Source organism: Chlorocebus sabaeus, chromosome 20 (assembly GCF_047675955.1).
Source record: "Chlorocebus sabaeus isolate Y175 chromosome 20, mChlSab1.0.hap1, whole genome shotgun sequence".
Taxonomy (NCBI): Eukaryota; Metazoa; Chordata; class Mammalia; order Primates; family Cercopithecidae; genus Chlorocebus; species Chlorocebus sabaeus.
In genome coordinates, this window is record NC_132923.1 from 58234229 (window position 1) to 58378407 (window position 144179).

General features: G+C 37.5%; 1 protein-coding gene across 2 annotated transcripts; it reads right to left on the minus strand.

Annotated features, from left to right (window-relative positions):
- Positions 1–35307: 35307 nt before the first annotated feature.
- PTGFR (prostaglandin F receptor) lies at positions 35308–82710 on the minus strand. Of its 2 annotated transcripts, none has more exons than XM_007978201.3 (3): positions 82059–82710; positions 79763–80632; positions 35308–39218 (listed from the first exon to the last, which is right to left on the minus strand). In XM_007978201.3, exons 2-3 carry the CDS (start codon positions 80558–80560, stop codon positions 38937–38939), a joined length of 1080 nt encoding a protein of 359 aa, XP_007976392.1. In that variant the 5' UTR covers positions 80561–80632; positions 82059–82710; the 3' UTR covers positions 35308–38936. The 2 variants fall into 2 exon arrangements, with proteins under 2 accessions (XP_007976392.1, XP_072863292.1); XM_073007191.1 differs by lacking the exon at positions 82059–82710 and adding an exon at positions 81016–82041.
- Positions 82711–144179: the final 61469 nt, after the last annotated feature.

Here is a 144179-nt window from a genome sequence, read left to right on the forward strand (position 1 = left end):
CAAAGGAAACAAAATCTCTCTAGTGATCAAACCAGCAGCAGGATGAGAAAAATTGCTACTCAGGTCAGCACCATGTAAATAAAAGGTCCTCCCAATTCAGAGAAGTCACTCTGTTTCGAGTCAGGGCTTTGCCAAAAAATCAATGATGTTTTTAAAAATCTTCACAGAAGTATTTTTCATCACTGCTTTTGGGAAGACTTTCCATTAACAAAATACCAGTACAACAACATTGTTTCCTCCAACACTGAGTTATGTTCTGTGTTCTCTGTCTTCTATTTTTGAAGTTGCCACCTAAGTTTTAGTCTGGAAACTTGGTGACAGAAGACAAGAGCACAAGAATATGTTAGAGTGAAAGTGTAAAATTGAACTTACCCTCAATCCTGAAGACTTAATAAATTGAAACTGTATTTATTTAGACAAATTCAATTGATAAGATAGGCACAACTATAGTAAGTACTCAAAATATTTGTGAAATAAATAAATATTATAAAATCTTCACAAGATCACCATAAAATATATTTCTCCTATTAGCATTATTCTTCATATGAGAAAATTATCTTTATAGCTCCAAACTGGCACAGAAATTTCAAAGTGCAATCTGTTTTGTTTCACCCTGTTATCAGAATGGCACGTAAAATCTAAAATAACCAAGTTTTTTACATATTTTAACGTTTTGGAAAAGATGCATTAAGAAAGCATTATTGGCCGGGCATGGTGGCTCACGCCTGTAATCCCAGCACTTTGGGAGGCTGAGGCAGGCGGATCTCTTGAGGTCAGGAGTTCGAGACCAGACTGGCTGATATGGTGAAACCTCATCTCTACCAAAAATACAAAAATTAGCCAAGCATGGTGGCTCAAGACTGTAGTCCCAGCTACTTGGGAGGCTGAGACAGGAGAATCACTTGAACCTGGGAAGCGGAGGTTGCAGTGAGCAGAGATCACGCCCCTCAGCAACAGAGCATGACTCTTTCTCAAAAAAACAAAGAAAGAAAGAAAAAAAGACAGCATTATTATTTCAGCTGGTTCTGCTCTTACTGTTGAATTATTTCCATTACTAATTTTGTAAGTATTTATTCAAAAAGTATTACCAATAAAGGTATTTATTTATTTATTAGGTAACTGAAAAATCAGAACTGATAAATCGTTGCTCTCTGTAAACATTTTTGGTAAAAAGTATATAAGAATTAATAATGTATTAAAATTTAATAATTTGAGTATTAATTCTGCCTCTTACTAAAAAGTTCAGTATAATTTTGACCTCCTTGGGCCTCCATTTGTAGACGCATAGTAGTAGTAATACCACAGAACTGGTGATAAAAGGAGACTATGCATGAAAAACTAAAGCTGTTAGTGGCAGTCATTAACATTAATTTGTTGTGTAATATGTACCAGGGACTATGCTGGGTTTTTTCATGTAAGATCTCTGTTTCCATTTTTAAAGAACTTTACAAATGGATGTTAGCCCTTGTCTCTCAGTCGTGTTACCTCAGCTCCTTGTAGTTTCTTCTAAGATCACATTTATCACAATATATCAACATTATTTGTTTAAATATCTGTTACTCTTCTACGGCAAGCTCCCTCTGAGAAATTAATTTGCCTTATTTATTTTTTTCTTAGAGTCTAGCTTCTTGTTTTAGGGAGCACATGTTTGATAGTTCTAATTGTTTGCTGACTAACTTAGACAATTAAGTCAACCTTGATTTGTCTATTGCAGTTTCTTTGAAACAGAGAATCTTCTAGGTTTATTCCTCCAAAAGTCAGCAGCTCTAAAGGGAAGTATATTTACTCTTTCAGCCAGTTTGAGACTATTGAAACCTGTTCCTCATTCTTCACCTATGAATTAAAGAATTTGTTTTCTTCAATGAATCTATTTTATTAGAATATCCAAATTGCTGATTAATTTGCTATGATTAGAGTATGTAACTACCAAAAGGAAAAATATATTTTTCAGACTACCTGACAGATGACAAAGAGCAGAGATACAAGATATTGCTGACAGAAATCGAAGGAGAACTATAAAACAGATATAGCATATTCCAAGATTAGAAGGCTATTAAAATTGTTAAGATTGTAAACAAGTCTTCATTAAGATTTAACAATGTTAATATGTCCATTCTTCCATATTGATCTTAGAATCCACATAATCACTATCAAATTACAGCAGGATTTTTTTTGAGAAATTGATAAGCCGATTCTAAAATTTATATTAAAATGTAAAAGATCTAAAATGCCCAAAAAAATCTAAAAAAAAGAAAAATGTTGAAGGACTTACACTACCTGTTTTTAAACTTGTTGTAAAGATACTGTAATGCAAAAAGTGTGATATTGACATAGGATGGATACATCAATGGAAAAAAATAATAGAGTCTAGGGATAAGTGCACACATACGCATTCAATTGATTTCCCATCAAGATGTCAATAGAATTCATTAGGATAAGAAAAGTGTTTTTAACAAAAGGCATTTAAACAACTAGATAGTCATATGAAAGTAAACAAACTTTGGTCCTTAGCTACTACATATTAAAAAATTAATCAAGTTCATAGACTGAACATAAAACCTAGAACCAAAAGCTCTTAAAACATAATGAATATCCTTCCCTTTTAGTAGACAAAGACTTCTTGGATATGACAAAAAGAAAACAACTTCATCAAAATTTAAAAGTTTTACTCATCCAAAGACACCATGAAAAAAATTAAAAGGCAAGTCACAGATTGAGAGAAAAAAATTTCAGTACATATATCTGACAAAGGATTCATATACAGCTTATATGAAGAACTCATAAATCACAATAAAAAGTCAAACGACCCAATTAAAAAATGGACAGAACACTTGAACAGATACTTCACAAACGAAGATATATGAATAGTCAACAAGCAGAAGAGAAGATACTTAACATTTCACCCCGCTAGGATGGCTAAAATAAAAAAGATTGACATACTAAATTTTGGAGAGGATATAGAAAAACTGACACTCTCATGTATTGCTGGCAGAAGTGGAAAATCACATATCTTCTTTGGTGAACAAATATGACAATTCTTTTTTTTTTTTTTTTTTTTTTTTTGAGACGGAGTCTCGCTCTGTCTCCCGGGCTGGAGTGCAATGGCTGGATCTCAGCTCACTGCAAGCTCCGCCTCAGCCTCCCGAGTAGCTGGGACTACAGGCGCCCGCCACCTCGCCCGGCTAGTTTTTTGTATTTTTTAGTAGAGACGGGATTTCACCATGTTAGCCAGGATGGTCTCGATCTCCTGACTTCGTGATCCGCCCGTCTCGGCCTCCCAAAGTGCTGGGATTACAGGCTTGAGCCACCGCGCCCGGCCGACAATTCTTAAATATGTAAACATCCACTCTAGGACCCATCAATTTCATTTCTAGTCTTTTACCTAAGAAGAATGTAAACTTATATCAGTTAAATGACTTGTACTTTCATATTTGTAACAGTTTTATTATAATAGACAAAAACTCAAAACAGCCAAGATATCCATCAACAGGAAAACAAATAAATGAATTACGGTGTATTCAAACAACGGAATACTACTCAGCAATAAAAAGGAACAAAATGCTGATACATGACTTAATCTCAAAAACATTTTTCTGAGTGAAAGAAGTCAGACACAATAGTAAAAATGTATAATTCCATTTATGTGACTTTCAAGCACAGACAAAATTAATCTATGTTAATAGATATCCAAAAGTAATTCCTTCTTGGGGAGAAGAGACCTGATTGGAAACAATCACAAAGGAACCTTTGTCTGGGCCAAGGAAATATCCTGTCTTGTTTTGGGTGATGGTTACACACATATATGTAATTGCTAAAATTAAATTGAACATTTATGATCGGTGCATATATTATTATTTTTAATTTACAGTTAAATTTAAAAACTACACACAGTTTTCCAAAATAAAGGACACTAAAGAGTCAAAATAAAGGAGACAACTGCATGCAACACATGATTTGGGATGTTCTTTTCTTACAAAATACAATATGATTGCAATAATCCATAACATTTGAATTGGGTCTGTAGAGTAGACAGGAGTATAATATCAATAATAATTTTCTAATTTTGATCATTGTTCTGTGGTTATGTGAAAGAATATCATTCTTAGGAAATGTCCACTAAAGTATTCAGAGGTCAAAGGGTCCATTTCTGCAAGTAAATTGATTATAAAGGAATTTTTGTGCTGTTTCTTGAAACATTTCTTGCTGAAATTCTGTGAAAATAAAAAACTAAAAGGGCCAGGCATGGAGGCTCATACCTACAATCCCAGCACTTCAGGAGGCCAAGGCAGGAGAATCACTTGAGGTCAGGAGTTCAAGACCAGCCTGGGTAACAAAGCAACTAACCTGCCTCTACAACAAATATAAATATAAATATAAAGCCAAAGGGAAAAAATTGCATGCAAATTTTTTAGAAAGTCTTGTTTTTCTCACATGAACTCAGGTATGTGTGTATGCTTTACACTGAGTTTCTGTACGTTTATTCTGTGCTTCCTAAAATATTCCAACATATTTGTAATTGTTAATAATGCACAGTTATATCTCTGAAATATAATGTCCTATAAGTCTAATTTAGTTTTTTCTGACTGGTGACTCTTAGAGCCTAAATCGGCTTTAAGCACTTGACACATTTTACAACCTAAGTTTTTTTCTCCGTTTTATTCAGATATGGTGTAGATCGTTGGCCCAGGTGGTTTATGATTAGGTCCATCCTCAACACTGCTGTGATCGCTTGCTTTGAATTCCCCTGGGTCAATGTAAACACATGCACAATAAAATTTTAATGGTTCAGTTCTATACTGGAAAGTCAGTAATTCTGAAGGCCCAAAAGAACTGATGAAATGCAAAACAAGGGAAGAGAGAGAAATAAAGGAGGGGGAAAAGAGGCGTGTGTAAAGGGCCCATCTCTGAGTTCCAAGAAAATAAGAGTAAAAAATTGATGATACGGAAGGGGCAGGCCCTAGGGACAGGACTTACCTAATGGAAAGACCAAGTGGCCTGAGGGAAAGAGCACCACACCCCAGCTGTGAGCTCTCACACACTGCACGTAACTCTCTGCAGTTCCCTGTCCTTACCTGTAAAATGACAGTTGTCAATTACATCACTGTTTACCCATATTTGGTTGGGGGCGGGGAGGGTGGGAAGTCTTTCTTTTAAGCTAAAAACGTTTCCCTTGCATCCGTACGACAGTAGCTCCACTTTTAAAATATTCATTGTCCAGGAAAGAAAATATTACCAAATATTAATAAAAAATCCATCATTTTAAGTGAATTGTATTAACCACATTCTACATAGAAAAGTTTTGTCTCACATCTAAATGTGACACATCTAAATATGACATTTAGATGTACAACAAGACTTTTACATATAGAGGCATTTTATGTAGTCAGCCTATGGATGATGCATGATATACATAGGAACTTATTTATAATAATGCCTAGACTCCCCAGAAATTAGGAAGAAGCCCCCATGTTATAAAACATAAGACTTGAGCAGTCCATATTTGTTCAATGCTTTTTTATAGCTCTTACATGGATGATTTTTCTCTAAAGTGAAATAAGATTATCACAGGATTTCACAATTATTAGAGTTGAATAATGATTTTGAAGAAATATTTTTGAAGTGTACATTGCTTTTATGGTGTTATACTGTTCTCATAGAATAAATTAATCAGACATCTTAAAGGTTAAAGGTCATAATTTATTTTTTCACACACCAAGAAAAATTGACAGGCATATTTATAATTCAAAAGTGGAAAAAAAATTTTCATCACAGGGACTAATTAATATATTTTGCTAATTTTTAAAACATGCATTCAACTCTATGTGTTTTCAGCTCAATATGAAAGTTATTGAAAAATAAGAATATAAAACTATTATTTAGGGAGCAATATAGGTATAGTTTTAAAAAAAAAATCATCTCCTATAATATTCAGAACCATGCTTCAGTAGAAAAGCCATCTAATATTTGGCATATTTAATGACTTTTTGTAACTGATATGACTCATGGAAGTGATGATCAGAAAAAGGGTGCTGGACAAAAGACCTGACATCAGAAGACTTGGCATCTCTTAATTACTAGCTGTGTGACTCACTAGCCAAGGCACCTTGAGCAAACATTTAACTTGTCTGGATCCCCATCTAGAAACAGAAAAGAATACTCCTTTCCCTACTTGGTTCGAATTACTGTGAAGATTGCTTCTGCTTTCATTCATCAAGCACCCTTCACTCAATAAACACGTACTGAGCTTAGGAGATACGTGCCATGGAGAATGCAAGACAAATCAAGCAGAAGCTTTTTCTCCATAGGAAAGATAATTTATATGAATAACCAAAGTAAAAATATCATAGATAAGCCAAAAATGATAAGGCAAAGTACCATAGGCATTCAAAGGATGGAGAAATTATACCCTTAAGTGTGTGCTGCGGAAGGCTTCAAGACAATGGTTGATCCAAGCTGAAAATAGTTGGGACTCAATAGATAGAAATGGGAAGACAGAAATTTAGGTAAAAGGAGGTGTTCAGGAAAAATCACAGGAATAGTATTTAAAAAAAAAAAAAAAGCGACTATGAGAAGTGATGACTAAATGAATTTGCCCAGAAGTGTGAAAGAGCCAGATGAGTAACGTAAATGATCTAAACTGTCTGGGAGCCTTATTATACAGAGAAGCCAGGACTTGGGTGAACTAGAGAGCACATATTCCATGTAAAGCTTACAGATTTAACTTTGAAAAGAATAAAAGAAACACAGTATGGGCTAACTCAGCCATCCACACTCTGAATTCAGCCTACATAATTTCCTGAACTAGAAAGCAATGGCAATTGATAAGAAATTAAAGTAAAAAGAAAAAGAAAGGAAGATGGGTCAGATCCTGCATAGCTTTGAATGGCTTGGTGAGGAGCTTCTGCTGGAAGGGCTCAGCCACCCAAGTTCTCAGAATGGGAGAAACTGTTAATTCCATACTGCTAAGGGTGACACTTGCTATCTGCCAGGGGCTGACCTAGGTACTAGGGATATGCAATGCACAAAACCAATGAAATCCCTTTCCTCGTGGAGCTCCCAATCTAATAGGCAGTGACAAATAACAAATATATATTTTCAGGTAGGGCTATGAAGAAATAAAGCCACATAAGAAAATAGAAGCGTTGAAGTGAGATGCTATTTAAGGAAAAGTGTTTTTGGAAGGCATCTTAGCTGAGGGAAATGTTAAGCAGAGATGTGAAAGAAGGGAAGGAGGAAGGCATACAAATGTCTGAGGGTAGAGGCTATCAAAAGGAATAGCAAACACAAAATTCCTAGGGTAGTATCTTGCTTGCAAGTCAGAACAGCAAAGAGGTTCATGTAGCTGGTAAGGAGTCAGCAAGAGGGAATAATAAGGACCAAGTCAGACAGGGCCTTGTACATCATGATAAAGACTGGCTTCAATTCAAACTCCGTGGTAGGTGCTCACTGAAGGTTTAAGGCCAGGGCATGACATTTCAGATTGACAATTTTAAAGACTTACTTTGATTGCTGTGTGAAAAAAATGACGAATAGCAGAGAGTGGCAAAAATGAAAGCAGAGAGAGAGGAGGCTCTTGTACTACTCCAGGTGACTTTAAAAGCATTTATTAAGCAACTACTATGTGCCAGACACTGCATAAGCAGTGGAGATTCTAAAACGAGAAACTGGTTTTCATAGGAGCTTAGAGTGGAGCACAGATAAAAAGAGAAGATACAAAACAAAAGGGAAAAATACTCAGCTGTTAAGTTCTTCACCCACTTTAAGAGTATAAAATGATTGGGTTGCTGGAGATTAGAGGAAGAGAAACTGTGAAGAGATTTCACTGGAGAGAGTTACACTGCGTGTCCCAACTCCCCCAAAAAGAAGTCCTTTCCTCTTACCACAAGACTTGTGAGTTGGTTTCCAAAGAGTCTCCTCTGAAAACTTAATTTCTGCTTCCTTTGCAGTTAGGAGAATATGATGGAGTGATATCTGATGCCTTGAAAATTTAAAACAAAAGGTAGCCTGACTAGAAAATTAAAGGAGAGGTTCTGATCACTGGCACTGACCAGGAGTTGTCAGGGGCAAAGGTTTAACAAATGTTTACAAGAGCCAGAAGGGGGCCCCAAAAGAGCAAGCCCATGTGGAGTCTGTCTTTAGATCCTGTCCTGTCCAAGTGAACCAACTAGAAGGGGGAAAAGTTTCAGCAAAGCAAAATCTTGTCTATTTTTTTAATGACACCAAATTGTTTCTATCACCTCTCAATATAAATAATTTGAGGAATAAAAATATGTAATATGTCGACTATCGTTACTGTTTCATTTGTTATTATATGAACCTCAGGAAAACATAATGAGATTGATAAAATCTGTCATACTCAGTTCACAGCACAATTATGAATACTGACCCAGGCCTAGCTCATCATTTCTGGTTCATTTTATCACCCAAACCTTGCTCATCTACCTCTCCACCCTTCTATGGGCATCCAGGGTCAAGTATCTGTTTTCTCTCAAAAATTGTGATTTTGAGATATTGAAATCCATCAGTTTTGATGTATGTAGGTCTAGTTCATTCCTTTTAACATAATATAGCCTCACATCACATGAATAGGCATTGTATTCATCTATTCTGTCTTTTAATTATTTCAGTTGTTTCTAATTCTTATTTCAAAAACTGCCATGCCAAACATTCTTATGTGTGCTTCTCTATGCATGTGTGAAAGAATTCCTCTGGTAAAGTGCCTTGTAGTAGAATTTCTAGGTATTTTGGAAGTATACCTACACGATTTCATTAAATGCTCTTTCAGCTTCTCCAAAATTATTTTTAGTTTTGCTCACCCAATAGCAATGTATATGAGCGCTCATTTCTCCATATTATTGCCTCTACTTGATATCATCTGTTTTTTAATTTTTGTTGTTTTTGTGGATACGTGGTGCCATCTCATCATCTCTTGCTGGGGATATACAATATGTACCTTAAAAGCAGCATTTTGAAATCAAATTTCCCAAACTAAAGAAAATGGAAGAAAATTGGACCTACTACGTAGCAAGTACTCTACAATAAAATTTTTATATGTATTATTTTCCTTAAACCTTAAAATCCATTAAAAATTATGGACTTTTATCTCTATTTTTTTAGTTGAAAAAACTGTGGCTCAAATTCTTAAGGCAGTAAACAATATGATAGCACAAATAATGAAGCCAGATTCAAACTCACCTTAATTCCAAACCTCCTGCTCTATTTACAAAAACATTTTCCTCCTACAATGCCTCAAACCATAGATACACAAAAGGAGACAAGAGGATGCAATGTATGTAACTTTCCATTTTGTTCACCCTTAGTTGTTGAACAGTCATTTACCACAATAAAAATCTAAGCATTCCTTAAGAAATTAGTTTAGAACTAACCTTATGCTATTTTAGACCATTTAAAATGGAAACTTTTGGTTAATCAGGTCTCCAACACCAAAGGTACAAACAGAGCAATAACAAGGAAAAATAAATCACCTTGAAGCGTTAGCAACAATCTAAGAAAATAATGACCTATTTTACTGGCAGCATAAAACAATTCATCCTTCAGTTGTTATTAATAAAAGGACTGGTGTGATTTGAAGGTCATACCAATGCAGAACACATTTTGGAGGGAACACACATTATAACCCTAACAATTTTTTATTATACTTAACACATTTCTATAATCATTATATATGCATGTTACCCTGTATCATTGTACACACTCACCCTTAAATACTGTATTTCATAGGTGACACAACAATTTTTCAAGAACAATTCTCACTTCAGAGACTAACTGGCCCTTGAAAAACTTTTCTGGGTGTTCATAAGGGCGAACAACATCCTATCAGCTATGTGTCATTGTTTGCCAGGTCTCTTTTCTACCCCAATTCAGAAGACTATACACCTTAAGAAATGGGAAACTATCCTGGCCTTCATTTACACTTCCCCATTCCTGCCCTTCATTGGCATTTTAAGCATCATAAAACTTGGTAGAAATCCTTGGATTAACATAATTTCCAGAATTTCTGCTCATCAAAACTGCTTGAGTTTATCCCAAGGGCAGCAGAATCCCTGGCCTAATCTATTAAATAAATATTAAACTTTATTTCTCACTTATTTTGTCAGTCCATAAGACTTCAGACTTACAAATTAAAAGCACATTTCAAATGGATTTTTCTCTGAATCTACTCATTAGTGTCTTCATTTCCACTTTGAGGTCTACATATTGATTTCTAAAGTAGCCAGTACCATATTCTTCACCTAGTGAGTTCCATAATGTGCTGTGATAATTAATTGATATTGAAGAGGTACACATCAACAAGATTAGGATCTTTTTATTAGTGACTAATGTACTTGATTATTCTATAAAGGGCAGGCATTCTGGGACTCTGGTATTTCTAAACTTCTTTAAGAAGTCATAGGTATAGTCAATATCTCTACAATATAAACCACTTTGATTCCTGGAATACACTACTGATGCATTCAAGAGATGTGACCAATAATTAAAATTTTCAGCAAAAGATCTTCTGTAATGGGTTCTATTTAGCTAATTCCTGGGTATAGAAAAAAAAATCCTCCATTTGCCAAAAGCATTTAGTAAAATCAATGGATTTACAAAGTAATGGTAAAAGCTGTAAGAACAAAGCAGATCTTCTTGGAATATTACTTGAAGAATAAATAAACTGTAGAGTAGAAGAAATAACATATTTAATGACGTAATTCACTTTTTTTTTTCTTCCGACAATATGCATTGTCTGAAAATTGAACCTAAATTAAGAAAGGCATTTTAGGAAAAATGAAGAAGGAGGAAAAGAAGGGAAAACACAGAGCGAGAACAAGGGAGCATTTTTGTTTTCCTTGTAAACTAGATGAGAGCAGAAATCCTGTTGAGTAGATCAGGGTCACTGAGGCAGAGCTCAAGGTCAGGCCACAAGTTACAGTCAGTCTCACTGCGATTCAGCTTCATTCCAAAAATCTCTCAAACCTGGAATTTTTATCATTCTCTGTTTTTATTTCGCTTGCTATTCCATCAGTTCCTTTTACTTCACTGGCTCTTCCAGTGTCTTTAACAAGAGTAAGGATTTTTTTCCCCTAAAACTATGAATATCTTTTTAAAAGTTAATTACATTGTTTTAAGTGACATATGTGATTTTTGTGAAATAATTTCTTTGGCAGATGAGTTTGTCAATATCACTTCTTTCTAGAGAAAAAAACAAACCTATTAGTTTATCTGATAGTAATTAATCTTTTAAATCAATATAAATATCTTTGTCTAGATAGCTGGTGCCCTGATATACCTCCAGACACTGACTTCATTTTATCCTTTAAGAAATGCATTAAAGTTGTAGGTACAACATGATGCCAAATTGCATTTCCAGCAGAATCCTATAATCAGACCCTCTCATTTAATGGAGGTCTATCTTATGGTTTTTTTGTTTGTTTGTTTTGGTTTTTTTTTAGACAGAGTCTCACTCTGTCACCCATGCTGGAGTACAGTGATGCAGTCTTGGCTCACTGCGCCCTCTGCCTCCTGGGTTCCAGTGATTCTCCCACCTCCTGAGTAGCTGGGACTACAGAAGCATGCCACCATGCCTGGCTAATTTTTGTATTTTTAGTAGAAATGAGGTTTCACCATGGTGGCCAAGATGGCCTCAAACTCCTGACCTCAAGTGATCTGCTTGCCTCAGCCTCCCAAAGTGCTAGGATTAAAGCCATGACCCACCACTCCCAGCCCTATCTTATGTTTTGCCCCTGCAAATTCTCACTTGGAAATTCACAAGATTAATACCAAAGTACAAAATTAGTACTGTAATTGCCCTGTACTCCGTTAATCAGGCATGAATCTAGTTTAAACTTTTGCTTGAAATTTGGGTTAAGGTTGCATTTTAAAATTTTCTGTGGCAAGACAATAGGTTCCCTATTCCCTCAAAAATTCTGTGTGACTCATATTAAGCAACAGCAATAAAGTTGTGAAGCTCTCGGTGGATCCACCACAGCTGCAAAGAGAAGTTACATTGTAGATAAGTCACAAGGAAGCCTACTGTAACAGCGAATTGGTATTTTCTACTGGGTAGGAAAAACTTTTCTTCCTCTTCAAAAGTCACTGGAAAAACGACCCACTTCAAATTGAAAATTTTCAGTCCTGTGAGTTGACCTATGAAAGTGGTGATGCCATCGCACTCCTTCCCTCTTTCTCTTTTTGCTTCAGCCTCATAGGGAAGAGTTAACAAAAGTCAGAAAGAGGAACAGTCATTTCCGGAAAACTTTGGTCATTCAAAAACCTCAAATTGTGTAACAGGCTGAAATCAGTCATTCTACTTCTTCAAGTGTATTAGTCCATTTTCACACTGCTAATAAAGACATGCCTGAGAGTTAGTAAGTTATAAAGAAAAAGAGGTTTAATGGACTCACAGTTCCATGTGGCTGGGGCAGGGGGGCGTCACAATCATGGCAGAAGGCAAAGGCACGTCTTACATGGGGCAGGCCAGAGAGAAAGTGAGTGCCAAGAGAAAAGGGAAACCCCTTATAAAACCATCAGATCTCGAGAGACTTATTCACTACCACGAGAACAGTAAGGGAGAAACCATTCCCATGATTCAATTATCTCCCACTGAGTCCCTACTACAACATGTGGGAATTACGGAAGCTACAATTCAAGGTGAGATTTGGGTGGGAACACAGCCAAACCATATCACCAAGTAATTGACAACAAAAAGGCACCAAATCTATTATATTATAGTTGAAAAATGAAGATTTTTTTAGTGATTATTCTCACACGTGTCTGATAGTCTGTAAAACTTGATCTTTGATATTTCCAGGAATGCGTGTCCTAAAAGAATGTAAAAGGAACCAGACATCTAAAAGAAATGAACTAGTTAGCCTGAGAGACATATACTCCTCTTATATTTTCCATTTTCCTTGCTCTATTTTCTACTTAACTGGTAAAAGACACGTTTACTACATTGTGCCTTTCCACTGGGTTGCCCTTGGTTATGACTAATCCTGGGAACCAGATTTCCTGATATTGTGGGCTAATTACATGTTTTCACTATTAATCAATGCTTAGATTTACGTAATTTGCTGTAGGAAAAGTAAGCCGAAGAATTAGAGATGGATATGCTGTTCATATTTTGTATTAGATAAAAATTTTCTGCTAGCCGGAAGAAATTTCTTAAATCTGTATTAGATATTGGCAACATTTTCCTTCTCAGCCAGCTTCCATGTAACCCCTTCTTGTTTGGTTATTGTCTCAGACATTCAAGGATGAAACCACATCAAGCACTTCTTCAGAATGTGAGAGCAAGAAATACAATTCTCTTAAGGAAAAAGCAAGTAAACACTGAAAAATAAAGCAACAGTGTAAGCATTACTTCATCCCATCCCCTAAGTGACTTTATTTCATCTTGGTAATTCTTTCTGATGAATATGATTGTTCAGAAGTCAGTAAGCTATCTTGAGTTATTCTCTCAAAGATTAAGTATACATAGTAGCATTGATGACTCCTAAAACCTTTAGTATTTTATGGCTTTCTACTCTAGAAGTATTTTGATTTAATTGGTATCTGAAGTAGTAGTACTCAGAAAAAGGCAGGAATTATAACTAAGAACAGCAAGAGACTGTGTTTTGTTTCTTATCAAGGACTGTTATTCCCAAAGTGGTGTTAAGAAATTACAGTAAGTATAGGTTGTGTGCAAAAGTGATTGTGGTTTTGCCATTAATTTTAATAGCAAAAAATGCAATTACTTTTACATCAACCTAATATGTTAAGCAAAACATTTTTTACTGTAGCTAATATGTTGTCCAGTCTTTAAACAAAGTTAAACAGGTTTTCATCCCATTGTAGATTTTGACATGCCCTAAAAAAAAATTAGAATGAATTCCTCAAAAGATTTTGACCAAGGAAAATTTTGTTTAAACAGCTTCAGTTAAGAGCTATTTTTTCATATATTACAGTTTAAAAATCTAGTGTATGAATATAGGGCTCCCGAAGGCACAAAATAGCAAAGTCAAAGAAAGAACATGAGTATTGCACTATAGCCATTCCCAGTGCATAAGAATGTCACCAAATAACTAGGACTGAGTGATTTCTATAACTGAAATCTCAAATGCTGAACTAATAAATTCTGTGTGTTTTTTCTCTAAATAACCTTTTCCATCTACACCCATGAAAGTGGTGCAGATAGTGATGCAGATAGTTTAAAACTGGATTTTCAAACTTTGGCCATCACATTTATATGCCACAGTTCAGTAATTCACAGTCACTAAATTTTCTGAAGACATCAGGTCAATTCATATCTCACTGGAGAGACTTGACTACCTTAGAATCTCTCACATCCTGACTACCAAAACTTTATCAGAACATAAAATAATGGTTTGCTTGTTTTAGTTTCTTAGTTGTTATTGTTTGTTGTTTTACTTGTTGCTAACATAATTTTCTACAAAATTAACACTAATAGCAAAGTTATGATGTAATGAATGTGCAAAGCCTTTCATTATTTTTTTCCATTTGCCTTTTTTTTTTAATTTCCATTTTTATTTTAGATTTGGAGGTTCACATGCAGGTTTGTTACAAGGGTGTGTTACATGATGCTGAGGTTTGGGCTTCCCAAACCTCAAACACCCCAATTGTGAAGGCAGTACTCAATAAGAATTTTTTCATCCCTTGCCTCTCTTCCTCCCTTACAACTTTTGGAGTTCCCAGTGACTACTGTTTCTATCTTTATGTCCATGGGAGCCCAAAATTTAACTCTGACATATAAGTGAGAACTTGTGATATCTGCATTTCTGTTTCTGTATTAGTTTGCTAGGATCACAGTGTTCAGCTACTTCCATGTTGTTTCAAAGGACATGACTTTATTGTTTTTTATGGGCACTTGGGTTGATTCCATGTCTTTGCTATTGTGAATAGTGCTGCAGTAAGCATATGAGTGCATGTGTCTTTTTGCTAAAATGATTTATTTTCCTTGGGATATATACCCCATAATGGGATTGTTGGGTCAAATGGTAGCTCTATTTTTAGTTCTTTGAGAAATCTCCAAACTGCTTTCCAAAGAGGATGGGCCAATTTGCATTTGCACCAACAGTGTATAAACATTCCCTGTTTTCCACAACCTCACCAGCATCTCTTTTTTTTTTTTTTTTTAACTTTTTAATAATAACCTCTGACTGATGCAGGATGGTATCTCATTGTGGTTCTGATTTCTATCTCTTGGATGATTAGTGATGTAGAGCACTTTTTCATGTTTGTTGGCTGCTTGCATGTTTTCTTTTGAGAAGTGTCAGTTCATGACCTTTGCCCACTTTTTAATGGGGTTGTTTGGTTTTTTCTTGTTGATTTATTTAAGCTCCTTATAGATGCTGGATATTAGACCTTTGTCAAATGCATAGTTTGTGAATATTTTCTCCCATTCTGTAGGTTGTCTGTTTACTCTGTTGATAGTTTTTTGTTGTTGTTGTTGTTTTTTGTTTTGTTTTGGTTTTTGGTTTTTGTTTTGTTTTGTTTTGTTTTGTTTTTTGCTGTGCAGAGGTTCTTTAGTTTACTTAAGTCCCACTTGCCAGTGTTTGTTTTTGTTGCATTTACTTTTGGGGCTTTCATCATAAATTATTTGCCTATGCCACTGTTTAGCAGAGTATTTCCTAAGTTTTCTTCTATAATTTCCGTTCCAGATAAATAAAATCGAGAATGTAACAGTCTAACATTTAAGTTTGTAATCCATCTCAAGTTAATTTTTTATATAGTGATACGTAGACAGTCCAGTTTTATTCTGCTGCTTATTATGTTAGCCAGTTTTCTCATCACCATTTATTGAAAGGGTGTCCTTTCCTCATTGTTTATTTTTTGTCAACTTTGTCAAAGATCAGCTGGTTGTACTGTGTGTGGCTTTATTTCAGTGAGCTCCATTCTGTTCCATTGGTCTGTGTCTATTTTTGTACCAGTACCATGCTGTTTTAGTTACTGTAATCTTGTAGTATAATTTGAAGTCAGGTAACATGATGTCTCCAGCTTTGTTCTTTTTATTAGGATTGCTTTGATATTTGTGCTCTTTTTGGTCCCATGTGAATTTTACCATCTGTGTCTAATTCTGGGAAAAAATGCCTTTGGTAATTTGGTAGGAATAACATAGAATTTGTACATTGCTTTGAACAGTATGGCCATTTTAACCATATTGATTCTTCTAACCCATGAGCATGGAATGCTTTTCCATTTGTTTATGTCATCTATGATTTCTTTCAGCATTGTTTTGTAGTTCTTTATGTACAGATCCTTCACGTCCTTGGTTAAATGTATTCCTGGGTACTTTTTTGAGGCTATTGTAAATGGGATTGAATTATTGATTTGGCTCTCAGCTTGCATGTTATGGGTGTATAGAAATGCTCCTGTATTTTGTACATTGGTTTTGTATTTTGTACATTGATTTTTGTATCCTGAAACTTGGCTGAAGTCATTTATGAAGTCGAGAAGTCTTTTTGGTGAATCTCTAAGGATTTCTAGATATAGAATAATATTTTCAGCAAACAGAGAGAATTTGATTTTCTCTTTTCCTGTCTGGATGTCTTTTCTTTCGCTTGCCTGATTATTCTGGCTGGGTTTTCCAGGTTATATTGAATATGAGTGTTGAAACTGGGCATCTTTGTCATGTTCCAGTTCTCAAGAAGAATGTTTCCAGCTTTTGTCTGTTCAGTATGATGTCAGCTGTGGATTTGTCATAGATGGGTCTTACTATTTAGAGATATGTTCCTTCAATGCCTAGTCTTTTGAGAGCTTTTTATCATGAAGGAGTGTTGGATCTTGTTGAATGGTTTTTCTGTGTCTATTGATATGATCATATGATTTGTGTTTTTAATTCTATGTGGTGAATCACACTTATTGATTTGCATATATAACCATCCTTGCATCCCAAGAATAAGGCCCATTTGATCACGATGAATTAACTTTTGGACGTGCTCCCAAATTCAGCGTGCTAGTATTTTATTGAGGATTGCTGCATCTATGTTCGTTGGTGATATTGGCCTGTAGTTTTCTTTTTTGTCATGTCTTTGCCAGATTTTGGTATCAGGATGATACTGGTTTCATAGAATGAATTAGGGAGGAGTCCCACCTCCTCAATATTTTGGAATAGTTTCAATAGGATTGGTACCAGCTTTTTGTACATCTGGTAGAATTCATCTGCGAATCCATCTGAATGGCTTTTTTGATTGATGGGGTTTTTTTCTAACCATTCAATTTTATTACTTGTTATTTCTCTGTTCAGGATTTCCATTTCTTCCTGATTCAATCTTGGGAGATTGTGTTTCCAGGAATTTATTCATTTCCTCTAAGTATGCTAGTTTGTGTGCGCAGAGATGTTCACACAGTCTCTGAACATCTTTTATATTTCTGTGAAATTGGTTGTGATGTTACTTTTCTTATTTCTCATTGTGTTTATTTGGATCTTCTCTCTTTTTTCATTGTTATTCTAAGTAGCAGTCTATCTGTTTTGTGTATCCTTTCAAAACACAAACTTTTCATTTCATTCATCCTTTGTATGGTTTTGTGGGTCTCACTTACATTTAACCCTTCTCTGATGTTATTTCTTTCCTTCTGGTAGCTTTGAGTTTCATTTGTTCTTGTTTTTCTAGTTCTTTTATCTGTGAGATTAGGTTGTTAATTTGAGAACTTTCTGTCTGCTTGATATAGGCATTTAGGGCTATAAACTTTCATGTTAACACTTTTGTCATATCCCAGAGGTTTTGGTATGGTGTGTCTCATTTTTGTTTGTTTCAAAGAATTTCTTTTATTTCTGCCTTAATTTCATTGTTTTCCCAAGTCATTTAGGAGTAAGTTGCTTAGTTTCCATGTACTTGTCTGGTTTTGAGAGTTTCTCTTGATATTGATTTCTATTTTAATTCTACTGTGGTCCAAGAACATGTTTGGTATGATTCCAATTGTTTTGAATTTATTGAGATTTGCTTTATGACCAAGCACATGGTTAAAGTGTGTTCCATGTGCAAATGAGAGGAATGTACATCCTGTCGTTGTTGGATGGAGTATTCTGTAGATGACTATTGGGTCCAATTGGTCAAGTGTCAAATTTAAGTCCAGAATTTCTTTGTTAGTTTTCTGCCTCAGTGATCTATCTACTGCCATCAGTGGAATTTTGATGTCCCCCACTATTATTGTGTGGCTTTCGACATCTTTTCTTAGGTCTACAAGTAATTGTTTTATAAATCTGGTTGCTCCAATATTGGGTGCATATATATTTAGAATACTTAAATCTGCCTTCAACAGCTTTCCTTGGGGAAAAAAAAAAAAAAGAGTACTTAAATCTTCTCATTGAATTGAGCCCTTTATCATTGTGTAATGCCCTTCTTAATCCCTTTTTTACTGTTGTTTGTTTAACGTCTATTTTATCTGATAGAGTAATAGTGAGCTCTGCTCTTTTTCGTTTTCCATTTGTGTGATAGATCTTTCTCCATTCCTTTACTTTGAGTCTATGGGTGTTGTTATGTGTGAAGTAGGTCTCTTGAAGACAGCAAAAGGATAAATTTTTAGCCCAAATTTTTACTTCATGTATTTTAAGTGGGGCATTAAGGTCATTTACATTTAAAATTAATATTGATATGTGAGATTTTATTCCTGTCACAGTGCTGTTAGCTAGTTCCTTTGTAGTCTCAATGATGTAGTTACTTATAAGGCCGTTGGGCTATGTGTTTGCATGTGCTTTTGTGGTGGCAAGTAGCATTGTTTTATTTTCATAATTGGAATTCCCTTAAGCCTTAAGCACCTCTTGTAGGGTTGGTCTGGAGGGTGAAAATTCCCTTAACCATTATTTGTCTGGGAAAGACTTTATTTCTCCTTTGTTTATGAAGCTCAGTTTGACCAGATATATGAAATTCTTGGCTGTCATTTATTTTCTTTGAGAGTGCTAAAAGTGGGCCCCCCAATCTCCTCTGGCTTTCAAGGTTTCTGCTGAGAATTCTGCTGTTAATCTTATGGGTTTCCCTTTACAGACAGCATGACTCTCTTCTTTAGCTGTCTTTAATATTTTTTCTATCACGTCGACATTGGATAATGTGATGACTATATGACTTGGCAATAGTGATGTTGCATATTATCTTGTAGGAGTTCTCTGGATTTCTTATAGCTGCATGTTGACCTCTCTAGCAACATTGAAAAATTTTTCCAGGATTATACCCTCAAATAAGTTTTCCAAGTTGCTTGCTTTGTCTTCTTCTCTCTCAAGAATGCCAATAAGTCATATATTTGGTCATTTTACATAATCCCATATTTCTTGAGAGTTTTGTTCATTTTTAAAAATTCTATTTACTTTGTTTTTGTCTGACTGGTTTGATTCAAAGATCCAGTCTTTGAAATCTGAAATTCTTTCTTCTGCTTGGTCTAGTCTATTCTTAAGGCTTACAACTGTATTTAGAAATTCCTCCAGTGAATTTTTTAATTCCAGAAGTTCTTTGTGAAAATAGCCATGTTCTATTTCAAATCTGGGATTGTTTTTCTGGTTTTCTGTGGATTTCAACTTCTCTTGGATCTCATTGAGTTTCTTTGCCGCCCGTATTCTGAATTCTGTATTTTTCATTTCAGACATTTCATTCATTAGGATCCATTACTTGGGAGCTACTGGGATTCTTCGGAGGTGACAAAATATTCTGGCTTTTTGTGTTGCTGGAGTTCTTGTGCTGGTTCTTTCTCATCTTAGAAAGTTGACACTTTTTTATTGAATTTGCTATCTTCTGAATAAAGCCTTTTGATTTTCTATTCTTTTTTCTCTTGGGAATATGACTGTAGAGTATTTTGTGTATGGATTGGCTTCATTTATGGGTGCTTTCAGTGTGCCAAGGCTCTGTGCAGGTTCCTTGGCTGCAGATAGGTTCATGCAGTGACTTTCTCAGACTGTGCTTGTTATAGCGATATATCAGGCTTCAATCCAGTAGGTGGCACTTAAGAGTAGGACCTGCCAGGAAGAGCTGGTGAGGGCAGAGGCAAAGGAGAAGCATGAAAAGCTTCCTCCCCTAACTGTGTTTGCCTTATAAAGCCAACTTAGAAACCCTAGCAGTCTCTTTCAACCCTCTCTGGGCCCCAGTGGGAAGAGCCACTGCCAAGTCACCAGCAGGGCACTCAGGAGACAGGCAGAGGGCAAGAGATGAACCCCTCTCCACATCGGTTCCTGAGTTTGGTGGTGCCATCTTCAGCAGCTGGTGTTGTGCCCACATTTCCTTTGGCCCAAGATGGACTTTGGCAGGCTGTAATCCCCATCGGTTAGGTGAAGACTGTGCTGGAGGTTAGATCTCTGGTTCTGAGTGTTCTCCATGGCAAAGAGTCTGCATAAAGTTCCTTGGTTGCAGATAGCCTTGCATGGTGGCTTTCCCAAATGTTGATTGTAGTAGTGATGTACTGGGCATGTGAGCAGGCTCAATGCCTCCTAGCGGACTGAGGTGGCAGTGGTCCCAGGGAGCCTATCTCATTCCACACTGCTGTGCGCTTGTGTTAGCAGATTTCCTATTGTGCTGTACCCTTCAACCTGCAAGTCAGTTGGTGGCTTTTCTGGGTGAGACCTGGCTGTGTAGCCAATACCGATGAGTATATACCTGGTCCTTGTTTACTGAGAAAAGCTCTGTTGCCTTAGACTCCCTGCTCAACTCTGGAAAATGGGACCAAGCTGGGCAGGGCTGGATCAGGTTGGCCCACCTATAGTCTCCCAATGGCAGGCACAAATACCAGCTCCAAGGGATCCAGTGCACAGCCACCTAGCACCCAGACGTGTGCCTAGGCATGGAGTTGGGAAACATCCTCTGCACCAAGTTCCCTGCATGGGGATGACGGGGCAGCCTAAACTTCTAATCTAAAACAATGGGTGTTCCAAATGCCTGGAGACAGGTCTAGGCAGTGAGAGGAGAAAACTCTGCTGCACCAAGATCTCTGCATCTAAAAAGAGGGGTAGCCCAGGCTCCTAATCCAAGCTAGTGCATCTGCCAAATGCCTGGAAATCTGCTCTGGCAAGTAGGAAACTGCTGCTGCAATAAGGTCTTTGCAGGGGATGGGAAGCGTGGCTCAGACGCCAACTCTAGGGGAGCAAGTGCACCTCATCCTGGGTGATACGTCCAATGGAAGAAGCAGAGAAAGCACTGCTACAAGGTATTTGCATGGGAAGGGAGAGGTAGCCCAAGATCCTAATCTACACGAACAGGTGTGCCAAATACCTGAAGTTTATCTGGGTATAGAGTGGAGGGTGTGCCACTACACCAAGTTTTTACATGGGTAGGGGATGACAGCTCAACTTCCTAGAGGAGGGCAGGTGCACCAGAGGCCTGCTATGTGTGGAACAGACAGTGTGTTACTGCACCAGGATTTCTGAACAGGAAGGGAGGGGCAGCTCAGGCTGCTAATCCTGGTGAGAGGGTGCTGCAAGCACCTGGAGGTACACCTGGGTGTGTGTGGAACAGAGAGATTGCTGCTGCACCGTGATCTCAGGAAAGTGGGCTGGGGGACCTAGCAATGACACATGCAGACTGGTTCCAGGATGCAAAGCTGACCCTGGCTGCAGATCTCACCATCTAGGAGAAATAATGGCTTCAGAAACTCTCCTCCCACTTCAGACCTGTGATGTAAGAGAGCCCAATTCCAGTGTCTACTGCTGGATGCTTTCCACATTTGTCACTCAATTCTGGCGGTGGGGTCCTGTCCCACCCCACAGTAAGTGCGCCAATCTCTGACCTGACGAATGCTTGCTTGGCCACACTGTTGCGTTGCCAAAAAATGGCTGACTTTGCATGAGCTCAGGTGAAAACTGGCGTCCTGCTTTAAGTCCTGGATCTGGGAAAATGTCTACAGTTTTCCCAGTGTCTTTCCCTCTCTGCATCTCCAAGTCTCTCCCAATATTACCCCCAGGGTTTTGGAGAAACAAGGTTCTCTCCCTTGGCCTGAGTTGCTTGGATCCCTAGTGAAAAGGTGAGTCACAAAGGGAGCCTCTGCCGCTCGCTCATGCTGGAACTTCACTCACTTTTATCAGCCTGATGCTGTCCTGGGAGCTGTTCATCAACTGTCACTTCCCCAGGATCTGGGGTGTCCTTTGCTATTTTAGTAAATTCCCTTTCTCTTTTTTGAATTAAAGCAAATAGAGTTGGTGTATTAGTCCGTTTTCATGCTGCTGATATAGACATAACCGAGACTGGGCAATTTACAAAAGGAAGAGATTTAACTGAACTTACAGTTCCACGTGGCTAGGGAAGCCTCACAATCATGGTGGAAGGCAAGTATGAGCAAGTCCCATCTTACATGAATGGCAGCAGGCAAAGAGAGAATGAGGAGGGTGGAAAAGCAGAAACCCCTGATAAAACCATCAGATCTCATGAGACTTATTCTACCAGGAGAACTGTATGGGGGAAACTGCTCCCATGATTCAATTATCTCCCATCAGGTTCCTCCTACAATACATGGGAATTATGGGAGTTCAATTCAAGATGAGATTTGGGTTGGGATATAGCCAAACCATATAAGTTGGTGTTTTCCCACTATTTTGCTGTTTCCAAGTGACTGAGGCACACTAAAAGCCTCTTATCTGCTATCTTGGGAAAAATTTAAAAGTAAAAATCCTTTTAGAAATGTACAAGACACTTTTCTTTACTCCAGTTTCATTGTTAAATACTGATAATAATACTTGTCTCATGGTGTTGTTTTTTTTTTTTTTTTTGAGGATTAAGAAATTACACCTAGTACAATAACTAGGATAGAGTATACTTTTAAAATATATTTCCCACCCCTCTTCCTTTTACAAACACATATCCGTATCTCCCTTTCCCAGCTGCCTCTTGCAATTGGTATAGAAGTACACTTGCATTAATAATGTCAAGTGACTTTATTGCTCAAAAATTTCTTAAAGCTAGTTATGAACTGGAAATAAATATTTTTACATATACATTTATCTTGACTTTTTTACTTAATATGTTTAAAATGTTTAAAATAGAGAGAATAGTATAATACAGTGGTTCTCAAACTTTGGCATGCATCAGAATCACCTGGAGAGTTTGTTAAAACACAGATTGCAGGGTCCTGTCCCCAGAGTTTCTGATTTAGTAGGTGTCAGGTGGGATCCAATGCACTTCTAGCAAGTTTCCAAGTAATGTTGATGCTAATGGTTAAGAGACCACAATTTGAGAAACTCTTATATGATGATGAACCTCTAAGTACTACCATACTACCATCCATTTCGGCAATCTTGTTTCAGATATTTCCCCAATTTTTTTTCAGAGGGTAGAGGTGGTGAGTGAAAGGAACTGGAAATTTTTTTTTTTTTTTTTTTTTTTTTGAGACAGAGTCTTGCTGTGTCACCCAGGCTAGAGTGAAACGATGTGATCTCAGCTCATTGTGACCTCTGCCTCCTAGGTTCAAATAATTCTCCTACCTCAGTCTCCTGAGTAGCTGGGATTACAGGTGTGCGCCACCATGCCTGGCTGATTATTGTATTATTAGTAGAGGCAGGGTATCACCATATTGGCTAGGCTGATCTTGAATTCCTGACCTCAAGTGATCTGCTCGCCTCAGCTTCCCAAAGTGCTGGGATTAAAGGCGTGAGCCACCATGCCCAGCCTGGAACTGGAGTATTTTAAAGCAAATTCTGACAGCATATCATTTCACCTGTAAATACTTAAAATTTTTGTAAACACAGTAATTAACAGCTTTAATTTATTATGTGAAGATAGAATCCTATATACAACTGTGTGAAAATATTCATTCTTCTAAAGCACACATAGAACATTTATAAAAATTAATATGAGACTGGGAGTGGTGGCTGATGCCTGTAATCCCAACACTTTGGGAGGCTGGGGAGGGGCAGATGGCTTGAGCTCAGGAGTTCGAGACCAGACTGGGCAACATGGTGAAACCCCTATCTTTACCAAAAAAATACAAAAATTAGCGAGGCGTGATGGTACATGCCTGTAGTCCCAGCTACCCGGGAGGCTGACCTGGGAGGATTGCTTGAGCCTGGGAGGTCAAGCCTGGGAGGTCTTGGCTGCAGTGAGCCAAGATCACACCACTGAACTCCAGTGAGACCCTGTCACAAACAAAACAAGTGGCTAGGCATATTTCTGGAAAGACAAAAAATTTAATGAGTAGTATTTGGGGTAGTATACTAAACATAAAATACATGGTTTTTTTTTTAACTTTTATTGTAGATTCAGGGGGTACATGTGCAGTTTATTTACCTAGGTATATTGTGTGATGCTGAAGTATAGGTTACAAATGATCCCATCACCCAGGTGCCCAGGTACTGTGCATGGTACCCAACAGTTACCTTTTCGGTCCTTGGCCCCCTTCCCTCACCCCACCTTCTAATAGTCTCTAGTTTCTATTACTCCTATCTTTACGTCCATGTGTACCCAACGTTTAGCTCCCACTTATAAGCAATAACATTTTGTATTTGGTTTTCTGTTTCTGTGTTAATTTACTTAGGATAATGGCCTCTAGTTGCATCCATGGTGCTGCAGATGACATGATTTTGTTATTTTTTATGGTTATGTAGTATTCTGTGATGTATACGTACCACATTTTCTTGATCAAATCCATTGTTGATGGGTACCTAGATTGATTCCAGGTATTTGCTATTGTGAATTGTGCTGCAATGAACATATGAGCACATGTGTCCTTTGGTAGTATGATTTGTTTTCTTTTGGATGCATACTCAGTATTGGGATCACTGGATGGAATGATAGTTCTGTTTTAAGTTCTTTGAAAAAATCTCCAAACTGCTTTCCACAGGGGCTGAACAAATTTACATCCCCACCAACAGTGTATACGTAAGTGAGGTAGGAGAATAGAGAATTAGGATAACCAGGGGTTAAGGTAGAATCAAAAGAACAGCAGGTACATCTAATTCTAGGAATTTAGGCAGCAGACAGGCTACTCCTGTATAACAAGACAGAAGTTTCCACTTCAGCCTCTGATTGACCACAGGCCAAGTCTCTACTTAGCCTCTGATTGGTCACTGGCCAATCCTTCATGGGGTGTAACCAATTGGAGGCCTCTAAAGGGCACTTAGGAGTGTTACCAAATTCTTTTAGCTTAGTGAAAACCCTAAAGAACATTGTAATCGGAGCTCTTGAGCCACTCGCTCAAGCCTGCTCCCACTCTTTGGAGTGTCTTTCATTTCGATAAATCTGCACTTTTGATGTTGCTTCTTTCATTGCTTCATTCTTTTGTTGCCTTGTTTTTGCATTTTGTTCAACTCTTTGTTGGATGCACCAAGAACCTGGACAACTCGCGGACAAGACCTTCCATCTGGTAACGTAAGCATTTCCTTTTCTCTTCACCCTTGCCAGCATCTGTTGTTTTTTGACTTTCTAATAACACCTATTCTAACTTGTGTGCAATGGTATCTCATTGTGGTTTTGATTTGCATTTCTCTGATGAGATATAGAGCATTTTTTCATGTTTGTTGGATGCTTGTGTGTTTTCTTTTGAGAAATGTCTGTTCGTGTTCTTTGCTCTTTTTTAATGGGTTTATTTGGTTCTTGTTTGTTGCCTTAAGTTCCTTACAGATTCTTGATATGAGACCTTTGCTGGATGCATAGTTTGCAAATATTTTCTCTCATTCTGTAGGTTATCTGTTTACTCTGCTGATAGTTTATTTTGCTTTGCAGAGCTCTTTAGTATAATTAGCTTCTACTTATCAATTTTTGTTTGTGTTGTAATTACTTTAGAGGACTTAGTCATAAATTCTTTCCCAAGGCCTATGTCCAGAATGGTGTCTCCTAGGTTTTCTTCTAGGATTCTTGTAGTTTGAGGTTTTATATTTAAATATTTAATCCATCTTGAGTTAATTTTTGCATATGGTGAAAGATAAGGATGCAGGTTCAATTTTCTGCTTTTGACTAGCCAGCTAACCCAAGACCATTTATTGAATAGGGTGTCCTTTTCCCATTGCTTATTTTTGTTGACTTTGTTAAACATCAGATGGCTATAAGTATGCAGCTTTATTTCTTGAGTTTCTATTTTTTCCATTGGTCTATGTGTGTCTTTTTTTTTTTTTTTTTTTTTTAACTAGTACAATGCTGTTTTTATTTCTGTACCCTTACAATATAATTTGAAGTCAGGTACTGTGATGCCTATGGCTTTCTTGTTTCTGCTTAGATTACTTGGCTATTTGGGCTTTTTTCTGGTTCCATATGAATTTTAGAATAGTTATTTTCTATTTCTATGAAGAAAGACTTTGGTAGTTTTATAGGGGTAGTGTTGAATCTGTGCATTGCTTTGGGCAATTAGGGCCATTTTAATGATATTGACTTGTCCAATCCATGAGCATGGAATGTTTTTTTCATTTCTTTGTGTCATCTTTGATTTCGTTTAGCATGTTTTGTAGTTCTCCTGATAGAGATATTTCACCTCGTCGGCTAGATGTATTCCTAGGTGATTTATTTTGTGCGTGTGGCTATTGTAAATGGGATTATGTTCTTAATTTGGCCTTCAGCTTAAACATTATTGGTGTACAGAAATGCTAGGTTTTTTTACACTGATTTTGTATCCTAAAACTTTACTGAAGTCATTTATCAGTTCTAGGAGCCTTCTGGTAGAGTCTTTACGGTTTTCTAGGTATAAAATCATATTATCTATGAAGAAAGATAGTTTGACTTCTTCTTTTCCTATGTGGATGCCTCTTGTTTCTTACTATTGACTGATTGCTCTGGCTAGGTTTTCCCAGTTACTTTTAAATAACATTAGACAAATGGAATTCTTAATAATGGTACCAGTGTCCAACCTATAAATTAGGCTCTTTAATTATACCACCATATTTTAAGGTTTTTTTTTTTTTTTTTTTTTTTTCATGGATCTTAAGAGGCTTAATTCTCTCTCTGGGATTTCAGCAAATAGTTTCTTCAAGCTATAGTGTTTTTGTCTATTTAAAATGACATAATAATACTGTGATACAATAATACCACAGTAAGAATCAAATTAAATAATTGTGAAGGTTGCAAATCTAAAACTTCCAGGCAAGAGAATCTTATTTTTATGGCTGATGAAGAGGTGTAAACATGGTCAAATCCAGGCAGTCACAGAGTATAAACGTAGTTACTGGTAAACACCTCTGATCATAACAGAAAAAGACTCAGAAATCTCAGAGAGGGGAGGATGATTTATAGGCTGATTAGATTCTCCAGAAAGGATCCACTAAAGACAAGATAATGAAGATCTTTGATTATCATGCTGAGTAGTTTGGATCTTATTCTGTAGGCAATGAAGAATAAAAAGAATTCAAAACAGGTAAGTACAACAGTCAAAATTATGTTTTAGGAGAAAATTCAAAACTCAGTGGTAACCCTAAGGGGAATGAAAAGGTAGGGGAAAAAAAACACCCAGATAGCTATACATCAATTAAAGCATAATGATACTTTGCCTGCAGTGACCAATGCAATGAAGCAAAATTAGAAGCTCACATGTTGGAACTCAATAACCATCTACCATCTCTTAATTATTAGAGCTAAGAGCTTATGTCTCTAAATAAAAATATGTCATTAGTCAAGCAGAGGTCTAACCACAGGCGTTTTTTTCAGATGGAGTCAACATTTTAAAGTTTGATAATGACACTCTTACCTACTTGCAAAATTGACTCAGAATTACAATTGAAAGTTGAATTTCAGGGGGTGGTTATAATCTTGTAAAGAATTACTAGTAATACTTATGAGAGTTTAATTATTTCCAAAGGCAATGTTGTAATATGATGACAGATCATCTTCTATTCTTGAAATCTGCAAGTTTTTCTTCTGAGACTACAGACATTAAAATCCTTCCCTCTGTCTTTCCCCATACTTATCCTCCTCCAGGAATCTGGAAAGTTCCTTAACACATGTACGAGTGAGTGATAGCACTGCCGGCCCATGGTTGATGTTGCCTCATTGGGTCAGAATGAATTGCTGTCTTAATTCTGAATCAAATTACAGTCCATGGTAGATGCTTCTGCTAAGGGTCAGCTGATTCGAAATATGTTTACAAGTTAGTAGGACATAAGCCATAAATCAGCTTAAATCAGTAGAGGACTAGCTATCTACCTTCACAGGCACAGACGATGAGCTAACAACATGACTAGGGAACACAGAAGGCAAAAGCCAGTTGATTCTACAGTTGGACTATATTACAACCCAAAAGCACGTCATCACATAATTCTAAGCTCCATCGCACCTCCGGGCATTGGCACATGGGGTCTTGTAAAACCTTTTCTGAGTATCACAAGTTTCTGATTAGTGTGATTAATAAGGGTTGGAAGAAGTGTGCCACAAGTCAGAAAAAGGGTAAGAGCCTCAGGAGCCATAGCTAGTTTCTGGAGCATTCTACCTCACGAAAAATGCCATTATTTCCTAAGACATCACTGAGAGCATCACTAAAGCACAATTTTAATATCTGCCTAACCACAATTTGGAAAGCAAATAACTATGTAATACATCTAATTTTAGCTTCTTTAATTCTCAGGACACTTTTTAGCTCTCTGTTTTATATTTTTTTTGAGTAACTCTGTGAGGAAATCACTAATCTTATAAAACCCAAATCGTAAAGTGATGACAAATGTCACGATCTTCAAAAAACTGTATACTATTGCCGTTTTCAGCTCCTTGAATAGTTCCAGTTTTATGAATTAGGATACTTTACATGGAGATTTCAGAACAATAAGATTTAAAGTGACTAATTAAAACATTTTAATCTGTGTTTATGTTTAATATTCTTTGTAAACCTCATAGGAGCCAATGACGTATTCTTCTTAGGAAGGAGAGAAACTTTCCTGGATAGAACTATGTCTTGAAAAAGCATAGCCTGGACTTTTGCTTCTGCAGTTAGCTTTTCTGTTTTTCCTTACCTTTGAAATACCATTTGTTTGGAATTGCATAAAAGACTCTGTATTTGTAATGTCTTTAGAGTGGCATTTTGTATCCAAGTATTTTTCTTTGGTTTTGATTCATTTATTCTCAACTGTCATTCTAATTATTTTGAATAAAATCCATTATAATAATTTACTTGTTCCAGAAGAAAAGGATTAGCATTGTATTTTATTTGGAAAATAAATGTCCAGTATCCCCTGGAGAGCCAACAACTTATTAAAGACTTATTTTACTAGAGTAGGAAATTATCTTAAGACCAACTGGACTGAAACAAGAGTGGAAAATACAAGGATCAAAGAAGATTATAAACATTGAAAGTGTAAGAATGAAAATGTAAAATTAATCCAAATGACCTGGAATTTTTAAAAAGAAGAAAAGCTTTGGTTAGAATAATAAAATATAAGCAATATTCCCAGAGATGACTATGGGAATTTTGCCTGTCTACATGATAGCAATCATTTTGAAACCAATAAGAGATTTTAGACCAGCTAACCCTTGACTCACTTATGTGTTTTGTTTTTTTCATTTTTTACTTTCAGTTGATATCATCTCATGTTCTTGTCCCTTTCTGCACAGCTTTTACATTTTTCAGGTCTAAATGGTTTGGTGTTGAGGCAAAAAATACAATTTAGGAAACTGATAAAATTGCCAGTACTAAAAGAGTGGAGCAACTTTGCATTATCAAAAAGCTTCATGAGGCTGAGCAAGGTGGCTCATGCATTTTGGGAGGCCAAGGTGGGAGGATTGCTCAAGCGCAGGAAACCGTCTTGGGTAATACAGTGAGATGTGTTTCTACAAAAAATAAATAATAATTTTTTTAAAATTAGCTAGGCGTGGTAGTGTGCACCTGTACCCAGCTGCTCAGGAGACTGAGGTGGGAGATGGCTTGAGCCCTGGAAGTGGAGGCTGCAGTGAGCCATGATTGTGCCGCTACACTCCAGCCTGGGCAACAGAGTGGAACCTGTCTCAAAAAAAAAAAATCTCCATGGTTATTACATATTTCTTATCATGCCATATAGCTGCTTAGCCTAGTTGATTTGGCCAGTCGTTCTCAAAGTCTGTTCCTAAGATTAGCATTGTCTGGGACCTGGTTAGAAATGTAAATTATCTGGCCCCTCCCTAGACCAACTGAATTAAGTCACTGATGTGGGGCCCAACCATCTGATTTAGTAAATCCTCCATCTAAAAAGCATGCATGCTAATGTATGAGAGCAACTAGATCAGCTGTAGGGCCAATAAGCCCAAATTAACAGACTCAGTACCTGTGTGGACCAGTTAGCATAGCTTTATGTCAACATCACTAACTATACTTTTGTTACAGACTGAATCGCGTCCATATAACAAATTTATATGTTGAAGTTCTAATCCCAAATCCTCCAAATGTGACTGTTTTCAGAAGTAGGATCTTTATAGAGATATTTATTAAATAAAGCCACTAGACTAAGCCCTAATCGAGTGACTGGTGTTCTTGTAAGAAGAAAAGATTGAGACATAGACACACACACAGAGGAAAGACCATATAAAGTCACAGGGAGAAGATAGTCATCTACAAGACAAACAGACAGGCCTCCGAAAAAACCAAACCTGCCCACAGTTTGGTCTTAGACTTCTAGCCTCCAGAATTATAAGGAAATAAATCTCTGTTCTAATCCCCCAGTCTGCATTACTTTGTTATGGCATCCCTAGCAATCCAATACAGCTCCTAACTACCCCCACTTAGCCATCTGGAAACTCAATGCTGTTGGTCATAGCAGACATCTGGCAAAAAGGAAAAATGGTGTTGCATAAAATTTTGTTCTTTACTAGAAAAACTCGTGATAGGTCTTAAGGTCAATGTTGAATACTAAGGGTAGTATTATTTTTATTATTTTATGGTCTTACTAGTGTTTCCCAATCTGAGTAAATAACAGAGGCCCGATGAGATAAATTCAATATTTCAAAAAGACTAATGGAAACCTGTTGGAGGCCAAAAGAATGAGGGTCGCGATCAGCTCAGTATGCCACTGGAGGCTATATGAGTAAACAGCAAACTGTTCTCATAAATGCAGAATGTTGGCAAACTGACAAACTGTGTCCGCTGTCCACAGGGGGTGCTGAGGGCAGTCATGCCTTAGGTGCAGGTGTTTCTTGTGATTAGGCACGTCTGAAGCCTGTTAGCAATAATGTGAACCTGTGATCACCCAAGCAGCTGACCAATTGTTACCTCCTCCTCCCTGCTCTTTCTACCCAATAAATATGGAAGGCTGTGGAAGCTCAAGGCCTTTGCTCACTAGAAGGAGCCCCCTGACTCCTTCTTTAAACAGATTCTTTTTTCTTAAGTTTTCATTTCTGTGTTCATCCTCTTTCGTTCAGCCCCGTAGTAACTGTTACAAGTGGCGTTCATCCTCCTTTGTTCAGTCCCATAGTGACTGTCACAAAAACCTACCTCATACGATTTGGATTTGTGTCCCTGCCCAAATCTTACATTGAATTTAATCCCCAGGGTTGGAGGAGGAGCTTGATGAGAGGTGATTGGATCTTGGGGGTAGATTTTCTCCATGCTGTTCTCATGATAGTGAGTTCTCATGACATCTGGTTATTTAAAAGTGTGTAACAACTCCCCCTTCTTTTTATTCCTCCTGCTCCAGCCATGTAGGACATGCCTGCTCCCCTTTCACCATGACTGTAAGTTTCCTGAGGCCTCCCCAGTCATGCTTTCCATATAGCCTGTGAAACTGTGAGCCAATTAAACCTCTTTATATGTTACCCAGTCTCCAGTAGTTCTTTATAGCAATGTGAGAATGGACTAACATACTACCTAAAGTAAGATTTCAAGAATGTAACTTAAAAACTATTGGTGTGTCTATTGACTATACATTTAGGGGAAAACAAAATTTCTAACTCACATGAGGCACAAAAAAATAAATTCCATAAAATCTAGAAAATCTAAAGATAAAACTCTAATTGTAGAAAATGACAATGGGAATATATTTATAATCTTTGAGGAGAAAAATGTTTTCTAAACAAGAAACAAATCAAAGAATCTACAAAAGATAAGTCTTCTTAAAACTTTGTAAAATTTTGTAAAACTCTTACATGGTAAACAACAAACCAACAAAACACCCTCACTGCAGAATAAAATGGCAGCCGGAAAAAAAAATTGTAACATATATTGTATTCGTTCGTTTTCACACTGCTGATAAAGACATACCTGAGACTGGGCAATTTACAAAAGAAAGCAATTTATTGGACTTACAGTTCCACATGGCTGGGGAGGCCTCACAGTCATGGTAGAAGGCAAGGAGGAGCAAGTCACATCTTTTGTGGATGACAGCAGGCAAAGAGAGCTTGTGCAGGGAAATTTCTCTTTTAAAATCCATCTGATCTCCTGAGACTTATTCACCATCATGAGAACAGCATGTGAAAGACCTGACCCCATGATTTCATTGCCTCCCACTGGGCCCCTCCCACAACATGTGTGAATTCAAGATGAGATTTGGGTGGGGACACAGCCAAACAATATCATATATATTGAAAAAAGGTAAATATCCTTAATATACATAGTCTTACTGCAAGTAAAAAAAAAAAATTAAAAATGGAAAAAAAGCCAAGAACAGGAAATTCATAGAAGCAGTATAAATGACTTACCAATGTATGAAAAGATGCCTCAACTTTATTAGCAATGGAAAATACAAGTAACATAAAGTATGATTTAAATATGATTTAATTTTAGTCTATTAAACTGGTAAAAACAGAAAGATTGCTAAAATACACAGTGGGTGATACCAAGAATCAAGCATTTTTTCTTAGAAGAGAATGGGAGTACACAATACCTATTTTAGCAGTACATATCGACATTGAAAATGAGCATGTCTAATCTGGTGATTCTGCAAACTTCAAAAATAGAAATATAAGAACATACGTATTGAAATAGCATTATTTGAAAGAGGGAGCTGGACACAGTGATTCATGCCTATAATCCCAGCACTTTGGGAGGCTGAGGTGGGCAGATCACTTGAGGTTAGGAGTTCAAGATCAGCCTGGCCAACGTGGTGAAACCCCATCTCTACTAAAAATACAAAAAAAAATTAGCTGGGCATGGTGGTGGACACCTGTAATCTTAGCTACTTGGGAGACTGAGGCAGGAGAATCGTTTGAACCCAGGAGATAGAGTTGCAGTGAGCCAAGATTGCACCATTGCACTCCAGCCTGGGTGACAGAGAGAGACTCTATCTCAAAAAAAAAAAAAAAAAAAAAGCAAGTAACTGGAAATATAAACAACTCTCTATCAATACAAAAATTGTTATTCAAATTATGATACATTCATGTTATGTAATACTTTTGATATGATTTGGCTGTGTCCCCACCCAAATCTCATCTTGAATTTTAACTCCCACAGTTTCCATGTGTTCTGAGAGGAACCCAGTAGGAGGGTGACTGAATTATTGGGGCAGGTCTTTCCATGCTATTCATGAGTGAATGGGTCTCACCAGATCTGATGGTTTTAAAAATGGCAGTTTCCCTGCACAAGCTCTTTCTTTGCCTGTTGCCATCCATGTAAGATGTGACTTGCTCCTCCTTGCCTTCCTCCATGACTGTGAGGCCTCCACAGCTGTGTAGAACTGTAAGTTCATTAAACCTTTTTTTCTTCTCAGTCTCAGGTATGTCTTTATCAGCAACATGAAAAGGGACTAATACAACTATGTAGCTGTTGAAAAGAATACTTTTATGTACTAACATAGACTATTGAAATAAAAATTTTCAGTACAACAGTGTGTCTAGCATGGCCTCACTTTCTAAAACTAAAATTATGTAACTATATACTAGTATAAGATTACCTCATTTAATATAGAACTTAGCACTACAACAACACAATGCATTTTGTTAATTTGGAGTTTTACAAATCAGGCATTGAAAATAATTCAAATCAAGTTAAATATGAAACACTAAGACTGAGTTTAGGTCCTTGTTAAAATTTAAAGTGCACTTCAAATTTAAGATACAGTTCCTTCGGATTTCAGTAATCTGCCTCTTCTTTATTATAAGATAAATATAAAGTGAAATGTTCATGATTTTCTCATAAACTGTCTAGATTGTTTACTGAAAATATACTTGAGCAAATATGAGACTAATAGCATAAAAACCTTCAAACTACTTTCTCATAATCACATATCTTATCTTCATCATATTACTTTCAGTTGATATTTATGCAGGGCAGAAAAACAGCTCTGCCAAAAATTCTGTGCAATAACTTTCAGTTGAGGCTTAGAACAGAACATTTGGTTTATATGAACCTACATCTCAAGATTGCTATGATTTAATTTTACCAAGTTTCTGACTGACTTCATGTACTGTCATGTTTGAGTTCAAAATGAAGGCACTGTTCCCACTTGGAGAAAAAGAAAAGAAATTTACATTTTTATCTTGTTCTAGTGTGATTATACTTCAAGTTTTCCAATAATTTGATAGAACTCAGTGAACTGCCTTTATATCAAGGTAAATATATGCTATTATAGGGAAACTAAAAGTGCAAAGGCAAAATATGTTTTAGTCATTTTCTTTTATTAGAAAAGCATCCATTTCAGACAATACTGCAACAATGCTTGGTATTGTACAGAAATGTTTCAATTGTCTGAATTTTTAAGAACCAAGATTTCCCTCTTTCTATTATATTGTCCTTTTGGTCATCTAAAATTTCTTTTTGTTCATTTATTCTACCTTATCTTTACAGATTACAAGACCATGCTTGTCAGTACTTACGAAGAGTGAGTGCCAAATATTTTTATGCCATGATGTTCCTAAATGTTAAACACAACTTTTAAAAATGGTTTCTGTTTAAATGCTATTAGGAAGACAAGAATGAAATCATTAGTGCTGTCTACGAATTAGTTTCTGTTTTCCTCCTAACATATCATAGTATTGCACTTAGCTGCCCCCTGGGAAGTTAGTAAAGCCACATTATTTATGTTAGCTGGAGAAGTGTATGCAAATGTGTGTTACTTCCAGATGGAAATTCTAACAGCCTGTGTGTGACTCACCATGCTCTGTAGCATGAGGAACAGCCACATACAATGGTGGCTGTTTTGTCACCTGAGTTCTCTGAGTGATTACGGCAGCAGAGCTCCCCTTCAGAGTGGACAGGAGCCATAAATGAGATATAAACTTTTGTGAGGTTTATGGCGCTGTAATTTGGAGGTTGTTTCTTATTACAGACATATCTAGGCTTTTCTGAATGATATACCTAAACCTGGAGGTTTGGGAAATAATCAGATTTATATCTAAATTATGACTTGCCTAGGTAAGTTGAGACACAGGTAGAAGAGTGAAGATATCACAGAAGAGTGGGTAGGGTGGGAGAGCAAAAGGTAGTAATGGAAAACAAGTTGAAATTCTTCCCATCCAGTAGCAGATAAAACGGGAGCTTAGGTTCAAGCGTTTCAAGTTTTATATGGCCCTCCTAAAAATAATCACTCTTGAAAAACATTAGTCCAACTTTATTATAAAATTACTTATTTGAAGTTTTAAGCTAGTCAAAGCACTGAAATTACATGAATTGCATACCAAAGCAAACAACAATATATACATATCACTATTTAATCTCTATACAATCCAACAAGTATGAAGAGCACAACATACATTTATTCACACAACAAAGAAAAACACGTTTCACGTTTTGTCGACTATTAAAATGTGCCAGTAACAAGTTGAAGTCCAACATTATTTACCAGGTGGTAAAATCTTTGACACCTAGATTAAGAAGTAATAAAATGTATATTCCCAGCATTTATATTCTGACCCAAAACAGTTATTTAATTTGGAGCAATGATGGTATACAGGTGAAACTAGCAAGAGTTTTAACAAAAAGTTCACTCTATATTTAACAAGTGCTCTTATTTGAGTTCTAAACTCAGAGTAGGCACGAAACAAAAGCAGATTTCTCAAGTCCAAAAGTGTGCAAAAAGGAAACATTTATCACATAACACAAATATATCTACATATGTGTATATTAACTTTCAGGTATTTTTCATTTTAACTATATAGATAATTAGAAGCAACTTTCTGCCTCTAGGAAAAAAAATTAAGCGCACATTTCTATCACCTAGTTAAACCCATCAGTAAAATGTGTGCTGTTTTGGATACACCCATAGCTAATTGTGAATCAGCATTATCTATCTTTGTATTTATAGTAATAAAAACCTATGTGTGATGATTTTGCTTTTGTCTCAGCTTTTTAGAAAAATTCACTAACACTTGTAAAAATCCTGACATGTTTAGGTTATTTGTCCAGAATAATATAATTACCCAGAAATCATGTTTAAATAGTATGTGAAGTTGCTTGGATAATGCCTTACCCAGTTCAAAAGGAAATTCAGTAACTCTGAAGATCAGTTATGAGTTTTGAAATAGAGCTGAAAACACTCAAATTGGTAAATTTATTGAAACTATTTGTACTATTTATTTTACAATTTATTTCCAGAAACCTGAACAAATATACTTCTACTTTGAACATTTATATGAAAGGTATTGGTAGATGTTCCAGTCTATTATACATTATACAGTAAATTGCCAAGCTACATGCAACACATATAACAACAGAAATAAAACTCTGAAGTCAGATGTGAACATTGTTGCATTTGTTTTCTTTAATTTTGTTTTACTCAGAAGAAAAACTTAAAACAATGAAAACATATATTTTTTTTAATTTTTGATGTCTACTTCTTGGGTTTAACATCATTTTTAAGACTAATTTGGTTACCCAAATCTATGCTCAGATAACATAGATAACCCTCCTATGATATGTACACTTCTCTCTCACTCCTCAAAGCCTTGCATGCTCATACATTCTCACACATGGTCATGTTGCAAGATCTCCCCAAGTCAGTTCACATGGCCAGGGTGACATCATGGCAATACAGCAAGAATTCTGCCATTTGTTTAGAAGCCTCAAGGAGAAGGAGCCTGGAGTCCCTAAATGAGAGTTCCTTCTCCATGCCTCTCCCCAGTCAAAATACATGGAAATATTCATGGAAGCATTGTACCTAGCATGATGAGGAAGGATGGAGAATGGTTCCTTATGTCTCTGTTCACAAGATATCAACACTCTTAAGTAACTGTATGAAATAAATTCTCCTCTGAAAGCAAATGAACCATCTGAAAGGTCTTCTGGGCTTTAAGATTTCTTGAAACAAATGAGAGCATTTATGTAATGTAATAATAGTCACTAATTGCAGCAGCTTTTTTTTAAAGCATATGTACTATAGAAATACATATCACAAACATATTCATTTGTGTATATACATACATACACTCACATATACTACAAAAATCTATAACCGTCAGTTTAAATTAAAACTGCACAAAACTTTGCAATTCTGTGTTCATTTTGCACCAAGAGGTTCTTGTCTGTAGTTCAACCTGGCAAGTATTTACCGAGCATCTACTATGTGCTCTATAAATGAGAATAACCTAAATTTGTGTTATTATTTACTGGCCTAAAAATCAGAATATCATGTGCTAATATGTTTGTGTTTCTCTTCTTTAAACTTACTGAAAAAGTGTTGCCTTTAAATCTTCAGTGCGGCTATTTGCTTAATTCCTTTTAATTTACTTATGGAAATTTACAAAAAAAATCACTAAAAGTTAACATGACTTCCAATGTAAATTACCAATCAAAAGCAGATATTTATGAGCATAATAATTTAAGTCTCATTGAATTACACAGATTTCCTAGAGAATCTGAAATCAGCCTAACAGAGAAGATTAATTTTTAAATGAATCCAAGTTAATGAAAGCAAAGAACTCTTATACAGAAATGCATTTCCCTATTATAAAGCAGGACTACCTACCCTTATTTCTGATAGACCTAGGACAATTTGAATGAGTACTGAAATTCTTTTGGTTGAATTACACAAACAAGCAAAGAAAAATTCTCAATTATTACTGGAAAATTTGGAGAGAGATTATCTCTTGATCGCCTAGTTAATCGTTATAATAATCCCCAAGTACTTGGCAAATTGCCATTCTTCCTCTCTTAGTACTGGTAGCACAGGCTTTAGAATATGCCATCTTACAAATTTAATGAACCTGCTATCAACAGAATTTTCTGATGTCTGTGTGTATATGTGTGTAAAGAAGAAACATACTAGCAGCAGATAGTCTTTGAATATTGTATATTGATTATGTTTCTTTTGTTCTCTGACACAAATAATGGCTCAAAGTAAAGCACCTTTTGCCAATATTCTTTGCACCTATCACTGACATGTAGCTTCTGTTTGTTTGCATTATCCATGGTAGAGTTTTGAAACTGCTGTAATTCTAGTTGTCCATCAGTGTGCTGAGATAGAGCCTTTGTTTCTCTAAAAATTATTTATTGCGCAATCATGCGCACAATTTTCAGAGAAAAAAATGATTATTTGAAAATCGCTAATCTGTGACATCAAAAAACACTTCCAACAACAATCGACCTTCATAATAATAAATGTAAGTAATGCCTGTTTGTCAAATATGACAAGAATGGGCCCATTCTAGATAGGATTACAAGATCAGGCAACCTGTCCGCCAGACCTGGAATATGCAAAGGTTGTTACAATAAACCGTCACGACTTCCGGGTGTCATGACCATGCATGTATTAATTAAGGCTACATAATGACGGGCAAAATAGGCCAGATCAAAAAATAAGAGTGCTTTATTTTATTGAGCCTAATTTATAAGGATTAGCTACAGAGCAGTGATCTCAAAATAACCATTTCACTATGCAGGCTGCAATAAGATGTTCTCTGGCAAATAGGCCAAATAAAGTCATTAGACCTCAACAGATGATTCACTCAAAGCATAAATAAGACAGATAAAGCTCAGAATTGCTTTCAGTGTGACTCCCATGGCATTATTTCATTGTGTCTACCTCCCATTGGCAAAAACAAGTGAAAAATGTACAATTATACTGTTTATTTGACAAATTTCAAAACCTGAATCTGACAAAAGTATTTTCAAACTACATGATAAGGTCTGAATTTTCCAGTTAGGCTACAGGTATTTAACTAACTGAAATATTGCCAAACATGTCTTAATTTTGTTCTAGCCCTACACTGACTTACTGTCCTATTAAATTAGGTGCTTGCTGATTTCTCTGCAACTGGTGACTCAGAAATAGCAGCAACCTTTAAGGAATTTTTAATGGAGCTAAGCTCCCAAATATGTAAGCTGATGACATGCACTCCACAGCATCGACTGGCAAACTTGTAGAGATTCTTAAGGACAGCCTTCCGTAGAAGAATATATACCCAAGGATCTAAGATCTGATTCCATGTTGCCATTCGGAGAGCAAAAAGTGTTGTTTCACAGGTTTCCAGAGAATGATTTCCATTTATTCCAATGTTGGCCATTGTCACCTAGAAAAGAAGAAAACAGGGAAATTAGTTGATGCAGCCTTTTTTCCAATCCTATAACTTTTTAAAACTTAACTAGCTATGCTGGATGACATTCATTTCACTTTCCACAGAGTGATGCTGTTGTGCAAAATACTGATAGAAAGAAATGAATAATAGCAGAAACACTCATGGAGACAATTGAATCATTTGAATTCGAATTGACATTAGAACTGCAAAATTGATAACTTCTATAGAAAGTCAAATATGCATAAACAGAATCACCTAAGGGAGGACAAACATTGATATCAGTAACTGACCTTCTCATACTTCTGAGAATATTAAATGCAAAGCCAACACACATCTGTTTTATTTCAATGAAGTATTTTTAAATAAATAAATTATAGATACGCTAACAAATAGTTTTACAAAATGAATTTAGACCATCTGATATTAATTTGCAAATGGTATATGACGAATGTTACTTTTAGATTTTCTGCTTGTTAACTACAAGGATACCACTCTCCTCAATTTTATATTTCTTTTTCTACATCTCTTTGCCCTAGCCTTAACTTGGCTAAAACATTCCAGAAAGTATGCAATGGAATTTTCTAAGGACTTTGAGGAAAGGAGTTTCTCTCTACACTACCATCGTGACTTAACAGTAACAATGTATTTTGTGGCTTCATGTGTCCATTTCCTGACCACCCATGATTTTGAAGAGATCATTTCATGGAATCAGTTCTATAAAATTGTCCCAGTTACATGTTAGAACTAAGCAAATCACTGGTCCCAGCTTTGACTTTCAAACAAACAGTTGTGGAACATATAAGGTGACTTTGAAAACATCTTGGATGTACAAACAAATAAGAAATAAATAAACAAAGGGTAAAACTGAAAAGTGAAATTTGGGTCAATTTGCCACCATTAAAAGATGATGTAACAAAGACCAAAACACAAGTAAAAAGAAAATCAAGATCCATTACTAGAAAGAAATGTACATCTTAATTTGACCCAATGATACCAATGGTTGAAGATCTTTATCAAAACCTTCTTTGTCTACACAATAAAGTACAAACTCCTCAGCTAACTTCTTGATGATGCATCTGAAGTCTACTTCTATATTCTCATCTCCCCTGCAAATTCCCTACGATACAACCACTGTGAAGGTCTCATCGGTCCCAGATGCACCATGCCCTTCTGAGCTTTTGTTTGTATAACTCCTTTTGTTTTGAGTTACATGGTGCACACTTCTCTGATTCTCCTCTCTCCCCTATAAACAGCAGTGTGGTCACCAGACATGGAAAGGCATGGAGTCCTCTTCTGAGGGGTCCCAGTGCCCAGGTTTCTCCCCAGAACAGTAGGGCACTGCCCAAGCACTCATCATTACTCTCTCCCCACCTTTAACGCCCAACCCCAGCCTTGGAAAGGGGTTACTCCACAGCCTGACTTGGAAGAAGCACTAATTATTTAGCCACCAATAAATGTGGGGAAAGTATTTCTGTAAAAGAAATATCATTTATCATTAGTATATTAGTAATAACAAATACATTCATAATATTGATAATTCAGGACCACCTAAGTATCCAACAGAAGATAAATTACAGTACTTTCACATAATTGATATTTAGGCAGACTTTAATGTTTGTGATTGGGTGTTAACTTTTTAAAAAGCAAACTGCCAAACTGTATTGATTATATGGTTCCATTTTTGAAAAAAACTCAAATATGTAATTTTGTGCACGGATAAAAGCCTAGCGTATATGTCATTGTTTTCATTGGTTAACCCTAGACAGCAGAACTACAGAAACTTTTGATTTCCTCGTTTTGTTTGTCTCAAATTCACTAATTTTCTACATAGATCATGCATTACTTTTATAAATCATGTTTTTTCCTAAGAAATGTGTGGAAATATACTATTTTACTAAAGAATCAAAACTGATGTGGATTATTTGTGTACATCTCTGTGGATGTGAGTAGAGCAGCACTGAAGTTACCACAGAATCTCCGGAAAACTGAAGCCCTGATAAGACTGGCAAGGGGCATGAGGGAACCGGGGTCAGAACGAGGATGTCTGAAAGCTGGTTCGACAAAAGCAGTCGGAAGCCATTTTCTCTGGTCTCTGGCAACAGCCTCCTGACAAGCCTTGAGAACATTATTATCTGTCTAGCCCACCTGCACTTGTATTCCAGACACTTATGTACAGAGTCTCATCATACACACAGCCTTTCATAGAGTTTCCAAGAGCTACCCAGTACATGGAACTAAAGGAATATGGGTTATTTTCTAAAATATCTTCCTGCAAACCTTGGCACATTACAGTTGTGTATCTTTGTTAATGATTAGAGTTCTGAGAAGTACACAGGACAAAGTATTTGAATTTTCTATGAAAAAATTAATCAATTCCCCTGATAACTGTAAAACACTGGACACTAACATAAGAGAAATAATGAGGTCAAAGAAGCATGGAGGAAGGAGAGTATATGTTTATTGCCAGGTTGCAAAGAACAAAATAGTTGGTAATACAATGGATCTCCATTCATTTGGGCCACCTAAAACAATTCTATCAACTTTTAAGGTCACCAAAGTTAATGAATATGCCAGGCTACTTTACTCATAGATAATAGAGCCCATGTTTGCTAAGGTTTTATTCTGGATGTTATCCCATCATCTCTCCCCCATGTCTGTACATGTGTTGGCCAGAGTCAGGCTCTGTGGCTGTTTACTATTCAAAGCAATGGTAAATTTGATAATTATGCTTCCATTCCTCTGCATATTTATAAATGTAAATCAATTCAGCAGCAAGTAGTTTTGAGTGTCTACTGTATCTAGGCATTGTGCTAGATGGCACTACCACCAAGACCCAAGTTAATGTGAGTAAAACAGAAATGTAACTGAGGGGATTCTGGGAACAGAAGGAAACAAAATGGTCTCCATTTATTATGCACATAGAGGACTGTCTACATCACCTCTCATGTGAAGACAGAATCACAAATCTTACAGGCTGCAGGAAAATGTTATCTAGTCCAGACTTCTATACAAAGCAGAAATTACTTAGGGATGTCATTAAGTATGTGAGAAGAAAGTATCAGCACTATTCAGGAAAAAATCTTTTCCATTTGAGCTGTATGAGTTGTAGAATGTTTTGTGTTACCAGGAACTAAAATTTACTCAACATATTTTAATCTTGTTTTCTAGAGCATCATGGGATAATCAGTCCATTTACTAAATGTCAGCCTTTCACATATCTTAAAATAATACTAGTCTTACATTTCTTCAACTGCTTTTCATGCAAAATGGTTTGCAAACCCCTACCTCTTATACTCTAGTTTCTCAATCTTTCTTTAAGAAAATACACTGGACAGAAATAAATTAACTCTATATATGGTCCAATAACTACAAAGCTCAATGGAGCATCATTTCCTTTTGGACAAACTACTCCTATCTGTGCCTCCAGGACTACATTAGCTACTTTCTCCCTTGCATATTCCCTTGTGAATTGATCCTAGTTCATAGTATATTACAGGAAATACTCTCTTACTTAATAATTTTACTCAGTGAATATGTAGAGTAAGACAAGCTTCAATTTTCCCTGCTTATTTTTCAAATTATTCAAATACTTAGAAAATGTGAATATGGATATATAAACATTTGTATATACATATATGGAGTTACAGTGACATATCTGTGACTTGATATTAATGAATTTAGCAGCTAGGCATGGTGGCACCTGCCTGTAGTCCCAGCTACTCAGGAGGCTGAGGCACGAGAATCTCTTGAACCTGAGAGGCAGAGGTTGCAGTGAGCAGAGATCACACCACTGCACTCCAGCCTGGGTAACAGAGTGAGACTCTGTAAACTTCCAATTCTGGAGCCTCAGGTGTCACATATGAGCCAGCACCCATGTATAAGTTGTTTGATCCGCTTTCATGTTGCCTCTCAACCCACACCTTGTTTTTCTGTCCTTTCTCATTGAGTGTCTTATCGCTTTAAAAGCAAACATAGTATTACAGACTCCTAAGTGGTTTTCTAGTCTCTATTTATTTGTTCTTCTTCTTTCATTTTGTTTACTCCAGTTACAGAATATTTCGCAAAAGCCAAAAACATGCCATTTTTCCTGCCCGTCCCTCACTAAAAATTACCTATCTAAATCCTCCTATCCTTCCTGTCCCATCTTCTGCAGAAAACCTTTCTCGATCTCTCTGTAGCTGAGTAATCTCTCATTCTATGCAGCCGTTGTGTGTGACACCACTCCCTTAACATTGATAAACATAGTATCAGTATAATATGTAGAACATATTGAAATGAGATAATGTCAGTATGTGTATAATAGTCCCTCGTGTCTTGAGGGTAGGAACTATGTCTTTAACTTTCTCAAATCCTTCTCCTCTGCTTTGTACAACATCTTTTAGGAAGAGACTCCTACAGTTGAATTGGGGAAGACAAGAAAAAACAGGCAATTACAAGTACAGGAGTTAGGAGGGTTACACAAAAAGCAGGCCAGGCAACCTCAGGTCAAAAGAGTCAAGTTGGATTTAAGGTTAAAAAAAAAAAAACAGTATAAGGAAAGAAAACTTATATGAACTTTTGTTTCAGGGAATTCCTCAGATTCTCTGTAACCTTTAACTTCTAGTCTGCACAGAAGTTTCTATTTACTCAAGATAAGAAATCCTAGTAAAGTTAAAGTGAGTTTTAACTTGTTTAATTGTTATGGTGATAAACGTTACATCTCCCCATAAGCCTTTGCTGTTCTTAAGGAAGGGCCACAATTGAAGATCACTGGGGCAGGCGAAGAGAAGGAGGCAGGGGTGCAGAGACTCCTACCTGAGCCAGATCCCAGAAGGGTTTGGGAACTGGGATGGAGGTGGTGGGATTCAAGGTGCTACAACAGAGACATCTCTGTCTTAGAGGACTTGCTCTTGTTTAAAGAAACTCTGCCATCCCTGCATCCTCTGTATAATAGGTTGTTAGTTCAATCTTTTTAAATCAAACTTACTGACTAATCAATTAATTTGATTCAACTTTAAAGCTTTGACCAACCTACTGCTGGCCATCAAATATACCTGTCAGTGTCTCAAACCTCCAGCCACAGGGGTGGTGCAAGAAGACCAGGTTCACTGGCGTGGCTTAGGCACAACAGGGATCATGGAATTTCTTTACCCCAGTGTGTCTTCAAGGAAGGAGGAAAGGGAAGGAGAAAGTCGTGTTAACACTTTATAAATATGAACCCATTTCATCCTCCTAAAACCCCCAGAGGTGGTTGCTGTGTTTCTGATATTGCCAAAAAGAAAGCCAAGTCCCAGACACATTAACTTGCCCAAGTTCACACTGCTGGTAAGTGGCAAAGGCAAAATTTCAGCCCAAGTCTATCTGGATTCCAAGTCTGTCTTCCACTACACCATTCCCAGTAATGAGGCCAGTGGTGCTACGTTTTATTTACGAATAAGATGATTTAAAAAACTAACATTTATGACTTAGTATGTTTCAGGCACTGTTTTAATATTTTACATCTATTGTCTCATTTAATCCTGCTAACACCTCTGAGAGATGAAGCTGAGGTACAGAGAGGTTAACTTGCCCTAGGTCAGGCCTAACAAAAATGTGGTGGAGTCAAGATTTGAATAGTTGGAGATGATGACTAAGGATTTGTGTGTGAGCCTCCGTGGCACTAGGAGAGCTCATTTTTAATTCTCTATGATTCTAGTTCCATCTGCGTATGTCTAGTTGTCTTTCAAGCTGATTCTAGCACTCTCTCATCCAATATTTCTATGATTATATTTTTACTAGCATCTCTTTAAAAAATTAGGATCTGGTGCTAATAAATGTTTTGCTCCAAATCTCCTGTGCCCGTAACAACAGATATAACCAATAGGAAAATCAAATGAGTAAACACCATGTAACCAAGGTGTCCTTCAGAAGGATGGATGTCAAAACAATGAATGTGCGAGGACAGCTATCTGTCCCACAATGAAAAGGTAATTGTAAAAAAGTATCACTAATAGATTCACTAATAGTGATAGATGGAATAAAACAATGCTCAGTGCCTTTTATCTTCCTACTTCTTATCTGTCCCATGATGAATGGCATGATTTTCATTTCAGTAGTTCTTTTTCTCTCATTCTTTAGACCAGCAGTCCCCAACCTTTTTGGCACCAGAGACCAGTTTCGTAGAAGACAATTTTTCCTTGGAGGTGGAGATGGTTTTGGGATGAAACTGTTCCACCTCAGATCATCAGGCATTAGATTCTCATAGGGAGTGTGCAATCTAAACCCCTCCCATGTGCTCACAATAGGGTTTGTGCTCCTATGAGAATCTAATGCCACCACTGATCTGACAGGAGGCAGAGCTCAGGTGGTAATGTTTGCTCACCTGCCACTCACCTCCTACTGTGCGGCCCATTTTCTAAAAGGCCTGGGCCTGGGGACTGGGGACCCCTGCTTTAGACTAATATTCAGATGTCCTTTTGGACCTTATTTTTACTTTTTTAATCCAAACTTTTGTATTCACCCAAGAGTTATCCTTATTTTATCATTTCTATTCCTTGGCAGTGGTGGAAGTTAAAAACTCAGTAGGTAAATCCAAAGTCTTAGAAGGAGAAAACACATCTATGAAATCTTATATTTGTATGTATGTCTTGCTTTGGCACAAAAGGAATTTGAGGCATTTTACTTCATGCTTGTAATATCATCATAAACTCTAGCTCATTCCAGATATGATAACCTACATCAAACATATAGTTACAGTAAGAAAATATCAGTTATGCTCCAAATATTGGTAATAATAGATGCATAAGGTATTTTCATCCTAATAAAAAATGTTTATTATAACTGAAGTAATTATTAGCATCTCATTTATGAATTAAAGAAAAAGCTAGTCCAGTAGTTAGTTGTAATATTGGAGGTACAATGATTCAGGAATAAAAGACTACTTTATTTGACTGCTGGCAACGTTGTTTTATAGCAAAAGCAGACTGTACCAGTTAGGTGTTTCAGTAAACCATCCCTCCTATAACACATTATGTTTTTTCCAGCAAGAAATTTCCAACTGGCCCATTTAGTTTATTGTTACAGTAGTTTGGAAAGATTTTCCAAAGCATTCTCAAAGTTGTAGTACAATAATTAATTATTTAATGAGAATGTTTTTTCTCATCTATCTACTTATTGAAATGTGTATAGGCTTTTTGTCCCTGGGCATCTATCTATTATTGAAATGTGTGTGTTGGTTCGCTGTACCTCAGTCTCTATCTGCGTATTGAAACTGTGTGTATTAGTTCACGGTCTCAGCATCCAACTACTTATTGAAATGTATGTGTTGGTCTTCTGTGCCTTGGCATCTACTTATTTATTGAAGTTTGTGTGTGTTGCTTACTGTGCCTGGACATCTAACTATGTATAAAATGCGTTTGTTGCTTCACTTTTTGGGGATCTAGCTCTTTACTGAAATGTATGTGCTTGTTCCCTGTGCCTCGGCATCTACCTATTTTATTTGATAGAAATTTTTAATGAGAAGAGTGTCCTTTCAAAAATAAAAGATACCCATACATTTTAAAGAAAATCAGTCTTTGAAAAAGCCAATCTAAACCTGTAGACCAAATGCAAAGATACTAAAAGACCAATAAATTAAGGCACATGGAACACACAGAAAAGAGTTGAGCCAGAATTAATAAAAAATGTCATTAAAATTAGTTCAGTGTAATGCTGGTATTTGAGTCAATCTGGTTGTTTGGTCATGAGGATAAGACAATTTGAGTGTTGTGCTTTTTTCTTCAGCATACCAAAGCAGCAAATTGAAATTTATCTTTCTTCATTATAAGTCAATGTATACCCAAGCATTCTCTAGGTAATAGCCTATGGCTTAAATCTCTGATCATACTCTCTCCCATGTGATTTTCAGCTCTTTGAATATATTTCCTATCTCATGGCCTAAAATATTAGCCACAAAGTTCAGTGCCAATCTCTCTCCTCTACAAAATAATCTGGTGTAATGGTTATACCCCACATAATTTTCTCCTGACAATTTTCTGTGTATTACTAACCCTTCTACTGTTTCGGAAGCATATGCCATGACTCCATTAAACCGTCAACTCCATCAAGAAAAAGATTTTGTCTTCTGGACACCCTTATTCCCAGTGCCATGCTCAATACTTGGTACATGCTGGTATTCCGTAAATATCAAGTGAAGGAATTAATTAATGAGAAGAAATGTTAGAATCCATAGAGGTCACAAACTATGACTCTTCTTTTCCTATGTGTTGGGCACTTAGTGGGTGTCTATTTGTTAACTGGCATACAACCTTCTCTGTAATGCACAAAACTATACCAATTGCTTCAGCAGCCTCATCATCATCATAAATGAATAACCAGCTTTCACCAAGTTCTTGATACTGTTATGTTCAACATGCAATAGAAGACAGATTCAATGTGTTGTAAGATTTGGGAAGAGAGGGAGTCTTTTTTTCTCTCTCTTTTTTTTAGCATAAGTATGTCACTAATGTATCTCATTGACATAATTTGGGTGATACAATTACAATTACATTTTTATACTTCATTAATCATTACTTCCCTAAGATCTCAGAAGGCAGTTGTTTACTAGTATATTTGCATAATACTGATAATCAAAAAAGTGCAGTAAGTCCTTTTGTTTAAGATACAGTCAAGAGAGGCCATCAATCATTGTCTAAAATTCAAACAATTTTACTACTATATGAAAACTGGCTGTCTTTATGCCATTTAAACTTTTAAATGAAGATTTGCATTACTTTTTTAAATCACAAAAATCCAACTTTTAAATAAAAAAAAAAAAGTCACAATGCAGTATACAGCCATTAGGTTGAGCTGACATTCTTTCTGAAAAAAAGTACCAATCTCCAGATTTCTACAATCTTTTAAGAAGCATTTTATCTTACCTAAAAATTCATAGTCAGTAGTATGTATTACATTTGCTGTCATTGTAACTGAAGTCTATGTCTTGTGGTAATGTATACAAATAAAACCTTGAGAATTTATCAACGTGATCCACTAGAGAGAAAATTTCAACCTGCTGACTATCATCTGTCCTTAACAAAGCTACAAGGCCCTTCAAGACATGCCTTCTGTAAAACAGATTGCATCCTCCATCTATTTTATGGACAAGTCACAGTTAATTCTACAATCAGCACAGTTGTGGTCTATCCCTTTTAATGAGCGACTGTAGCCCATCTTTGAAATGGCTCCTTGACTCACTATTGGGCCCAAACCTTTGCTACATCAGGGCACCTCATTCACAATACAAGTCAGTGTCTGTCTTGAGTATTTCCTTGTCATGCTACTGACTGAGGATTGCTTACTGTCTCACTTGTCACTTGCCAAACAATGATATACATGGTGACTCTATTCTTTTTATTTGTTCATTCTTCAGAGCTATATTATAAAAAGCATACAAAAATGTTATTGTCTTGGCTTCATTCCAATAAAATCACTGGTGTTCTCGTCCTGCCCTCCATGTTCAGGAAGATCTAGGAGAAAATGTTAGAAGCCCTGGATGTCAGTGGCTATGGTGTTAAAACTGCATAGGTTCTCTCTACTCTGCCAATTTATACCTCACATTTCAACCATTCCCTGCTGACGAATGACACCAAACATACAGCAAAAGAGCACTAGAAAATGCTTAGCAGAATCCAGTGATCTCATTTAACACTATCTCTAGAAATGCATCAAATCTCAGCTCTCAGTGTGTTGAACTTGATGCCACAGCAATCCCATACTCCACAGCCTTTCATAAAGAAAGCATTATCTTCAGTTTTCTGCTGCTGAATAGGAGACCACTCTAAAATAAAGATCTAGCAATAGTTTTTTAGTCCCAGTGAATAACATAAATTGTGTATAATTCTTGCAGTGTTGGGCAGGACCTTTCTTTCACTTGTTTGTTTTTGTTTTTAAAGGCATGCTGTAAATCTAGTACAAACAAGTCTCAGCAATCAACCAAAATCAACTGTGTTTCCTTGGTATGATCGTTATGTAAAGAATTATTAATATAAGAATATGCTAATTCCAGAAGACTACTTCCAATTGGAATAGTTTCTAAGATTTTAAAACAAACAAAATATTCTGATACTACTTTTAAGCCTTAGTGGGTAATAAAGAGTTTGACTAGTCATTGTCTCTGCTTCCTGGAAGGGAGTCTCTAAGCCCTTGGAATTTCCTTAATGATAAGAGTGTCTTTATTAGTTCTGGTGGACACCTTGGACCATGTCTTAATTTCTGTTAATGAGGTGACTCATTGTGGAACCCTAAAGAATTTCAGGATGGGGATTGGCCATACTTGAAAGACCAACCATGTGATTAGAGGGTCAGGTCTTTGAACCACATAATATCAGTCTCTAGAAGTCTGTCTTCTAGAGACTGAATGCAGTCACATGATCAATTATTCAATCAATTATGTCTACAGACTGAAACCTAATTAAAAACCCTGGATACCCACAATTCAGATGATCTTCCGTGGTTGATGATACCCATTAATACAGTAGGAGGTGTATTAATCCTAAGGACATGGAAGCTCAGTGTTTGGGACCCTCCCAGACCTCGCCATAGGGGTCTCTTCTTTTGACTGGTCCTAATTTGTATCCTCTATAATAAAATTGTAAGTATGGTACTTTCCTGAGTTCTACAAGTCGTTCGAGTGAATCACCAAATGCAAGAGGATAGTGGGAAAACTGAATTTGTAGCCAGTTTGTCAGAAGTGCAGGTGGTTGGGAATCTCCCAGGCTTGCAGATGGTATCTGAAGTCAGGGCAGTGTTGTGGGGGACTCGGCTGTATATCTATGAAATTTGAACTAAGCCCATGTAGTTAGTGTCAGAATTGCACTGCTGGTTCCTTCTTACATCTTTGAGCATGGCGGTATGACAGAGGTTAAGTAAGGCTGGAAGTATTACAATAGTCTTGGGCTGCTTCAGTTTAGGCTTCCTGATACTCATCTGGCATGTTGGAATTGGGGATGGGGTAACAATATTCATACCATTAAGAAGCAGTTGGATGATTTATGTGAACTTTAATTAAGCCAAGGTGGTTATCTTAGGTCAAATATATTAACAGTAAAAAAAAAAAAAATCTTGCATTTGTCCAAAGTGTAGAGCTTTAGATGAAGTTATTCCACATTTCCCTCTGATTGGTATAAGACAAATATTTTATTAGAGAAAGATATAAAAGGTTAGAACTGGAAAGAATCTAAAAATTGTGAAAATTGTGTAGTCTAATTTGTTCATTTCACAGGAGAAAAAATAACCAAGGCAAGAGGGATAGGTGATTTGCCCAAGATAATAGCCATTCAGTATCAGAGCTGGGACTACGGCAGATCAATAACATCTAAAATTACACTGTGATTCTCAAGCTGCTTTAGTTAGGACATTGTTCACTAGCTAAGGTAGATAAATTCTGATCAGGTTGTATTGCCAGTGAGAAAGAAAGCATGCAGGATGTAATCAAATGTCTTGCCTTTCTTTTATTGGTCATTCAAATAGAAATTTTAATGTCTTTTTACCTTTTTTGCTGACTTACATAACTGAACAGTTGGCCTATGCAAATATTCATTCCAGAAGCATTTATAAGGCATCTATTATAAATCAAATCTAGATATTTGGTTCTGAAGTCACTTCAAGAACTAATAAACGTCCAGTAATCCTCTAGATGTATTTATCCTCTTCCTCATTTTGTTGATACCAAATGGATTACTCTTGTTCCAGTGCATTGTGAAGCCAACCGACTCATCAAGCCCTATGCGTGTGCAGTTGTTGAGTATGGTGTGGAAGGGACGGGGTTTTAAAGAGGAAGGATGCATACCGCGATGGAGACAGGTTCACACCCTTGAACAAGTGCCCTCATCATGTGATGTCATTATTTTCTAGTGAGCTAATGGATATACTCAATAGGAGCAACTACACCAGCTGCCCAAAAGGCACCATTAAGATTAAGCAATCCACACATTGTTGTATTATGTAAGTTGCACTAGATCTTTGTATTCCAAAGGAGTTGCTGAAATTTCACTTTTTTATTTTCAGAAATCTAGTACTGAGATATTTGCTGGATTAGATGCTAGATATATAGTTCCCAAAAGTTAGGAATGTATCATTCAACATTTAAATTAAGCAATCACCAGAGTACTTGAAAAACCCTTTGGGTCTCTTCTTTAAACAATGAAATGCAGACAGACCCCACCTAACAAACTTTTAAAACATCACTCATTTACAAGTTATCATTTAAACCACAGAATATGGTTCACCACAATAATGTGGCATCTCTTTATTATATAAACTAGTTTAAAATATTGTATAAAAATTAAATAAAAATTCTGTTGCAGTGTTAGTAATCCTTACCAAAACCTTTGTCATATCTGAGAGCTACGTGTAGATCCTATCCACCCTACCTGTGCCAGACTCCCTATTTCCTGGTTAGTCCAAAAGTATTTATACATGTTTTTCACATTCTCCTTTCCCATAAAACTTATTCTTCAGCTCAGACTTCTTTTCATGACCACTTCCCCCATGAGTTTTGACTTGAATTAGTTCTCCTTTTTCTTCCACTGTCTCAAGGTCCTGACTACCTATGACTCAGTCTCTAAAGATATTATTCTATAATATAAAAAGTGTCATTAAAAGTAAATGATATTTCTTGGACTAAGAGGAAGGGAATGTGCAGATTAGTTCAATCTTTCTATAGAGCAATTTGGGCAATTTGGAAAAATATATCACAAGCCTTGTAAGCCAGTTCTCCTTAAATCAATTCCATGTCTATGAATTCATTCTAAGGAATCAAATAAAAATAGTGTACAACAACCTACAAGTTGTTCATCTCAGTGTAGTTTATAAAATGAAAAAAATATGTAAGCAATCTCCAACAAGCAGGGATTTATAAAAAGAGATTACATTATAACTACACAATGAAATACTTTGCAGTCATTAAAATGATGTCACCTAGGAATGCTTGAATATAAGGGAAAATGATTATAATGTAGTTAAGAAAATAAAGATTACAAAGTAATAGTGTTTTAGTTTGGTTAACATAGTAATAATTACACAGCTAAGACTTACTGCATAATTCGTATATACTTTCTGAGATAGGTACCACTAATATTCCCATTTCAATGATAAGGAAAAGGAGATAAAAGGAAGTTAATTAACCTGAGTAAGGCCAAACAGATAGTAAAGATAAATTGGGTTCACAAAGCCAAACCAATTTTTTTAGAAAAAGTAGATTTGCAGGGGTGTCCACAGGAGAGAATAGTCACGAGTTCTTAGTTTCTGTTTCTTGTTGGGCCAGTAAAGCCCCTTCCTCATCCCCCTTTTCTGCTTATCACTAGAGAGAGAAGCTAAAAACCATGGCTTCAGGCTGCTGAAAGCCTAAAACAAAACAAAATAGAACAACAATAACAAAATTAGTCTGGTTGGGCAAGCTTGATAGAGCCTCTCTAATACATGTGCATATGCTTTGAGAAAGGAGTAGAAGAATATGAACAAAAATATAACAGTACATAACAAAAGTTGGGTATGTACTTGTGTTAGGCAGAATTTCAAAAATGACCCCCTTAATATGCCCAACCTAGTCTCTGGAACCTGTGAATATAATGAGATATGATTCCCATGATTGTGTTATATTATATGGCATGGCTGACCTTAAGATAGTGAGTAAGTGGGCCTAATTTAATCACATGAGTCCCTTTAAAGGCAGAGAACTTTTTCTAGCTGGTAGCAAGAGAAGCCAGAGAGATTCCCAGTGGAAGAAGAATTCCTTGCATATTTTCTGGTTTGTGCATAGAGGGGCCACAGAAGAAGGAATGCAAGCTGACTCTAGGAGCAGAAGACAGCCCCAACCTGAGGGCCAGTCAGGAAACAAGGACCTCAGATCTACAGTCACAAGGAAATGGATTCTGCCTGAATGAACTCTGAAAATGATTCTTCCCCCAAGCCTCTAGGTAACAACCCAACACTGCTCCTGCCTTCATCTCAGGCACTTGTTGAGACCCTGAGCAGAGAACTCAGTTGAATGCACCCAGACTTCTGACCTACAGAACTGTGAGATAAGATGAGCACTGTTTCACGCTGCCGAGTTACAGGACTCTGTTATGCAGTGATAGAAAACTAATACAGTACTTATGAGTGATTTAAAGTTAGGAAACAGTGAAATTTCTATACAGTAGATCAAAAACCTACAACAACCATTACACTTAATGGAGAAAGTATAGATGCACTTTAAAATCTGGAACAAGACAAGGGTGCCCACTATTACTACTACTATTTAACATAGTATTGACAATGCTATAAGAAACAAAAAATGAAGTATAAGAATCAGGAGAAAAGAGATAAACTTCTGTTACCTAAAAAAATGATTAGACTCAATAAACAATTGAAACCAATGAGTTCAACCTGTTGCTGAATATATAACCAACTTAGAAAACTCAAAATCACTTCTCTACGCTAACAATACCAACTATAGAATAAAATAAAACAATTATTTCTGTATTTTTCAAATTTTATATAATGAACACATATAACTTTGTTAGTAAGTACATGCCCTATCAATGGTCATTGTCAAAATATTTAGAACATTGTTATCGATCAATCAGAATGACACAGGCAATAATCAAGTAGTTCAGCCATATATGTATGTACCAGATGAATAAGAGCATCATTTCTTATAATTGTCAAGTGATTATTATATTTCCCTTTTTGAAATCACTGGGAAGGGCAAACTTTAGCTACCCACTTTTGCCAAGGAGAATTTCTCTCAATAATTGTTTTCCCCATAGTCGGGGGAAAAGGAAAGTAATTCCTTTGGAGTGTAATTAAAGCAACAAGGCAAGGTGGCTTACTGAAAAGGTTGCAGTGAGCAAAAATCACAGCTGGTACAGAAGGGAGTGGAGTGTCTATAGAGCTGGGGAATGGGAAATTAAGAGAGAGGAGCCAGCTCGGCGGTCTGCATGTGACAGTGCTATCCTACCTGAGCAGATAAGATTAAAAAGTGTAGCTCAGATTTCCTCCCCTACATGAACTCAGAGTTGTTGCAAGCATGTGAATGCTGGGGGCCTTGGCATTACTTGCTTTCAAATTATGCAATGACAAGGTTATAAGTCCCTCATGGAACTAATTCACACTCCAAGTAACAAAAAACAGCAATTAAAACATATCTACCTACCTAACAAGTACTTGACAAAGTCCACCACAGTGGTAGGTGAATTTTAACATAAAAAACAGCTTACTAGATCAAATTATTTTGACTTTATAACACATTCAAGATAAGCAATGGAGACATTCTCTGTATACTTTAACCATGATCAATCCCAAGCCGATGGCAAATCATCACCAAATTACACTAATGACTCACATAACTAAGACAGCTCTAAGTCATCCGAAGAGTAGATCTGAAAATGACCACCAAAGACTGTCCTGCTCTTAAGAGATTGTCAGCAAAAGCTCCGGAAATTTCTTTATTGCACTGCTGTAAAACTTTAGCTCCAATTCCACAATTCTCTTTCCAGTATATAAATTCTCTTATTTTTTCCATCAAGCTACCGAGTTTTGTGGTATTATTTCCAATGCCAGAAAGCCAAACCCATTCTCTGTGGTTATATGGAAGATATTGTATTCTTAAGAGGTTTTACAAATAATACCACAAAAATGGCCTCACTTAAAAGAACACGACTTTTTAAAGAAATAAGAGGAGGTAAATATATACAATCAACAAGTATATACTTGTATTTGGGTAAGTTGTTTCATAAAGAAGATGGGCTGAACTAACTTTAAGATTTCTCTGGTTGTTTAACCAGTGAAAGACACAAGATCCAAAACCCCCTAACTCAGAATGGCATAAGCCCAAAATCCCAAAAGGTAATGGTGTCTGGTTGGCATCTTGGAGGAGAATTGACCTTATTAAACACATTCATATTAGGAAGCACAGCATGAAAAGAAAGGAAGTGGTATAAACCTGAAATGACATTTACTACAAGTTTATGGAAAAGAAATCAGTGTGAAGAAAAGATGAGATAATTTAACCCATGGAAAAAAGAAAAAAGGAAATGTATAAATCAACAATTAAGTCAAAAGAGAAGAGTTGCAATTTTAGAAGAGAATCCATTCTCATAATTGGTAGGTAAGAACCTACTCCACTAAGCCCAGGGACCACCAGATACCACAATGTATATGAACTCAGGAGGCCTTTGGTCCAGAATTCTTTTCGTTGCTTGGCACAGATTAAACATAAATGAAGTTTCTTAGCAAAGCTGTTCCTTGGAAGGCCAATGGCACTTGTTCACAGGATTCTTTTGTAACAAAACTGGTTCTGTTCATGCCTTCCCAAATAAACTACAAATTCCTTTGAGGTTAGTATCCCATTTTAGTCATGTTTGTACACCCTGTAGCACATGTGCACAGGCCCGTGGTAGCCACTCATTGAACGTTTTCATATGTTACTACTGAGTTTTACTAGAGTACCAAATGAAATCATGGCCATAACAGTAACAATAACAATCACACAGCACCTTTCACTGGATGCTTACCAGATATCATGTGAAAACTATTACCTGACTAAATCGGTGATAGAATCAAAAATATCATCTATATTTTACAGAGGTTATTATCTATTATCTAATATCTATATTTTACTGAAGCTCACAAATATCCTTAATAATTTGCCAAAGGACACGTGGCTACTATGTTCAAACTCAGGTAGTGAGAAATTTCTGCACGCTACAATAGGCTATATGAACTTATTTAATTAGAAGGAAAGGTTCAAGTATAGACTTGGGAGATAAACTTTTCACTCTCAGAGATGGTTTCAGTGTAGTCACATATTGTGGAGTAGCCACTGATGAAGATGCTTATGATAGAGACAAAAATCAAGATAGCTTTGCATATAGTAAGTGCCTTATAAATATTTGATAGGCAATTTCAGAGCCAAATTAGGAAACCTAAACAGTTTCCCAAGTCAAGGAATTCTATTCAACTGGGAATGAATACTGATCCTTTTTCCCAGTGACAGAAGCTGAACAGTAGTTAAGCACCTTGACTCAGACAAGTCAGAATTCACTGAGGCTAGCTACAGTAGGGCTGTCTCTTTTGCTCCCCAGAAAGATTCGCTTCTGTAGGGTACTCAATTTTTAAAATATTTTAAGGCCTTATGGAAAAGCTCTGCAAAATAAAATGATAACCCCTGCTCCTGTTTTACACATTTGAAATAATGGGAGATGTGATATTAAAATCAGTCGTGAAAAAAAAATGGTTTTTTTTTTTAATTCCAGAATTAAACCCTAACTGAATCCCAAATAAGGGTGTCTAAATTCCTAGTTCATTGTCCATCTAACATGGAATACATGCTCTGCTATAAATGCACGTGTGTGTGTGTCTTTCATACTGTAATTACAAATGCTGTAGCATTGGAACCTTTCTCTTTTGTATTAAAATAATTATTAGGACACTTCAAAACTGATTTCTCTAGGGTCAAAAAATAGAACAATTTGTAGCTAAAACATGAAGCTGCCTAACTTTTTGTGTGTGCACGAAGCTGTGCAAAACCAAAACCAAAAATAAATAATAAAAGAGTAATAAAAAGAGTCAAATAACTCCACCTCAAAAAAAGAAAAATGTAGATACATAACTTTATATTCTCAGCCAAATGAATGTCTATCAAAATGTTCTTTGCTAAACTAACAGAGAAGTTATATTGAGATTATTAACCAAGTAGAATAGATAAGATATATCTGAATGTTTCCATTAAAATTTTTCCACAAAACGTAATTGTGTTTTAAGCCATAAGGAAAATTATTTTGAAAGTATTTTCTTTTTTTAATTTGTTTTATTTTAAGTTCTGGCATACATGTGCAGAATGTGCAGGTTTGTTAGGTAGGTGTGCATGTGCCACAGTGGTTTCCTACACCTTTCAACCCATCATCTAGGTTAAAAGCATTTTCTTTGTTATTTACAAACTAATCTTGGCATAATATTAATTTATTATTTGTCTTACTTCCTAATATAAATTCCAGAAAAGCAATCACTTATTACTCATGCATTAAATGAAATTTCTAACAAAATATTTTTCCAAAATAAAACTTTCTGCTATATCCTGCTCCATTATAATCCATTCTCTACAAAGCAACCAAAATGATCTTTCTAAATCATACATTAGATCATACCTTTCCCTTGTTAAAAACCCTTCCAATGACTTCCAAAACAATTTTAATTGAAACTCACCATAGCTTCCAAAGTCCTAGACAATCTGACTCCTACCTTCTTCTGTGTCCTCAAATTCTACCACTTTCATCTATGCTCCCCTTGCTCCAGTGAATGACCTCTGCTTTGTTCCTCATTACAAGAAGTTCATCCCTGCTATTGGGTTTTTGTGCTGGATTTTCCCTCTGCTCAACCACCCTGCCCCAATAATTTCCCATGGCTGGCTCCTTTTTGTCACCCAGGACTAAGCTCATGGTGAGGATGTCCTTGAATGTCTAATCTAAAATAGTTCCATTCCCACCCACAATCACAGCACTTATCACTCTTTGAAATCATCCTGTAAATTTATTTGTTTACATATTATCTACCCCTTTCCAAACCATCCTTACCCCTCTTCAACCACCACCTCCAGAAGAATGTAACCCATAAGAGAAGGGATATTGCTCTGTCCAGCAACACAGCCAGCAACATAGCCCTAGCATCTAGAGCAGTATCTTACACATGGAAGGCACTGATAAAAAATTTTATTGAATAATTGAATGAGTATTTCTAAACTCATTTATGGTACATTTTATGGTATATTTTAAGTGCCTAGGTATGGTATTTATGGTAATATTTTAAGTGCCTTCATATAGTGAATTTTTACTAAGGACATTTATCTTTGGTTCTTTAAAAATCAAGAACTATGGTATCCTGCAGCTGCAAATATGCTTAGGTAGGATTGCAAACAGTAGTGTTCTGAGAGCAAACATGTCAGATTTTGCAAGACACTTAGGATAAACAGGCTGCTCAGTGAGAGATGAACACATTTTCAAGACAAAAGTTTGTTTTGTTGTCATCAACATTCTGGAACTGGCTCCTTCTTGCACCCTCTCATTTTAATCAAAGCCTGATGACTCGTTCCTCACAACACTCAGCAGTGACTTCTCTCTCCCCTGGATGTGGTTTTAACCTTTCAATGACAGAATAGGAGAGAAAAACGACTTCTCCAAGGTAAAAATAATTCTGTACAAAATCTAGGTTATTTTTAATACTCATTACCAACTAACATAGCTCCCCTTTTTTAAAATTTTGAATTCTAAAATTTCCTCAGATAAATTAATACCTATTTAGGTTGGAGACAGAAAAGGGTATGAGACTGAGGGCATTGTCAATGCTCTGAAAGGGAGAACAGAGGCAAAAATTACTTTTAAAACACTATTAAAGGCAGCCTTCTTTAGCAAATTTGCTTAAAGATTGCTCTCAATCAGCCCTGTGACAGCATAATGACAGAGTACAAAAATCATCCTCCTCTTAATGTTTACTTTTCTCTACATATCACAACCACCTTCATGTCTTTGTGTTTTCTTCATGTCAGAGTTTTTCTCCATGAATACTGACTTATATCTGAAGACATTTTAATTTTAACTAAAATTTCAAATATAATATATGGCCAATAATGTTGTGTAACTGCTCACAATGTTGTATTATATGATTGCATCCCTTAGGTAAACCATCTGAACATACATCGTCATAAATATTTTCCACATCTAAGGAAATCTATGTTCTACAAACTGTCTTGAAGATTCAGTGAGTTAACATCTGTAAAGCACTTAGAATCTTGTCTGGCATATAGTAGAAGTTATGCATGTGGTTTTTTTTAAAAAAAAAATTAATTGGTTCTTACACTACGGAAAAATTCTTAAGCAAGAACTTTAAATTTAAAACGATCATCACAATTACAGTTTTATAGTTATATTTCAAAAATCTTGACTCTTTTTACAAGAAATAACATTTTAAAAATAAAATCCTTATGTGACATTCAAATGCAATTCATAACCACAGCTATAAGGATGTTGTTTCATTCACCAATTTTATTCATGGTGAAAGGATTCTAAAGGATCCTAAAGGATGAGCTGCATTTTTCTTGAACTTTTCCAAGTAGTGTGTGAGGCAGCATAGGAAACAGAGTAGAAACATATGAAAATCACTCTGTCACTGAGGAGCTTTCTAGCCACTTGACAGATTAGTCACAAAACAAACAGCACAAAATCTATAATCATATAGAATTAGATGCTATATTTTATCTACAGAAAGAGAGATAAATATAAGGTAGAATAATCACAGCAGATTTCTTGGAGAATGTTACATGTGTAAATAAAGACAAAGAATGTCCAGAATTGTAATTTCTCTAATTAAAAAAACTCAGATTTGAATCAGTATAACGTGCTAGAGTAACATATTCTTTTTAGAGAGATGATTTTTAGCCACCAGTCACATATACATTTGACTACACTTCATGTGAAACCATGTAATTTTGGCATTTCGTTTACAAAATATTGGACTTTCTTTAAGAAAATTTGGAGGGAAAATGTTAGATACTTAACCAGTATTCATTTTTGAGTGTTCTGATTTTAATTATAAAATAATCAGTTAATAAATGGTATTTACCTGTTCTTAAAGTCATGATAGCACATTAATCCCCCTCCCCTCTTCAGGTTGGGTGGTATAGGCCAGTCATTGAGTAGGGAAACCTAAAACCAGTTTTCTCCCTCTACCCACCACAAAGAAGCCTCCTGACTGTTTCCCACACATTCCAGTGTGCTTCAATTGACAGAAAAATGAGATTAATTCCAAAAGAGAAAACTTTATCAGTATAGTTTAGATGTGTGTCCTCTCAAAATCTTACATCGCAATGTGATCCCCATTGTGTTAGTCCATTTTTACACTGCTATAAAACAAAATACCTGAGACTGGGTAATTTATAAAGAAAAGAGGTTTAGTTGACTCACAGTTTTGCAGGCTGTACAGGAATCATGGTGCTGGCATCTGTGTCTGGTAAAGGCCTAAGAAAGCTAACAGTCATGGCAGCAGGTTAAGGGAGCACAGGTGCATCACCTGGTGAGGAGGGGAACAAGAAAGAGAAGGGGGAGGTCCCAGACTCTTTAAACAACCAGATCTCATATGAACTGAGTGAGAACTCACTTATCACCAAGGTATTGATGCTAAATCATTCACGAAGGATTCGTCCCTGTAATTCAATAACCTTTCACCAGGCCGCACTTCCAACTTAGGAATCACATTTCAACATGAAATTTGGAGGGGAGAAATATCCAAACTATATCATTCCACCCCTGGGCCCCAAATCTCATGTCCTTCTCACATTTTGAAATACAGTCATGCCTTCACAATAGTCCTCCAAAGCATTAACTCAAAAGTCCCAAGTCCAAAGTCTCATCTGGAGATGGGTTTCTTCCACCTATAAAATTACGAAAAAAAAGACAAGTTATTTAGTTCCAAGATACAAGGGTGTACAGACATTGGGTTTACTTTCCCATTCCAAAAGGGAAAAATAGGCCAAAATAAAGAGGCAGCAGGCCCTCCACAAGTGCTAAACCCAGCAGGCAGTCATTAAATCTTAAAGCTCCTAAATGAATCTCCCTTAATACCACATCCTGCATCCAGAGTACACACTGATGCAAGGAGTGAGCTCCCAAGGTCTTGGGAAGATCCTCCTGTGACTTTGCAAGGTGCAGCCACTGTGGCTGCTCCCACAGGTTGTAGTTGAGAGCCTGTGGCCTTTTTAAGCCACAGGGTGCAAACAAATAGTGGCTGTACCATTCTGGGGTCTAGAGATTGGTGGCCCCCTTCCCACAGCTCCACTAGGCAGTGCTTCTCTGGGGACTCTGTGTAGGGGCTCCAATCCAAAATTGTCTCTCTGCACTACCCAAGAAGAGGCTTTCTGTGGGGGTTCCACCCCTGCAGCAGGCTTCTGCCTGGGGATCCAGCTGTCCCCTTACATCCTCTAAAATCTAGGTAGAAGCCACCAAGCCTCCTTCACTTCTGCATTCTGTGTGCCTACAGGCTTAACACCGTATGGAAGATGCTAAGGCCATAGGCTTACACACTTGGCGGTAGCAGCCCAAGATCTGCCTGAGGCCCTTTGAACCACAGGTGAAGCCAGAGCACCCTGGATGTGGGAAACAGCATTGCAAGGCTGTGCAGGTCCTCCTAGGTCTCTGGGCCTGTGATGGGAGGTGCTGCCTCAAAGACTTCTGAAATGACTTTCAGGCCTTTTTTCCATTGTCTTGGATATTAGCACATGGCTACATTTAAGTCATGCTAATATCTCTAGCAAGTGATTGCTCCACAGACTGCTTGGATTCTTTCTCTACCAGAGGACTAAACTGCAAATTTTCCAAACTTTTACCCTCTGCTTCCCTTTTAAATATGAGTTCCAACTTTAAGTCGTTCCTTTGCTTCTCTATCTGATCATAAGTTGTTAGAAGTAGCCACACCATTTCTTAAATGCTTTGCTGCTTAGAGATTTCTTCTGCCAGATACCCTAGGCCATCACTCTTAAATTCAAATTTCCACAGATCCCTGGGTCATGAAAACAATGCAGCCAAGTTATTTGCTAGGGCATAACATGGATGACTTTCACACTGGTTCCCATTAACTTCCTCATTTTCATCTGAAACCTCATCAGCTTGACCTTCTCTGTCCATATTTCTATCAGCATTTTGGTCACAATCATGTAATCAGTCTCTAACTTCCCCTCATCTTCCTGTGTTCTTCTGAGCCCTCCAAACTCTTCCAACCTCTGCCCGTTTTACAGTTCCAAAGCCACTTCCACATCTTCAGGGATCTTTATAGCAACACTCCACTCCCAGTATAAATTTTCTATGTTAGTCCTTTCTCACATTGCTATAAAAAATAGCCAAGATAAGACTGGGAAATTTATAAAGAAAAGTGGTTTATTTCAGCTCAAGATTCTACAGGCTGAACAGGAAACATGGTGCCAGCACCCATTTCTGGTGAGGACATTAGGAAGCATACAGTTATAAAGGAAGGCAAAGAGGGAGCAGGCATGTCACATGGCAAAAGCAGGAGAGAGAAGGGGGAGGTCCCACACTTTGAAACAACCAGATATCATGCCAGATGTCACAACCAGATATCATAAGAGAGAACTCACTTACCAAGGAGTTGGTGCTAAACCATTTGTAAGGAATCTGCCTCCATGATTCTATCATCTCTCACCAGGCGCCACCTCTAATGTTGAGAATGACATTTCAACATGAGATATGAAAGGAACAAACATCTAAACCGTATTACCCAATGTTGGGGGTAGAGGCTGGAGAAAGGTGTTTAGGTCATAGAGGTAGATCCCTCATGAATGGCTTGGTGCCCTCCTTATGATAATGAATGATTTATCACTCTGAGTTCAAGCAAGATGGTAATGAGTAATTTCTTGCTCTGAGTCCATGCAAGATCTGATTCTTTAAAAAAGTGTAGCCTCTCCCCTCACCTTTCTTGCTCCCTCTCTCACCTGTGATGTGCCTGCTCTGGCTTCACCTTCTACCATAAGCAAAAACTCTCTCAGGCCTCCCCAGAAGCTGAGCACAGCTGACACCACACTTCCTGTACAGCCTGCAGAACCACGAGCCAATTAAACCTCTTTTCTTTAAAAATTACCGAGTCTCAGGTATTTCTTTATAGCAATGTAAAAAATGAGCTAACACTGAAAATTCGTACCATAAGTGGAGTATTGCTGTAAAGATTCCTGAAGATATGGAAGTAGCTTTGGAACTGTGAAAGGGGCAGAGGTTGGAAGAGTTTGGAGGGCTCAAAAGAACACAGGAAGATGAGGGAAAGTTAGAAACTTGTTAGACACTGATTAAATGGTTGGATGGAAATATGGACAGTGAAGACCAGGCTGATGAAGTAGCAGATGGAAATTAGAAAGTTATTAGGAATTGGAGTGAAGGTCACGCATTTTACCCCCTAGTAAATAACTTGACTATATTGTGTTCATGTTCTAGGGATCTGTGGAAGTTTGAATTTAAGGGTAATAACCTGGGATATCTGGCAGAAGAAGCAAGCAGCAAAGTGTTCAAGATGTGGCATGTCTGCTTCTAACAGCCTATGATCAGATACAGGGAAAAAGGAATGACTTAAAGTTGGAACTTTTATTTAAAAGGGAAGCAGAGGATAAACGTTTGAAAAAATCACAACCTAGCCATGTGATAGAGAAAAAAAAGCATTTTTCAGGAGAGGAATTTATGTGGGCTGGGAGCAACCAGTTGCTAGAGAGATTTGCATGACTAAAAGGGAGCCACATGCTAATATGCAAGATAATCAGGGAAAATCCTCAAAGACATTTCAGAAGTCTTTGAGGCATCTCCCTCCCATCACAGGCCCATAGGCCTAGGAGGACATAATGGTTTCAGGAGCCAGGGCCAGGGCACCAGTGCCCTGTGCAGCTTCACAATGCTACTCGCCATGTTCAGGCTGCTTCAGCTCCAGCGATGGCTCAAAGGGCCTCAGATAAATCTCCTGCCACCACACCTGAGGGCATGAGCCATAAGTCTTGGCATTTTCCACATGGTATTAAACCTATAGATGCACAGAATGCAAAACTGAAGGAGGCTTGGTGACTTCCCCCTGGATTTTAGGGGATATATGGGGAAAGTTGGGTGCCCAGGCAGAAGGCTGCTTCACGGGCAGGGTCCCTAAAGAGAGTCTCTACTAGGGAAGTGCAGAGGAAAATTTTGGGTTGAAGCCCCCATACCAAGTCCCCAAAGGGGCATTGCCTAGTACAGCTGTGGGAAGGAGGCCACCACCCTCCAGACCCTGGAATGGTACAGCCACTTGCAGTTTGCACCATAAGCCTGAAAAAGCCACAGGCACTCAACTCCAACCCACGGGAGCAGCCACAGTGGCTGCACCCTACAAAGCCAAAGGGATGGATTTTCCTCAGCCCTTGGGAGCCTACCTCTTACACCAGTGTGCCCTGAGTGTGGGACATGGAGTCAAGGACTATTTAAGCTTTAAAATTCAATGACTGACATCCTGGGCTTTGGACTTGTGTGGGGTCTTTCGTCTCTTTTTTTTAGCCTATTTCCCCCTTTTGGAATGAGAATGTTTACCTAATGCTTATACCACCATTGTATCATGAAAGTAAATAACTTTTCCTTGCGCTCACATGCTCATAGGTGGAAGGAATCTGACTTGAGTCTCAGATGATATTCAAGAATTTGGGTCCTTTGAGTTGACACTAGAATGCCTTGAGACTTTTGAGCACTACTGTGAGGGGATGGTTGTATTTTGCAGTATGAGTATGATATGAGATTTGGGGGGCAAAGGATGGAATGATATAGTTTGTGTGTTTGTCCCTTCCAAATCTCATGTTGAAATGTAATCTCCAGTGTCGGATGTGGGGCCTGGTGGGAAGTGAATGCATCCTGGGAGTGGATCTCTCATGAATGGCTTCGTGCCTTCTTTGTGGTAATGAATGAGATCTCACTCTGAGTTCTCATGAGATCTGGTTGTTTAAAAGAGTGTACACCTTCCTTCCTCTTTCTTACTCTCTCTGGCTTGCCATGTGATGTGCCTGTTCCCACTTCACCTCCTGCCATGGGTCAAAGCTCACTGGGACCTCAACAGAAGCTGAGAAGATGCTAGCACCATGCTTTCTCTACAACCTGCAGAACCATGACCCAATTAAACCTCTTTTCTTCATAATTACCCAGTTTCAATAATCCCTTTCTAGTCATACAAAAATGCACTAATGCATTCATCCTGCATGCTCAGTACTTTAACAGAGCTTTGGCCTTCTAGAAGAGAGGGATAGCAGAGAAATCCCTCAGGACTTACTGGGTTAGTACCTGAATGTACAGGACATCTTTCAGAGGCATCACTGTGATGCACGATTTGTAATTGGTTGCTGCTTATCTCTTTATACCATTTAGCAGGTAATTTTTGCATGAGTTGAACTGATTTAAGTTTGAATTTTTAGCAACCATGTAAAACAACCCAAGAAGTCCAAGAGAAAGGTGGCACCAATGCTGTGATTACATTCTAATGTCAATTCATACCTGAGGGAGGTGTTTAAGATGAGACTGTTGATATAGGTAAAACAGGTCATTCAGTCACCTTTACCACCAAGCATAAAATGGCTTGCTAAATCAATGAATTGGAAACCCACATAAATGTAAAACTATATAAATAAGCAGGCTAGCTTTTATATTATGACCATTTAGTTTATACAGACAATCTAAATTTGGCAACTAACAGAAAGTCAGTAGCACACAATGGAAATTACTCATAGATAGATTGCTGTCTTCTCTGCTATCCAGGAAAGCTAGATTTCAGTAACAAAAAAAGCATCATTATAGAAACATTTAAAAATTGAGATGTATCAGAAACTATCTTTTCACCGCAATGAATACAAGCATAATGACAGAGATATCAGTTGCTACTTTTTGTTGCAATTTGGAAATAAGCTTTTATACTAGGAAATAAGGAACAAGACAGCACTCATTATGTTCTTTATATGCAATTCTAGTCCAGCATTTCCCCAAAAGGTGCATTTCTAATGTAAGCAGACACAAAGGATATGCTAGTTTGGAGAAATATTCTAAGAAGTTTCTTCTTAATGCACAGGTTTTGAGAATTTTCCTGCTTTTGGTTATTCTCCAGGATCTTCAGGTAGTGTGTTTGTTTTTGTTTTTGACAGAGTTCATAGCTATTGAGTGAAGTTTGATTCCATAGGAGCTTATTTGGCCCTACTGGAATGAAACAGCACATTTAGATTTTAGATTTGAATTGTATTTTTTAGAAAAATTCTAAAATTTCCATTTCAGAAATTTAGAAAATTCTCCATTTTCTAAAATGAAAGCAGGAAAATTCTAGAGAATAATCAGTTATTCTCTGGGAAAAAGGATGAGTTTCCTATTCCACAGTTTCCAGTCTGAAAACACACCCCAGTCTGTGCCATGCAGAGTAGCTAAACTCTGATACTAAACCCACAGTCTTTCCAGCCTGAAGAACCAGAGGACAGAGTTCTCCTGAAAGCAAAAGAGCCAGAGAGAGGAAGCCCCAAATATTATATATAAACTCTGACCAAATCTTGGGCTGACCTTTGAACCATGCATGTCTAGGGTAGATTCCATGTAACCTAGTTAAGGATAAAATAACTGGTATTAGAGCTGCTGTTTGAAGTTTGAGTCTGGTCAGGTTAATTTCCTGTTAAAACAGAAATATTAACACTCTTCAGAGGAATATAACAGAATGCAGAGTCTCCCTAACATAACATTCACAATGCCCAAGATACAATTCAATAATGTTCAATAAACAGAGAAACAGGAAACAGTGACTTGCTCTCAAAAGAAAATAGAACCAACAGAGACTGACTCCAAGATACAGAAATGCTGGAATTAGCCAAAAAGAACTTTATATTCTTAGAATATTAAGATATTATATCTTATTCAAATATGATATTATATTTATTAGGTTATTATATTTTATTAGAATATACTCAGTATCCTTGAGAGTATAAATTTAGTAGCAAATTTGTACTGAAATCAAACAAACCAATCACTAGGAAAAAAATTAAAACTGTCAAAAAAATGCTGAAATAATGTCAAATCATAAAGCAACTAACATCCAAATTATTTTACTTATTCTAGTACCTGGAAGAATAAGGATTGCCCTACTGGTTTTTAAAACTAGAATAATTCTAATATTAAAAGTAAAAGAATAAAATAAAACAGGGAAATTACAGATCAATATAACATTTTTACACACAAAAATAAAAAGATTTTTTCCAAAAATATATACAAATAGCCAACAAGTGCATTAAAAGATGCTCAACATTAAGAAAATGAAACTCAAACTACAATGAATTACCATGACATCCACTAGAGCCATTATGATAAAATATAAATAAAAATAAAAAGAGAAAATAAAAACTGTTGGCAAAAAAAATGTGGAATAATTGGGACACTCACACATTACTGTCAGGAATGGAAAATGGTGCATCTGCTGTGAAAAGGTTTGGTGGTTTCTCAAGAAGTTAAACAGAATTACTATATTACCAAGAATTCCACTCCTAGTTATATGCCCAAAAGAATTGTAAACAGGTGTTCAAAAACTTGTACACAAATGTTCACAGTGGCATTATTATTCACAATAGCCAAAAGATGGAAACAGCCCAAATGTTCATCAACTTCTGAAAAGATAAACAAAATGTGGTATATTGAAACAAATGAATTTACTCAGCTACAAAAAGGAAGGATGTACTGATACACGCTACAATGTAGATGAACCTTGAAAACCTTATGCTAACCAAAAGAAGCCAGACACAAAAGATGACATATTGTAAGATTCTGTTTATACAAAATAACCATAATAAACAAACCCAGAAAGAGAGAAACTAGTGGTTGCCATGGACTTTGGGGTGTGGGGAGTGACTACTGTTGGATATGGGGTTTTCTTTGCGGGTAAAAAAAATGTTCTGTACAAGATGGTGGTGACAACTGCACAACATTGTGAATGAATTGTACACTTTAAAATGGTTACAATGGTAAATTTTATATTATGCAAATTTTACCACATAAACAACAAATGTATCAAGATCATTGCTTTCTTATGTATTTGTATATGTAAAAGAAAATAATATGATTATATTTACAGTAGAAACAAAAAATTTTAAAAAGTTAGAATAGGCCAGGTGCAATGGCTGATGCCTGTAATCCCAGCAGTTTGGGAGGCCGAGGTGAGTGGATCACCTGAGGTCAGGGGTTTGAGAACAGCCAGGCCAACGTGGTGAAACCCCATCTCTACTAAAAATACAAAAATTAGACAGGTGTGGTGGTGGGTGCCTGTAATCCCAGCTACTCAGGAGGCTGAGGCAGGAGAATCACTTGAACCTGGGAAGTGGAGGTTGCAGTGAGCCAAGGTCATGCCACTGCACTCCAGCCTGGACAACAAGAGCAAAACTCCATCTCGAAAAAAAAAAAAGTTAGAATGAAAGTGTTATAAGTGTTATAAAACTAACACAACTAATTTGCCTCACTATTACGAGGAAAATTACAAAATTTTTATTCAAAACATGACTTTGATAATAAGATAGATTGCGATCAAGATAAAAAACACTCTATATTAAAATTGATAAATTGAACCCAAGTCTAAATAAAATGTAAAGATGATAATTGTACATAAAGCTAATACTAATTATACGTAAAGAGCAATAGGATAAGATAAAGGATCCAAAAATATCCAAGCACATGTTAGAATGTTATATATATTAAATGTAGGAATTTAAAACAGTTCGCAGGAAGATCATTCAATAAATAATTTGAGGACAACTGACTAACCATTCAATAGAAAATTCAGATCATTAACTTGTAAATCAAACCAAAATAAGTCATAAATGTATTAAAACATAAATACAAATGATGAATGGGGAAAATCGCTAGAAGAAGAAAAGAGAGAAATGCTGATATCATCTCAGCCTGAGAAAAGCATTTTTTAAACATGAAACAAAGTAGTAACCACAAAAGAAATTATTAATTCACTACTGTTGTAAACTCAAATACTGAATTAAAAGGCAAACAATAAACCTGAAAAAGCAACTGCTTTTATAACAATTTATATTGTAAGTATTTTTATATATCAGAATTATCTGTTCTTTGCTATCCAAAGAGTTCTTGAACATCATTTAGAAAAATACAAATACCTGTACATTCGTAAAAGGGATAATGCCCAACAACTGTAATAAAAAATGTTTACTCTATTAATCAAAGAATTAAAATAATGTATTTTCCCCATTAGCTAGGTAAAAGGATAGATGTACCCAGAATACTAACAGTAGTTATCTCTGGATAGTGGGATTTGGAAGATTTTTTTTTTTAAATGTGTAGTTTGCTATAATTTTTTACAATGAAATTTTATAGCTAAAGAAAAAATTATATTTTTTCAAATAGCTTGGGGAATATAATACATGATATTTAATATTCCTCAATAAAGGAGAAGATGTCTGTGAAAATAAAAGAAGGTCTCATCTTTCCAACAGAGTTCCTGAAACATGAGAGTGCCTCTCTTCACCCTCACACCACTAGCTTTCTGCTGCCGTAATTGCCTTGTTTTTACCCTTGCATTCTGTTTCTCCTTCACTCATGTGACTTTTATTTTTCCTTCTATTTTCTGGTCCACAGCCACGGTCATAAATGCAAGAAGCAAAATAAAGGGTGACATAATAACAATAACAACAAATATTGCTGCCACTGCTGCTACAACAATGTTCTTGCTGTGTATTTAGTACTTACTGATTCACCTTTGTGATCAGAGGTTCCTTCAGTATTACTAAGACATTACCTCCCTGACCTGCTCCAAAGCAGCGCCAGAAAAATACAAATAGCTATGTTTACCCCATAGTAAAAGTGGAAAAAGTAGGCAGAGGATGCATGTGGAGTTTGGAGAAGAGAATGCAAGGTCACAGACAAAATGAAGGAGACAGAAAGCATGAGTCTTAGAATTTGTCTCAGGAATATTTTCCCAGGTCATGTCTCGGTCTCTATCCTTTACCCTCCACCTGGAGAGACACCCACCCATTTCCTCAGCAAAGTCTGCTGAAAGAGTAAATCAATGAGTAAATTATTCATGAGTAAATGAAAGTATAAATGAACTTTTTGGTTTTCTTCCTATTACTCATGTTCACAGCAATATAATGATTTAATTGTTTTTCTTTATTTCTAAAACTTCCTTGAATTCTTAGAAAGTGTTAGGAGCTTTTGTAATGCTTCATTTCACCCAAAATTTATTTCTCTTCTACATCCTGAGTCACTTTCCTTATCAAAAGATAGTATAAAATACTAATTTGAATTATTAAATTTGTATTATCTAACTTAATTTTTCTACTACTCATATTTTATTACTTGAAAAATTTTTCTTTTAATATTAACTTATTATAACCTGCTGTATTCTAATCCTGGCCCAAATACTAAAGAGTTTCTCTTCTCATTTTCACACTTCTGTATCTCTGGGAATTATATGCATTATTTTCTCATTGGTTCTTACAGTTTACATTAACTGACTTTCAATTACATTTATTTCCAGTAATTTTTCTTTGTAAATGATAGCCCAGAGAAATTTTTTCCTTTTCATAAGTTGTCACAAATAATCCCAACCACAAACATTCATAATAAAATACTTGCTATTCTGTTGTAACAAAAGACAGAATCGTTATATTTCAATTTCCTGCATATCTCTTCTCTTTTTATCTTATAAGTACAATTGTTTAAGGCCATAGACATTATGAACAGTTAAATTACAGAGATTGTTATTCTAGAATCTAGAACAGTGCCTGATACATGTTAGATGCCCAATAAATATTTGTCAGATAAATAAACAAATAATAACTTACGGATCATCAAATTAGAAGTGACAAATCCCTTTTATAAGCCGCATTATTCATTTAATAAATAATTTTAAAGTGCCTTTGATCATCTCATTGACAAAATGATTAGCAGGCAAAATTGTTATTTAATAGTAACAGAAACAACAATGAGAATAGTATAATAACTGAAGCATATGGTACTTGTCATATGTTAAACACTATTTTAAGTGCTTTACATACATTAATTTATTTAATTCTCACAACCACCCTATAAAGTGGGTACTATTACTACTTATTTCACTTTATTTTACTTATTTTACTTTGCTTTATTACTACTTAATTATGAGGAAACAGGTGGCTACAGTCACATGGTCAGGAAGTGAAAGAAACAGGACTTGAACCCAGATTCTTAAACCACTACACTATATTGCTTCTTCAAAGGCCAATATCTTACATCTTTTGCTTCAACTAAATTATAAGTTCCTTGAGGAAAGATCTGTATCCTTTACTCCCTGGTACCACTCACAACTCTGATCTAATAATTAATATCTTACAAATTATTAGAATATTTAGGAGGTTAGCAGGCAACATCTTTACTTCTGATGAGATAGTGAAATAAGGACCGATAATTTGAAACTTGGAGTGGAAACATTCAAGTTTTCTGAAGCTATGAGCTTCTTCCTCTCTTCCTTTCTACTGCAACCAATCTTTCTTAATGGAAGAGAAAATGGAAAACATCTGAACTAACACAGATGATTATTTTTCATTGAGATGGTGGGCAGCATTAATACCAATAAACTTTTTGAGTATTTATGGATTTTCTTGTACATTTACTATGCGCCAATCACTCTGTGATGAGATTTTAGGGAAGTCAAGTTATTTAATCTGACAGTACATCTGAGTATACTATGATTTTAATCACAGATATGCACAATTGTCTTAGAGTAACTCTAAGGTCATAGCTAAGGAGTGGTGAGGCTGAGATTCATGTTCCCCACCTGTACTCTGAATAACTATGCTGTTCTCAAAGGAAGCCTTGATTTGGGACTATGCACAAAAACCTAAAATAATTCATTTTACGTAATCCAATTGTCTCTGTCTCCTTCACCATCACACCACGGCCACACTCCATTTCAGCATTCCACAGTCTGAATTTCATTTGGGATACAATAGCTGAGGTGGAGTGAGAAAAAACACCTCCCTGCCTATGTAAAACCACAACTATATTCACTCTTCTATGGCATTAGCTGTATTACACCCAGAAAAGAGGACACACAGGAGACAGGTTTACACAAGCTCTGATACAAGTACCACAAGACAAATTTATCCTATGGGATGAAGTCCTCTCTGAGTACAGATAAATGATACTGATGTATCAGGTAAAATTGGGGTGGCTATACATGCCTTCCAAAACAAATGGAATGCATTTTATATACTTCCTATAAAGATAAGTCTTAAGCAAATAAAGCTAAAACTGGCAACCCAAATTGCTTTGGGACACATCAACATCTTGAATTGTTCTTCAAATGTTTTGGAGTTTAATAAAAAGTCCAAAACCCTTTAAGCCAGAAGATTTTTATATCCATGAGGGTATAAATTTAATACACATGTTTCTGATTCATTTACACTTAAGTCATTCAAGTAATATTTTGTAAGTGTCGTCTCGATGTCTATGATATCTTTGGGCATTTTTATAAGTTTTTCTTCTTAAAAAAAAAAAAAGGTCATGTTTTTCCAAGAGTAAATAAATTTAAAATAACAAAGTATTCCAGGTCACCGTGCTCATCCAAAGCAACAAATTCTTGTGTAGATTCTCATCCTGGCAATGTCTTTTAAAACTGGACTGACATTTGCCAATTTTACACTATACGCTTTTATGGTGGGAGATAGTTTTATACTTAAATGAGCTCAATTCCATATACATAGCCTATACATAGCTCATATATTTATCAAATAATGCTGTAAATCAATGTGTAATGCACTTTATATGCAGATAGTACATGAACAAATAGATTTCTGAAAGGTTGTCCTAAGGTAGACTGTGGAGGCAATAGACTTCGGGGCAGAGATCTGCATGCAGGAAGCTTCCCAGGGAGGGAGTGAAGTGGGGAAGGAAGCAGGATTGGGCAGGAGAGGAGCTGCAATGCAGTTGCAAGGAAACTCCTCAACAGATGCCTCAGCAAGTCCTGAAACATGAATGGACCTTCAGAAATATCCCAACAAGGCAGGGGAACAAGTTCCCTGTATCCCCACATCCACCAGTCACTGCACATAGACTGACCCCAAGAGACAGGGACACAATCTTGGACAAGGCAGCTACTTTCAGCTAAAGGAAATTTCCTTGAGAAAAGGAAGATCGGGGAGGAGTACCACGGTGTCCGCTAAAAAGGTCTGTCAGAATTTTTGGAGAATTAATCCGCTGTGAATATAAAACCTACCTAATCTTTTAGTCTGATAACAGTACAAATTAAGGCACATACATTCACTTAATCAGCTGGTAAAGATATGATGTAAGCAAGCCCGTTTCAGACAAATTTCCACATTTACCATAGAGCTTTCATTTTATGACAAGGAACATGCAATATCTGGAGGTCTTTACTCAAAGTAAGTTCTCCTCTTGTCCCCTGACATGATTCTCTCAGAGATAAAATACTAATAAAAAAATACATTATGAAAAAAATATGTGGCTATAGAGAAAATAACAGTGTTAAAGACTCGGGGGTGAAATTAATCCAAATTTCTACTACCTAATATTTTCCTTTGCCTTTGATACTTCCCATTCAATACTGGATTCATTATCTTATTCATTCAACAAACATTGATTAATGGCTCATTATATTAGAAATTAAAACATAAACTAATAAAGTAGAGTAAAGCCACCCAGCACCATTTGGAATAACAGAGAAAACACATAAACAAATCATTGTAATATCATAAAATAAAATACCAAGCCTAGCATATCCATGAAATTCCTCTAGAAGCTGACAAAATTCCTAAATTCTCATTCTGGACTCAAACTTCAGAAAGTCCAAGATTCTCCAGGACACTACTTCCAACTTACATTCTTAGGGAACTCCTGAACACAGAATTTCTCCCTCTCAGACCTCTCCAGCTCAAATCACAATTCAAAGTACTAGAAGTATTCCCAGGGTCTATCAACCAGGTCCTGACCTGCTCAGCAGAGCTAATCCAAAGTGGAAATGAGTGTAGTCAACAACTGGGCCCTCCTTTACGTAGGATTCATTTAACAGACCCTTACTGACCCCAACTACATGCCAGGCACTTGTCTAGGAGCTGAACACAGAACAATCAGCAAGGCCCTTGCCTCAGGAGCTTGCGTGCTGGGGGCAAAAGCCCAGCAACAACCAGATAAACAGAAAAATGTGTATTATGTTATCACATCCTGCTAGGTCCTATGAGGGAGATAAAGCAGAGGAAAGGAAAAGAGGAAAAGAGAAAAGGAACTTTTTAAGATAGCCTGGCTAGAGGAGGGAATATTTGAGAAAACAGAGAAGAAAGAGGGAGAGAGTCACATGGATGTCAAGAGGAGAGTGTTCCAGGCAGGAGAACACCAAGGCTCAGGGACAGGAACATGCTCCCTGATCTCCCAGAACAGCTCCTCTGCTAGCTATGGTTGGTCATTCACCCCATGGCACTTACTTCATGCTTTCCCCAGTGTGAGAAAGCCATCTGAATTCCAATGATTAAAGTACATTAACGTATCTCTAAAATACACCTTTTCTGCTAGATACGAATTTTGAGTCGTTTAGGTCTAAGTTACAAACTTCACAGGAGTAGAACCCAGGTGTCATCAGTCCTGTATCCGGACAACTTCACTGCTGCTTCCACGTTCCAAACAGAGGGACCCTCCCTCTTCACGAAGAAAACTAGCTAAAACGATTTATGAAAATATTGCCTCTGAAATCAGCAGAAATCCAAGGCTAAACCTGACAGACCTACATTCCAAGATCTAATATAAGACTATAGAACAGTCCATTTTGTTTGTTTGTTTGCTTGCTTGCTTGTTTTTAGAGTCAGGGGATACCTGTACAGGTTTGTTGCATGTGTATATTGGACGATACTGAGGTTTAGGCTTCTAATATCACCCAAGTAGTGAACACAGTATCTGATAGCTATGCCACCCACTAGAATCTCTCTTATTTGATCCAATGGCAATTGGTTAATTTTTTTAATTTGGGAAGTAATTTAACATTTATGTGTGTATGTGTATATATATACACATACACACACAGGTATGTATGTACACATCTACACTTTTATGTATGTACCTAAATACATAAACAATATACACACTACATATATACATGTACACATTTATATTGTACATGTGCAATTTTCCACATTATCTCTTCACATAAAACATATAAACGTACATCCACTCACCATCCTTTGGGTATTGAGGCAAGTGCTCAAGATACATACATAGATTTCCATTACACCATTCTTAAATATGATGATGGGGGTCAGCCTTTCAAAGAAAATAATCTTCACTAATAGTCAAAATGTGCTATGATGTCATGTTACTCCATCATTTGTCATTAGCCCTTTAAGACCTGGTCATTATGAAGTCAATACCTTTAGTAATTTCAGGCAAAGTTCAATTAGCCACCCTGTTCTTTGATCTATATCTGACAAACACCTTAGTGACCAAACAATGTTTAACTATGTTGACTAGAAATATTAGCATAAGAGTATCTTAGGAAAATCAAGCTCCAACTCTACATTTGCAAGAGAACACATTTCTTGGGTAAACTCACCTACATAAGAAATCACTTTGCTCTTCATGTACTTTATATTTCTCTTTCCCATTCAAAATTATTCTGTATCCCTGAAGAGAAGGTAAAACAAACATATGGCCTTCCAGTAAAAGACAGCTGAAGTTTAATAGAGTCCCAGGTCTACCGTTGGTGATTAGGGAACAGATTAAAATTACCATTTGGTTTCAGAGTCTGCTTGGTTGTTAACCTACAAAACTCAGAATCCATATACTGGTCAATCATTTCCAATCTTTTGACATTCATACTACTTAAGTTACAGTCAACCAGTCAACAAGTATTTGTTGCTCTGCCAAATAGGTGAACTACACATAGCACTAATAATTAATTCCTTTTAGGGTTGCATATTCTAGAAGTGGAGCATTACAAAGAATCATTACCCATATAAAAGTAGAAACAAAACAATATTGAGAAAATGTTTCTCAAAAGTGCTGGTAAATCTCTTTTTTCCCCTTCACAATAGAGACATCAGGAGAAAGTGTTCAAGATTTATTTATTAAGGAAAAGTGATTCATCTAGGAAGAACACGAGATAATTTTATAATTGCTGTTTCACTTTCAAAGATGTTTAGAATTAACTTGTTGCTAAATGGAACTGTAAGATAATAAGCATCGGTTGTAGTTTCCTGTATTTTTTGGTTAGCATTATAATTAAATGAATGTGAATGAATTAACTGTGTTTAAAACTACAAAACCCAGATATTGTGAAAATTTAAGTAAATAACAAGTTATGTTTTAAACAAATGTTATGTTTGTACTACATTTCTACATTTCAGTTACTAGGAGGAGGAAAGCACATTTTCCCCTTTTGGAAAAATAAAACACATTATAATGCCACAGGGGATTTTTAGGGTAAGGAAACTATTCTGCATGATACTGTAATGGTGGACACATGTCATTCTAGATTTTCAAAACCCATAGAATGTACAACACAAAGAGATAGCCCTAATGTAAACTACAGACTTTAGTTAATAATAATACAGCAGTGTTGACTCGTCGATTGTAACGAATATGCCACACCAAAGCAAGATGTTAATAATAAAGGTGATGGGTGGGAGGAGGGGAAGGGAGTATTTGTAAATTCTCTCTACTTTCTACTCATTTTTCTGTAGACCCAAAACTACTCAAAAAAGTAAAATAGAGTCTATTAACATGAGAGAGAATTCAAACATTACGATCATTTTACCTTTGTATTGATTAAAACTCAACAAATTCATAAAGTATCACCTTTGACACAAACTTAAATATAAATTTCAATTTATAAATTTCAATGATTTTAGAAATTATGCCACTATTGATAAGTACTGATGCAGTAGTTCCTGTCAAGCACAAACACCATCATCACCTTACTCCTTTCCTCCTTTTAGTGTATGTACCTCTACCTTTGTTCCAGCTTGAAACTTGAAAATGACTGTGAACACTGATCAAAGAGTGTGTGCAGATTTTCATTCAAATACAAATCCAACAATTCACACTTAATCAGAGAGAAAAGGCACATGGTATGAAATAGGGCATTGACCTGGAGGCTGTCACTATTACAATGCATCTGTAGGAATCCAGAAGCTTGGTTTCAGAGGTATTTTTAAAAATCAGAAGCTTTTAAAATACAAGGTGGACAGGAAAATGATGGCTCAGTAATTAATATCTATTAAAATCCTCCTAGATGTGTGAGAGAGAAAAAGAGAAAATTTTCAACTGAAGTATTAGTACTGGATGTTATTTTGAGATTCTCAAGCCCGTATTTTTATAAGATTATTTATACCTGTCTGAGGACCTTAACTTAATCCCCAAGGCACTTGTGTCCAGAACACCAAAGTTCTGATGAAATCTTTTAGTCAGAAATTTTCATGAAGACTCAAATCCCCACAAAAGAAGCCAGGAAGCCAAGAATCCTTAAAATAACTCAAAATATCAGCCCATTAAGTAATACCTGTGGTGTATCTACTACCCATCTAACACAGAAATAATTTTCATGCCAAAAGTATTTATACATTGTGACATAGATATATCAGTAATTCATAGTTAAAGAGAAGGTAGACCTCAGAAAATGTTCTGTAAAAATGAAACTTTATTTCCACTAGGAAATATGTTCAAAATATGAATTACATTGTAATATTTATTCCAAACCAAACCAAAAATCCAGGAATGGAGAAATTAGGGGAAAACATACATTCAAAACATCCATGCCAAGAGTCTGAAATGTTGCTTCCTTCCATAGTCTTGCAGGAGTAAGTCTATGACTCCTATTCCTCAAAGTCGAAATCCAGTAACTAAACAGAATTTTTAAGTTGCCTCAGAATAAACAAAAGACAAAATACAAGTGATTACCTCAGTTGTCCAGATTATGTCTCTCATTTATTAATGCTTCACTATTTCACTGTTCTGAGGTATTCTCCAGAGACACAACCTTCATTGTAAAAGTTTATTTAAACATTTTTAGCCACTTCTTTTCTCACTTTCTTTGTGTTTCTTTCACCACCCCCAAATTCATTTCAACTCATTCAGACTCATTTTTTAGTTTTAAAAGCTACTTTACTTCAAAGCTTAACTACAGAAAACTAAAAAAGCATTATACTCAGGAAATTTATTTAGTCAAGTGACATGCTTTAACCTCCTCAAAAATAAACAATGAAGTGGTTCCAGTGTTGTTAGAAATGGTTTCTGTTATTCAATTCACACAACTATACTCTAATCACACATCAGATTCTTACTGGGTTCACCCAAGTAATTGTCAATTGACAATAAACAGGTCTCCAAAGGTTGACTTGCCATTGATAGACGCACTCTCCCATTGGGTGAGCTCTTATGACCTGGCCAACTCAGGAACAACACGAAAAATATTTAAATGACTTAACAATTCAAGAAGCCAAATTCAGGTTGTGAGGCAATAATATGAATAGAAATTTTTAAAATATTAGAAAAGTAGAACTCCCTTTGTAAAATAAACTCAACTCTGTCATAGAATCTGTCTGCAGTAGCAGCTATCACAAACTTTTATGTGTATCAAAATCATCTGGATCAATAATTAAAACTGCACTAGTGGGCTGGGCACAGTGGCTCACGGCTGTAATCCCAGCACTTTGGGAGGCTGAGGCAGGTGGATCACGAGGTCAGGCGTTTGAGAGTAGCCTGACCAACATGGTGAAACCCCATCTCTACTAAAAATACAAAAGTTAGCCGGGTGTGGTGGCACACGCCTGTAATCCCAGCTACTCAGGAGGCTGAGGCAGAAGAATTGCTTGAACCCGGGAGGCAGACATTGCAGTGAGCCAAAATCACATCACTGCACTCCAGTCTGGGTGACACAGCAAGACTCTGTCTCAAAAAAGGAAAAAAAAAAAAAATTGCACTAGCAACAATTCTTGGGAAATCAGCCTGTTTGGAGCCTTGGAAAACTGCATTAGTAACAAGCACCTTCATTCTACCGGGTAAGATACAACCACTACCTTTGTCTTACCTCTACCTTTGCCTCACTTCCACCCCACCTGTATTGCTATCTCTGGATGCCCTCCCACTTCCCCATTGTTAGAGACGAGGGAAAAAAGAAAATCTTTGCCTCACTTGCTCACTACAGAGGGTTTTGTTTTTGTTTTCTTTCATGGCATGTTGTCACTTCTTATATTATAAAGCAAAATGTTAGAAAGAGTTAAGGTCTTACTTATCTATGATAAATATGATTTTTATCTTCTATCTGGAAAATGGCATGATTTATGTTTATTTCTAATAGCTTCACTTTAGCTTTCATTTCCAAATTAAACTATCAAGCTATCACATATAGATGCTGGTTAAATTAAAATGTTAAATGAATGAAACAATAAGGGAGGAATCTCTGGCCTTCCTGCCAAACGTACCACTCCCTGGACTAATGGCATTGTCGCTGTGTTAGTGAACTGCTGATTTCTTCACTTGAACTATCCATGCAGTACACCTGAACTATCCAGCTATCTCAATTCAGCACCACCCTTTGCAGTTCTGGTCATTACATGCTTAGGAGAACCCAGTAGCTAATATGCCCTGTTTACAAGTTAAAAGTCCATGTAACTTTCTATCAAGACTTACTGCAATCTGTTCAAATGTTGTTTTATAGTTGGTCATTTTGTTCACATTTTAGAAATAATCATATTCAGTATATTAAAAATAAGTAACTTCTGTTAGAACTACACTGCTTTGAAGCAGCTAACACTATGGTTAGAATTGTTTAGCAACACATTTCTTTCACTTCAGGGCTTGTGGGAAAATAACCATATGTGTCATATCCCATGTAATTCTACGCCAGAGCTGAGTGCTGAAATAAATTTTGAGTAGGGGTCATTCTCAGCATTTAAAAGACCAAACTTCCAGACTAACTACTTTGAAAAAGATAACCTTGAATTGAATATGGATTAACACAAGAAAGCAGAAGTCAAAATTTCAGGCTCTTACCAGAAATGGACTCCAACAAATACAGGAGACACACATTATTGCCAGGAGCTGGATCACCATTTCCAAATGATGAGATCTGCCTTGTCTGTGCTGCTGACTTTTAAATTTAACTCTTAAAAGTGTAATTCCTGTGATTGCATTGCACAACAATGAAACACCAAGGGCTAAGAGCCCCAGAAAAGAAAACAGTAGAAGATAAAATCTATCTTCCCAGTCTTTGATGTCTTCTGTATTGTAGAAACACCAGGTCCTCGACGCCTGAATTTTATAGTCTCGATGTCCAAGGATGGGCAGCAAAGCTATAAAAACAGCAAACAAGCACACACCACTTAACATCATTTTCACATGTTTGGATGTAATTTTCGTAGAATGAAATATTGGTTTTGTGACTCCAATACACCGCTCAATGGCCATCACACTGCCTAGAAGAAGGGGGCACAGACCGGAAAACACCATGCAGATACCAAAAATGCTGCAAAGGACATTTGATTGGTCAAAGCGGATCCAGTCTTTATCAGAAGCATATACAAATACTGCTATGGCTCCATTGATGAGATGGCCAAAGAAGTCCGTGATTACCAGGCCACTAGCCAAAAGCAGAAACGATGCCTTGGACTTCTGTCTAAATCTCTGATATGCCTTCATGAGAATGGCAATGGCAAGGCTGTTTGACAAGATTCCCACTGTCATGAAGATTACTGAAAAAAATACGGAAAGCCGATTTTCCGTCTGGCAGGTTGTGTTTGAAAGAAGCCCAGCTGCAGGAGACACTGGCTGTTTGGAATTGTTCATGGACATTGTTGTGGAGATAAAAGTCAACCACTCAAGTCATCTCCCTCTCAAAACTGTGCAAGCTTGCAGTCCAGACATCTGTAGGTTAAAGAGAGAGGAATTATGAACAACGCATTACTGCTCATCTGACGTTTATGACTGACGTGCCCCAGCACCCTGTGGTGGGATAGGTTTTATCTGGCCTATCACAAGCAAGGTTGCATCATACTGAAAGCAGCTCATATCTGCCTGCGGTTCCACATTTCATTTTCAAGGTGAAGAAACTGTCGAAATTGAGACCCCTTGGTTAACTTCTGTGGCCCCTCTGCAAATGAGCACCTCCTCCTGTATGTCCCCCTTACACATCACTGACACCTTAAAATTTTCAGGTTTTACAAAATTGCTACCAAGATTAGATTTAAACCCAATAAGGTTTTTAAAATCATAAGTCTATTTAAAAAAAAAAAAAAAAAAAAAAAAACCTTTGTCCCCAAACTGCAGATTATTCCTCAGTTGAATGACCTCCTTGTCAGGCAGACATAACAATCTCCAAACTTTGGAAGGAGACTAGCAAGTTCATTGATGTTAAGTTGATTGATGTTAAGCAGATTTTCTGAATATGTTTCTAAGCCTAAATCAAATAACAGCAAGCCACACACACGTTGAACCCATGAAAAGCGGAGTGGTGAGTCTCTAGGAAGGTTTTCTGGTCTAGCTGCCCCTGTGCAGAAATTCTGATTCGCCATAGGGAAGGGGGCGGGCCACGCTCACTGTGCACCTCCGCCAAGATACTGTCCAATTACAGCTTCAAAGTAGCAACATCCAAGGCGAAGTATTTATTTGTCACTCTTTCCCCTAGGGGGCTGAAGCCTGAGTCACAGACACTGGATACACAAGGCCACAATCACTCTGCTCCGAGCTAATTCGATTGGCGTTTCCCGAGCAGCTAGCTTTCCCGGAGGCTGGGAATTCCGGAGCCAGCCTTTCCTGTGCCCAGCCGGAGTGGGACTGCCTAGGCTGCCCCCAGGACGGTCACCTCCTCCAGGTCTTACTCACAGTTCGACTTTCGCCCGTTACTACCCCCCGCCGCCCTTTGGCCTGGTCTCACAACATCCTCTCCAAACTGACAAACTCGCTGAAACTTTCTGCAATTGCTCAAACGCCAAAGGGCTGTTTTCTCCCTCATCCTGGCACGGGGCGTGAGGAGGTCCCCGGCTGAGAAACTCGAAGTGCCGCTCGCAGGGAACCCTGCAGCGGCAAGAAGCGGGATCTCTGCCGATTTCCCTCTTCGGAGACCCTTTCTACCCAGTCCCCACCCGAGCAGCTTAGAATGGGGACGGGTTAGCCCAGAGTACCCTTGTTTCTCCACGCGTCTCCCTAGCTTGGGGAATCTGGTCCAAAGTCAGTGTCAGGCGCAGCCGGCAGAAGCTGCGGCCGGGTGTCCCAGGGGGTGAGTTGGTTAAACCTGGGTCTGGATAGCATACGGAGGCCCATGCGTCGGGATCAGCCTCTGGAGGGGTGGTACCTTGTCATCCCAGGCCGCCAGCCGGGCTCTCTGCGGAGAAGACCGAGCCGCTCGGTGAGCCATGGCGCCCTGGGCCGCCGCCACCTCAAGTTCCACCAAGCCCAGCGCAGAGATCCTGCTCGGGCGCCGGCTGTGGTCCTGCCGCTCGTCCCCTCCTCGCACTCGTTCCCTTAGCGCGGAACCTGCCGGGCGCGCTCCGCTCCTGGGATCCCTCTGCACCTAGCTGCGCTGGCAGCCAGGGAGGGATGGGGCGCGCGAGTGACCTCCGCCTCTTCGTCTTCTCTCTCGCCTCCGCCCCCTTTTCCATGGGCACAGAGCAGAACTGGGAAAGAAGAGGGCACCGTGCTTGGATGCATCAGAGCTGCCCTTAGCCGCTGGACCAGCTAAAGAAAGTTTTGTTTTAAACTCATTTTTATCCCCAAGCCATCTCTGAGGATGCAAGACAGCAGTCTGGAGAGCCGAGGAAACCCTAAGATGGTGTGTTAGGCTGTCAGATGGTGGCTTGCAGACAATTCATTCCAAGTCCAGCTCGAAACGCATAAAGAAACCAGGTAGAAAGAGGTTGTGTGTTTGAGGGAGAATTTTGTGGCAAATATCTCCAGGGAGTTAAAAACAGGTATTCAAGCCCAGTAAATGAAAACACTCGCAGTCTTAGGGTTCACTGTCACACAGAGGACTGGGACTGTTTCCAGCTTTTTAAGGAATGTGAAAAGGAAAAGGGGTGAGATGCCTTCTTGATCAACACCGGCAGATAAGGGATTAGTAACATTTCAGTGATTTTAGAAGTCCACTGGAGAGAGAATTTCTAGTGATATGTATACTCCAAGAGATGTGCATCTAATAAATTTCGTGGAGATACATTTATGATGAAGTAATCTATTTTTTCATTAGGAATTATGATTTGAACCATTTTATTCTGTAATTGCTTTTATCTAATATTGCTTCGACACATATCCATTAGCTGTGTCTCATTTTTCTAGCTAAACACTTAAGTGAATCTATTACTGACTTTTGCTCTTTTTATTGTAGTAAAATGTTGCTACTACCTATGTGAAAAATCAGTACCACATGGAAATGAACCCTGTTTCTCCATTCTAAAATCAGAAGGAACCTCTAAATTCCTGGAAATTGGGAGGGATCAAAAAATGAAAAAGTGAGATAAAATAAATTAGCCATTAACTGTAGAAAAGAATGATTGCAGGTTTCCCCTGTGGTAGATATTGAAATTTTAAAAAATGATATGATCATAACTTGTAAACTAAACTGTTAATTATGGTGAGGGAATTAAACATTTTGGTTAGATAACCTGGTTACTAGAGAAATATTATACATGAATGGCCAGTATCCAAGGAACAATTATGTGACAAGCTATACTGAAAATATAACACAGAGTACTATTCTTTCCTTTTTTAAAATATGTAAGTGCATATATAATTTTTTTCTTTTTTAAAAAACATGTAATTTTTGCACCTATTGACCTGTCCTCTAAGTTCCCTGCCCCTGCCCCCCACCCACTAATAGGCCCTGGTGCATGTTGCTCAAACATGAAAAAAAGCTCATTATCATTGGTCATTAGAGAAATGCAAATCAAACCACAATGAGATACCACCTTATGCCAGTTAGAATGGCGATCATCAAAACATCAGGAAACAACAGATGCTGGAGAGGATGTGGAGAAATAGGAACGTTTTTATGCTGTTGGTGGGAGTGTAAATTAGTTCAACCATTGTGGAGGACAGCATGGTGATTTCTCAAGAATCTAGACCCAGAAATACCATTTGACCCAGCAATCCCATTACTGGGTATATATCCAAAGGATAATAAATCATTCTACTCTAAAGACACATGCACAAGTATGTTTATTGCAGCACTGTTCACAATAGCTAAGACTTGGAACCAACCCAGATGCCCATCAGTGATAGACTGGATAAAGAAAATGTGGCACATATACACCATGGAATACTGTGCAGCCATAACAAAGGATGAGTTCATGTCCTTTGCAGGGACATGGATGAAGCTGGAAACCATCATTCTCAGCAAACTAACACAAGAACAGAAAACCAAACACCGCATGTTCTCACTCATAAGTGGGAGTTGAACAATATGAACACATGGACACAGGGAGTGGAACACCACACATCAGGGCCTGTTGGGGCGTGGGGGGCTTGGGAATGGATAGCTTTAGGAGAAATACCTAATGTAGATGACAGGTTGACCACCATGGCACGTGTATACCTATCTAACAAACCTGCATGTTCTGCATATGTACCTCAGAACTTAAAGCATAATAATAATTTTAAAAAGTAAAATAAAATATTAATGGCCTTCAAAGAAAAAAAAGTCAAGAAACAATAGATACTGGCTAGGCTGTGGTGAAATAGGAATGCTTTTACACTGTTGGTGGGAAAATTAGTTCAATCATTATGGAAGACAGTATGGTGATTCCTCAAGGATCTAGAACCAGAAATAACATTTGATCCAGCAATCTCATTACTGGGTATATACCCAAAGGATTATAAACCATTCTACTATGAAAACACATGCACACATATGTTTACTGCAGCACTATTTACAATAGCAAAGTCACAGAACCAACCCAAATGCCCATCAATGATAGACTGAATAAAGAAAATGTGGTACATATACACCATGGAATACTATACAGCCATAAAAAGGAATGAGATCATGTCCTTTGCAGGGACATGGATGAACTTGGAAGCTACCCTCAGCAAACTAGCACAGGAACAGAAAACCAAACACCTCATGTTTTCACTTATAAATGAGAGTTGAGCAATGTATGAGGTGTCTGTCAACCCCTGCTGGGAGGTACCTCCCAGTCAGGAGGCATGGGGGTCAGGGACCCACTTGAGGATGCAGTCTGTTCTTTAGCAGAGCTCAATTGCTATGCTGGGGATGCACTGCTCCCTTCAGAGACAGCAGGCAGGAATGTTTAAGTCTGCTGAAGCAGCCTCACAGCCGCCCCTTCCCCCAGGTGCTCTGTCCCAGGGAGATGGGAGTTTGATCTATAAGCCCCTGACTGGGGCTGCTGCCTTTCTTTCAGAGATGCCCTGCCCAGAGAGGTGGAATTTACAGAGGCAGTCTGGCTACAGCAGCTTTGCCCAGCTGTGGTGGGTTCTGCACCCAGTTTGAACCTCCCAGCTGAGTTCTGCACCCAGCTTTGTTCACACTGTGAGGGGAAAACCGTCTACTTAAGCCACAGTAATAGTGGACACCCCTCCCCCAACCAAGCTTAAGCGTACCAGGTTGACTTCAGACTGCTGTACTGGTACCAAGAATTTCAAGCCAGTGGATCTTAGCTTGCTGGGCTCCATGGGGGTGGGATCCACTGAGCTAGACCACTTGGCTTCCTGTCTTCAGCCCCCTTTCCAGGGGAGTAAACAGTTCTGTCTCCCTAGCATTCCAGATGCCACGGAGGTATGAAAAGAAACTCCTGCAGCTAGCTAGGTGTCCACCCAAATGACTACCCAGTTTTGTGTTTGAAACCCAGGGCCCTGGTGGAGTAGGCACCAGAGGGAATCTCCTGGTCTGTGGGTTGCAAAGATCATGGGAAAAGCATAGTTTCTGGGCTGGAGGACACCATTCCTCATGGCACAGTCCCTCACAGCTTCCCTTGGCTAGGGGTAGGGAGTTCCCCGACCCCTTGTGCTTCTCTGGTAAGACAAGGCCTCACTCTGCTTTTGTTCACCCTCCATGGGTGGCACCCACTGTCTAACCAGAAATTTGTCTATTTCTTCTAGACTTTCTATTTTATTTGCATAGAGGTGATTATAGTATTCTCTGAGGGTAGTTTGTATTTCTGTGGGGTCACTGGTGATATTCCCTTTATCAGTTTTTACAGTGTCTATTTGATTTTTCTCTTTTTTCTTCTTTATTAGTCTAGCTAGTGGTCTATGTATTTTGTTAACTTTTTCAAAAAAAACAGCTCCAGGATTCATTGATTTTTTGGAGCTTTTTTCTGTCTCTATCTACTTCAATTCTGCTCTGATCTTAGTTGTTTCTTGTCTTCTGCTAGCTTTTGAATTAGTTTACTCTTGCCTCTCTAGCTTTTTTAAATTGTGATGTCAGGGTGTTAATTTGAGATCTTTCTAGCTTTCTGATGTGGGCATTTAGTGCTACAAATTTCCATCTTAACACTGCTTTGGCTGTGTCCCAGAAATTCTGGTACATTTTCTCTTTGTTTTAATTAGTTTCAAAGAACTTCTTGATTTCTCCCTTAATTTCATTATTTACCCAGGAGTCATTCAGGAGAAGGTTGCTCCATTTCCATGTAATTGTGTGGTTTTGAGTGAGTTTCTTAATCCTGAGTTCTAATTTGATTGCACTGTAGTCTGAGAGACTGTTTGTTATTTCAGTTCTTTTGCATTTGCTGATGAGTGTTTTACTACCAATTATGTGGTTGATTTTAGAATAAGTGCCATGTGGCACTGAGAAGAATGTATATGCTGTTGATTTGGGGTGGACAGTTCTGTAGATATCTATTAGGTCCACTTGGTTCAGAGCTGAGTTCAAGGTGGGATATTAAAGTCTCCTACTATTATTACATCACAGTCTAAGTCTTTGTAGGTCTCTAAGAACTTGTTTTATGAATCTGGGTGTTCCTGCATTGGGTGCATATGTATTTAGAATAGTTAGCTCCTCTTGTTGCATTGTTCACTTTACTTTTATATAATGTTTTTCTTGTCTTTTTTGATCTTTGTTGGCTTAAAGTCTGTTTTTTCAGAGACTAGAATTGCAACCTCTGCTTTTTTTGGATTTCTATTTGCTTGACAAATTTTCCTCCATCCCTTTATTTTGAGCCTATGTTTCTATGAGCCTATGTCTCTGCACTTGAGATGGGTCTCCTGAAAACAGCACACTGATGGGTCTTGAATTTTTGTCCAATTTGCCTATCTGTGTCTTATAATTGGGGCATTTAGCCCATTTACATTTAAGGTTAGTATTATTATTGTGAATTTGATCCTGTCATCATGATGCTAGCTGGTTATTTTGCACACTAGGTGATGCAGTTTCTTCATAGTGTCATTGGGTTTTATATTTTGGTGTGTTTTGCAGTGGTTGGTACCTGATTTTCCTTTCCATATTTAGTGCTTACTTCAGGAACTCTTGCAGTGCAGGCCTGGTAGTAATGAAATCCCTCAGCATTTGCTTTCCTGAAAAGGATTTTATTTCTTCTTCACTTATGAAGCTCAGTTTGGCTGAATGTGAAATTCTGGGCTGAAAATTTTCTTTAAGAATGTTGAATATTGGCCCCCAAGCTCTTCTGGCTTGTAGAGTTTCTGCTGAGAAGTCTGCTGTTAGTCTGATGGGCTTCCCTTTGTAAGCGACCTGGCCTTTCTCTCTAGTTGCCCTTTACATTTTTTCTTTCATTTCAACGTTGGAGAATCTGAAGATTATGTGTCTTGGGAATTGATGTGCTCATGGAGTAATCTTAGTGATATTCTCTGTATCTCCTGAATTTGCATCTTGGCCTGTCTTGCTAGGTTGGGGGAGTTCTCCTGGATAATATCGTGATGTGTGTTTTCCAGCTTGTTTCCATTATCCCCGTCTCCTTCAGGTATGCTAGTCAATCGTAGGTTTGGTCTTTATATATGATGTTCCATATTGTTTGAGGCTTTGTTCTTTCCTTTTCATTCTCTTTTGTCTAATATTGTCTGGATGCCTTATTTCAGCAAGGTGGTCTTCAGACTCTGGTATCCTTTCTTCTGCTTGTTCAATTTGACTATTGATACTTGTGTATGCTTCACAAAGTTCTCATGCTGTGTTTTTCAGCTCCATCAGGTTATTTATGTTCCTGTCTAAACTGGTTATTCTAGTCAGCAGCTCCTCTAACCTTTCATCAAGGTTCTTAGCTTCTTTGCATTGGGATAGAGCATGCTCCGTTAGCTCAGCATAGTTTTTTTATTACCCGTCTTCTGAAGCCTACTTCTGTCAATTTGTCCCTCTCGTCCTCTATCCAGTTTTGTGCCCTTGCTGGAGAGACATTGCGAACATCTGGAGAAGAGGCACTCTGGCCTTTTGGGTTTGCAGTGTTTTTTCATTGATTCTTTCTCATCTTTGTGAGTTTGTCTAGTTTCTATCTTTGAGGTTACTGACCCTGGGATGGGGTTTTTGTGAAAACTTTTTGTTGCTGTTGATGCTGTTGTTGCTTTCTGTTTGTTTGTTTTTCTTTCAATGGTCAAGTCCCTCTTCTATAGGTCTGCTGTGGTTTGCTGGGGATTCACTTCAGGCCCTATTCATCTAGTTCACTCCCATTCTTGGAGATGTCACTCAAGGAGGCTGGAGAACAGCAAAGATGGGTGCCTCCTCCTTCTTCTGGGATCTCTGACCTTGAGAGTCACCAACCTGATGCCAGCAGGATCCCTCCTATATAGGGTGTCTGACAACCCCTGTTGGAGGGTCTCACCCAGTTGGGTGTCATGGGGAACAGGACCCATTTAACAAAGCACTTTGACTGTCCCTCGGTGGAGGGGGTGTGCTTAGCTAGGGGGAAACCCACTTACCTGGGCTGCCTGGATTCCTTAGAACTACCAGGAGGAAAGGCTAAGTCTGCTGGTCCACAGACTGTGGCCACCCCTTCTCCTAGGGCTCAGGCCAAGGGAGATCAGGGTTCTATCCCTGAGCCTCTGGTTGGAATTTTTGGAGTTCCTACAGGAAGCCTCACCCAGTAAAGAAGGATGAGTCAGGGTCAGGCCTGAAGAGGCACTCTGGCCGCAGTCTGTCACAGCTGATGTGTAAGGCTGTGGGGACACCTTTTGGGACCAAGTCATCCAGCCTCACTGACTCCAGCAAGGGAAAGGTGTGGTCTGGAGCTGTAGAGATGGATGCCGCCCTTCCCCCACCCAGGGAGCTTAGCATGTTAGGCAGTTGTGAGTCCCAGTGCTGGCTGCTGCCCCTCTCCCAAGGAGCTCAAATGACTTAAACAGCAGTCAGTCACAGCTGTGGTGCTGGTCGCCCCTCCCCCCAGGAGCTTGGCAGAGTTAAACAGATTCCAGCTGAGAGGCTGTTGAGAATCTGCATTGGCTTGCAAGTGGGATCTTCCAGTCTGTGGGTTGCACAGTTCCATGGAAAAATGAACAGTTTCCCCAGCTGGGTAGCACAGTCACTAACCGCCTCCCTTGGCTGGGGAGTGGGATATCCCCTGCCCCATGTGGCTCTCAGGTGGGCTGCTGCACCACACTGCTCTTCCTCACTCTCCGTGGATCATGCCAGCCACCTAGTCAGTTCTGATGAGAGAACCTGGATACCTTGGTTGCTGGTGAGAGATTCACATGCTTTTTATGGTTCTTTTCGATGGGAGCCTCCAGTTGCCACTGTTTCTAGTCGGACATCTTGGCCCCACCTCCTATTCTTTCCTTTAATGATTAATAGCACTTAATGACATGACATTGCAATTGTTGGTTTACTTATATCTCTCCCACTGAAATGAAATGAAGTTTTGTTCATCTCTTCATTCTCACCTAAGACAATGCCTGTCTACTCATCAAATGTTGCTTAAATTAATAAATGCTATAGTCAGTATTTCCAGTATTAGAGTTCAGGATTTTGAAAATTTTCAGGCTCTCACTGGAGTATCTCACTAACATCAGCTGCTCTAGCTCCTGGGTATTTAAAAACAGAAAAAAATTCACATTAATACAATGTCAAATTATAACATTCATTATGTAATATGTTCAAAACAATATTAATTTCTTTTTCAATGTACTAGATAAATCCAATTTCAAAACAATATCTACTTTGTATGTACTCTTGGTGTTCCTTTTTTAGAACCCATTCCTTAATCAAGACACATTTCACCTGAGCATTAATAAAAGAGCCTACAATGCCTCCATCTCTTCTCTGCATGTTACTAGTCTATAAGGAAGAATAACTACCTTCAAAAGAAAAAAAAAAAAACTCACAAACACAGACAAACATATGTGTCTGGTATTATGGGCCCCAAATCTGATCCCTATTCAAAGTACCCAAAGACAACCCTTGAGTGCTTATACAAAAAGAAAAACTGAGGAATCCACAGATGAAAGGAACTAGCAGATCAAAATGTTGTGGAGAGTGGGAGATGCCTGATAAATCCTTCTGAAAAGTACTGCAGCTTGTCTTGTTTCAAAGAAGTGGACAGTAATAGAACCATTCATTCATACATTCTTCAGCAAATTCATTGAGCATCTACATTGTGCCACACTCCGTTTCTAGGAGGCAGAAACACAGTTGTATGAATAAGGCATCTTAGCCTCTGCTCTGGTGTGGCTTCCACGCTAGGAGAAAGCACTTACTTTTGTAGCATGCATGCTGGAAATCTTGATGTGATTTTGAGGTCCTTTTTGTGTTAAATAGAGGCAGAGTTGATGTCAGCCTGTCTACAAGAAGATAACATGCCATGACAGGTGTGTGTTTGCCAATCACCTTCATTCAGGATTACAAGCAAAACACTTCTCTCAGAAGATGGGCACACTATAATTGCAATCAGAGAAACAGAGACTCCATGTCACTGAGGTTGAAATAAAAGCTCCATAAAAATCAAGAGGAGTTCTAGAAGTTGACTTTATAGTTTTAATAAAATTGCCCAGAAAAGCTTTATTGGAATTTGCCATCAAGATTAATAGTGGAGGCTGGGCACAGTGGCTCATGCCTGTAATCTCAGTATTTTGGGAGGCCGAGGTAGGCATACGGCTTCAGTGTAGGAGTTCCAGACCAGCCTGAGCAACATGGTGAAACCCCATCTCTACAAGAAAAAAAAAAATACAAAAATTATCCAGGTGTAGTGGTACGTGCCTATAGTCCCAGCTACTTGGGAGGCTGAGGTGGGAGGATTACTTGAGCCTAGAAGGCCAAGGCTGCAGTGAGCTGTGATTGTGCCACTGCACTCCACCCTGGGCAACATAGTGAGACCTTGTCAAAAAAAAAAGATTAATAGTGAATACATGCCACCATTTCATAGTGATAAAAATAATAACTTTGTCTTTTCATTTTTATTATGTAACTATTTAAATATAAGACTGCTGTAACAAAGTACTATAAACTAGGCAGCTTAAACAACAAAAATTTATTGTTTTCAAATCTGGAGGCTAGAAGTCCAAAATCAATGTGTTGACAGGATTGGCTCTTTCTGAGAACTGTGAGGGAAAATCTATTCCATGCCTTTGCCTAGCTTCTGGTGATTTTCTGGCTATCTTTTACATTGTTAGGCTTGCAGAGGAATATGACTGTAATTTCTGCCTTTATTTTCACATACCCTTATCCCTGTGTTTTCGTCTTCATGTAGCTGTCTTCTTATAAAGAGCTCAGTCACGTTAGAATAGGGGCCTACCCTACTCCAATATGACCTGATCTTAACTAATTTTATCTGCAGCTACCCTATTTCCAAATAAGGTCACATTCTGAGATTCAAGGTGTTAGGAGTTCAACAAATCTTTTTTGGAATGGTCACAATTCAATCCATAGCAAGGACTATATTAGAACATTACCAATATTACATCTGCCTATATGCCTCTCCCTCCATTTCATTTCTCTATATCTTTCCCCCAGATAACCACTGTCCTGAATTGTGTCATAATTCTCTTGCATTTTATATTGTTTTGTTATATAAATATGCAGATGAGTCAATATATTAATTATTTTGGTTTGTAAATTTTCTGCAACTTGCTTTTTTATGCACAATTTTTTAATGCATGTATATTGATATACACAGCAGTAGTTTACTCATTTACAAAGTTCTATGATATCCCAATGTTAGGGCATTCAAATTTTAAAATAGTATTCTGTTAATAGCTATGAAGTTATTTTCCCAGGTTTTGTTCTTATTATACTATGAATGGTCTTAGACCCATCACCTTGTGGAAGAGTTTCTTTAGAATATATACCTAGAGTGAAATTATTGATTCATAGCGTTCAACTTTACAAGATAATGTTAAGCTGTTGTATTAATTCACATTCCCTCAAGCTGTGTATATGAGCTCCTCTTCATTCACATTCATGACAATGCTTAAAATTGTCTAGTTTTTAAATTTTTACCAACCAGATGATTATAAAATATCACATAATAGGCATAAATTACATTTCTGTGTCCATTCCTGTTTCTTTTTCTATGAAATGTCTGTTTTCTTTTGTCCACTTTTTATTGGGTTGTCTTCCTATTGATTTGTTACATGTTCTGGATACTAATCCATTGTAGATTATGTTTTTCAAATATATTTATCCAAATTACAGCTTGCTTTTTCATTTTCTTAATGCTCTCTTTTTTTATAGTCCTCAATTTTAAAGTAATCACATTTAAATATTTTAAACCCCATCTTTCATGTTACAGTTCAGCATTTTTGTGTTGCATTTTAAAAGTCCTTCCAGATACTGGATTATAAGTATATTCTAGTATATATTTTCTAAATATCTTACCATTTCTGTCATTTGCGTTTAAATCTTGAGTCCTTAAGATAATGATTTTTAATATGATGTGAAGTAAGAATCTAGATTTTTTTCTTCGTATGATAACCAATTTTTGTGGTGCCATTATTAAAGAATTTTTCTATTATGAATTGATTGTTGTCCCCCAAAATTTATATGTTGAAGTGCTAATGCTCAGTATCTCAGAATATATAACTTTATTTGGACATGGGGTATTTAAAGAGATAATCAAGTTAAAATGAGGTCATTACAGTGGACCCTAAAATAATATGACTAATGTCTCTCTAAGAAGGGGAAATTTAGAGATAGATACCCACAGAGGCGAACACAGTGCAAACCTGAAGGTACCCACCTACAAGTCAAAGTAAGGAGTAACAGATCCTTCCCTCATGGCCCTCAGAAGGAACTAAACTTACACCACCTTAATTTCAGACTTCTAGCCTCCAGACTGTGAGACAATGAATTCCTGTTGTCTAATCCACCCAATTTGTGGTACTTTGTTATGGCAGCCTTATACACCCGGCCTTCTCCACTAGTCTGGAATATGCATCTTTCATATATCAATTTCCACATATGCATAGGAAAACTGTCATTTTTTACTGCCTACCACATAGTAGAAACTAAATAGGTGACTTAAGCATATTATAGTATTTAATTCTCTAAACAAACGTATGAAACCCAAGTGAACATCATCTCTCACCTAAATTAGAATAACCTCCTCCTAGTTGTCTCCCATCTTGTTTGACTCCAGTCCATTGTTCTCATGCAATCCTCTGTTGAGTAGAGTCTCTAAAGCAGGCTGACCAAGCTCACTCACATTTAAGCCCTTCCACTTATATCCAGTTCTGTAACCTTAGGAAATTAAGTCCTATATTCATTGGTTTGCTCATTTTCATAATGCAAAAGTAATACTTCCTACCTCATAGACTTGTTATAAGAATTAGATTAGTTAAGTACTCTGAAGAGTACTTACAGCTCCACAGAGGTAGATATTATTATATCTTTATAAACTGCAAGTATGATTATGTTGGTTCCCAACTTACAATCCTGAAATGTCTTCCCATTTCTCATCATTTCTCCCCAAGCAGGTTTTTTGGAGCCTCAGTTCATAAGAGGGTAATACATATTTTAAATATTAATTAGGTTTAGGGAAGCTTTTAAACAAACCTTAAATAGAATACTTTAGAAAATTAATAGATACTAATGTGACTGTGAATCTTCTGGAAAGAAGACAATGTTCAGTGGGTCCCAGTGGAAACTCTGGTCTCATCAGAAAGTACTGTTCAGGAAGAATAAACTATGAATTCTTTAAAGTGGCATTCAAGGCCCTTCCTAATCTATCCAGCTGTTTCATCCTCAGCACTTAACTCTCTTTCATCACTCCTAGAACTCTCAGAGGTAAATGCCTCAGCAACACTGGCGTTCTCTGCTCCTGAGATGAGAGATGAGATCATCTCTCGGCCTTCATGCAGTCGGTTTCCTTCCTTTAACAATCACACACTGCCTGACTCTTCCTCAGCCTTCAGCACCCCACAAGTTTGTGTGCTTTCTGTACCCCACAATAGCTGCAAGCCTGTAATCGTCACTGTTTCCAGCACCTTCACATACTATGGCAGGTGCTCAGGAAAGAATGCATGAATGAATAAGTGAACAAATGAAGTAGGTATATCACAGATTTGGAAATCCTAACACAAAGAAGTTAAGTAACTTAGCTGGTTGGAATGGCTAGCATATATGACAAAACTACATCCATCTGACCACAAAACCTATACTCTTACTAAGTCTTCATACCACCTCTGGGTTTAACAAAATATAATAAAGTGTTGTCCTTTATTCACAAGGTTGTTGCTGCTCACTCTACCGCCAGAAGGACAGATGCTTGTATTGTTTTTCATTCACTGCAGAAGGTTTTGCAATAGCGCATCAACATTCTTTCACAATATCCCTGACCAACAGTGGCACTTTTTGGTTAACTCTTCATGACAAGAACAACATAGAAATTTTAGGAGGCAGAAAGAAAGGAAAGGTTAGGAGGAAGCTGACTGGAAAGATAATAGTTCTTGGCTTGTTACTCTGTTCCTGGCACTGTGAGAGGCTCTTGTAATGCACACACTAATGCCATTGGGTAGTTATATTCTCATTATACAGAAAAGAGATGAGGAAACTGCAGCTCAGAGAGTGTAATTTATTTGCCCAAGATTACACAGCTGTGGTGAAAGTGAGATACAGCCCAAACCATGAAGTGCTCAGCTCCTTCTGCTTCATTCAGGGAATCAGCAGACAGTACAGACCCTCTTAAACTTCCTGTCTATTTCCGCATCTCTCATTCAGCCGGGACCCTGTTCCTGACCACTCCCTCCAGAACCCTGGATGCCGAACGCTGTGCACTGTAAATTCTGCAAATTCGTTGGGCTCTTAAAGTGAGTGAGACATTGTGCTAAGGATATTGATGATATGGAAATGTTATAGCCCCAGTTTGTGCCCTCAAAGAAACTTAAAATCTGGAGTGACCTGATAGTTCTTGATAACATTTCCTGCTTTTTACTTTACTTTTATTTTATCATCATCATTTTCCAGACACCCATTTGCTCTTTTTTAATTTTTTTTATTATTATACTTTAAGTTCTGAGTTACATGTGCAGAAGGTGCAGTTTTGTGACATAAGTATACACGTGCCATGGTGGTTTGCTGCAACCACCAACCCGTTACCTACATTAGGTATTTCTCCTAATGCTATCCCTCTCCTAGACCCCCACTCCACAACAGGCCCCAGAGTGTGATGTTCCCCTCCCTGTGTCCATGTTCACTCTTTTAGAACTTTATCTTCCGACTTATCTCACTTCAGTGTTTGAAATAGAAATCATGATCCAGCCAACTAAGAAATGAGTTTAATCTAGTCAGCTAACTTTTCCTAATGGCCCTGAGCAAGTAGGACATAACACAAATAGTGTTCAGCAAGGGTGAAAGTAACAAGCTAAAGTTTGTTGCAAGGAAGGGAATAAATCAGCTGCAGCATCACAGAAATGCCGGAGGGCACTGGGGCCCCTAGGGTGGGTGATAAAAATGAGACAGCGCTGTGGAAACAGACTTTCCCTCCTTCACTTTTTTGTCCATGCTTGCATATTAAAAGGTATAAAGTTTAAATCTATTGAATACTATGTCACATGTATTATTTAATGAACTCTCAAAAAAACTCCATGAGAAAAGGCAAAACCATAATCCCCATTTTGTACATGAGTCTAGTGAAGTACAGAAAGATGAAGGGATTAAATGACATAACAGTAGAGGAGGAACTCAGTCCCAGACCTGCTGAGTTCCCAAGCCCCATGACCTTAACCTCTGGCCCACACTGCTTCACTGAAAATAACAAGCAGCCAAAACTCCCCTGCACACTGTATCTGGACACAGAGGGTTGTCTGCATATCTGCAACTATCATGGCATGTTTTCTTATAGCTGATTATTGAGAGTCATCTTGAGTCCTTGACTGCATGCAATCAATACTTGCCTGCAATTTTCACATGAATTTCACTTTAGTGAGGTTTCAAAATACTAGCATCTACATCCAAAGCAAATCTGGGACCACCATAAAAGATGATGAGATCATCTGTAGAAAAGTAAAGAAAATTACCTCTTTAAAAACCATTAAAAATTAGTCTCCTGAACTGTAATTCAAGTGAAGAGAGCCTGAAGGGGAAAATATTGATAGGCTAGCTGTACTTCTAACTTAGCACAAAGCGAAAACAGTTTTCTCTGAGAGATGCAGCCATCACAGCTGTGAAAACAATGGAAACAAAAACATCAAAAAAGCTGATCTTGAGAGTAGAGCTGACTCCTTGGGCTTTCAACCAATGCAATCCCACAAGGCATGGAACTTAGACTTCACACTTAGGGTCAATGCTCTGCAGCTGCCATCTTGAAATTCTTAAATTTATTTTATTTTATTTGACACAGGATCTCAATCTATCACTCAGGCCAGAGTGCAGAGGGGTAAACATGGCTCACTGCAGCTTCAAACTCTCTTGCTCAAATGATCCTCTGACCTCAGCCCCTCATGTAGCTGGAACTATAAGCAGGTGCCCAGCTAATTTTTTTTTTTTTTTTTTTTTTGAGAGACTGGGTTTTACCCTGTTGCCCATGCTACTCTCTAACTCCTGGGCTCAAGTGATCCACCTGCCTTGGGATCCCAAAGTGTAGGGGTTTGGAATTCTTAATTATTATATCTTTGAATTTGTGTTTTGTAAATGAAATCCAGTAGAACAATGGAGCATGTGCCAGGATCTTGGAACTACTGCACAGACCTGTCTCCGTGGGAAGAGCCTCTGTGTAATGGGTTCTCAGGCACCCTTACCCACGTCCCAACCCCAGTCTCTTCCCCCATCGTCTTTGACATGCCCTGCTCCGTGATTGCTGCCACCCTTCACCAGGGAAGGGGCCTGGTCTCAAATTTGGATATGCCTGTGGTCCAGCACAGACACCTTGTATCTTGCTCAGGATGGCACCTGGTGGCTGCCATTCTCACGCCAAGTGAGAAGTGTCTAGGGAGGGAGGGACAACCTTCTCACTCACCCTCATCCAGGCACTGAGCACATCCTGGCACAGAGGTTTAAAGATATTTAGAGGGGACCCATCTATTGTGTGGTGGTGGCCCAAGGAAATGGAAAGGACCTGACTCAACTCCCACCCTAGCCCTCTGTCCGGGAGGGGGCAACACAAAGATTCCTTGGCTGGTAGGAGGAGGAACTTAGTAGCCATTGGACCCAAGCAAGCACAAATGTAACCCAAATCACAGAGCAGGGCCCTTGGGTGCCTATGAGAGTCCGTACTAGCCCCACGAGTATTCTTATACCCCAAGTTCTCACTCAGCCAACGGATACTTTGGAGATCCTTTCGTCTTCCTTCCAGTCTTCCTGATCTTGCTTGAGTCTGTCTCTTCCAACCAGCTGGAGGCACCATCCCAGGACAAGCAATGAAATACAAATTGTGTAATTTTGGAGATTCTGCACACAAGTGAAATGTCCTGGTGTTTGCATTTAAATTGGCATTGCACAATATAAAGATAAACAATAAAATTCATGCTAACAATTTAACATTTTAACTTTATTTAATAAGTTAATAGCAAATAAAAATCATCATGACTAGTCAAGAGAGAGACCACAAAAGTAAACAGCTGTATATTTTCATACTTTAACAGCACTTTTTTTTCTGCTTTTTGCATTTCTCTCATCTTTCACAGCAGTGACTGGGTCTCAGACATCTACATATCTCGTATCATCGTGCCTGCGGTGCAACATACAATCAATAAATATTTGGTTAGTGAATGAATAAGCTCCCATGGCATTTTTTCCTTCCCTTATGGCACTAACAATGTTCTGCCTGCCAAATTGACAAAGAGGCTGTGTCCTCTATATTTTCATCTTCCATAAAACTTAGCACAATTCTTTTGTTGGTGTTAATGTATGTTGAATAACTATATATGTTTCTGCTTTTCCTTGTCTCAGAAACTGTCTCTCTCTAGATAATATTAAATGGAAAATAAGAAGTATAGACTGAATAAATTAAAACAGAAACATACTCTCAAATTATCCAGTGGGACAGGGAAAAAAAGTCATTTTCAGCCTGAATTGTGTCATTCTCCACATGTTTCATGTCTAGACAGAGCTGAGGCATCACATCTTATTTTCTAAAAGCCAGTGATAACTAACTGTAATGTGAATGATGTTGTTTCTTCTATTAAAGAATTTTTTAACATATTAAATTAAAAATTAAAAGTACTGTATTGTCACAAATGTTTTTAAATGTTCAAAAAAAATCTTGGCTTTCTGAGTCACTTCTCTGACAGTAGAAGGATCTCATCTTGTTAAAATGCCAGTCAGAGTCAATTATCACTAATCAGAGGGAACAAAAATGTTGTCAGAACACTGTGTCTTTGAAACACATGTGGAAGTTTATCTTTCATATAATCAGATTTTTATTCTCAACAGGATAATCATCAGACAGAAATGTCTCCCTTTTCAGAACACCTCATTTGTATATCTAATACCTTCTGCATATCTCTGCCACAGTTGATGGTTAAAATGCAATTGGCAGGGGTAAAACTTTGCCTCAAAATAGGTTAATTCTCCTGACATTTCCATCAGCAATTTCCAGGTATCCAGCAGATCAATGCATTAGTCATCACTGATGCCTCCCTTTTTCCCCACCCCATCAATATCTCAACACAGCAACTCAGTCACCAATTAGCTGATTAAATTAGACAAGTCACTTCGCCCCCCTTCCCCTGGGTTTCAGATGTCATCCACACACTGCAGAGCAGCAAAGAGAGCAAAGAAAAAGAGAAGACGTAGATAGGCCTTAGAATGATCTTCAAGATTATCTATTAGGGTTCTCCAGAGAAATAAAACCAATAGGATGTGTGTGAGTGGTATACATAGACACACACACACACACACACACACACACAGAGAGAGATTCTCTTCCTCCCTAGATAGATAGATAGATAGATAGATAGATAGATATGTACATATACCACTATACATATCTATTTATATATAGATAGATACATATACACATATCTATACATACAGAGATAGATATGTATAGTATATTGTGTGTATGTATACATCTATATATATGTAGAGAGAGAGAGAGAGAGAGGAGGAGGAGGAGGAGTTTGTTATAAGTAATTGGCTCCTGCAATTTTGGAATGTAGCAAGTCCAAACTCTGCAAGTGTGACACAGCAGGCTGGAGAAAAGCCAATGGTGCAATCCCAGTCCAATGGCCAGCAGGTAGAGACCCAGGTCATGTTCCAGTTCCAATGGAAAGTCGATCTTCTGGAGAATTCCCCTTGCTGTGGGATGCTGGCCCTTTTGTTCTATTCAGCCCCGGCGGATTGGATGAGTCCCACCCACATGATGGAGGGCAACCTGCTTTACCCAAAGTTCACCCATTTATTTATTTATTTACTTATTTACTTATTTATTGAGACAGGGTATCACTCTGTCACCCAGGCTGGAGTACTGTGTGCCATCTCAGCTAACTGCGGCTTCTGCCTCCTGGTTCCAAGCAATCCTCCCCTCTCAGCCTCCCAAGTAGCTGGGCCTCCAGGTGTGCACCACCACACCCATCTAATTTTTGTAATTTTTGTAGAGATGGGGTTTCACCATGTTGGCCACACTGGTCTCAAACTCCTGACCTCAGGTAATCCTCCCACTTTTGCCCCCAAAGTGCTAGGATTATGGGCATGAGCCACCACACCTCGCCAAGTTCAACAATTGAAATGTTAATCTCATCCAAAAATATTGCTCAAGTTGACACATAAAATTAAGCATCATATATTCCTTCTACCATGTAAATTATTTCACATTTTGTTCCCAAGTCCAGTTGATTCTAGCTCTATAGAATTTCTTGCATCTATTTACTTCTTTTCAGTTCCACTGGAAAAAAATCTTAAGACAAGGCTTTACTTCCACTTTCTTCTGCCTTTAAAGAATACTACATGCTGTTGTAGGATTAGTCTTCCCAAAATATAAATTTAAGCTTAAAATCTTCTGGTAGCTTCCAATTAACCATCAAGTAAAAATCCAGTCTCTGCAGTCAAATTAGCAAGACCTCCCCAGTCTCGTGCTGTCTTCTAGTTATTCCCCACTTGACCTACACTTTGACCCGCTGTCTTTTTTTTTTTTTAATTTATTTATTATTATTATACTTTAAGTTGTAGGGTACATGTGCATAACGTGCAGGTTTGTTACATATGTATACTTGTGCCATGTTGGTGTGCTGCACCCATCAACTCGTCATTTACATCAGGTATAACTCCCAATGCAATCCCTCCCCCCTCCCCCCTCCCCATGATAGGCCCCGGTGTGTGATGTTCCCCTTCCCGAGTCCAAGTGATCTCATTGTTCAGTTCCCACCTATGAGTGAGAACATGCGGTGTTTGGTTTTCTGTTCTTGTGATAGTTTGCTAAGAATGATGGTTTCCAGCTGCATCCATGTCCCTACAAAGGACACAAACTCATCCTTTTTTATGGCTGCATAGTATTCCCTGGTGTATATGTGCCACATTTTCTTAATCCAATCTGTCACTGATGGACATTTGGGTTGATTCCAAGTCTTTGCTATTGTGAATAGTGCTGCAATAAACATACGTGTGCATGTGTCTTTATAGCAGCATAATTTATAATCCTTTGGGTATATACCCAGTAATGGGATGGCTGGGTCATATGGTACATCTAGTTCTAGATCCTTGAGGAATCGCCATACTGTTTTCCATAATGGTTGAACTAGTTTACAATCCCACCAACAGTGTAAAAGTGTTCCTCTTTCTCCACATCCTCTCCAGCACCTGTTGTTTCCTGACTTTTGAATGATCGCCATTCTAACTGGTGTGAGATGGTATCTCATTGTGGTTTTGATTTGCATTTCTCTGATGGCCAGTGATGATGAGCATTTTTTCATGTGTCTGTTGGCTATATGAATGTCTTCTTTTGAGAACTGTCTGTTCATATCCTTTGCCCACTTTTTGATAAGGTTGTTTGTTTTTTTCTTGTAAATTTGTTTGAGTTCTTTGTAGGTTCTGGATATTAGCCCTTTGTCAGATGAGTAGATTGCAAAAATTTTCTCCCATTCTGTAGGTTGCCTGTTCACTCTGATGGTAGTTTCTCTTGTTGTGCAGAAGCTCTTTAGTTTAATGAGATCCCATTTGTCAATTTTGGCTTTTGCTGCTGTTGCTTTTGGTGTTTTAGACATGAAGTCTTTGCCCATGCCTATGTCCTGAATGGTACTACCTAGGTTTTCCTCTAGGATTTTTATAGTATTAGGTCTAACATTTAAGTCTCTAATCCATCTTGAATTAATTTTCGTATAAGGAGTAAGGAAAGGATCCAGTTTCAGCTTTCTACTTATGGCTAGCCAATTTTCCCAGCACCATTTATTAAATAGGGAATCCTTTCCCCATTTCTTGTTTCTCTCAGGTTTGTCAAAGATCAGATGGCTGTAGATGTGTGGTATTATTTCTGAGGACTCTGTTCTGTTCCATTGGTCTATATCTCTGTTTTGGTACCAGTACCATGCTGTTTTGGTTACTGTAGCCTTGTAGTATAGTTTGAAGTCAGGTAGCGTGATGCCTCCAGCTTTGTTCTTTTGACTTAGGATTGTCTTGGAGATGCGGGCTCTTTTTTGGTTCCATATGAACTTTAAAGCAGTTTTTTCCAATTCTGTGAAGAAGCTCATTGGTAGCTTGATGGGGATGGCATTGAATCTATAAATTACCTTGGGCAGTATGGCCATTTTCACGATATTGATTCTTCCTATCCATGAGCATGGTATGTTCTTCCATTTGTTTGTGTCCTCTTTGATTTCACTGAGCAGTGGTTTGTAGTTCTCCTTGAAGAGGTCCTTTACATCCCTTGTAAGTTGGATTCCTAGGTATTTGATTCTCTTTGAAGCAATTGTGAATGGAAGTTCATTCCTGATTTGGCTCTCTGTTTGTCTGTTACTGGTGTATAAGAATGCTTGTGATTTTTGCACATTAATTTTGTATCCTGAGACTTTGCCGAAGTTGCTTATCAGCTTAAGGAGATTTTGGGCTGAGACAATGGGGTTTTCTAAATATACAATCATGTCATCTGCAAACAGGGACAATTTGACTTCTTCTTTTCCTAACTGAATCCCCTTGATTTCTTTCTCTTGCCTGATTGCCCTAGCCAGAACTTCCAACACTATGTTGAATAGGAGTGGTGAGAGAGGGCATCCCTGTCTTGTGCCAGTTTTCAAAGGGAATTTTTCCAGTTTTTGCCCATTCAGTATGATATTGGCTGTGGGTTTGTCATAAATAGCTCTTATTATTTTGAGGTACGTTCCATCAATACCGAATTTATTGAGCGTTTTTAGCATGAAGGGCTGTTGAATTTTGTCAAAAGCCTTTTCTGCATCTATTGAGATAATGATGTGGTTCTTGTCTTTGGTTCTGTTTATATGCGGGATTATGTTTATTGATTTGCGAATGTTGAACCAGCCTTGCATCCCAGGGATGAAGCCCACTTGATCATGGTGGATAAGCTTTTTGATGTGCTGCTGAATCCGGTTTGCCAGTATTTTATTGAGGATTTTTGCATCGATGTTCATCAGGGATATTGGTCTAAAATTCTCTTTTTTTGTTGTGTCTCTGCCAGGCTTTGGTATCAGGATGATGTTGGCCTCATAAAATGAGTTAGGGAGGATTCCCTCTTTTTCTATTGATTGGAATAGTTTCAGAAGGAATGGTACCAACTCTTCCTTGTACCTCTGGTAGAATTCAGCTGTGAATCCATCTGGCCCTGGACTTTTTTTGGTTGGTAGGCTATTAATTATTGCCTCAATTTCAGAGCCTGCTATTGGTCTATTCAGGGATTCAACTTCTTCCTGGTTTAGTCTTGGAAGAGTGTAAGTGTCCAGGAAATTATCCATTTCTTCTAGATTTTCCAGTTTATTTGCATAGAGGTGTTTATAGTATTCTCTGATGGTAGTTTGTATTTCTGTGGGGTCGGTGGTGATATCCCCTTTATCATTTTTAATTGCGTCGATTTGATTCTTCTCTCTTTTCTTCTTTATTAGTCTTGCTAGTGGTCTGTCAATTTTGTTGATCTTTTCAAAAAACCAACTCCTGGATTCATTGATTTTTTGGAGGGTTTTTTGTGTCTCTATCTCCTTCAGTTCTGCTCTGATCTTAGTTATTTCTTGCCTTCTGCTAGCTTTCGAATGTGTTTGCTCTTGCTTCTCTAGTTCTTTTAATTGCGATGTTAGAGTGTCAATTTTAGATCTTTCCTGCTTTCTCTTGTGTGCATTTAGTGCTATAAATTTCCCTCTACACACTGCTTTAAATGTGTCCCAGAGATTCTGGTATGTTGTATCTTTGTTCTCATTGGTTTCAAAGAACATCTTGATTTCTGCCTTCATTTCGTTATGTACCCAGTAGTCATTCAGGAGCAGGTTGTTCAGTTTCCATGTAGTTGAGTGGTTTTGATTGAGTTTCTTAGTCCTGAGTTCTAGTTTGATTGCACTGTGGTCTGAGAGACAGTTTGTTATAATTTCTGTTCTTGTACATTTGCTGAGGAGTGCTTTACTTCCAATTACGTGGTCAATTTTGGAGTAAGTACGATGTGGTGCTGAGAAGAATGTATATTCTGTTGATTTGGGGTGGAGAGTTCTATAGATGTCTATTAGGTCTGCTTGCTGCAGAGATGAGTTCAATTCCTGGATATCCTTGTTAACTTTCTGTCTCGTTGATCTGTCTAATGTTGACAGTGGAGTGTTGAAGTCTCCCATTATTATTGTATGGGAGTCTAAGTCTCTTTGTAAGTCTCTAAGGACTTGCGTTATGAATCTGGGTGCTCCTGTATTGGGTGCATATATATTTAGGATAGTTAGCTCTTCCTGTTGAATTGATCCCTTTACCATTATGTAATGGCCTTCTTTGTCTGTTTTGATCTTTGATGGTTTAAAGTCTGTTTTATCAGAGACTAGTATTGCAACCCCCGCTTTTTTGTGTTCTCCATTTGCTTGGTAAATCTTCCTCCATCCCTTTATTTTGAGCCTATGTGTGTCTCTGCATGTGAGATGGGTCTCCTGAATACAGCAGACTGATGGGTCTTGACTCTTTATCCAGTTTGCCAGTCTGTGTCTTTTAATTGGAGCATTTAGTCCATTTACATTTAAGGTTAAGATTGTTATGTGTGAACTTGATCCTGCCATTATGATATTAACTGGTTATTTTGCTCGTTAGTTGATGCAGTTTCTTCCTAGCCTTGATGGTCTTTACATTTTGGCATGTTTTTGCAATGGCTGGTACCGGTTGTTCCTTTCCATGTTTAGTGCTTCCTTCAGGGTCTCTTGTAAGGCAGGCCTAGTGGTGACAAAATCTCTAAGCATTTGCTTATCTGTAAAGGATTTTATTTCTCCTTCACTTATGAAACTTAGTTTGGCTGGATATAAAATTCTGGGTTTAAAATTCTTTTCTTTAAGAATGTTGAATATTGGCCCCCACTCTCTTCTGGCTTGAAGAGTTTCTGCCGAGAGATCTGCTGTTAGTCTGATGGGCTTCCCTTTGTGGGTAACCCGACCTTTCTCTCTGGCTGCCCTTAAGATTTTTTCCTTCATTTCAACTTTGGTGAATCTGGCAATTATGTGTCTTGGAGTTGCTCTTCTCGAGGAGTATCTTTGTGGCATTCTCTGTATTTCCTGGATTTGAATGTTGGCCTGCCCTACTAGGTTGGGGAAGTTCTCCTGGATGATATCCTGAAGAGTGTTTTCCAACTTGGTTCCATTTTCCCCCTCACTTTCAGGCACCCCAGTCAGACGTAGATTTGGTCTTTTTACATAATCCCATACTTCTTGCAGGCTTTGTTCATTTCTTTTTCTTCTTTTTTCTTTTGGTTTCTCTTCTCGCTTCATTTCATTCATTTGATCCTCAATCGCTGACATTCTTTCTTCCAGTTGATCGAGTCGGTTACTGAAGCTTGTGCATTTGTCACGTATTTCTCGTGTCATGGTTTTCATCTCTTTCATTTCGTTTATGACCTTCTCTGCATTAATTACTCTAGCCATCAATTCTTCCACTTTTTTTTCAAGATTTTTAGTTTCTTTGCGCTGGGTACATAATTCCTCCTTTAGCTCTGAGAAATTTGATGGACTGAAGCCTTCTTCTCTCATCTCATCGAAGTCTTTCTCCGTCCAGCTTTGATCCGTTGCTGGCGATGAGCTGCGCTCCTTTGCCGGGGGAGATGCGCTCTTATTTTTTGAATTTCCAGCTTTTCTGCCCTGCTTTTTCCCCATCTTTGTGGTTTTATCTGCCTCTGGTCTTTGATGATGGTGATGCACTGATGGGGTTTTGGTGTAGGTGTCCTTCCTGTTTGATAGTTTTCCTTCTAACAGTCAGGACCCTCAACTGTAGGTCTGTTGGAGATTGCTTGAGGTCCACTCCAGACCCTGTTTGCCTGGGTATCAGCAGCAGAGGCTGCAGAAGATAGAATATTTCTGAACAGTGAGTGTACCTGTCTGATTCTTGCTTTGGAAGCTTCCTCTCAGGGGTGTACTCCACCCTGTGAGGTGTGGGGTGTCGGACTGCCCCTAGTGGGGGATGTCTCCCAGTTAGGCTACTCAGGGGTCAGGGACCCACTTGAGCAGGGAGTCTGTCCCTTCTCAGATCTCAACCTCCGTGTTGGGAGATCCACTGCTCTCTTCAAAGCTGTCAGACAGAGTCGTTTGCGTCTGCAGAGCTTTCTGCTGCGTTTGTTATTGTTTACTGTGCCCTGTCCCCAGAGGTGGAGTCTACAGAGACAGGCAGGTTTCCTTGAGCTGCTGTGAGCTCCACCCAGTTCGAGCTTCCCAGCAGCTTTGTTTACCAACTTAAGCCTCAGCAATGGCGGGCGCCCCTCCCCCAGCCTCGCTGCTGCCTTGCTGGTAGATCACAGACTGCTGTGCTAGCAATGAGGGAGTCTCCATGGGTGTGGGACCCTCCCGACCAGGTGTGGGATATGATCTCCTGGTGTGCCTGTTTGCTTAAAGCGCAGTATTGGGGTGGGAGTTACCCGATTTTCCAGGTGTTGTGTGTCTCAGTTCCCCTGGCTAGGAAAAGGGATTCCCTTCCCCCTTGGGCTTCCCAGGTGAGGCAATGCCTCGCCCTGCTTCAGCTCTCGCTGGTCGGGCTGCAGCAGCTGACCAGCACCGATCGATCGTCTGGCACTCCCCAGTGAGATGAACCCAGTACCTCAGTTGAAAATGCAGAAATCACCGGTCTTCTGTGTCGCTCATGCTGGGAGTTGGAGACTGGAGCTGTTCCTGTCGACCCACTGTCTTTCAAATACACTTCATGCTTAATTTTTTACCCAGTACCTATGCTCCCATTATTTCTCCTTTCCTAAATGCCCTTCACTCCACTCTCTTTATCCAAATCCTGCCCCTATTTTAAAGCCCCATTCAACCATCACCTCCTCTACCAAACCTTCCCCAAATGTCCCTCTCCCTATTTTGTTCCAAGCTGGAATGCTATTTCTCTTAATTACTAAAGAAATAATTTTCTTTTTTTTAAGTTATCACTCTTTATCTTGCATCATGGATATTTGTTCTAATCTCACTCTGCTCACTATCAATTACTTAATGACAGGGACATCAATTAAATGTTTTTAATGAATACACGCATCTGTTTAAGTGGATATGCAGTGGACATTTTGAACAACAGGCAAATCTGATAGAATGCTTTGCCCAACCATTTTTAGTGCATTGATGAATTCTAAGCAATACAAAACAGCAGTGGAATGGTACATAAAATTATAAGGAGCCTGGACTTAGCCTAACCATTTTTGTTCTGGATTGAGAACCCCATGAGAGAAGGTGGGGGAGAATGGTTGGAAGTAATAAAATATCTCTGACTTTATCACCTGACTTTCAGCCTTTGCTTGAGTTCCTGTAACTTAAATCATTGTGGTTAGTCACTGTCCCTGAGATGTTTAGCATTTCATCTGAATGCTTTAATTATCAGACAGACAGAATGCCCTATGCACAGCTGAACTGGAAAAAACTACACAAAGTTTTTCCAAAACCTAGAGTAATAAGAAGAAAATAATTATGGCATATATATATTTATATATATATATATATATTTAATACATATATGATAGTTAATTTTATATGTCAACAGGACTTGCCACAGTGCCAAACATTATTCTGAATGTTTCTGTGAAGGATGTTTTGAATGAGACTTATGCTTAAATCAGCAGACTTTGAGTAAGCAGATTGCCCTCCATAATGTGAGTGGCCCTCATCCAAGTAGTTGAAGTTCTGAAAAGAAGAGAAAACTGACCTCCCCCTAGGAAGAGGAACTTGTGCCAATAGATGGCCTTTGAACCTGAACTGCAACATTAGTTTTTCCCTGGGACTCCAGCCTCCCAGCTTGCACTGCAAATTTTGGAATTTCCAGTCCCACAATAGCATAAGCCAATTCCTTCAAATAAATATATCTCTACTGTGGCAATATAGATATTGTGTGTGTGTGTGTGTGTGTCCTCTTGGTTATGTTTCTCTGGAAACCCCTGACTTATACAGTAGCTTAATCCTATCCCTTGGCCTGCTAAGTGAAATTCGCCCTCCCATACACCATTCAAGTCACCATTCAAGTCACCAGCCAAATGAAATAGCATTTCAGTCACACAAGGAACTGGAACAGAGAATAAGAAACCAAGAGAGAACCCCATTTGTACAGAGTGGATGGATGTAGTGGGATTAGGAGAAGATTCACCTCACCAAACATGCAGGTGTCTAGGACTCATTCCAGGTACCCTGTAAACCAAGTCTGCTCCAGTTCCCCTTGGCTCATGGTATAGAATGCTGATGTACTGCCATCTAATATCAGAACAGATTCAGTAATCTACAAACACTTAAAATGAAGAGTAGCTGGGGAAGGCAAGGGCAGACACTCCCAGTGCTATGGACACTCCCATAACATCAGCTTAGTCATTTATTTGACAAATATTTATTTGTTTAGGTTGAACAAAATTCTGAATGCAATGATTCTAGACTGTTTCGGGAGTGTTTGGAGTTTTCCATCATGTTATACGGCCAAAATTTAAGTGGGCAAGAGACTTGTGATAAAATTGGCATGGTAAACATGATCCAAATATAACATGGGGAGAAGAAAGAGAAGTTGAGCTCAGAATCACACCACATCTGCAGGTGATTTTGGAATCTAACAACATCTAGGGTGTGGAATGGAAAACATATGGGTAAACCTTGCTGCTGCTGAAAGACTGAAGGTGCTTGGATATAAAATGAACTGCTGAGCCAGGACTACGCTGGCAGTCATTGTGTCACTGTGCCTACAACTTGCCAGGACATCTGCTCAAAGCAGTTATTCCAGGCTATTCTGCCATGCAGGCCTGTAGCTGATCCATTCAACTGAAATTTGGTCATTTTTTTATGATACCCCTGACTCACACACAGAATCTGCCACAGTTTCAATGACATTAAATCCAGATAAAAGCAGTACCAAGTGTGGGTTCTGTGATTCAAAGCTATATGCTAAAAGGATAAAGAAATTTAAGAAGAAACTATTTCAACAAAATTATGAAAGTTTGACTTTAAAATAATCAAAAATTTATAAAATAGCAGAAGGTGATATCAGATGAATTTTAGTTAGCTTTAAGTGGATTCTTGATGAATTTATACTCAGTTTTTGTCTCACACATATAATCAATCTGTTGGTTGATTTCATTCTTCCAAACCATTTAGTGTTCTGAAACTAATATAGGAGAAGTCTTCATGTCTACAATTAGCCTCTAGTTTGCCCTGCTAATAATTTTCTTCAGTTGAAAGTTATTGAATTGACCAGATGTTTATTATCATCTGGGAAATATCTTCTAGTAAATCTGTAAGATGACTTCTGCTTCCAGACTTTACAATGGCCTACATAATCAGCCTGCAGTTACTTATCTAATTTTCCTTCTTGTCTTCCTGTCTTCCTGTCACTCTAGTCACCTGTTATTTTTTTCCCTTAAACACACCAGGCTGACTCCTGCTTTAGTGCATTTGTACTGTGGTTCTCTTGGCCTGGAAAGTTTTCCCACAGATATCTACTTAGCTAAATCCTTTACCAACTTCATGTCTTTGCTCCAATCTCATCATCTCAATGAGGTCTACTCTCACCATGGTAGTTACAATGTGAAGTGTCCCCCACGTTCTTCTCCAGCACCCTTCCACAGATGAGGGACCTTCACTCACCCTTTCCTGTACTCCCTTTCCTCTTTTTCCATAGTACTTATTACCATCTAACATACTATATGATTGATTGATTGTAATTATTATTTACTCGCTGTCTCCTCTAGAATGAAATCTCTGTGCATGTATTAGTGTGTCATGGCTGCTATAACAAATTAATTATTTTTTCAATTGAATCTCTTCTGAGTGACTAGACTGAAATATGATCCCTTCTGTTTCCATTTTTTAAACCCAGCTTTATGTTTTGTATATAGGTTGTAATATCTGAGAAGGACCTCTTCACAGGATATATATGTAAGGCATAACTCAGGGATATCATGGCTTCGGCTCCAGACCACAGCAATAAAGTGACTATCCCAATAAAGGAAGACACACATTTTTTGGTTTCCCAGTGCTTATAAAGGTAAAGTTTAAGCTGGGTGTGGTGGCTCCCATTTGTAATCCCAGCTACTTGAGAGACTCAGACTAGGAGTTTGAGACCAGCCTGAGTAACATAGCAAGACCCGATCTCTAAAGAAAACAAACAAACAAACTATCCAGGTGTGGTAGTATATGTCTGCAGTCCCAGCTACTTGGGAGGCTTAGGCAGAAGGATCACTTGAGCCCAAGAGTTCCAGGCTACAGCGACCTATGACTGCACAACCAAGCCTTCAGTGTTGTATAATCTTTTTGCTGGTAGAGAGTCTGGCCTTGATGTTGATGGCTGCCAACTCATCAGGGTGGTGGTTGCTGAAGGTAGGAGTACCTGTGTCAAGTTCTTGAAATAGGACGACAATGAAGTTTTCCACAGGAACTGACTCTTCACAAAAGATTTCTCTATTGCATGAAATGCCATTTGATGGCATTTTACCCACAGTAGAACCTTCAAAATTAGAACCAGTCCTCTCAAACCTTGCCACTGCTTTATCAACTAAGTTTACGGCATCTTCTAAATTCTTCGTTGTCATTTCAAGAATGCTCACAGCATCTTCATCAGGAGTAGATTTCATTCCAGGAAAACTCTTTCTTCGCTCATCTATAAGGAGCAACTTTTCATTTCTTCAGGTTCTATCATGAAACTGCAGCAATTTGCTCACATCTTCAGGCTCTACTTCTATTTCTAGTTCTCTTGATATTTCCACCACATTAGCAGTTTGTTCCTTCACTGAAGTTTTGAACACCTCCAAGTCATCCATGAGGGTTGGAATCAACCTCTTCCAAATTCCTCTTAATGTTAGTATTTTGACCTCCTTCTATGAATTACAAATCTCCTTAATGGATCAAGGATGGTGAATTCTTGATTACGGGAGGTGCCAGGAGGGCTGACTAGAAACAGCTAGTATGTACTGCTCTCACAGAGTGGAGATAGAGTGGCAAGTAAATACTAGCTCTTCAAATGGATCATCTAGGAAGGATTCATCAAGGAAGTGATACAACCCATAGAGAGCAGAGAAGAGTGAGACAGAACAGCTACCCACCCAGGATTGGTGTGGAGCCAAGGGAAACTCTCCACTGCAGGAAAGTGGTGAGTGAGCAAGAGTCTCCAGGGACCCAAACTTCTGCCAAGGACCCTTGCAATCCCAGGCACAGGAGATTCCCCTTGACTCCCTGCCCTAGGGACCTCCATACTGACCTGGAGAGCTGTATGGAGTCTGGGAAGAGCTGCCACTCAATCCACACACAACTCCAAGGGCTTTAGACTCCTAAGTATCCCAGCATCAGCTGGCATAGCTCCACCAACAAAGGAGGTCAGGATCTCTCACATGCCCCCAGAATAGAGACCCCCTCCATGGCGTTAAAGGACAGATAGACTGCAGGCTTCACCTCTCCTACACCTCATCAGGCAAAGTCCACTGGCCTGGGACCCCAGAATAGCCACCCGAGTCCTGCCTGAACACTCTGGTCAGTCTCCCCTCTGCATTTCTCTGGAATGGAGCTCCCAGAGGTAATTGGCAGACCTACAGCTTTTACCACTGCTGTGGCCCCCACACCTTCTGCGTTCAAGCTGAGGAGGGAGCAAAGAGCCCAAGAACTATTGTGGGCTTCCAGCATACCCTAGCTGCCTTACAGAAAAGTGGCCAGACTTTTCCATGTGGGTCCCTGTCCCTGCACTCTTCATTGGGCAGGGCCTCTCGACCTGGGCCCCAGGACAGCTGCCTTGCCCCTCCTGATCACTTCTGTCAGTGGCAGCTCTGTGTTTCTCTGGCGAAGAAATCCCAAAAACAACCCACCAGCTGTCTGCTGTTGCCACAGCAATACCCCTTTGCTGCGCTCAGGCTAGAGAAAGAATGAAGATCCTGATCACTTTTTTGACATTCCAGCATGGCACATATGGAAAGGAGCCCATTCTGTCTTCCTTGTGAGCCCTCACCCACTGCTCTTCACCAGGCAGGGCCCCCCAGCTCAGCCTGCAGCACAGCTACTCCATCCCCAGCTAAACCCTCATTCCCACTGGCAGCAGCTCTGTGTTTTTCTGAGTCTGGTTCCCAGAGGAAACTGACAGGCTCCCAGCCATTGCCACTGCAGCAGTACCAGTCTTTGCCACCACCAGGCTGGGAAGAAACAAAGAGCCTGAGTGCTTTATTAGAACCTCCAGCATGCTGAAACTGTTCTGCAAAGAAAAGACCAGGCTGTCTCCCTGTGAGTTCCCCCGTGTCCTCTGCTCTTCATCAGGCAGGGCCCCTCAGTTTGGGCCAGCAACATAGCCACTCCACCGCCAGCAGATCATTCCAATTGGCAGTGGTTCTGTGTTTCTTTGTTGTAGAGCCACAAAAGACAAGTGAAAGGCCCCTTGTCATTGCCACTACCAAGGTCCCTTCCTTTTGCCTCAAAGATGGTGAGGGAACAAAAGCCTGAGCTCACCCCAGGGTGGTAGTACACAGCCTAAGAGTGACAAGATGAGATCTGTGACCAACACTCAAATGAGAGAGAGGCCCACACTCTCAAAGCACTGAGAGGAAGCATGACAGCAAACATGAGGAAATACAGAGGAGCCACATGGCTGAGTAATAGCTTATCTATTGGCCACTGTGTTTAAGGCCAACACATAATGGCCAATAATCATAATCGCCAATAGATAAGCTCTTACTCAACCTTGTGGCTCCTCTTCTTAAGCCCAACTTCCACCCCAAAATTACTTAGCAAGTATACCCCCTTGTGAAACCAAAGACAAGAATTCAGCCATAAGTAAAGACCCCACACGAAGCCTCGGCCATACAGAAACAAAGCCAACTAACTATACTCAAATTACACCACACTTCAAGGAACATCAGCCAACACAGACCAGAAATAACCAATGCAAGAACTCTGGCAACACTAAAAGTCAGAATGTCTCCGTATCTCCAAATGACTACACTAGCTGCCCAGCAATGGTTCTTAACCAGAATGAAATGACTGAAATCAAAGACATAGAATTCAGAATCTGGATGGCAACAAAGATCACTGAGATTCAGGATAAAGTTGAAACCCATTCCAAGGAATCCAGTAAAATGATTCAAGAGATGAAGATGAAATAGCCATTTGAAAAAATCATCAAACTGAGCTGATAGAGCTTAAAAGCTTACTACAAGAATATCATAACACAATTGGAAGTATTAACAGCAGAATAGACCCAAACTGAGAAAAGAAACTCAAAACTCAAAGACTGTTTCTTCAAATTAACTCAGTCAGACAGAAATAAAGAAAATATAATAAAATAAACAAAACCTCCTGGAAAATATGGGATTGTGTAAAGAGACCAAACCAAAGACTCATGGCATCCCTGAAAAAGAGGGAGAGAGAGCAAACAACTTGGAAAATATATCTGAGGAGACTGTCCATGAAAATTTCCCCAACCTTGCTAAACAGGTTGACATTCAAATTGAGGAAACTCAGAAAACCCCTGTGAGATACTATATAAGATGACTATCCCCAATACACACAGTAATCAGATTCTCCAAGACCAAAGAGAAAGAAAAATTCATTTAAGGCAGCTAGAGAAAAAGGGCAGGCCAACTACAAAGGGAACCACATCAGGTTAACAGCAGACCTTTCAACAGAAATCCTACAAGCCAGAAGAGATTGGAGGCCTATATTTAGCACTCTTAAAGAAAATAAATTCTAACTAAGAATTTCATGTCCAGCCAAACTACATAAGATTCATAAACAAACAAGAGATTAAATCCTTTTCAGACAAGTACATGCTAAGGGGATTCATTATTACCAGACCTGACTTTCAGGAGTTCCTTGAGAGTGTTAACTATGGAAACAAAAGACCATTACCAGCCACCACAAAACACTTAATTATGTAAACCACTGACACTATGAAGCAACAACACAATCAAGTCTACATAACAATCAACAACGTGATAACAGGATCAAATCCACAAATATCAACATTAACCTTGAATATAAATGGGCTAAACACCCCCACTTAAAAGGCACAGAGTGGCAAGTTGAATAAAGAAACAAAACCCAACAGTATGCTATCTTTGAAAGACCAATCTCACATGCAAGAACAACCATAAGATCAAAGTAAAAGGGATGAAGAAAGATGTATCAATCAAATGGAAAACAAGAAAGAGCAGGGGTTGCTATTCTTATTTTAGACAAAACAGACTTTAAATGAACAACTATCAAAGAAAAAAAAAAGAAGAGCATTATACAATGATAAAGAGTTCAATTCAACAAGAAAACATAACTATCCTAAATATATATGCACCCAACACTGGAGCACCCAGGTTCATCAAACACGTTCTTAGAGATATATGAAGAAACTCAGACAACCACATAATAATAGTAGAAGACTTCAACACTTGATGTATTGGACAGATCATCAAGGCAGAACACTAACAAATAATTTTGAGACCTAAACTCAAAACTTGACCAAATGAACCTAACAGACATCTATAGAATAGTTCACCTGACAAAGACAGAATACACATTCTTCTGATCTGCATATAGTACGTATTCTAAAATTGACCAAAAAATCAACAATAAAGCAATTCTCAACAAATTAAAAATATATACACCAGCCAGACCACACTCAGACCACAATGCAATAAAAATAGAAATCAGTGCCAAGAAGATCTCTCAAAACTACACAACTAAGTGAAAATTAAACAATCTTATCTGAATGACTTTTGGATAAACAATGAAATTAAGGCAGAAATCAATAAATAAATTCTAATGAACACAAAAATAAAACATACCAGAATCTCTGGGACATAACTAAAGCAGTGTTAAGAAGGAAGTTAATAGCACTAACTACCCATATCAAAAAGTTAGAAAGATCTCAAATTAGCAACCTAACATCATACCTAGAGGAACAAGAAAAACAAGGAGAAACCAACCCCAAAGCTCCCAGAAGAAAACAAATAACCAAAATGAGAGCTGAACTGAATGAAATGGAGATAAGTAAAAACATACAAAATGTCAACAAATAATGGTTTTTTGAAAGAATAAATAAGATTGATAGATCACTAGCTAAATTATTAAAGAAAAAAGAGAGACAATTCAAATAAACACAATCAGAAATAGCAATAGATACATTACCACTGACCCCACAGAAATGGGAAAAAAAACCTTTAGAGACTGTTGTGAAGACCTCTATCCACGAAAAAAAAAAAAAAAAAATGAAATCCTCAACAGACCAATAATAAGCTCTGAAATTGTATCAGTAATAACAAACCTACCAACCAGAAAAAGCCCTAGACCAGACGGATTTACAGCCAAATTCTACCACACATACAAAGAAGAACTGGTATCACTCCTATTGAAACTATTCTGAAAATTAAGGAAGAGGGACTCCTCCCTAATTTATTCTATGAGGCCAACATCATCTTAATACCAAAACCTGGCAGAGGCACAATCAAAAAAATAAGCTTTGGGCCAGTATCCCTGAACATAGATGCAAAAATCCTCAACAAAATATTGACAAGCCAAATCCAGCAGCACATTCAAAAGCCAATCTAGCACAATCAGGCAGGCTTTATCCCTGGAATGCAAGGTTGGTTCAACATACGCAAATCAATAAATGTGATTCATCATATAGACAGAACTAAAGGCAAAAACCACACGATCATCTCAATAGATGCAGAAAAGGCTTTTGATAAAATTCAACATCCCATCATGTTACAACTCCTTTACAAACTAGGCATCAAAGGAACATACCTCAAAATAATAAAAGCCATCTGTGACAAATCTGCAGTGAACATCATACTGAATGAGAAAAAGCTTGAAGCATTCTGCTTGAGAACTGGAGCAAGACAAGGATGCCCACTCTTACCACTCCTGTTTAACCTAGTAATGGAAGTCCTAGCCAGAGCAATCAGGCAAGAGAAAGAAATAAAAGGCATCATCCAAAAAGGAAGAGAGGAAGCTAAAATATATTTATTTGCAGGCAATATGATTCTATATCTGAAAATCCCCATAGTCTCTATCCAAAGGCTCCTAAGCTTGATAAACAACTACAGCAAGGTTTCAGGATACAAAATTAATGTACAAAAACAATTAGTATTTCTTTACATGAAAGACATCCAAGTTGGAAGCCAAATCAAGAGCACAAGCTTATTCACAGTAGCCATAAAAAGAACAAAATACCTAAAAATACAGCTAACCAAGGAGGTGAAAGATGTCTACAATGGAAATTACAAAACACTGCTCAAAGAAATCAGTGATGACATAAACAAACGGAAAAACATTCTATGTTAATAGACAGGGAGAATCAATATTGTTACAATGGCCATACTACCTGAAGCAATTTATAGATTCAATGCTATCTCTATCAAACCACCAATGACATTCTTCACAGAATTAGGAAAAAATTATTCTAAAACTCCTGTGGAGCCAAAAAGAAAGTGCCTGAATAGCCAAGAAATCCTAACCAAAAAGAACAAAGCTGGAGACATTGCATTACACAACTTCAAACTATACCACAAAGCTACAGTATGGTACTGGTACAAAAACAGACACACAGACTAATGGAACAGGTTAGAGAACCCAGAAATAAAGCCACACACCTACAACCATCTGATCTTTGACAAAGCTGGTAATAACAAGCAACGGGGAAAGGACCCTCAATTCAATAAATCATGCTGCATTAACTAGCCAGCCATATGCAGAAGATTGAAGGTGGACCTGTTCCTTTCACCATATTCAAAAAATTAACTCATCATGTGTTAAAGATTTAAATGTAAACATAAAACTATAAAAACCCTAGAAGAAAACTAAGAAATACCATTCTAGATATTGGTCCGAGAAAAGACTTTATGACAAAGACTCCAAAAGCAATTGCCACAAAAACAAAAATTGAAGTGTGGGACCTAATCAAACAAACAACGTTTGCATATTGAAAGAAACTATCAACAGAATAAACAGACAACCTACAGAATGGCAGAAAATGTTTGAAAACTATGCATCCGACATAGTTTTATTAGACAAAGGTCTAATATCCAGAATCTATAAGGAACTTAAGCAAATCAACAAGCACAAAACAACCCCATTTAAAAATGGGCAAAACACATGAACAGCTAGTTCTCAAAAGAAAACATACACATAGCCAATAAGCCTATGAAAAAATGCTCAATATCATTGATCATTAGAGAAATGTAAATCAAAACCACAATGAGATACCATCTCATACCACTCAGAATGGCTACTACTAAAAAGTCAAAAATAACAGATGTTGATAAGGTTGCAGAGAAAAGGGAATGATTATACACTGCTGGTTGGAATATAAATAAGTTCAGCCAGTGTAGAAAGCAGTCTGGAGATTCTCAAAGAAAATAAAACAGAGCTACCATTCGACCCAGCAATCCTGTTACTGTGTATATACCAAGGGAATATAAATCATTCTACCATAAAGACACACACGTGTGTATGTTCATAGCAGCGTTATTCACGATAGCAAAGACTTGGAATCAACCTAGGTGCCCATGTACAATGGATTGGATAAAGAAAATGCGGTACATGTACACCATGGAATATTACACAGACATAAAAAAAGAATAAGATCATGTCCTTTGCAACAACATGGATGGATCTGGAGGCTATTATTGTAAGTGAACTAATGCAGGGACAGAAAATCAATACCACATGTTCAAACTTAAAAGTAGGAACTAAACATTGACTACACATGAAAACAAAGAAGGGAACAATAGACACCAGGGCCTACTTGAGGGTGAAAGGTGGGAGGAGGGTGAGAATTGAAAAACTACCTATCGAGTGTTAGGTATTATGCTGATTATCTGGGTAACAAAATTATCTGTACAACAAACCTCCACAACACGCAATTTACACATGTAACAAACCTTCATACTTACCCTTGAATATAAAATAAAAGTTGGAAAGAAAAATGAATAAATAAAATACAAAGAATGGTGAATCCTTTCCAAAAGGATTTCATTTGGCTTTGCCCAAATACATCAGAGGAATCACTGTTGATGTCTGCTACAGCCTTAAAAAATGTATTTTTTAAATAATAAGACTTAAAAGTAGAAATTACCTCTTGATCCTTTGGCTGCAGAATGTATGTTGTTAGAAAGCATGAAAACAACATTCATCTCCTTGTATATATCTCCACTGGTGCTCTTGAGTTGTTGTGTGCATTGCCAATGGGCAGCAATATTTTGAAAGGAATCTTTTTTTCTTGCCAGTAGGTCTCAACCATGTACTTAAAATACTCAGTAAACCACGCTGTAAACAAATACGCTGTCATCCAGGCTTTGATGTTTACAGAGCACAGAAAAAGTAGATTTTGCATAATTCTTAAGGGATCTAGGATTTTCAGAATGGTAAATGAGCACTGGGCTTCAACTTAAAAGTCACCAGCTGCTTTAGCCCCTAACAATATAGTCAATCTGTACTTTAAAGCTTTGAAATCAGGCATTGACCTCCTGTCCAGCTACGGAAGTCCTACATGGTATCTTTTTCCAATTGAAGGCTGTATGTCTACATTGAAAATCTGTTGTTTAGTGTAGCCAATTCTATCAATGATCTTAGCTAGATCTTCTGGGTAACTTGCTGCCGCTTCTCCATCAGCACTTACTGATTCACCTTGCACTTCTGTGTTATGGAAACAGCTCCTTTCCATAAACCTCATGAATCAACCTCTGCTAACTTCCAACTTTTCTTCTGCAGCTTCCTCACCTCTCGAACTTCATAGAATTGAGGAGAGTTAGGGCCTTGCTCTGGGTGAAGCTGTGGCTTACGGGAATGTTGTGGCTGGTTTGATCTATCCAGACCACTAAAACTTTCTCCATGTCAGCAATAAGGCTCTTTTGCTTTCTTGTCATTTGGGTGTTCACTGAAGTAGAACTTTTATTTTCTTCAAGAACTTTTCCTTTGAATTCACAAGTTGGCTAACAGTTTGGCACAAGAGGCCTAGCTTCTAGACTAGCTCAGCTTTCAACATATCTTCTTCACCAAGCTTAATCACCTCTAGCTTTTGATTTAAAGTGAGAGACTAATAACTCTTCACCTAAACAGTTAGAAGCCATCATAGGGCTATTAATTGTTCTAATTTTAGTTGTGTCTAAAATTAGACACAACTAATTTTAGGGCACTGTTTGTGGCACCACAGAACATTTACAATAATAGCATCAAAAATCATTGATCAGAGATCACCATAAGATATAATAATAATGAGAAAGTATGAAATATTGTGAGAATTACCAAAATGTGACACAGAGTCGTGAATTGAGCAGTGCTATTGACAGAAATGATGGTAATAGGCTTTTTTGACACAGGATTGCCACAAACATTCAATTTTTTGGATATGTGATATCTGCAAAGTGCAGTAACATAGAGCACAATAAAATGAGATATGCCTGAATTTATAGTTCTTAATTCAGAATGTTTAACTAGCCAGCAAACAGTTATTGAATGATATGTTAGACTTAGCATACTCTTAAAGATGTTTATTCCAGATAATAATTCACAATATTGACTCTCAAAAAATACATATTTTGTCACTTGATTTTGGGGGACTCAATGACCTGTGGAAACAATCAGAAGCACAGGTCACTTTTAATTAATAATTATCTTGTCTTTAATCCACCCTGTTGTACAATTGATGAAGCTATGAACATATGCTTTAAATGCTTATTCACCCATTCATCATCTTCCACAAAGGATCTGACTGTGTGATGTGAAGGAGGCATTAAAACAAATGATAAAATGAAAATCCAAGGATAGAATTAAAAATCAAGCCTGGGTGAAATACAAATAAGAGAGTAAGATACCAAGACTAAGAAAGCTTAAACATGCAATTCATCAACATTACTATGATTAAGCCTCATATTTGGATTTAAGCTTCTTAGTAGACATAGTAAAAAAGGGAAAAATAGTCATATTGTTATTATAGGCAAAGAAAGGACTGGTAATGCAAGTTATTTGAATGGAAAAACCATTTCTAGGAAATGGGTAAGAGATACCATAATGTTAATATGTATAGCATGATATAACATGTAATGTATAATGGTAATTAAGAATGTTGGAGTCATAAAAGATCTGGATCCGATAATTAATCCCACTAATTAACTTCTGTAAGCTTCAAATTTCTCATGTTAACAAGAATTTTTTAAATACCTACTTAGTATTATTGTAGAGAACAAATTATGTGATACATGCTAAGCAACTGAACATGGGCAGCAATACCTACCTCAAACAATTGCTGTACAGAGCAAGTGATGCAAGTGGTGCAAATTAATAAATGCATCATTGGATGGGGACAAGTAGGGGATTGAGAGATAGCCAATAATTGTCTGTGGCTGGGAGAGCTGTGGTTGATGGAGCTGTGGTTGATGGGTGCATTTGAATTTATGATGAGAACAGTTCCAATACTGCTTTGCTGCAACATACGCTTGATATTCAAAACAATTGTTTTATGTCATTCTGTGTCAAGCAATAGTGAAAAGAATTCATTACAATTAGTGAAAATAATTCATTACAATTAATGAATTAAAATAAAATTAATTAAATATGATGATTCTATTGAAGTAGTTCGTCTGAACCACTTCATTAGGCAGAGATATTGTCTTATTCTCCACACTAACTTGGTCGTGAAGGACAGCCTTGATCATCTGAACAGCAAGCCACCTCTGCTTTACCACTCTGTCTTGATCTCATGCCCTATAATAAACAAAATGACAATGACTAGATCCCATTAAATGAGAGCAAAGTCTTTATTTCTCCTAATCATCCTTAGATATTTAATAATGGTTCTCAAGGAATATTGTACACTTTGACAATTCAAGATTCCCCATTTTCATCAGTAAAGTCATCTTTAATTGGTCATCAGCATGCTTGGACTTTCAGAAGTAATCAACATTTTTTAGCACTTACTACTAAAAGCCCACACACTGTTAAACACTTCACACACATTAACTCACAAACACCTTTTATCCTCATGACAGAACTATGAGGCAGGTACTATTATCCCAATATTGCAGATGAGGAAACTGAATTGCAAAGAAGTAAATTGTCCAAATTATCAAAGTTAGTAAGTGGTAGGTTGAGAGAAAATTCAAGCAGTAATGATCTGGAGCCCACATTCTTAATCAAATTCTGCCGACTGACTTCACAGCAAAGATATCAGAGGAAACGGGGATGTATTACTACTGCCATTTCACTCTAACAAAACTGAAGTGATCAGATGAGAAAATACTTATATAAGTATGGAAGTTTTCTCACTGAAGAATTTGTGCGCTTATTATCCCCAGAAATGTTAACTCATCTTTCTCTGTGCTCATCCCAAATCTTCAATCCTTTGTACTTAGACCAAATATTTATAGAAAACCCAGTAGACATTGTGCTAAACACAGACTGAATTCTTGTTCTCTCAAGACATTAATTGACCCTCACCTGGATCTTGACCTCACACACAGTAGCCAATCTTTCATATCTCATAAAACCAGTGTGGGATCAAAGTTAAAGTAATTAAATAATCTAGCAAAACTTAGAGTACAATTACTGCTTACTGTTACACATTTTATGATGGGTCACTTATGCACTCATAACATTTTCTCACTTTACAATTTTGCATATTTTATACATAAATTATTTTATAATATGTCTATTATATTTTTATATGTTTTACACGCTCATGACATTTCTCACATCACAGTTTCATTAAACACTTTTATAACTTTTTCTCATTTCTAAGTCACATTGTTTCCATAAAAAATACATAATACAGAAATAACATTTCATAATTTTACGAACTAAAAAATATATATACCAAGATAGCTCCTATTGCAATTCTCTGCTTCATGGTTCATGGAAGTCACTTGAACAACTTAGTTACTTACAATATCACCTGGGATGGAAAAACAAACAGGCAGACACTTTTTAAAACAATCCATTGATCTCACTTCCACTCAAATCCCTACACAGCCCATTGTGGCCAATAAGCAGAATACCTCTTTATGAAGTTATATTACACACTGGGTAAGAGCACAGGCCAGGGCACCAACATTCCCAGTTTAACTCCAAATGTGCCACAAATTCATTGTGACTTTAAGCAAATTTCTTAATCTCTCTGTGCCTTGATTTCCTTGACTGCAAATTGGGGGATAATAAAGTACTACCTCTAGCACTGATATTTCCTGGCATGCACCAGCCCCAGAGCTCTAGTTCTTAAAATATGGAAATACTTTTATGCCAGTAGATAAATATTATAGCTGCCTACTCAAGCTCCCAGTTCCCATACACACACAACACTCCACTCTCCCCCAGGGTCACCTCTATGCTCCGCAATGATGCAATTAAAATACGGTACAGCAGCAGAAGAGGAATGAGTCCTCAATAGAGGTGGGACTTTTCTTCCTATTTTTAGTGGAAAAAATTGCAGCATGTTCTTATGTTAAGATAATGCCACAAAGGCTGGGAAAAATTACAGTAGAGTAGAATTAGGTTGAGATAATGCCACAAAGCCTGGGAAAAATTACAGTAGAGTAGAACAGTAGCAAATCACTGGTGCAATTCCTTGAGTAGGCAGATGCGAGAGGTGCTTAATACAAGAAAGACAGATTCACCTTTGATACGAGGATGGACAGTTCATCTCCGGTAAAAGAAGAAAAAAGAACAGATGCAGTTAGTGGGAAGATGCGGTGGTGGGAGTTTGTGAAATTCTCTTCTAATTGATTCTGTTTCCTAGATCATACGAAAAAGTCATCAAAAGAGTAGAGAAAGGTGTGCTGGACCCCTATTGACTCCAATAGGGATGGCACCATATCCAAGAGGCTGAAGAAGAGACCTGGGTACAGTGAAAAAGACATAGGGTTTATCGGGGGAGCTTATACACAGGAATGTTCCAGTGGTGACAGGCTGCACAGGAGAACCACTACTGCTGGTGGTGGTGTTAATTTAATGCAAGTCCATAGGCATGAAAACCAGGAGAGTCAATGATATAAATCCAAATCTAAGGGCAAGAGAAGATGAGAAAAGATGTCCTAGCTCGAACAGTGAGGCAGGGAAAAAATGGGGCCAATTCCTCCTCCTCCTTCTTCTACCTTTTGTTGTATTCAGGCCCTCAATGGATTGAATAACACTGATCACATTGGGGCGAGCAATCACTTTACTGAGTCTAATTCAAATGCTAATCTCACCCAGAAACAACTTCACAGACACACACAGAAACAATGTTTAATCTAGATACCCCATGGCCCAATCAAGTTGATACATAAAATTAACCATTGATAGATAGATAAATAGATAGATAGATAGATAGATAGATAGATAGATAGATAGATAGATGGATGGATAATTAGTCCATTTTCACACTGCTCACTGCTGATAAAGACACACCCGAAACCCGGTAATTTATTTTAAAAAAGAGATTTAATGGACTCACTAGCTCCACATTACTGGGGAGGCCTCACAATCATGGCAGACGGTGAAAGGCACATCTTACATGGCGACAGACAAGAGATAATGAAAATCAAGCAAAAGGGGTTTTCCCTTATAAAACCATCAGATCTCATGAGACTTATTCACTACCATGAGAACAGTATGGAGGAAACCGCCCCCGTGATTTAATTGTCTCCCACCAGGTTCCTCCCACAACACATGGGAATTATGGGAGCTATAATACAAGATGAGATTTGGGTAAGGACATAGCCAAACCATATTAGATAGATAGATAGATAGATAGATAGATAGATAGATAGATAGATAGATAGATAGATCGATCCTCAAAAAAATGATTTAAATTGTTAAAAGGTAGGGAGACACAAATGGGCACACATTTGTATAGTTTAAAGGAACCAGGGACGAGAGATAAAAATTTAGAAATCATTAACATTTGGACTAGATGGGACTAGATGAGCTCACCTACAGAGGAAGTGTGGAGAGTGAAGAAAAACAGCCTGGTTCTGCCACCAGTCTGTGGTATTTTGTTATCGAAACTTTAACAAACTAATGCAGAACTAATATATAATTCATTCTATAATATAGATTTGGTTCTTTACAACTAATAATTTTGTCCTTGTAATGTCCAGAGTTGAATTTTCTAAATGTAGGAAACTAACCTTGTGTACTAGAAATGGTCTTCTTAGGAAACCAACAAAACACAAGACATGTATTAAAAATAGTTTTGATGGCATCCAAATTAAGGATTTCAGTTCAACAAAGGAGCATACACACAAAGTTCTCTCAAGAAAGAATATCAAATTTAATAGATAGTGGAAAGACTAAGAGAAGATCTTTGCAATGTCTACAATTAATAAGGGACTAACATTTAAAATACATTTAAAGAATGCCTTCTAATCAACAAAAGTTAACAGAAAAAAAAATCAAAAGAAAAAATTGGCAAGAATATGTAAGGCAATTTACAGAAAAAGAACCCTAAATAGCTATTTAAATATGAGGTAGATTAAATGCTATTGGTGGATATGTAAAAATGTGCAGCCATTCTGGAAAGCTTGCTTTGTTTACTAGGAAATTAAGTATGTACATGATTTGCCCTTTGATTCAACAATATTATTCCCAATATATTTGCCAGAAAAATGCTTAAACTGGCCTGTATAGGAACATGTATGAGGATATAAACTATGAAGCTGTTTGTGTTATGAGGAATTGCTGGCCACTTTGGTGACCATCATTAGGAGATTTGATAATATGATGTGGTGGTGGTGGCAGTTATATCCTATAGATAGAGTAATAGATGTACATAGACAAATGTGAATAATTCTTAAGAGCACAGTCAAATTTTTAAAAAGTAAGATATAGAACAAGATTTATAGCCCACTATCATTACATAAATTAAAAACACAAAAGTATATTTTATACAAATGTATGTGTATTTAAGGACACTTAGCAAATGCATTACATGATTCCTATAATGGGGTAAGGAGAAAAATGAGAAAAGTAATCAGGATGATTGGAAGAAATTAAAAGTATAAAATGAAATAAAATAAAAATATGGACTTTGACCTGTTAATCACAAAGATATGATATGAAATGAAGTATATTAACTCAGCTTTCTACACCAGAATCATGCCCATATGTTCCATCCATTAAAGATGTGATCATCAGTAACCAGTGTAATTCCAAACTAATAGTGAGACAGTGCTTAGAATTTTTCTGCCGTCAGGTAACTCAAAACCATCGTAAAAGACCCAAGGATTTGAACATAACTCTCTCAGTCTAATTTTTTTTAATTACAGACAAAAAGTATTGTACAGCAAACATGTAATCCACTAAGGATGTTGTTAAAACCTCTGAATCAGAGTGAAGTTGTCTACCAGTCAGCATCTGGGATACCTTACCAGGAGCTATAGATTTTCAATGAAATCAGAGCAGAATACTGTCAGTAAATTTGGCTCCCTTAATTGTACACTGTTCACTGTGTAAGAAACAATTAATTTTAAAATGAAAAATACAAAAAAGCCAGCATGAACTTTAAGGACTGAGCAGGAAGAGTGCTATGATGACTAATGATTATTGCTATCATCTTGTGCTCAAATGTGCAAGACACAATGTTTGCTGCATGCAATAACTCATCTAAGCCTCACAATAATCTTATGAAGGAGGTGCTATCATTTTCCCCATTTCACAAAAGAAATTGAGGCTCAGTAACTTTCTTATGGTTATTTCTCATGCTCTGGAGGCTGGAAAATCCAAGATCAAGGCACTGGCAGGTTCAGTGTCTGGTGAGGGTCCGGACTTTTTGCTTCCAAGATGGCCCTTTGTTGTTGCATTCTCCATGAGGAAACAAACACTGTGTCCTCATATGGCAGAAGGAACAAAGGGGAAAAAGGTCACTCCCTCACATCTTTTATAAGATCGTTAATCCTATTCATGAGGGCTCAGTTCTCATAACTTAATCACATCCTAAAAGCCCCATTTCTTTCCATTATCATATCGATGATTAAGTTTCAACATATGAATTTTAGGGTACATATTAAGACCATAGTGTAGTTTGAACTGTGAGGTTCAAACAAGGATGTTATAGAAAGTCTCGTGCTAGCTTAACTGACACAGAAAGATACCAAGGTATAAGCCGCTGAAAAATATAATAAGGTAATGGTATTCACAGATTACCACCCCACACACATCTATCTAGCTTCTTAAGTAATTTCTTAACATCACATGTGAGTTGTCAACATCAAATGATCTTCCACAACAAATTATTAGAATAGTCAATGCTATATATACTCTAGCATTTTTTAAAAAAGAATCATCTATGAATTTCACAACTACCAGTGAAGTGTGTTTTGTTATTTTACAGAGAAGGAACTTGAAGATAACTTCAGTTAAGAAATATGTGCATTAACAAAAAACCATAGGTTATGTCAGAGCTTCCCAAAGACTGTGCCATGGCATGCTGGCATGCCTTGAAGCTGTGGCAAAATATTGATCCCTATTCTTCAGCTGGAAGAGGTCTACAGCAGCCAGAATAATGGGCTAGTTTCTTCTGGCCTCAAGCAAGCTGATCCGTTTACCCAATCTGAACACTACAATTTTTTGCTTGTGCTGTATTATGAGAAAGGTTGGAAAGCAAGAATTGGGTCTCAAGTCTAGGTCTTCACACCCTAGTTTTTTATTTTCTTTCCATTATACTATGCATCTTCTGAAATTTAGCTTTCTGACAAGCTGGAGGCAGTTTTCATCATAACATCACTCTAATAGTTATACTCTGTTTCTTGAATTGAGTAGTGATTACTTTGCAATAACTTATCAAGTTACGATTTATATTTCTTCACTATGCATATTTCAAATTTTAAAGTTTATTAAAGTTCAATTTTTGGCTGCTATGTAAAAAACTGGATCGGCAGGAGCAAAATCAAAATCAGAGAGACTAATTAGAAGATATGTTCACTTGATTATAGATCATTTTCTAATTCTAAAGGTTGAAAAAAGAGAACATTTATTTCTCTAGTTATACGAGACTTTACACAGATAGTGCAGACTCCCAAGAGAAGGTCAACAAAGAGCCAGCCTTAGTTCTTCCTGACTTCTCCCTAAAACTAGTGAGAAGGAAAGGAGAGAGGCTGGAGCAAGGCCTGGGATAGCCCATACATTTGACAGAGAAGGAAGATGGCCACCATTCTGTGAGCCTAGAGTTTTCCAAATAGTCTAGTCATGTGGTCAGGGGAGGAGTAGCAACTGATCCAGAATCTTTGCAGGTGCAACAGAAGCAGAATGGTCAAAACGAATGTCTTGTTGGCTCTAACTGCCCTGGAGACACTGCCAAATAAATCTTGTTTTATGGGCCTAGCTGAGTGTCATGCTTAGTCCCATGGAGAGAAATCAGGCATTTGGTGTCTAGCCTGCCTAAGTACAACTAATCCACAAATTCTTGAAAAATATTTTATTAAATTCCAATAACATCTTTAGATTGTAAGCATAACATTTGCACCTAAATTAAAGGAATGTAGGTTACATCATTAGTTTTCATTCTAAGGTCTATAGGTTTCATTTAATTTAAGTAATAAGAAGGGGAAAGTGTCATTAAAATCCAGTGTTTGGATGAGATGCAGGCCTCAGAATATAGCTACTGATGTTGGAGGTTCTATAGAAATCACAGGAGAGATAATAGACTAAACTGATGGCAGTGTCAATAATGAAGAATGGTTAGATATCAAAGGAGTTTTGGAGGTACTAATGACAGAACTGTATGAGAGGTAAAGAAAAAGGAAAAGGAAGTGTAATTCCCACATTTGTAGATTTCAAAATTGGGCAGGAAGTGATACCATTTTTTGAGATAGGGAAGATAGGTCCAGACCTGGGTACAAGTATATCAAGGGTTCTGTTTTGGAATGTATAAATTTGCGAAGCCTATGAAGAGACACCCAAATGTAAATACCAGGTAAGCAGCTAGATATTTGAGTCTGAAAGTCAAGTGAGAGAGTTGATATGGAGACACACACTTCAAGATTACTGACATGCAGACAATAATCGAAGACACGGGAAAAAGTGAGATAACCCTGGGAGAGATGAAGATAAGAGAGGAAGGTCACCAAGATATTTAGCACAAAAGAAACAAAGATAAATCTATATAAATACAATATGAAGGTTATCAGTGAAATTAGCAAGAGTGGTTTCAATGGGAATAGAAGCCACATTAGAATTGGCTTAAGAGTAAATGAAATTATTGTGTTAATCATAATTTTTTTAAAAAAGAATGAATGAAGGTTAAGAAGGGGAAATGACAAGTGTAAAAACGTCTTTCAATAAGTGTTGTTTCACATGCATTAACCCATTTTATTTTCTCACCAACCTTATTAAATAGATACTCTTATTATTCCCATTTTACAAACGAAGAAACTCAGGCCTAGAGACAAGTAACCTTCCAAAGGTCTTGCAACTATTAAGTGCCAGAGTTGGGATTTGAACTAACATTACTCTAACTCTTAAGTCTATGCTCTTAACTGCTGTTACTGTTGGATATGGCAAACTATATAGCACAAGTACAGATCTTGGAATTCACTGACTCACTTGTTCAATGTACAAGAGTTAACTCAGACAACAAATTCAGAGGTGTTTATATAAAACAGAAGCAATTTTAAATACCTAAAATTGAATTTGGTGTTTGCTATGGTTTGGATGTTTGTACTTTCCAACTTTATGTTGTCGGAGATAGAGTCTAGTGGGAGATGTTTGGGTCATGGAGGCAGATTCCTCATGAATATATTAATGCCTTCCCTTGAGGGTGAGTGAATTATTTACTAGTTCCAGAAACAACTAGTTGCTTTTTTGTTTGTTTGTTTTTGTTTTGTTGTTTTTTAGAGGGTTTCACCATGTTGACCAAGCTGGTCTTGAACTCCTGACCTCAAGTGATCCACTCACCTGGGCCTCCCAAAGTGCTGGGATTACAGGCATGAGCTAGCACACCCAGCCCCAACTAGTTGTTAAAAGGAACCTGGCACCTCCCCCTCTTTCTCTTGGTTCCTCTCTCACTAAGTGATCTCTGCACATCCCAGCTCCCCCTCACCTTCTGCCATGAGAGGAAGCAGCCTGAGATCCTCACCAGATGCATGAACACAATTTCAAGTTTTCCAGCCATTAGAATCATGAGCCAAATAAACGTTTTTTCCCTTCATAAATTACCCAGCCTCCAGTATTCCTTTATATCAACACAAAATGGACTAATACATAAAAACATGTTCATCTACAAGAGATAATTCATGTTGCTTGAAAAGGTTGATTTAGTGTTCAAAAGCAGGTATTTACAATTGGAGACTGAAATGTTTATTAATCCATCAAAAATGCACTCATCATTTCCTATTCACTGAACCCACTGGTAAGATAACACTAAGTCCGGGATAAGACTTGTCTTTGTCCTCTACTAACTGAGCCTACTTGTCTACTATATTGATCAAATGCTAAACCAAACCATTAATGCTTAGCACAATATAAATAGTAATTGCTACTATTTCTATGTGGAACCATGGGAAAAGATATTGGAAAGCTATTAAAAATCATTTTAAATATTCATATCTGCTTCATTTTCCTGGCATTTTAAAGCAGTGAACAGTTAATATTACAACACTTGCTTACGCATTTTTCTCTTTGTTCATCTGATTACTTCAAAATCCTATATTTTTTCAGGTTATATACACAAACGTTACAGAGCATATTGTTATGGAATATTCTGTACTACTACATTGTTCAAAATGCAGTGATTCTTATGTCTTAATATTTCAATTTGGACTTCAAGAGGTGTACAGTTGAGTGATTTATTTCCATTCCTGTGTTCTTCAGAAGAACTTCCTTAAGCATTAGGCTGTTCCAATGATATCACAGTATAATATGTGCTTTCTTCTACATCAATCAACATCATAAAATTTCTTTATTAAATAAATCTGTTAATTTGTGTGCTCTTACTTGCATTGCTCTAATGTTTTTCCAAACCTTTTAATTTCATCACAGAATTTTTCCATGAGTCAGCTTTAGCCAAATTCCTAAGATTCATGCTTGGAATTTATATTGTACTGCTTCCCAAAATCTCCATGAATGATTTACTACTAGGCTAAAAAACTAGAAAATCATCTAGGAATGTATATATACCTATAAGTATTTTATATAATATATACAATGTGTATATGTCTGTGCATATATGTATGTATATATATTCAACTTGACTGACAATTAGAAGCATATATTTCAATATATGGTAATATATCAAATGTATTAACAATATATACATTCCACTAACAATTGTGCTGTTCTACCTCAATTTAGAATTTTTATTTTTATCGATTCAATATTGTGAGTTATTTTCTAACATTTATTATTTACAAATAGGTGTTAGAGAACCTGGTGTCTCTACCTAAACAGAATGTTCTTTAAGCAAGCAGTCAGACCTTAACTTCAACCTTGACTGGGCGATGCTGTCAAACTTCAAAAATCTGTTGAGCAGCAGCTGAGCTTATGCTGTTGCTTAACAATCCACCCACACCAAAGATCTCTAACATGGCTCCACTGTCATGCAAACTCTTTGCTGGTAAGGGACCATAACCACATCTCTTAATGAAGACTATGCCCGTGAATTTATGCTCACTAAATAAAAGATAATCCTGGGACCCTATTGAGAGTTGACAACGATCTCAGTCATCTTTATATCCTCAGTTCCTAGCACACATCCAGTCACACAAATGTTTGTGGAATGGATGAAGATAATAAAGAAGACAGTGTTAACACTGTCTTTAATATGCCATTATAATTCTTACCTCTTTTCCATCAATGTAATAATTTGAAATTTTTTCAGTTTCCTTAATTCTTCTCACTCCCAAATCCCCTTTATCTAAGCATTTGTAAATGTAGTTGGTCCTACTTCCAATCTGAATCATAAACTATCCATTCTTCTCCTCTTCTTTATCCCAAAACATAGCCCAAGTTGCACCATAATCCTCACCTGGAGTACTATGATAGCCTCCTTACTAGTCTCTCTGCATCCACTTTTGTCTACATACAATGTTCCACACCACATCTAAAACAATTTTTTAAAATATGTCTTATTAATTTCTCTGACTTGCTTAACATGCGTCATTGAACACCCAATGCTCTTCAAATGAAATCCAACATCTTTCCATGATCTCCAAATTTCTACATGACCTAGGCCTTGTATATACCATAATATTAAAAATGATAATAAAAAGAGTAGACCATTTCTCAGCTACCAGAAAATAGTAATTTTGAGAAAAATAACCATAAGTATTGAGTACAGATTGAGTAGAGAAAGCCTAAATAAGGAAACAGAGGATTCAAATAACTCAATCAGCTTGATTTATTACTATGCAGAATTTTGTACCTAACAAATACCTGTTCTTTCCAAACACCATGGAATTGTCTTAAAATTTGATGACATAGTAAACCAAAATGAATCATCATAAATTCCAAAAAGTAGAAATAATATGGGCAACTTTCACTGACCACTACAATAAAACCAGATATCATTAACAAGCACCCTCCATACTCCCACCATCCTCCTACCCACTTGCAACTTTAAAAACCCTCCTCTAGTTAAGTAAGGTTATATGGAAATCTATGCTGAAATTACTGAATTTTTAAATGAAGGACAATTATATTGCTGTACAACTCAAACTTTAAGATTCAGCCAAAGGATATATGATAAAAATAATATAAGCTCAACTGCATTTATCAAAAAAATAAGAAATATCAAACCCAAGTTAACTTATTTTCTAAAGGAGCTTATAAACAAACAATTAGAGAAGCCAAAAAGGAGTCAAAAGAAGGAATTTACAGAGATAGAAGCAGAAATTAATAAACTAAAAATGTAGCATATCTGGAAATTGCAAAATGATAGTGAAATCTTTTCTAGTGCCCAATAAAATAGACAAATATCTAGCAACCCTAATTAGTAACAAAATATAGAAAGAAAACAAAATATGCAAAATTAGAGATAGAAGGCAAATATCATAGATACAGAGGAAATTGAAAATCTAGATAAAATAATGGTAGCCTAGAGAAACAATAATTATCAAAAGTGCCACAAGAGGCAGAGATAACCTGAAAAGACTAATTCTAAAAAATAAAAACATTAAAAAGTTGTCAAATTTGTACGATCCTAAAAGTTACCATGCTTTTAACAGCTGTAATTATTAATACTCAGCAATCAACAAGAGGTATTGTTAGCAGTCAGCATTTACTAGTTGCCTGCTATTTGCCAAGCACTGCACATAGCACTTTGTTAGGTGACTATTACCTCACTTCATTTTCTAAACAAGGAGACAGAGACAAGCAAAGTTAACTTGCCAACTTTCATACAATAAGTGGTAAGCCTAGTATTGGAAGACAGACTGTAAAGGGATCACAAAGCTCATCTTCTTAACCTCTCTATTATGTGCAGGAATGATTTACTTTTGACAAGACATTGTTTTTAAGAATTAAAGAAGAAAAAATATGTGATTATTTCAATAAAAGTGGAAAAGATACTTGATAAAATGCAATATAAATTCATGAGTTTAAAAAAAGTCAACTTTCCTTACATGATCAAAAAAATAAATATTTCTCAGAAGCCAACAGCAAATGCAATACTCAGGGGTGAAACAAGAGAGCAGAGTTTCTCAAGCAGGTATTAAGGGAGGAGATGGCCACAGGTATGTTTAGAAAAGATAAGCCTTCCCCAGAGCAAATATGTTTCATAACTAAACAAATTAAACAGATTTATTTATCACTGGTGATTTTCTCAGAGGCTTTAACATGCTAATATGGTTGTTCTGTGACTCTCTTGAAAGGAAATATAAGGTGCTATTTCCCAAGCTTCTTTGATTACTAAACCCTTTGTTCTCAACTCTGGAAACTAGTGTCCACAGCTACAATTTTGCAAAGACTGCACTAAAGACGTCTGGACTAAAACTACTAACAAAATAAAGATTCCCACTATGACCGCTATGATTTAGCACTATTCTAGATTACTTGTCAATGCAATAAAAGAGAAAAAATATATATATAAATGTTGGAAAGAAAAAACTATTTGTAAATGATTTAATTGTCTACATCAAGATCAAGACAATCAATTAAAAACTAAAAAAGGTAGTAACTTAGAGCGTTAAATAAAAAATAAGTATGTATATAAATTGATCTCTATCCTCAGTGAGGACAAACATTGCTTACAATTTGTCCAGAAAGACTTATGCATAGTGAGCGAAGAAAATAAGAATAAGAGGGGAAAAATCATTAAAAATGCATATATTATTTAATAATGCCACTAGTCTTATCTCAAGGGTAGTAATAATGACTGGAGAAAAAATACATTTCCCTTGCTTCTGAATTTTGTATTTTCATAGAGAATTGTATTAATCCATATGCTACTGGATAATACAATTAGAAGTAACTCTGCCCATAGTTAGCCATGTGACTTTTGACAAGGTAGCTCTCCTGGGTCAAAAATTTTATAGAATCTCAGTATTTTTAAAAAATTGGAGTGACCTAATACGGACCAAAAAGCCTGATGAATATGAACACTTATGTCCACATCAGAGATTTTATAAGAGATAAAAATATACACAATAGTGTTCATACCACATTTTAGAGTGAAACTAACATTGTCGGTGTGCACAAAAGCCTATTCAAAGAAATTATGGTACATCTATCTTAAGGTATACTAAGATAATCTTAAAAATTATGTGACCACATGAGAAAGTGTTCATAATATGGTAACAGAGAAAAAAAGGTTACAAAACAGTATGTACAGTGTGACCTCAGGTTTACAAATACACATGCACTCAGATCTCTACTTATTCCCACAGCTGGTTGCCTCTGAGCAAGCAACAGTTTGAACAACCATATGTGAGTGCCCTGGATATTAAAATATTACCAGTACTTATCTCTTCTGAGTAAGATTTTTGGTGATTTGCATTTCCTTCAGGATTTCCATTTTGCAAAATCTTCAAAAATCTCTGTAACTGGAAAACAAAAATTCAATAAATGGTGTTTAATTTACCTATTTCAACTGCAAAGTCTATTTTTTAGTCCTCTTGAATAATACTCATCCTAGCCTGTTTTCCCATTCCATTCTTAAAAGCCTCCTATGAAGTGATCTTAGAATCCCTAGAAAGAGCTCCCAAATGTCAGAAAATATGTCTTTACACTTTGCTGTAATCTGATTTTCACTACAATGTCCACTAAATGCTCATGAATAAGTTCATTCCTGTTATAAATAATAGCTCTTCAAAAGGTTTTACAATAGTAAGCATATTCCTCTGGTTCTTCTTTTCTTCGGATTAAATATCCCCCAGTTCTTTATATTATTCCATTTTGTAGCATACATTTGTATTTCCCTGAGCATATATAAAGATCTTATCACCTTCAGGATAAGAAAGAGGTGGATACAGATCTGGCCACCGACTAGTTTCCAAACTAGAATAAGCATGATAAAAACAGTAGCTGATTCATCACTTTGTGATGTAGTATGCTTGCTCAGACTTTAAAGAATGAGTTGCTGAAAGACACTGATTTCTCCAATTTAAAATAGTAATGGTTTTCAAATAAAATGTTCAAATTATTAATCTATTTTTGGAAGAGTCAAAGCCTGTCTGTCAATTGTCTCTACTGGGCTTAGGGTAAGTCATAACGTGAAAGTTGTTCAAGTAGCAAAATGTCATCTCCGTTTTGTTCTATTGTTCAAGAAATCTCTTAATGATTCCACCCAGAGTAAGGAGTCAGAAAAAGAATTGTTCTACCTGTCTGTATATGAGTAAGGGAGAGAGAGAAAGAAAGAGGCCCATTGTTAGTAGGAAATATCCCGGCCTCAAAGATTTATAAATATTTCTAGTAACAGGATGTCTTAACAAAAAAATTCCAATAAAAGCAAACAAAAGTATGTAAATCATCCATGCAGGCTTGTAAAACTATTTAGTTATACAAATAGACCTACCATATAAAAATAAGTAGGTAAAAGAAAACAAAAGTATGAAACTGAAATACAGGATTGAGAAAACCATGGTAGCATTCAAATATGATGAAGCCTAAAAGACACAACCACAGTCACATCTCTAGACAAAGAGTTGAGTAAGAGCCCAATGGAGGAGACTTGCATAGCAGCCCTCTTTCATGCTGACACCCTTGACTCTCAATTACTGAGACACTGAGTCATAGGGAAGATGACTCCACAGTGTAATTTCCTGAATTGTCCTTAGTTCCCTGTGATAATTTTTCAACTGGGAAGTTAAGAATACAGATATACAGACATCGTTCCTAAAATTTGTTTCTGCAGTTATTCCCCATGTTCTGCATCATCAGTCTCTCCTCCTCTATGCAATCATCCTGGCACATTGAGAAATGCCCTAAGATCTTCCTTCCTGGACCCCAAGTCCCCCTCTAGCTATTGTCTCATTTTTCTATTCCACTTTACAACAAAGCTTAGCAACATAGCCCACAATACTCTGCCTCCATCTTTACGCCTTCCATTCCCTTTTTTAAACATTTTCATTAATTTTTAGTGACATTAATAATACTTATTCAATGTACCAAGGAGAAGTGAAAATAGTGTGAAGGTGTTTTGTGTAAGGAAACCAGCATTAATAACATGGTTTGTATTCATCTACATCCTCTTCCATGTACATGAAGATATATATGCACGTATATGGGAGTTTTGTTGTTGTTTGTCCTTACAAAGTGAAGTTGTATGGTATAAATTATTTGCTACTTTCTTTATTGATTTGACAATCCATTATATAATCCACTCCAGTCCAGGCATGGTGGCTCTCACCTATAATCCCAGTACTTCAGGAGGCCGAGTCAGGTGCATCGTTTTGAGGTCAGGGCAACATGGCAGAACCCCGTCTTGACAAAAAGCTCAAGAGCTAGCCAGGAGTTGGTACTGCAAGCCTGTAGTCCCAGCTACTTGGAAGGCTGAGGCTGGAGAATCACTTGAGTCTGGGTAGCAGAGGTTGCAGTGAACCAAGATCGTGCCACTACACTCCAGTCTGGGTGACAGAGCGAGATCCCATCTCAGTAAATAAATAAATAAATAAATAAATAAATAAATAAATAAATATAAACTCCAATCTGGCTTCTATCCTATCATGCCAATAAAGCTGCTTGTCAACAGTATATATATATCCATGTGACCAGCTAGTTTCATGCCATCAAAGTAATCATTTGATTACTTAGATGTTTCTTACCTTACTCTAGTGCCTAGCAATATGATAGGTGACTATCTTTAACTTCTTAGAACACAATCCTCACTTGGTTTAATGACACCCCAATTCCTGATTTTCTTTCTGTCTCACTGGGTGTCTCTGCAATCTTTGTTCACTTCTGCTCCACTGACTCCCGAAATTTTAGGGCTTCATCCAAGATTCTCTTTACTTTTCTACCTCTATAATCCAACTTGATATAGAATAGAAATCTCAAATCTCCCATATTCAAAATTAAACAAATCTTCACCCCAACTACCCATTCACTCCAGCAAACATTCAGGTGTATCATCAGGTTAGTAGTTGGATATATGGCCTTGAAGAACAGGGAAAAGTTCTAAATAGAGTTAAGTATATGAGTCATCAGTAGTAGATGACATTTAAAGCCATGAGGATGAATGAGATCACTTAAAGAGAGATTATGGTCAGCGATTTCCACAAGCCTTTTGAGTAAATCAAAACAAGGTATATTTTATTAATTTAAATTTATAGTGTTTTTTAAAGGAAAATGCAGTGTGAGGAAAGCAATGGATTATGTCATGACTGTCAACCCAACAGCCCTAACAAAAAAGAAACTTCTCTTGTAGCTATTTAAACAGCACAGAGAGAAAGAAAATACAATCAGGGGTTATAGAGGTCTGTAGGACCCAAACTGAGCCTAGCTATTTCCAGCCAGAGCAGCATGTGCAATGCCAAGAGCTTCTTTTTTCTGATCAACTCTTACACACAGCTGTAATTTTTTGTCAAATGCCAAAGAATCCAGCCTGAGCAACAATGCAAGACCCCATCTCTACAAAAAAAAACAAGAAAATTAGCTAGGACACACAGCGGCATGCACCTGTAGTCCCAGTTACTTGGGCAGCCAAGGCAAGAAGATTGCTTGAGGCCAGGAGTTCAAGGCTGCAGTGAGCAATGATCATGCCACTATACCTCAGCCTGAGCAACAGAGAAAGACCCTGTCTCTAAAACAAACACACACACACACACACACACAAAAGCAAGAGTAACTATCTGGCCAGCATCTCTGCATTAAAAAGAAACTCATGCCTTGAGTTACATGTTGTTTTGAGAAATACAAAAATAAGCTGCTCCAGGATTCTTATCTCAAAGTCAAACTCTCTGCTTGAGTTGTAGGAACCAACTAAGCCAGATTAACTAGTGCAACAAAATTACTGACCTATAGAACATGTAAGCTGATCAATAGTTAAATAAAATCAATAAAATAACCATGAACTTCTATCTGTCAGATAAAATTAATTCCTCAGTCTTAAAAAAAGATTGCTTATGATAGTGACCAGCCTTTTGAAGAAGATAATGTGGTAACACATGTGGTTTAGGGTCTGTGTCTCTATCAGTTACAAAGCAACTCAATTAACTAATTTATCATGAAGCTGAGCCAATATAATATTTGACCCAATAACATGTCCAAACAAGTGTTTAATGTCATGTATTCCAAGCACCATGTGAATGAACTATTGTTTTGAATGATGTTAGGTTCTATGTGAGGAAATCAATATATGAGTGTTCACATAATAAAAACATTCAAATTCTATCTTAGCAGTTCCTTACAATTCATTATCATGTAAGATATCAAGTAAGTTCCTGACTGAAAAATCTAAGATTTAGGTATTGACCCAAAGGAATTACACCTCCAAAAGCAACACTGATTCCTTTTGTTCAGTTACCACATACTGATTCACACCTACTATGTGCTAGACACTTGCACTGGAGAAACAGTGCTGCATGACACAATCATTGCCTCAAGGCATCACAGTCTAGAGGGAACACACTTATAAACACAGTACATGTACATTACTGGGTTGTGTATTTACTATGGGAATTTGTGGTTGTCTTTTACCTTCAACTGATGAGAGAAGAGTTTACAAAAAACTAAGGAACAAAACTTTAGAACAATAGTAAATTGATGATGGTGAAGAAAAGATCAGAGCAAATCATCGAAACAAAAAGAAAAAAATGAATTTTAAGTTCACCTCAAAAACGGAGAGTGATATGGTTTCAGTTTATGTCCCCGCTCAAATCTCATATGGAATTGTGATCCCCAGTGTTGGAGGAGAGGCCTAATGGGAGGTGACTGGATCAATGCTTTACTACCATTCCCCTAGTGCTGTCTTGTAATAAAGTTCTCTCGAGATCTGCTTGTTTAAAAGTGTGTAGCACTCCACCTCTCCTGCTGGCCATGTGAATATGTGCCTGCTTCCCCTTTGCCTTCCACCATGATCATAAGTTTCCTGAGACCTCCCCAGAAGCAGAAGCCTGTATAGCCTGCAGAACCATGAGCCAATTAAACCTTTTTTGTTTATAAATTACCCAGTCTCAGGTATGTCTTTATAGTAGTGTGAGAACAGACTAATACAGGTAGCATAGAAAGAATTGAGAGTAAAGAAAATTCAGCCATGTAGAGTTGAGAAAAGTTAGTTTATCCTTAACAAAACAATGCAAAGTACACAAGAAGGTATTCTTTAGTTTATCCTTAACAAAACAATGCAAATTACATAAGAAGGTATTCTCCCTTTGTATAAGCAAGTTCAACAACCTAGAAGAGTAGGCTGAACATTTCTAAATACCAGAAATACAAAGAACTATAGCTCATGAAATAGGGTTAAAAAGCTTGGGAGCTCAGAGAAAGGGCTCCTGGGAGACAGTCTCTAGGTTTGAATTCTGACTCTCCTATTTATTATACAGTGCAACTTTAAGCAAGTTATTAAATCTCTCAGTGCCTTATTTTCCTTGGTTATAAATTAAAGCACGGAAGGTAAGGGGCTCTTTGTCATAGATTTGTTGTGCAGCTTAAATTAAATAATCTATTTAAAGCACTTAGCACCCTGCAGATAGGCAGCATTCAAACAAGCAAGTATTTCCTGTTATTACTAACTTCCTGGAGAAATCATATTTCTATTACTCACATATTTACTAAGTGCACTGAATAGATTATACTCAACCTGAGCTGTCACTGAGGAAATATTGGGAGAACAAAATTGACAAGAACCCTGCCCACAAAGGGCTTACAATTGACAGGAAATAGACATAAATAATAGGCAATCAATGTAATGTTAACATAGAAAAGGGAATGTAGGGATTTGTGTACATATGCGTGTGTGTGTGTGTATCTATATATACACATATATATACATATATACACACATATATATAAACACATATGTATATATATAATTTCTACTAAAAATACGAACTAGAAATTTTTGGTCGACTGCTAGATGAACTGACCTCTATTTACTAATGCAATGACTAAGTAGGCAAATTGAATTGATCAACTGTTTTAGCATCATAACAAAGCATGCCAGTTTTCTATGTTATAGTCCTCTCTCCAAAGCTTTGTCTTGCTGCCCTGTAGGTTTTAGTCACTTGGATTCTCTCATTGTCCTGATATTCATACTAGAGCAAAAAATAAGTACTCAAGGGATGTTCAGAAATGAATTTATAGCGATGAGGAGCTAGTTGGACCCAAGGGGGAGGCAGTGGAAGGAAAGCAAAGAATGTCATGCAGCAGAAATGGAATGTTGAAAAGAGTCTGTAAAGACTAGGCACCATCCTTCCTGTAAAATAAAATAGCAAATGTGAGATTTCTTCTTTACACTTTCTCCTCTGACCTCATCCTCAGTAGAAATTTGCAAATTAAAAATATCAACTGTGGGGTACTGGAAAATCAGTTCCAACAGGCAAAACATCTGTATTTAAAAAATTTTAAATGTAGTTTTACTACCCTTAAGAATATAAAATAATGAAGCTATTTCACAGGCATCAGGCAGGAGATCTATATCTATGTAGATAAATCACAATCTCTGCTTTTAAGATGTTCAAAATCTGAAAAAGGAAAGAACAGAGGGTACTGCAATTGTCTCCTAACTGAGCTATTTTGATTTATCTTCCTGCCTTCCAATCCATCCAGGAGCCTGAGTGATCTTTGTAAAAGTCAGATAAAATCTAGACACTGCTTTATTCAAAGGCTTACCTTGCTATTAGAATAAAATGCAAACTGCTGGACCTATTTGGCCCTCCATAATCTAGACCCTGCTGCCTTTTCAGCTTCATTCCTTATTATCACCTCACTATCCTCTTCTCCTTCCCCTCATCTTGGACCCTACACACCCAGTCACTCTGAAGGACATACATTTTTTTTAAGTGCCAGGCTTTGCTTGTGAATCTCCCTCTGGGTGGAATACTATTCCTCCATTCTACCTGATAAATATACCACCATCTTGCAAGGTAGTTCAAGTATCACCTCTCCTATGAAACCTTTTTCTAACAGAGACACACACCCACATTAGAATTGTCTTCTCATTCCTCACAGTATCTCAACACATTTCCACCACTGAACCTTAATACTGTGCACCACTCTGAAGTGTATGTTGTCCTGCTTCTTGTTTCAGGACCGAGGCACCAAGTCCCAGCCAAATCCCTTGGGGAAATTGCCCTCATCCAGAAAGAACCTCTTTTCCCCAAGGCAGCTCAAATCCCCTAGTGAGTGAAGAGGATAGGGTACAAAGGACCCCTTTCTCCAAAGCAAGACAACAACCACTTTGCTATCCCAGCCACAGAGCTCCCATGAGGACTTTGTGGTAACAGTTCAACTGCTTTCACTGCCCTGCAGTCTTCCGGTCACTTCCCCACAGGGGCTGACCAGGGTGCACTCCCCAACAAACTGCCTACAGGTTCAACTCCATCATGGAGTGTATTTCCCAGGAACGCTAACATAGACACTCTGTTTTACACATTTATTTTTTTTACAGCTCACCTTCACACATAGACTGCATGAATGTATCCCTCAGTGCAGGTTGCCAATAAAAACTTGCCAAAATAATGAATAAACAATAATATAAATCAAGTTGTATTAAGTTTGCTCTCGGTCAGGAGTGGCAGAGATTCCACGTCTTCTCTCATATCAATCTCCCCATCCTTTAAACTCATAAAATGTGTACAATTTAGTTGGGCCTATGGCCACCCAGCGTGGAAAGTACATGTCTCAGCTTCTCTTAAATCTAGCTGTGTCCATGAGACTAAGTCTTGACCAGGAGCATATAAGCAAGAGTATGTGCAAATTTTGACTCTTGCAGTTGTAATAGATGTGTGCCCTCCTTCACCCCTGTTTTGTTCTTCCTACTCACTGTGATGTGGAAGCAATGATTATGGTTTGACCTTCTTTGGCCATTTTGACAAAGACAACACTTAAAGATTGTAGGCTCTGGGTCCTCAATACAAAGAAGCTGCTATACCAATATTGGGCTCAGAACATTAAGTAAAAGAGATATCAATTTTCATCGTGTTTAAGCCCTGATATCTTGGAGTCTCTATTACAGCATTCTGTAACCTAATAAATATCAAAAATCACAAAAACCTACTTTGCCTAAGGATCAGTTTGCTAAATGTCAGTGTGTAATATTTACCAAATTTATCTGTTAACTCAAACCCTTTCCTTCACATTTTTATAAAATTGTCAACAATTTAAAGTCCTCCAATAAAGGACTGAGAAACTAGGACTCTAAACTCCTTAGACCTTTAGAACTACCCTGCTTCTATCCCTTCCTTTCTCCTTAGTTTCCCACTCTCAAGAACTCAACTGAGGTCATGCTATGACTGTCTCTCTTCTCCATCTTTTTTCAGGTAGAAGGTCCTCGGTATCTGCCCTGGCTCGTTTTAGCTGCAGCAGCATGGAGGTGAGGCAAACTCAATATTCCTTTAAATACCATTATAAAAAGACTCATCAAAACCTTACATGAATTATCAAAAACTCCCCAAATTATTAAAATTATTAAAATCATCCTATCCAATATAAATTATTTATAAATTGTACAAATACTTAAAAGAAAGGCAGGACTTAGCAAAATATAAATTAGAAACTTTGTCATTTGATTGATACTTTGGTGATGGGTATTCTAAGAACTGACTTTAGGGGCTTGAACTGGGATTTCTCCTGATGACATTGGTGGGCTTGCTTGTTTCAGACTAATTCTCCTGCTGAGAACAAATAGAAAATATGGCCATTTTGTGTTTTTTAAAATCTACTTGAAGGTATCAAAGAGCACCAGTAATGGAAGCTCAAAAGAAGGGAAACACAGAAAGGTTAGCGTGCATTTGATACTGCTTCTCCTGAGGCATTTGCTGATTTATAATCTGTAGTTGAGAGTCTGGATGGACAAAAATTGAAATTCAGGGCCACATAAAGGGAAGGATCCTGGAAAGTAGTTAAAGCTTTTGGGTGGGTCTATGGAAGCATATACCTTAGAAGTAAAGGTAAAGTGGAACTGATTAGTCCTTATCAAAACTGAAGACCAGCTGCTCATCATCTAAATCCTTGACTGAATGAAATAGATAGTCCCTAATCTAACTGCTTTCCAGATGTGAAAGTAAATTATCTCTGAAGACAGACAACATTATCCAGAGCTTCAAATTATTCTCGTAATTCTTCATATACAATGATGTTATGACTGTGTTCCCACATAATTATATATTGAAGCCCTGGCTCCCAGTACCTCAGAATGCGACCGTATTTGAAGACAAGACCTTTAAAATGGTAATTAGGTTAAAACAAGGCCATTAGGGTGGACTCTAATCCAATAAGACTGGTGTCCTTATAAGAAAAGGAGATTAGGACACACAGAGAAACATCAGGGATGCACACACAGAAGAAAGGCCATGGAAGGACACAGTGAGAAGGTAGCCATCTACCAGGCAAGGAGAGAGGCCTCAGGAGAAATCAAACCTACTTGATCTTGAATGTGTAGCTTCCAGAACTGTGAGAAAATAAATTCCTGTTGTTTAAGCCACCAAGACTGTGGTATTTTGTTATATAAACCCTAGAAAGTTACTATACGTGCCCTGAAATTGGTGTCTACTAATGGAGAAAAGAAAGAAACTGACCACAAACTAAGGGATAAAAACCAACACAGAACAGACTTATGGGAGATCCAAATGTTGAAGCTGGAAAATATACCTCGAATTAAGTGTCATTAATATGCCAGAAATTAAATGAAAAAAATAAAAAATCTCATAAGAGAAGTGAAAGGAATAAGAAAAAGAATAGACACTCTAGAAATTTTTTAACACAATAATTAAAATTAAGGTGACTTTAATAGAACATGAGACATAGCTGCAGAGAGAATTTGTGGGCTCGAAGATTAATCAGAAAAAAAAAATCCATACTGATGCAAAGATCATAGTGCAAAAATCTAACACACATGTAACTGGAGCTGCAGAAGGAGAAAAAGGAGAAAGCATTGGTAAGAAGTAGTAATTGAGGAACAATGGCTGATATTTTTTCCGAAACTGATGAAAAGCATCAGACCATAGAATTCAGAACCTGTACAAACCATAAGCAAGACAAGATGATGGAAAGCCACTTAGGCCCCATACAATTGCTGGAAATCAAAGACAAAGAGAAAATCTTAAAAGTTTCCAGAGAATATGGCTGACTTCTCAACAAACAATGGTATCATATATACAAAGTGTAAATAGAAAATAACTGCCAACCTAGAATTCTATACTCATCAGAAATATTCCTTGAAACTAAATGTAAAACAAAGATATTTCTTAGAAAAGCAAAAACTGAGAGAATTCATTACAAGCATACTAAAGAAATTCATTACCAGTATACTAAAGAATGTATTACCCACACTAAAAAAAAAATGAAAGAAAATTCTTTGAGCAGAAGGAAAATTATCTTAACTGGAAGCCCTCTAATTTCTTAAGAAATTGAGAGCAATGGAAAAGATAATTATGTGGGTAAATCTAAACAACTATTGGACATATTATTTACCCACATATTTACTCCAATAATAATTTCTTATGGGTATAAAAAAAATTGAATTAAAATGCATGACAATAGTAACACAAAATGAAGGAGGTGAGTGAATGGAATTAAAGTATTCTAACACCAAGAAAATAATGTAAGGAATAATATTAGACTTTAAATCAAGGATGCATGATGTAGAGTACCCACTAACCCTATAGTAACATAGTAAATAACTAACAAGATAATTAGGAAAATAATAAAATAATTTTAATGCTTACTTAATCATAAAAGGGTCAAAAGAGAGAGGAAAAAGGAACATAGGACAAGGAGAATTAATAGTAAACAAATTAAAAATTGATATATTTTACTCATACATATCAATATTTGTAGCAAATGTACCAAATACTTTAAATAAAAGATTATAAAACCAGACTTTAGAAAAATAAGAGTATATGCTGCTACAGAAGACACACCTTAAGTAAAGGTATATAGCTGGTGTTTAAATCCATCACATCCAGATGAGATTACCACAGTAGTAAATCTAGTTAGAAAGGGGTTCTAAGGACTTAAACACAAGGTTATGATGTTGAGAGGATGAGAAGGAACCAGCCAAAATAGTCTAAAA

Bases quoted from the DNA above. Each gene is read 5' to 3' on its own strand.
- PTGFR (XM_007978201.3), bottom strand. From the start codon at position 80,560: ATGTCCATGAACAATTCCAAACAGCCAGTGTCTCCTGCAGCTGGGCTT. The intron at 39,219-79,762 runs GTAAGAGCCTGA...CTTCTTTTCTAG, and splicing joins TTTGTTGGAGTCCATTTCTG to GTGACAATGGCCAACATTGG.